At 45.9% G+C, this 144179-nt stretch overlaps 5 protein-coding genes, 1 non-coding gene and 2 pseudogenes across 10 annotated transcripts; 4 read left to right on the top strand and 4 right to left on the bottom strand.

The window, feature by feature from the left end:
• Positions 1-48734: 48734 nt before the first annotated feature.
• Positions 48735-50698, bottom strand: LOC125540943 (ABC transporter G family member 3-like). The gene is made up of 4 exons (XM_048704461.2): positions 50350-50698; positions 50114-50193; positions 49460-49746; positions 48735-49063 (listed from the first exon to the last, which is right to left on the bottom strand). The coding sequence occupies exons 1-4, from the start codon at positions 50396-50398 to the stop codon at positions 48820-48822; spliced, it is 660 nt and encodes a 219-aa protein (XP_048560418.2). The 5' UTR covers positions 50399-50698; the 3' UTR covers positions 48735-48819.
• A 2821-nt stretch (positions 50699-53519) lies between these two features.
• On the top strand, positions 53520-54809 carry LOC147983733 (uncharacterized; annotated as a pseudogene).
• A 9496-nt stretch (positions 54810-64305) lies between these two features.
• LOC125529295 (RNI-like superfamily protein) lies at positions 64306-71316 on the top strand. Of its 5 annotated transcripts, none has more exons than XM_048693708.2 (16): positions 64307-64801; positions 64908-64982; positions 65093-65221; positions 65308-65381; positions 65646-65739; positions 66043-66085; positions 66386-66448; positions 66805-67034; positions 69002-69122; positions 69194-69294; positions 69415-69528; positions 69675-69845; positions 69924-70067; positions 70150-70295; positions 70398-70549; positions 70670-71316. In XM_048693708.2, the coding sequence occupies exons 1-15, from the start codon at positions 64521-64523 to the stop codon at positions 70544-70546; spliced, it is 1935 nt and encodes a 644-aa protein (XP_048549665.1). In that variant the 5' UTR covers positions 64307-64520; the 3' UTR covers positions 70547-70549; positions 70670-71316. The 5 variants fall into 5 exon arrangements, with proteins under 5 accessions (XP_048549666.1, XP_048549665.1, XP_048549663.1 ...); XM_048693706.2 differs by having other exon boundaries at positions 70667-71316; XM_048693707.2 differs by having other exon boundaries at positions 70643-71316.
• Position 71317: 1 nt separating this feature from the next.
• Positions 71318-71398, top strand: TRNAL-GAG (transfer RNA leucine (anticodon GAG)). Its single transcript has one exon. It is a non-coding gene; the product is annotated as a tRNA-Leu (tRNA).
• A 5579-nt stretch (positions 71399-76977) lies between these two features.
• On the bottom strand, positions 76978-78995 carry LOC147983731 (uncharacterized; annotated as a pseudogene).
• A 1361-nt stretch (positions 78996-80356) lies between these two features.
• LOC147983730 (uncharacterized) lies at positions 80357-80845 on the bottom strand. Its single transcript, XM_087540845.1, has one exon. It carries the CDS (start codon positions 80843-80845, stop codon positions 80357-80359), a length of 489 nt encoding a protein of 162 aa, XP_087396971.1.
• A 4589-nt stretch (positions 80846-85434) lies between these two features.
• LOC147983729 (uncharacterized) lies at positions 85435-86778 on the bottom strand. Its single transcript, XM_087540844.1, has 2 exons — positions 86239-86778; positions 85435-86154 (listed from the first exon to the last, which is right to left on the bottom strand). Exons 1-2 carry the CDS (start codon positions 86776-86778, stop codon positions 85435-85437), a joined length of 1260 nt encoding a protein of 419 aa, XP_087396970.1.
• Positions 86779-87309: 531 nt separating this feature from the next.
• On the top strand, positions 87310-90618 carry LOC147983728 (uncharacterized). The gene is made up of 6 exons (XM_087540843.1): positions 87310-87541; positions 87937-88161; positions 88204-88341; positions 88431-88974; positions 89064-89766; positions 89851-90618. The coding sequence occupies exons 1-6, from the start codon at positions 87310-87312 to the stop codon at positions 90616-90618; spliced, it is 2610 nt and encodes an 869-aa protein (XP_087396969.1).
• The last annotated feature ends 53561 nt before the right edge of the window (positions 90619-144179 follow it).

Below are 144179 nucleotides of genomic sequence, written 5' to 3'. Positions count from 1 at the left end.
AACAGAAATACTAGATAAAGCATGACTAATATAGTAGAGATAAAACAAGTCATGCGTTCTGACAGAGAGAAGGTAAACAGCAACTTCACATATGAACTGTAACTAAACACATCTATAGCAGACAGTATAGCAAGTTGCATATATGAAGTAGAACCTAACACATGTAGGGCAGAAACTAGAGCAAAGAACTGTGGCAAGACGTCTAACAGAAAGAGCATAAATACGTACGGGACAGCAGCAGCAGAAGCACTGGACTTGGGGTCGACGTCCTCTCCAGCCATGTCGTCGATGAGGTCGTCGACGTCGGGGAAGAAGTCGTCGTCGGGGAAGTAGGCGTCGGAGTCCGTGATGAGGAAGTCAGTAGTCGCGCGGAGCGCTCCCCAAAAACCTTATCACCCATCTCCCGTACATGACTCAAAAAGGTGCGGTTTCGAAGGCCTACTGTCCCGACTCGCGGTGCACGCCGCAAGCCGGGATGAGGAAGACAGCGGTAGTTCAGAGAATGGAACCGGTGGCGAGAGGAAGGAGAAGTTCTGGCGCGTCTCTTTGGGAGGAGCGACCTTCCTTTTATAGGCGCAAGAGAAGGAGGCGAGAGGGCAGCGACGGGAGGCGAAACGAAGAGACGGAGGCGAAGCAAACAGCCAGCAGCCGAAGGGCTGCACTGTTCGCATTCAAACTCCATTTTCGCAAAAATCTTTTCAGCTTCCGTGCGACCTTTCGTACACCCATAGTGCGTGGCAAAAATTTAGATATCGGCTCGGCTCATTCCCGCAACCCGCGACGCAGCGCGTCGTGACAAGGCGTGGCGTGGCGAGGCGGGCGGCGGAGGAGGAGCGCGCGTGGATATCCTTCTTGTTCTCATGCCCGTACAAGTAGGGAAAGAACCTCCCTTATAAAGAGGTCCAACTCCCTCTAAACTAGCAATGTGGGACTAAACTTTTGTTCCAGCTCTTGCCTTGCACAAATGGGCTGCGTGGGCCTCTAGGATTTATTAGGAATTTCTGAAACTGGTATTGGGCTAGGCCCAAAATAGACAAAATTCCAGTAATCCCCCACCAGATCCCAGAGGCACACAAAAATTTGCCTTTGGTTCCAAAACACTGTTTTATATACCGGTACTGCAGTGGAGACTGTTAAGTTGAACTTCCACCTAGAACTCTATGCTACACTAGTAAGCAACTTGTACAGTGGACTGGGCCTTGAACTGCAAGTTTTCTGCGAATCTAGCTTCACATAAAGCCTTGACCGATACGTGGCTACCGTGGGTCTTCCCCGCGAGTGGACCTTATGCGTCATGCTCCGTGTCCTTTCATGAGTTTATTAGTGAGAACCCTACTCTCATAGATTGCGACATTTGACAATCAGACTCATATAGGTGTGTTCTTCAAAAGATGTTCTGCAGGATAACATCTCTGCTTAAATAAGCCACTTAAAACACATTAAGATATACATCAACCTGCCATGCAGATAAGGAGAGTATTGCATCTTCATGGAGTAGTATTGTGAATAGTAAGGATACTCTCCTCTCAGTTGACCAACAGCTTGTCTTCCACATCTACTTCACGGGATCTCCGATCACAAAGAATAGGTTACCACTATGAACAACTCATATTGTGGGTCTCATACCCATCTCCCTCGATGCATTATCTATCACATTACGTGATAGACCCTTAGTAAAAGGATCTGCCAGATTTTTAGATGTTTGGATATGATCCAATGCAATAACTCCGGAGTTTTTCATTTTTTTGACAGACTTTAACCTTCTCTGAACGTGTCTTGATGACTTCATGTTATCCTTTGAGCTGCTCATTTTCGTGATCATAGTTTGATTGTCGCAGTTCATAAGGACACCCGGTACAGGTTTCTCAACAACCGGCAAGTCATTCAAGAGCCGGCGAAGCCAATCTGCTTCAACCGTAGCTGTATCTAGTGCTGTGAGTTTTGCTTCCATTGTTGACCTCGTTAAGATGGTCTGCTTGCAAGACTTCCAAGAAACAGCGCCACCTCCATGAGTGAATACATAACCGCTCGTGGCCTTTATCTCATCAGCATTTGAGATCCAGTTTGAGTCACTATACACTTCAAGCACCTTTGGATGCCCGGTGTAGTGAATTCCATAATTTGCAGTGCCTTTCAAATAACGCAAAACTCTTTCTAGAGCTTTCCAATGCACATCTCCTGGTTTTGAAACAAACCGACTCAGTTTGCTAACAGCAAAAGAGATGTCAGGTCTTGTAGCACTGGCTAAGTACATAAGCGAGCCAATAATCTGAGAATACTTCAATTGGTCTCTAGCAATTCTTCGATTCTTTCGAAACAACACACCAGCATCATATGGTGTTGGAGAGGGCTTGCAATCACTATAGCCAAAGCGACTCAAGATCTTTTCCACATAGTGAGATTGAAGCAATGTAATCCCACCATCATTGTCTCTCAACAACTTGATGTTTAGAATGACATCAGCCACTCCTAAATCCTTCATCTCAAAACAACGAGATAGGAAATCCTTGACCTCCTTGATAACATTCAGATTTGTTCCGAAAATCAGTATGTCATCAACATACAAGCACAGGATAACTCCCTCGCCCCCACCATGGCGATAGTACACACATTTGTCAGCTTCGTTCACAACAAAGCCTGCAGCTGTTAAAGTTCTTTCAAACTTCTCATGCCACTGTTTGGGTGCTTGCTTAAGTCCATACAAAGACTTCAGCAACTTGCACACTTTCCCTTCCTGACCATCTAGTACAAACCCATTTGGTTGTTCCATATAAATTTCCTCGTCCAACTCTCCATTTAGGAAAGCAGTCTTAACATCCATTTGATGAACGAGAAGACCATGCGAGGCAGCTAGTGAAAGTATAACTCGAATAGTGGTCAGTCGAGCCACAGGTGAGTAAGTATCAAAGAAGTCTTCACCTTCCTTTTGGGTATAACCCTTAGCCACGAGCTGAGCCTTGTACTTTTCAATAGTACCATCAGGCCTAAGCTTCTTCTTGAATACCCATTTGCATCCTATAGGTTTGCACCCATAAGGACGATCAATTATCTCCCAGGTTTCATTCGTCAAGATGGAATCCATCTCGCTATGAACCGCTTCCTTCCAGTAGTCAGCATCTTCAGATGCATAGGCCTCTGAAATAGAACTGGGAGTGTCATCTATGAGATACACAAGAAAATCATCACCAAAGGATTTTGCAGTCCTCTGTCTCTTGCTCCTAGTAGGAACTTCATTGTTCTCCTCCACGGACCTTTCAAAGTGTTCCATCGAAATGGCAGGTTCGGTTATTGTAACTGGTTTCTGATTCGATGAACTAGGCATCTCCTGATTGGATGAGGTAGCCATATCCTTTATGGGAAAGATATCTTCAAAGAAAGTCGCATCATTCGACTCCATGATCGTACCGACATGCATGTCAGGTACCTCGGATTTTACAACCAAGAACCTATAGCCAATGCTATGAAAAGCATATCCCAGGAAAACACAATCCACAGTCTTTGGTCCAAGCTTCTGCTTCTTTGGAATTGGAACATTGACTTTCGCCAAACAACCCCATGTTCACAGATAAGAGAGTTTTAACCTTTTCTTCTCCCATTCCTCGAATGGAGTTATCTCTTTGTTCTTTGTGGGGACTCGGTTCTGGACATGAAATGTTGTCAATATCTCCTCCCCCACCATGCCTTGGAAAGACCCGATGTGTCTAACATGGCGTTCACCAAATCAGTTAGAGTACGGTTCTTTCTTTCGGCCACCCCATTTGACTGAGGTGAATAGGGAGGCGTCCTCTCATGGATTATACCATGTTCCGCACAAAAAGCATCAAATTCATTGGAAAAATACTCTCCACCACGGTCGGACCTAAGCCTCTTGATTTTTCGATCAAGTTGGTTTTCCACCTCAGCTTTATAGATCTTGAAAAAGTTCAAAGCCTCATCCTTAGATTTCAGAAGATACACACGGCAGTATCTAGTGGAGTCATCAATTAATGTCACGAAATATTTCTTTCCACCTTTTGTCAAAACACCATTCATTTCACATAGATCTGAATGTATGAGCTCTAGTGGTGCAAGATTTCTCGTTTCCGCAGTCGTGTGAGACTTACGAGGTTGCTTAGCTTGCACACACACTTGACACTTAGATCCCTTGTGTTGGGGAACGTAGCATAAATTCAAAATTTTCCTACGTGTCACCAAGATCTATCTATGGAGTCATCTAGCAACGAGGGAGGAGTGGATCTACATACCCTTGTAGATTGCGTGCGGAAGCGTTCAAGAGAACGGGGTTGATGGAGTCGTACTCGTCGTGATCCAAATCACCGATGATCCTAGCGCCGAACGGACGGCACCTCCGCGTTCAACACATGTACGGAGCAGCGACGTCTCCTCCTTCTTGATCCAGCAAGGGGGAAGGAGAGGTTGATGGAGATCCAGCAGCACGACGGCATGGTGGTGGAAGTAGCGGGATTCCAACAGGGCTTCGCCAAGCGCTGCGGGAGGAGGGAGATGTGTCATGGGAGGGAGAGGGAGGCGCCAGGGCTCAGGTATGGTTGCCCTCCCTTTCCCCACTATATATAGGGCCAAGGGAGAGAGGGGGGGCGCAGCCTTGGCCCTTCCTCCAAGGAAGGGTGCGGCCAAGGGAGGAGTCCCTCCTCCCCAAGGCACCTCGGAGGTGCCTTCCCCTTTTAGGACTCTTCCTCTCCCTTGATTCTTGGCGCATGGGCCTCTTGGGGCTGGTGCCCTTGGCCCATATAGGCCAAGGCGCACCCCCTACAGCCCATGTGGCCCCCCGGGGTAGGTGGCCCCACCCGGTGGACCCCCGGGACCCTTCCGGTGGTCCCGGTACAATACCGGTGACCTCGAAACTTGTCCCGATGGCCGAAATAGCACTTCATATATATAAATCTTTACCTCCGGACCATTCCGGAACTCCTCGTGACGTCCAGGATCTCATCCGGGACTCCGAACAACTTTCGGGTTACCGCATACTAATATCTCTATAACCGTAGCGTCACCGAACCTTAAGTGTGTAGACCCTACGGGTTCGGGAGACATGCAGACATGACCGAGATGACTCTCTGGTCAATAACCAACAGCGGGATCTGGATACCCATGTTGGCTCCCACATGTTCCACGATGATCACATCGGATGAACCACGATGTCAAGGACTTAATCAATCCCGTATACAATTCCCTTTGTCTAGCGGTACGATACTTGCCCGAGATTCGATCGTCGGTATCCCGATACCTTGTTCAATCTCGTTACCGGCAAGTCTCTTTACTCGTTCCGTAACACATCATCCCGTGATAAACTCCTTGATCACATTGTGCACATTATGATGATGTCCTACCGAGTGGGCCCAGAGATACCTCTCTGTTTACACGGAGTGACAAATCCCAGTCTCGATTCGTGCCAACCCAACAGACACTTTCGGAGATACCCGTAGTGTACCTTTATAGCCACCCAGTTACGTTGTGACGTTTGGCACACCCAAAGCACTCCTACGGTATCCGGGAGTTGTACAATCTCATGGTCTAAGGAAATGATACTTGACATTATAAAAGCTTTAGCATGCGAACTACACGATCTTGTGCTATGCTTAGGATTGGGTCTTGTCCATCACATCATTCTCCTAATGATGTGATCCCATTATCAATGACATCCAATGTCCATGGTCAGGAAACCGTAACCATCTATTGATCAACGAGCTAGTCAACTAGAGGCTTACTAGGGACATGGTGTTGTCTATGTATCCACACATGTATCTGAGTTTCCTATCAATACAATTCTAACATGGATAATAAACGATTATCATGAACAAGGAAATATAATAATAACCAATTTATTATTGCCTCTAGGGCATATTTCCAACAGTCTCCCACTTGCACTAGAGTCAATAATCTAGTTCACATCGCCATGTGATCAACACTCACAGGTCACATCGCCATGTAACCAACATCCAAAGAGTTTACTAGAGTCAATAATCTAGTTCACATTACCATGTGATTGACACTCGATGAGTTCTGGGTTTGATCATGTTATGCTTGTGAGAGATGTTATAGTCAACGGGTCTGAATCTTTCAGATCCGTATGTACTTCGCAAATCTCTATGTCATCTTGTAGATGCAGCTACTACGCTACATTTGGAGCCATTTCAAATAACTTTTCTACATGGAGCTATTCTAAATTGTTGCTCCATTATACGTATCCGGTATCTCTACTCGGAGCTATCCGGATAGGTGTGAAGCTTGCATCGACGTAACTCTTTACGTCAAACTCTTTATCACCTCCATAACCGAGAAACATATCCTTATTCCTCTAAGGATAATTTAGACCGCTATCTGGTGATCTACTCCTAGATTACCTTTGTACCCTCTTGCCAGATATGTGGCAAGGCACACATCAGGTGCGGTACTCAGCATGGCATACCGTATAGAGCCTATGACAAAAGCATGGGGGACGACCTTCGTCCTTCCTCTTTCTTCTGCCGTGGTCGAGCTTTAAGTCTTAACTTCATACCTTACAACTCAGGCAAGAACTCCTTCTTTGACTGATCCATCTTGAACACCTTCAAGATCATGTCAAGGTATGTGCTCATTTGAAAGTACCATTAAGCGTTTTGATCTATCCTTATAGATCTTGATGCTCAATGTTCAAGTAGCTTAATCCAGGCTTTCCATTGAAAAACACTTTCCAAATAACCCTATATGCTTTCCAGAAATTCTACGTCATTTCTGATCAACAATATGTCAACAACATATATTTATCAGAAATTCTATAGTGCTCCCACTCACTTCTTTGGAAATACAAGTTTCTCATAAACTTTGTATACACCCAAAACTTTGATCATCTTATCAAAGCATACATTCCAACTCCGAGATGCTTACTCCAGTCCCTAGAAGGATTGCTGGAGCTTTGCATACTTATTAGCATCTTTCAGGATTGACAAAACCTTCCGGTTGTATCACATACAACCTTTCCTCAAGAAAATCATTGAGGAAACAATGTTTTGACATCCTATCTGCAAGATTTCATAAATAATGCAGTAATCACTAATATAATTCCAACAGACTCTTAGCATCGCTACGAGTGAGAAAGTCTCATCGTAGTCAACTCCTTGAACTTGTCGGAAAACATCTTAACGACAAGTCGAGCTTTCTTAATGGTGACATTTACCATCATTGTCCGTCTTCCTTTTAAAATCCATCTGTACTCAATAGCCTCACGACCATCGAGCTGTTCTGTCAAAGTCTACACTTTGTTTCCACACATGGATCCTCTCTCGGATTTTACGGCCTCGAGCCATTTATCGGAATCCAGGCCCACCATCGCTTCTCCATAGCTCGTAGGTTCATTGTTGTCTAGCAACATGACTTCCAAGACAGGATTACGTACCACTCTGAAGTAGTATGCATCCTTGTCATCCCACGAGGTTTGGTAGTGACTTGATCTGAAATTTCATGATCACTATCATAAGCTTCCACTTCAATTGGTGTAGGTGCCACAGGAACAACTCCCTGTGCTCTGCCACACACTAGTTGAAGAGACGGTTCAATAACCTCATCAAGTCTCCACCATCCTCCCACTCAATTCTTTCGAGAGAAACTTTTCCTCGAGAAAGGACCCGATTCTAGAAACAATCCCTTATTGCTTTCGGATCTGAGACAGGAGGTATACCCAACTGTTTTGGGTGTCCTATGAAGATGCATTTATCCGCTTTGGGTTCGAGCTTATCAGCCTAAACTTTTTCACAAAAGCGTCGCAGCCCCAAACTTTTAAGAAATGACAGCTTAGGTTTCTCTAAACCATAGTTCATACGGTGTCATCTCATCGGAATTACGTGGTGCCCTATTTAAAGTGAATGTGGTTGTCTCTAATGCCTAACCCATAAACTATTGTGGTAATTCGATAAGAGACATCATGGTATGCATCATATCCAATAGGGTGCAGTTATGATGTTCGGACACACCATCACACTATGGTGTTCCAGGCTGTATTAGTTGTGAAACAATTTCCATAATGTCTTAATTCTGTGCCAAACTCGTAATTCAGATATTCATCTCTATGATCATATCATAGATATTTTATCCTCTTGTCACGACGATCTTTCAACTTCACCCTGAAATTACTTGAACCTTTCAATAATTCAGACTCGTGATTCACCAAGTAAATATACTCAACATCTACTCAAATCATCTGTGAAGTAAGAACATAACGATATCCACTACATGCCTCAGCACTCATTGGATTGCACACATCAAAATGTATTACTTCCAACAAGTTGCTTTCTAGTTCCATTTTACTAAAAACGAGGCTTTCAGTCATCTTGCCCATGTGGTATGATTTGCATGTCTCAAGTGATTCAAAATCAAGTGAGTCCAAACGGTCCATTTGCATGGAGTTTCTTCATGCATATACACCAATAGACATGGTTCGCATGTCTCAAACTTTTCAAAATGAGTGAGTCCAAAGATCCATCAACATGGAGCCTCTTCATGCGTTTTATACCGATATGACTTAAGTGTCAGTGCCACAAGTAGGTGGTACTATCATTACTATCTTATATCTTTTGGCATGAACATGTGTATCACTACGATCGAGATTCATTTTAGGCATAAGAGCATTGAAGGTATTATTCAAATAAACAGAGTAACCGTTATTCTCCTTAAATGAATAACCGTATTGCGATAGACATAATCCAATCATGTCTATGCTCAACGCAAACACCAAATAACAATTATTTAGGTTTTAATACCAATCTCGATGGTAGAGGGAGCGTGCGATGCTTGATCATATCAACTTTGGAAACACTTCCAACACATATCGTCAGCTCACCTTTAGCCAGTCTCCGTTTATTCCGTAGCTTTTATTTTGAGTTACTAACACTTAGCAACCGAACCGGTATCTAATACCCTGGTGCTACTAGGAGTACTAGTAAAGTACACATTAACACAATGTATATCCAATATACTTCTATCGACTTTGCCAGCCTTCTCATCTACCAAGTATCTAGGGTAATTCTGCTCCAGTGGCTGTTCCCCTTATTACATAAGCACTTAGTCTCGGGTTTGGGTTCAACTTTGGGTTTCTTCACTAGAGCAGCAGCTAAATTGCCGTTTCATGAAGTATCCCTTCTTGCCCTTGCCCTTCTTGAAACTAGTGGTTTCACCAACCATCAACAATTGATGCTCCTTCTTGATTTCTACTTTTGTGGTGTCAAACATCGCGAATATCTCAAGGATCATCATATATGTCCCCGATACATTATAGTTCATCACGAAGCTCTAGCAGCTGGGTGGTAATGACTTCGGAGAAACATCACTATCTCATCTGGAAGATCAACTCCCACTCGATTCAAATGATTGTTGTACTCAGACAATCTGAGCACAAGCTCACCAATTGAGCTTTTCTCCTTAGTTTGTAGGCTAAGAAAATCGTCGGAGGTCTTATACCTCTTGACGTGGGCACGAGCCTGAAATCCCAATGTCAGCCCTCGAAACATCTCATATGTTTCGCGACGTTTCAAAACCGTCTTCGGTGCCTCAATTCTAAACCGTTTAACTGAACTATCACGTAGTTATCAAAATGTGTATGTCAGATGTTCACAACATCCATAGACAACGTTCGAGGTTCAGCACACTGAGCGGTGCATTAAGGACATAAGCCTTCTATGAAGCAATGAGGACAATCCTCAGTTTACGGACCTAGTCCGCATAATTGCTACTATCAACTTTCAACTAAATTTTCTCTAGGAACATATCTAAACAGTAGAATAGAAACGTGAGCCACGACATAATTTGCGAAGACCTTTTGACTATGTTCAGGATAATTAAGTTCATCTTATGAACTCCCACTTAGATAGACATCCCTCTAGTCATCTAAGTGATTACATGATCCGAGTCAACTAGGCCGTGTCCGATCATCACGTGAGACGGACTAGTCAACATCGGTGAACATCTTCATGTTGATCGTATCTACCATACGACTCATGCTCGACCTTTCGGTCTTCTGTGTTCCGAGGCCATGTCTGTACACATGCTAGGCTCGTCAAGTCAACCTAAGTGTTTTGCGTGTGTAAATCTGTCTTACACCCGTTGTATGTGAACGTAAGAATCTATCACACCCGATCATCACGTGGTGCTTCGAAACGACGAACTTTCGCAACGGTGCACAGTTAGGGGGAACACCTTCTTGAAATTTTAATGAGGGATCATCTTATTTACTACCGTCGTTCTAAGTAAACAAGATGCAAAAACATGATAAACATCACATGCAATCAAATAGTGACATGATATGGCCATCATCACTTTGCTCCTCTTGATCTCCATCTTCGGGGCTCCATGATCATCATCGTCACCGGCATGACACCATGATCTCCATCATCATGATCTCTATCATCGTGTCTTCATGAAGTTGTCTCGTCAACTATTACTTCTACTACTACAGCTAACGGTTAGCAATGAAGTAAAGTAATTACATGACGTTTATGTTGACACACAGGTCATAAATAAATTAAGACAACTCCTATGGCTCCTGCCGGTTGTCATACTCATCGACATGCAAGTCGTGATTCCTATTACAAGAACATGATCAATCTCATACATCACATATATCATTCATCACATCCTTTGGCCATATCACATCACATAGCATACCCTGCAAAAACAAGTTAGACGTCCTCTAATTGTTGTTTACATGTTTTACGTGGCTGCTATGGGTTTCTAGCAAGAACGTTTCTTACCTACGCAAAAACCACAACGTGATATTCCAATTGCTATTTACCCTTCATAAGGACCCTTTTCATCGAATCCGATCCGACTAAAGCAGGAGAGACAGACACCCGCTAGCCACCTTATGCAACTAGTGCATGTCAGTCGTTGGAACCAGTCTCACGTAAGAGTACGTGTAAGGTCGGTTCGGGCCGCTTCATCCCACGATGCCGCTGAATCAGGATAAGACTAGTAACGGCAAGCATATTGAACAAAATCAATGCCGAAAACTACTTTGTGTTTTACTCGTGCATAGAAACTACGCATAGACCTAGCTCATGATGCCACTGTTGGGGAACGTAGCATAGATTCAAAATTTTCCTACGTGTCACCAAGATCTATCTATGGAGTCATCTAGCAACGAGGGAGGAGTGGATCTACATACCCTTGTAGATCGCGCGCGGAAGCGTTCAAGAGAACGGGGTTGATGGAGTCGTACTCGTCGTGATCCAAATCACCGATGATCCTAGCGCCGAACGGACGGCACCTCCGTGTTCAACACACGTACGGAGCAGCGACGTCTCCTCCTTCTTGATCCAGCAAGGGGGAAGGAGAGGTTGATGGAGATCCAGCAGCACGACGGCGTGGTGGTGAAAGTAGCGGGATTCCAACAGGGCTTCGCCAAGCGCTGCGGGAGGAGGGAGATGTGTCATGGGAGGGAGAGGGAGGCGCCAGGGCTCAGGTATGGTTGCCCTCCCTTTCCCCACTATATATAGGGCCAAGGGAGAGAGGGGGGGCGCAGCCTTGGCCCTTCCTCCAAGGAAGGGTGCGGCCAAGGGAGGAGTCCCTCCTCCCAAGGCACCTCGGAGGTGCCTTCCCCTTTTAGGACTCTTCCTCTCCCTTGATTAGTGGCGCATGGGCCTCTTGGGGCTGGTGCCCTTGGCCCATATAGGCCAAGGCGCACCCCCTACAGCCCATGTGCCCCCCGGGGTAGGTGGCCCCACCCGGTGGACCCCCGGGACCCTTCCGGTGGTCCCGGTACAATACCGGTGACCTCGAAACTTGTCCCGATGGCCGAAATAGCACTTCATATATATAAATCTTTACCTCCGTACCATTCAGGAACTCCTCGTGACGTCCAGGATCTCATCCGGGACTCCGAACAACTTTCGGGTTACCGCATACTAATATCTCTATAACCCTAGCGTCACCGAACCTTAAGTGTGTAGACCCTACGGGTTCGGGAGACATGCAGACATGACCGAGATGACTCTCCGGTCAATAACCAACAGCGGGATCTGGATACCCATGTTGGCTCCCACATGTTCCACGATGATCTCATCGGATGAACCACGATGTCAAGGACTTAATCAATCCCGTATACAATTCCCTTCGTCTAGCGGTGCGATACTTGCCCGAGATTCGATCGTCGGTATCCCGATACCTTGTTCAATCTCGTTACCGGCAAGTCTCTTTACTCGTTCTGTAACACATCATCCCGTGATAAACTCCTTGATCACATTGTGCACATTATGATGATGTCCTACCGAGTGGGCCAAGAGATACCTCTCCATCACACGGAGTGACAAATCCCAGTCTCGATTCGTGCCAACCCAACAGACACTTTCGGAGATACCTGTAGTGCACCTTTATAGTCACCCAGTTATGTTGTGACGTTTGGTACACCCAAAGCACTCCTACGGTATCCGGGAGTTGCACAATCTCATGGTCTAAGGAAATGATACTTAACATTAGAAAAGCTTTAGCATGCGAACTACACGATCTTGTGCTATGCTTAGGATTGGGTCTTGTCCATCACATCATTCTCCTAATGATGTGATCCCGTTATCAATGACATCCAATGTCCATGGTCAGGAAACCGTAACCATCTATTGATCAACGAGCTAGTCAACTAGAGGCTTACTAGGGACATGGTGTTGTCTATGTATCCACACATGTATCTGAGTTTCCTATCAATACAATTCTAACATGGATAATAAACGATTATCATGAACAAGGAAATATAATAATAACCAATTTATTATTGCCTCTAGGGCATATTTCTAACACCTTGACGGTGGTGAAACTAGGGATTAAGTTCAACTTCGCTAGTCGCGACATGCAACCAAAGTTAACATGACAAAGACGTGAATGCCACACATTGGATTCACTATTGTTGCAAATATGATTAACAACTTTATTGCGAATGTCTGATAAGGATAAACGAAACAGGCTCCTGACTCATAGCCTTTACCAACAAAGGTTCCATACTTGGATATTACAAATTTATTCGACTCAAAGACAAGCTTGTAGCCATCTCTACATAGAAGAGATCCGCTACCAAGATTTTTATTGACGGAGGGGACATAATGCACGTTCTTCAGCCGCACGATCTTCCCCGAAGTAAACTTCAGATCGACCGTGCCAACACCACGAACAGAAGCACTTGAACCGTTGCCCATCAGTATGGTTGAAGTCCCTGCGGTCTGATAAGACGAAAACATGGAAATATCACCGCATACATGCACATTAGCACCCGTGTCAATCAACCAGTCAGGAGAATGACATACTGAAAGAATAGTGGGAAATATACCATACCCAGCCTCCTTCATGTCAGTGTCTCCAATGACAACATTAGCGGTCTTGCCGCCTTTCCCGGGATTATGCTTGTCATAGCGATTAGGGCAACTAGGAGCCCAATGATCAGGATCCCCACACACATGACAAGCACCTTTATTCTTGCCATTCTTTTTCTTGAAGTGCGTGTGTTGCACAGCCTTGTTCTTCCCATCAAACTTTGCTTTACCATCAAACTTGCCCTTGTTCTTGAACTTGTGGGGCTGGAAGTTCTGCTTCTGTACCACATTGGCACTAGATCCTCCCTCAATACCTCGAGCACGTGTGTCCTTTGCTCTCGCCTTTTCTTCCATACCAAGAGTGCCAATGAGATCCGGAACGGAAAACTCCTGCCTCTTATGCTTCAGTAAGGTAGAAAAGTTCCTCCACGAAGGAGGAAGCTTAGTGATGATACCTCCGGCAACAAACTTGTCCGGTAGCATACAACTGAAGTGCTCAAGTTCTCTAGCAAATGACTGTATCTCATGAGCTTGCTCAACCACGGAGCGCTCTTCAGTCATCATGTAATCATAGAATTGCTCCATGATGTACAGCTCAGTGCCAGCATCCGAGACCCCAAACTTGGCCTCGAGTGTATCCCACATATCTTTTCCATTATCAATTGACGCATAAGCATCAACTATGTTCTCACCAAGAACACTCAAGAGAGCAGCCTTAAACAGAGTATTCATTTTCTGAAAGGCTTGTGCCTGTTGAGCATCAAGCTCCCCTTCAGGTTTGCCAAGAGTGGCGTCATAGCAACTCATGGTTTGAAACCATAAGACTGCTCTCACGCGCCACCTCTTATAGTGGATACCCTCAAACATAGGAGGTCTCATGGAAGCAGCAAAACCACTTGGGGTAAATTGCCTACAATAAGGGTTTTGGATTGTTGGAAATATGAGCAATTTACCAAATGATTTTATTAACAGAAATACTAGATAAAGCATGACTAATATAGTAGAGATAAAACAAGTCATGTGTTCTGACAGAGAGAAGGTAAACAGCAACTTCACATATGAACTGTAACTAAACACATCTATAGCAGACAGTATAGCAAGTTGCATATATGAAGTAGAACCTAACACATGTAGGGCAGAAACTAGAGCAAAGAACTGTGGCAAGACGTCTAACAGAAAGAGCATAAATACGTACGGGACAGCAGCAGCAGAAGCACTGGACTTGGGGTCGACGTCCTCTCCAGCCATGTCGTCGATGAGGTCGTCGACGTCGGGGAAGAAGTCGTCGTCGGGGAAGTAGGCGTCAGAGTCCGTGATGAGGAAGTCAGTAGTCGCGCGGAGCGCTCCCCAAAAACCTTATCACCCTTCTCCCGTACAGGATTCAAAGAGGTGCGGTTTCGAAGGCCTACTGTCCCGACTCGCGGTGCACGCCGCAAGCCGGGATGAGGAAGACAGCGGTAGCTCAGAGAATGGAACCGGTGGCGAGACGAAGGAGAACTTCTGGTGCGTCTCTCTGGGAGGAGCGACCTCCCTTTTATAGGCGCAAGAGAAGGAGGCGAGAGGGCAGCGACGGGAAGCGAAACGAAGAGACGTAGGCGAAGCGAACAGCCAGCAGCCGAAGGGCTGCACCGTTCGCATTCAAACTCCATTTTCGCAAAAATCTTTTCAGCTTCCGTGTGACCTTTCGTATACCCGTAGTGCGTGGCAAAAATTTAGATATCGGCTCGGCTCATTCCCGCAACCCGCGGCGCGGCGCGTCGTGACAAGGCGTGGCGTGGCGAGGCGAGGCGGCGGAGGAGGAGCGCGCGTGGATATCCTTCTTGTTCTCATGCCCGTACAAGTAGGGAAAGAACCTCCCTTATAAAGAGGTCCAACTCCCTCTAAACTAGCAATGTGGGACTAAACTTTTGTTCCACCTCTTGCCTTGCACAAATGGGCTGCGTGGGCCTCTAGGATTTATTAGGAATTTCTGAAACTGGTATTGGGCTAGGCCCAAAATAGACAAAATTCCAGTAATCCCCCACCAGATCCCAGAGGCACACAAAAATTTGCCTTTGGTTCCAAAACACTGTTTTATATACCGGTACTGCAGTGGAGACTGTTAAGTTGAACTTCCACCTAGAACTCTATGCTACACTAGTAAGCAACTTGTACAGTGGACTGGGCCTTGAACTGCAAGTTTTCTGCGAATCTAACTTCACATAAAGCCTTGACCGATACGTGGCTACCGTGGGTCTTCCCCGCGGGTGGAGCTTATGCGTCATGCTCCGTGTCCTTTCATGAGTTTACTAGAGAGAACCCTACTCTCATAGATTGCAAAGTTTGACAATCAGACTCATATAGGTGTGTTCTTCAAAAGATGTTTTGCAGGATAACATCTTTGCTTAAATAAGCCACTTAGAACACATTAAGATATACATCAACCTGCCATGCAGATAAGGAGAGTATTGCATCTTCATGGAGTAGTATTGTGAATAGTAAGGATACTCTCCTCTCAGTTGACCAACAGCTTGTCTGCCACATCTAATTCACGGGATCTCCGATCACAAAGAATAGGTTACCACTGTGAACAACTCATATTGTGGGTCTCATACCCATCTCCCTCGATGCATTATCTATCACATTACGTGATAGACCCTTAGTAAAAGGATCTGCCAGATTTTTAGACGTTTGGATATGATCCAATGCAATAACTCCGGAGTTTTTCATTTTTCTGACAGACTTTAACCTTCTCTGAACGTGTCTTGATGACTTCATGTTATCCTTTGAGCTGCTCATTTTCGTGATCACAGTTTGATTGTCGCAGTTCATAAGGACACCCGGTACAGGTTTCTCAACAACCGGCAAGTCATTCAAGAGCCGGCGAAGCCAATCTGCTTCAACCGTAGCTGTATCTAGTGCTGTGAGTTCTGCTTCCATTGTTGACCTCGTTAAGATGGTCTGCTTGCAAGACTTCCAAGAAACAGCGCCACCTCCATGAGTGAATACATAACCGCTCGTGGCCTTTATCTCATCAGCATCTGAGATCCAGTTTGAGTCACTATACCCTTCAAGCACCTTTGGATGCCCGGTGTAGTGAATTCCATAATTTGCATTGCCTTTCAAATAACGCAAATATCTTTTTAGAGCTTTCCAATGCACATCTCCTGGTTTTGAAACAAACCGACTCAGTTTGCTAACAGCAAAAGAGATGTCAGGTCTTGTAGCACTGGCTAAGTACATAAGCGAGCCAATAATCTGAGAATACTTCAATTGGTCTCTAGCAATTCTTCGATTCTTTCGAAACAACACACCAGCATCATATGGTGTTGGAGAGGGCTTGCAATCACTATAGCCAAAGCGACTCAAGATCTTTTCCACATAGTGAGATTGAAGCAATGTAATCCCACCATCATTGTCTCTCAACAACTTGATGTTTAGAATGACATCAGCCACTCCTAAATCCTTCATCTCAAAACAACGAGATAGGAAATCCTTGACCTCCTTGATAACATTCAGATTTGTTCCGAAAATCAGTATGTCATCAACATACAAGCACAGGATAACTCCCTCGCCCCCACCATGGCGATAGTACACACATTTGTCAGCTTCGTTCACAACAAAGCCTGCAGCTGTTAAAGTTCTTTCAAACTTCTCATGCCACTGTTTGGGTGCTTGCTTAAGTCCATACAAAGACTTCAGCAACTTGCACACTTTCCCTTCCTGACCATCTAGTACAAACCCATCTGGTTGTTCCATATAAATTTCCTCGTCCAACTCTCCATTTAGGAAAGCAGTCTTAACATCCATTTGATGAACGAGAAGACCATGCGAGGCAGCTAGTGAAAGTAGAACTCGAATAGTGGTCAGTCGAGCCACAGGTGAGTAAGTATCAAAGAAGTCTTCACCTTCCTTTCGGGTATAACCCTTAGCCACGAGCTGAGCCTTGTACTTTTCAATAGTACCATCAGGCCTAAGCTTCTTCTTGAATACCCATTTGCATCCTATAGGTTTGCACCCATAAGGACGATCAGTTATCTCCCAGGTTTCATTCGTCAAGATGGAATCCATCTCGCTATGAACCGCTTCCTTCCAGTAGTCAGCATCTTCAGATGCATAGGCCGCTGAAATAGAACTGGGAGTGTCATCTATGAGATACACAAGAAAATCATCACCAAAGGATTTTGCAGTCCTCTGTCTCTTGCTCCTAGTAGGAACTTCATTGTTCTCCTCCATAGACCTTTCAAAGTGTTCCATCGAAATGGCAGGTTCGGTTATTGTAACTGGTTTCTGATTCGATGAACTAGGCATCTCCTGATTAGATGAGGTAGCCATATCCTTTATGGGAAAGATATCTTCAAAGAAAGTCGCATCATTCGACTCCATGATCGTACCGACATGCATGTCAGGTACCTCAGATTTTACAACCAAGAATCTATAGCCAATGCTATGAAAAGCATATCCCAGAAAAACACAATCCACAGTCTTTGGTCCAAGCTTCCGCTTCTTTGGAATTGGAACATTGACTTTCGCCAAACCACCCCATGTTCGCAGATAAGAGAGTTTTAACCTTTTCTTCTCCCATTCCTCGAATGGAGTTATCTCTTTGTTCTTTGTGGGGACTCGGTTCTGGACATGACATGTTGTCAATATCGCCTCCCCCACCATGCCTTGGAAAGACCCGATGTGTCTAACATGGCGTTCACCAAATCAGTTAGAGTACGGTTCTTTCTTTCGGCCACCCCATTTGACTGAGGTGAATAGGGAGGCGTCCTCTCATGGATTATACCATGTTCCGCACAAAAAGCATCAAATTCATTGGAAAAAATACTCTCCACCACGGTCGGACCTAAGCCTCTTGATTTTTCGATCAAGTTGGTTTTCCACCTCAGCTTTATAGATCTTGAAAAAGTTCAAAGCCTCATCCTTAGATTTCAGAAGATACACACGGCAGTATCTAGTGGAGTCATCAATTAATGTCACGAAATATTTCTTTCCACCTTTTGTCAAAACACCATTCATTTCACATAGATCTGAATGTATGAGCTCTAGTGGTGCAAGATTTCTCGTTTCCGCAGTCGTGTGAGACTTACGAGGTTGCTTAGCTCGCACACACACTTGACTCTTAGATCCCTTGACGGTGGTGAAACTAGGGATTAAGTTCAACTTCGCTAGTCGCGACATGCAACCAAAGTTAACATGACAAAGACGTGAATGCCACACATTGGATTCACTATTGTTGCAAATATGATTAACAACTTTATTGCAAATGTCTGATAAGGATAAACGAAACAGGCCTCCTGACTCATAGCCTTTACCAACAAAGGTTCCATACTTGGATATTACAAATTTATTCGACTCAAAGACAAGCTTGTAGCCATCTCTACACAGAAGAGATCCGCTAACAAGATTTTTATTGACGGAGGGGACATAATGCACGTTCTTCAGCCGCACGATCTTCTCCGAAGTAAACTTCAGATCGACCATGCCAACACCACGAACAGAAGCACTTGAACCGTTGCCCATCAGTATGGTTGAAGTCCCTGCGGTCTGATAAGACGAAAACATGGAAATATCACCGCATACATGCACACTAGCACCCGTGTCAATCAACCAGTCAGGAGAATGACATACTGAAAGAATAGTGGGAAATATACCATACCCAGCCTCCTTCATGCCAGTGTCTCCAATGACAACATTAGCGGTCTTGCCGCCTTTCCCAGGATTACGCTTGTCATAGCGATTAGGGCAACTAGGAGCCCAATGATCAGGATCCCCACACACATGACAAGCACCTTTCTTCTTGCCATTCTTTTTCTTGAAGTGCGTGTGTTGCACAGCCTTGTTCTTCCCATCAAACTTTGCTTTACCATCAAACTTGCCCTTGTTCTTGAACTTGTGGGGCTGGAAGTTCTGCTTCTATACCACATTGGCACTAGATCCTCCCTCAATACCTCGAGCACGTGTGTCCTTTGCTCTCGCCTTTTCTTCCATATCAAGAGTGCCAATGAGATTCAGAACGGAAAACTCCTGCCTCTTATACTTCAGTAAGGTAGCAAAGTTCCTCCACGAAGGAGGAAGCTTAGTGATGATACCTCCGGCAACAAACTTGTCCGGTAGCATACAACTGAAGTGCTCAAGTTCTCTAGCAAATGACTGTATCTCATGAGCTTGCTCAACCACGGAGCGCTCTTCAGTCATCCTGTAATCATAGAATTGCTCCATGATGTACAGCTCAGTGCCAGCATCCGAGACCCCAAACTTGGCCTCGAGTGCATCCCACATATCTTTTCCATTATCAATTGACGCATAAGCATGAACTATGTTCTCACCAAGAACACTCAAGAGAGCAGCCTTAAACAGAGTATTCATTTTCTGAAAGGCTTGTGCCTGTTGAGCATCAAGCTCCCCTTCAGGTTTGCCAAGAGTGGCGTCATAGCAACTCATGGTTTGAAACCATAAGACTGCTCTCACGCGCCACCTCTTATAGTGGATACCCTCAAACATAGGAGGTCTCATGGAAGCAGCAAAACCACTTGGGGTAAATTGCCTATAATAAGGGTTTTGGATTGTTGGAAATATGAGCAATTTACCAAATGATTTTATTAACAGAAATACTAGATAAAGCATGACTAATATAGTAGAGATAAAACAAGTCATGTGTTCTGACAGAGAGAAGGTAAACAGCAACTTCACATATGAACTGTAACTAAACACATCTATAGCAGACAGTATAGCAAGTTGCATATATGAAGTAGAACCTAACACATGTAGGGCAGAAACTAGAGCAAAGAACTGTGGCAAGACGTCTAACAGAAAGAGCATAAATACGTACGGGACAGCAGCAGCAGAAGCACTGGACTTGGGGTCGACGTCCTCTCCAGCCATGTCGTCGATGAGGTCGTCGACGTCGGGGAAGAAGTCGTCGTCGGGGAAGTAGGCGTCAGAGTCCGTGATGAGGAAGTCAGTAGTCGCGCGAAGCGCTCCCCAAAAACCTTATCACCCTTCTCCCGTACAGGATTCAAAGAGGTGCGGTTTCGAAGGCCTACTGTCCCGACTCGCGGTGCACGCCGCAAGCCGGGATGAGGAAGACAGCGGTAGCTCAGAGAATGGAACCGGTGGCGAGAGGAAGGAGAAGTTCTGGTGCGTCTCTCTGGGAGGAGCGACCTCCCTTTTATAGGCGCAAGAGAAGGAGGCGAGAGGGCAGCGACGGGAGGCGAAACGAAGAGACGGAGGCGAAGCGAACAGCCAGCAGCCGAAGGGCTGCACCGTTCGCATTCAAACTCCATTTTCGCAAAAATCTTTTCAGCTTCCGTGTGACCTTTCGTATACCCGTAGCGCGTGGCAAAAATTTAGATATCGGCTCGGCTCATTCCCGCAACACGCAACCCGCGGCGGGCGGCGGAGGAGGAGCGCGCGTGGATATCCCTCTTGTTCTCATGCTCGTACAAGTGGGGAAAGACCTCCCTTATAAAGAGGTCCAACTCCCTCTAAACTAGCAATGTGGGACTAAACTTTTGTTCCACCTCTTGCCTTACACAAATGGGCTGCGTGGGCATTTTGGATTTATTAGGAATTTCTGAAACTGGTATTGGGCTAGGCCCAAAATAGACAAAATTCCAGCATCTGTCTCCGGCGAGCGGCGCCAGGCTCCGGCCTCGTCCTTCATGCTGCAGCACCATGCCTCCTCTCCTGCGTTTGACATCAAGGTGGATGGAAAGGAGTGGGAACGAACGTGTGGACGCGAAGAAGATAAGGCTGGGGCAGTTGCAAGCGACACCTGAGACTGGACACGTGTTGTGCGTTTCAGACGGTTTACACGGCGTGGAAAATCAGTCGGCTTAATTTAAACATTTTCCATATAAGTTGGGCGTGACATTTGGCGCGGCAAATGTCAAGAGCAGAGCAGATAGGCGCGCGTCGTTCGTTCGTTCGTACGTACACATGCAGGCCACTACACTACATCTGCGATGCTGCTGGGATTATACTAGTGGCTGAATCAATCAGGCAGTCAGTGGGTCTGTCAGGTATCTTACTATGATTTGGACCAGGCGTTTTAGTTGCATGCATGTCAACTGTGATGTGTATGTATGGTGGATCCATATCCAATGCATCGCCCAACAACCAATGGACCAGCACAGCAATATGGTGCTCCCTTCATTCCACATTGTAGTACTTTCTTTATACCCGTGATTTAACTTTGACCGTAAATTTAACTAGCAAGACCGATTACGGCAAGAGCAAAAATTATATCAATGAATTCGTATTCGAAAAAAGTTTTTAATTATGTAATTTTTTTTCCGCCGCTGTCGGTCTCGTACGTTAAATTTATGGTCAAAGTTCGACCTCAGAAAACGCGGACGCACTATAATTTGGAATTGAGAGAGTACTGTGTTCGGCGGAAGCTGGATCGATGATACGCCAATGTGGTGCCGGTGTTTCATGCGAGTTTCATCTCCTGCTAGTGCTAGGAACGCAAGGATTAACTGCTTCATGGAGCGAATCATCGTGTCAGCCGTCGGTCTGAAACTGAAGAAGCTCATGGACGACGAGGGATGCATTCGCACGTCGTAGTCTGTACTGATGTTCAAAAAAAAATCTTCAATTTTTCTGATCAAATTGGGGGTTTTTGTCTGTCATCCATTTTCATACCTTTTTGCGTTGTATTCGCATTCCGTTTTGCCTAAAAAATAAATTGTGTTATATATGGGACTCCACACCGAACATACCACTCCGCCTAGATAACTTGCCGTTGAATAAGAAAAGAAAGATCAAAATCACTAGTTGAGGATTACTCATTACAAAGATCACTTCCTCCTTCTCATGTAGGTTGCGTTGTATACGTGAAAAGATCGCATTCCGTTTCGCCTAAAAAATAAATTGTGTTATATATGGGACTCCACACCGAACATACCACTCCGCCTAGATAACTTGCCGTTGAATAAGGAAAGAAAGATCGAAATCACTAGTTGAGTATTACTCATATAAAGATCACTTCCACCCACTTGTCGCAACATGTGAGTTTTCTCTTTTTTTTAGATCCGTTTATTTAAAATGTTTTATCTCTTAAATCATGCGTCAAAATCTCGAACCGTTTTTACTGTTGGATTCCTCGCGTCGAGATCTTCCAAACTAGATCCCATGTTGATAGGTTTAACGAAATTTTTTTCATGAAAAAAACCTGATGAAAAAATCGAACTGGGAGCACGGATTTTCTCCCTTTCCGAAAGAGACGCACCCATGCATATTGAGAAATCACAACCGTGCTTTGCAGAAGCAAAACCGTGCCTCTTGCGGAAGGAAAAAAAACAAAAAAAGGCGTTTTTTTCATTTCCGAGAGGCACGTCGCAAAAGCACAACTGTGCCTCTCGCTTAAGAAAAAATATAGAAAACATATTTTTTTCGTTTTCGAGAGGCATGGCCGTGACTCTCTCGAAAGCACAACCGTGCCTCTTGCGGAAGCAAAACCATACCTCACGCTTAAGGAAAAAAAACTAAAAACACATTTTTTTCGTTCCGAGAGATACGGCCGTGACTATCGCGAAAGCACAACCGTGCCTCTCGTGGATGAAAAAAAACAAAAAACACGTTTTTTTTCGTTTCCGAGAGGCACAGCCGTGCCTCTTGCGGGAGGAAAATAAATAGAAAACACGTTTTTTTGTTTCCCAGTGGCACGATCGTGACTCAGCTGAAAGCACAACCATGCCTCTCATGGTAAAAAAAAACAGAAAACATGTTTTTTTTATTTCCGAGAGGCCCAGCCGTGCCTCTCGCGAAAGCACGCCCATGCCTCTCAAAGAAGGAAAAAACCAGAAAACACGTTTTTTTCGTTTTCGAGAGGCACGACCATGGCTCTCGCGAAAGCACAACTATGCCTCTAGCGGAAGAAAAAAAAACAGAAAACGTGGTTTTTTCCATTTTCGAGAGGCACAGCCGTGCCTCTCGCGGAAGAAAACACCAAAAAATGTGTTTTCTTTTTCCGTTTCCGAGAGGCACGGCCGTGACTCTGGCAAAATCAAAATCTTGCCTCTTGCGGAAGCAGAAATGTGACTCTCGTGAAAGAAAGAAAAAAGAAAACGCGTTTTTCGCGTAAAAAAATTCGATTTTTTTAACCAAAAGCTAAGGTAGACCTGTGGAAACCGAAACGTCGAAAACAACCGGAAAAATTGTTTTAAAAGCCCAAAACGCGTGCAAAAAAATAGAAAAAAAACAAAATTCAGAGATTGCGTCTAGAGCACGACACGTGGCGGCCGACTAAGAGCGCATCAAGTGGCGCTGATCATTGTGAGGCTCCCGAAGGAGCTCTCCTCAACTAGTTGCTCCCAAGAAAGATACCTTTTTATATTTCTTTCCCGAAGGTTGGGCCAGGCGGACATGTTAGCTAGATCATCTGTTCATTGGGCCGAGTTGGGCCTGATCTACACCTTTTCTCCTTTAATATTAGGTAGACATGCGGGTCCCTAGGAAAACAAATGAATGGAAATCCTGCAAATGAAAGAAATAAAGAACAAAATAGAAAGGAAGGGCGACGCTAATTTGGCCCCTGAAAAGGAGGCTAATTGCATGAGAAATTATAAGAAGAAAAGAGAAAGAAAATAGAGGCCAATTATGTACAAGGAAAGAGATGCTAATTGCAACGGAAATAAAAAGAAGAAATGAGAAAGAAAGGAAAGAGAAGCTAACTGCACGAGAAATAAGGAAAGGAAATAGAGGCTAATTAAATGAAGGGAAGAGTGGCTGATACGTCTCCAATGTATCTATAATTTTTGATTGTTTCATGATATTATATTATCCATCTTGAATGTTTTATATGCATTTATATACTATTTTATATGATTTTTGAGACTAACCTATTAACCTAGAGCCTAGTGTCAGTTTGTGTTTTTTCCTTATTTTTGAGTTTTACGGAAAAGGAATATCAAATGGAGTCCAAATGAGCTGAAAATTTACGATGATTTTTTATGGACTACAAGAATGTGATGCCCGGATAATTAAGCTACAGTGATCCCACGCTAATGATGCCACATCACCTCGGTTACTGTTGATAAACTTGCGTCAGTTCAAAACCCAGTTCAAATTTCAAATTTAAAATAAAGGCAAACAATAAAAGTTTTCTAATATAAAAACTAAATGTTCGAGTGGAGCCAAATAATTCATAGGTAATTATAGTGGAGAAACCATACTTTTATAAAATTGTTTAAAGGCTCTAAGGTAATTAAAACGCAGCTATGACAATTAATTAAATGCCCTTTAAAACTAATAATAATGTAAACTATTTTAATTAGGTGTCAAACTTATTGGGGTAGTAGAATAGATTATAGCATTAATTTAGGAGTTGTATTTATATTTTCTAAAACAACAATTAAGAGAATAAAGTAGAAAAGAAAAATAAAGAAAAGAAAGAAATAATAAGACAAAACAGTAAACAAAAAAAAGATTGAAAGAGCCCCCCCGGGGCCAAACGGCCCAGCTGGCCTCCGCCGCCCGAACGGGCCGGCCCAACCGGCCACCCCCCACTCCCCATAACCTCCCACTCCACCCGTCAAACCCTAGCCCACTCCCCACTTCCTCCACGATGCTCCCCCCCTCGCTCTGGATCTGGATCGGGAGGAGCCTGATCCCCTTCGCCCTCGCTCGATGGCCGACGCCGCCTAGACCTCGCCGGAGGCCACGTCGCCAGACTCCCCCTCCGGCCAGCATCCTCTACGCCGCCTCGTCCTCGTCATCCATCCCAAGCCCCGTTGCCTAGACCCCACCATCCCGCGGTGAGCTCCTGTGCCGGGCGCAGCATCCCTCTGTCCCGTGTCCGCCACGCCCGACCCCCTGGTCACCGCACCTCGCGGCCGGCCTCGCCGCGGCCGCGCCCCCCCCCCCCCTCGCTGGTCATGGCCCGGGTCCGTCCCGCTCGGCCTCCGCCTCCCTTGCACGCGCCCGGCTACCACTTCGACCGCGCCCAAGAACATCGTCGCCGTGCCCGCTGTCCCGCACCTACGCGACCCACGCTCGCCTGCGGCCCCGACGGCCCCTACTGCAGCTCTCTGCATCCCATGCCTCTGCTCTGCACACCGCTCGCCCGCGCGTGCGCGGCCTCGCCTCACCGGCGATGCAGCCTCGCCGGCCCGCACCCTCTGACCACCAGTCGCATCGGCCCCCTTCCTCTCCCACTGGCCGCGTCGGGCGCCGGAGCCCACGCGCCCGCTCCGGCCCCATTCCGGCCTTGCCTCGTTACCGGGCAGGGCTGCGGCTTCGCCCGCACCCGCCTGCCCGTTAAGGCCCCTGTGCCTATGACCAGTGGGCCCGGCCCCAGAATGTTTAAAGAAAAAAAGAAGGAATTTTAAAAATTAATTAATTAATTAATTAATTAAGGATTTAATTATGTTAATTAATCATATTTAGATTAATCTAATCAGTAATTAACCTAATAAATTAAATAAACTAATTAAAACCTGATTAGTTAGTCTCACACTATGACAAGTGGGTCCCACTGGACCCACCGGTCAGGTTTGACTCTGGTCAGCGGACCGTTGACCGCTGACGTCACCCTTACGTCATGCTGACGTCACCAAACACTGTTTTGGATAATGTTGAACTAAATTAATTAAATAAATTCTAAAATTGATTTAAACCTTTTAAAAATCATATAAAATAAACCGTAACTCAGATGAAAATACTTTCTACATGAAAGTTGCTTAGAACGACATGACGAATCCAGATAGGTAGCCCGTTCGTCCGCTACACATCCCTAGCATAGCAAACACGCAACTTTCCCCCTCCAGTTCATCTGTCCGAAAACGCGAAACACTGGGAATACTTTCCCGGATGTTTCCCTTCTTCGCCGGTATCACCTATCCCTGCGTTAGATCACCTCTAGCACCACGTTTGTCATATTATGATTTGATTGCTCTGTTATTTATTGTGTTCCCCCTCCGTTACTTCTTTCCGGTAGACTACGAGGCCGACGCCGCTGATGCCCCAGTCGACTACGGTGTTGACGACCCCTCATTCTTGTCTGAGCAACCAGGCAAGCCCCCCCCCTTGATCACCAGATATCGCCTACTCTCTTCTATACTGCTTGCATTAGAGTAGTGTAGCATGATACTGCTTTCCGTTATTCCTATCCTGATGCATAGCCTGTCCTTGTTACTACTGTTGTTACCTTTACCTGCAATCCTACATGCCTAGTATAGGATGCTAGTGTTCCATCAGTGGCCCTACACTCTTGTCCGTCTGCCATGCTATACTACTGGGCCGTGATCACTTCGGGAGGTGATCACGGGCATATGCTATATACTTTACACTGTTACATTACCTGTGGTACTGTTCGGAGATGGGGGTTGAAGGGGCAAGTGGTTCCACCCAGGTAGTGGTGGGCCTGGGTTCCCGACGGCCCCCGACTGTTACCTTGTGGCGGAGCGACAGGGTAGGTTGAGACCACCTAGGAGAGAGGTGACCTGGCCCTGGTCGGCGTTCGCGGACACTTACACGCTTAACGAGATCTGGGTATTTGATCTGAGTCTGGCCATTTGGTCTATACGCACTAACCATCTACGCGGGAGTAGTTGTGGGTATCCCGGCGTCGTGGTATCAGCCGAAGCCTTCGTGATGTCAGCGACTGAGTGGCGCGCGCCGGATTGGACCGTAAGCCTGCTCTTGTATTAAGGGGGCTAGTTCTGCTTCCGGCCGCGTTCGCAACGTGCAGGTGTGCTATGGGCGATGGGCCCAGACCCCTGTGCGCTTAGGTTTAGACCGGCGTGCTGACCTCTCTGTTGTGCCTAGGTGGGGCTGCGACGTGTTGATCTTCCACGGCCGGGCATGACCCAGGAAAGTGTGTCCGACCAAATGGGATCAAGCGTGTTGGGGTATGTGGTGCACCCCTGCAGGGAAGTTTATCTATTCGAATAGCCGTGATCTTCGATAACAGGACGACTTGGAGTTGTACCTTGACCTTATGACAACTAGAACCGGATACTTAATAAAACACACCCTTCCAAGTGCCAGATACAACCGGTGATCGCTCTCTCACAGGGCGACGAGGGGAGGATCATCGGTTAGGATTATGCTATGCGATGCTACTTGGAGGACTTCAGTCTAATCTCTTCTACATGCTGCAAGACGGAGGCTGCCAGAAGCGTAGTCTTCGAAAGGACTAGCTATCCCCCCCTTATTCCGGCTTTCTACAGTTCAGTCCACATTTGATACCCTTATTCCATTTGATACCAATGCATACATATGTAGTATAGCTCCTTGCTTGCGAGTACTTTGGATGAGTACTCACGGTTGCTTTCTCCCTGTTTTCCCCCTATCCCTTCTACTTGGTTGTCGCAACCAGATGTTGGAGCCCAGGAGCCAGACGCCACCGTCGACGACGACTCCTACTACACCGGAGGTGCCTACTACTACGTGCTGCCCGCTGACGACGACCGGGAGTAGTTTAGGAGGATCCCAGGCAGGAGGCCTGCGCCTCTTTTGATCTGTATCCCAGTTTGTGCTAGCCTTCTTAAGGCAAACTTGTTTAACTTATGTCTGTACTCAGATATTGTTGCTTCCGCTGACTCGTCTATGATCGAGCTCTTGTATTCGAACCCTCGAGGCCCCTGGCTTGTAATATGATGCTTGTATGAATTTTTTTATTTGTAGAGTTGTGTTGTGATATCTTCCCGTGAGTCCCTGATCTTGATCGTACACGTTTGCGTGTATGATTAGTATACGATTAAATCGGGGTGTCACAAAGAAGCCCCCGAAGCAAAAGAGTTTGGCTAGGAGAGTCTCGAGCAAACCAGAAGGGTGGAGGGCTCGCCCTATCCCCCCCGGGTGGGTCCTCCACCCTTGTCGTTGACTCGTGGACCCCCCTGACGTGAAACCGATGTAAAAAATTCCTATAAATACAGAAACCCTCGAAAAGAAACCTAGATCGGGAGTTTCGCCGCCGCAAGCCTCTGTAGCCATGAAAAACCAATCGGGAGCCCGTTCTGGCACCCTGCCGGAGGGGGAAACCATCATCGGTGGCCATCTTCATCATTCCGGCGCTCTCCATGACGAGGAGGGAGTAGTTCATCCTCGGAGTTGAGGGTATGTACCAGTAGCTATGTGTTTGATCTCTCTCTCTCTCTCTCTCGTGTTCTTGATTTGACACGATTTTGATGTACCACGAGCTTTGATTATAGTTGAATCATATGGTGTTTCTCCCCCACTACCTTCTTGTAATGGATGAATTTTTCCTTTAAAGTTATCATGTCGGATTGAGTCTTTAAAGATTTGAGAATACTTTATGTATGTCTTGCATGTGTTTATCTGTGGCGACAATTGGATATTCACGTGATCTACTTGATGTATGTTTTGGTGATCAACTTACGGGTTCTGTGACCTTGTGAACTTATGCATAGGGGTTGGTACACATTTTTGTCTTGACTCTTCGGTAGAAACTTTGGGGCACTATTTATAGTTCTTTGTGTTGGTTTGAATAGATGAATCTAAAATTGTGTGATGCATATCGTATAATCAAACCCGCGGATACTTGTGGTGGCATTGGAGTATTGATGTCTGTTAGATCTATGTCGGTATTTCTTCAAAGAGGAAGGAATGATGTATCACAGCAACGGTAGGTATTTTCCTCAGTGATGAGACCAAGATTATTGAACCAGTAGGAGAATCAAGCAACACTACATAAACAGCACCTGCACACAAATAACAAGATGGGGAGGGGAGGACATTTTTCTTCTTTGAAAAACCCGACATTGTCAATGCAAAGGCCCGAGACAGAAGGGTTTTGCGTTTTCACACAAAAAAGGTTTTTACTCTCAGGCAACATCATCGGTGAAAAGTTTGAACAGCTAGCTAACAAAGTAACAAGATGGAAGAACGCTCATGTACAGGAGGCTGCCGCCGACCAGTAGTTCCGCTCACAAAACGAAACTGTTCTCACCTCCAAGATTTCGTTCCTCCACGCAAACTGCTCCTGCAAAGGCAGTTGTACATACATGCTCCACATGCTCGGACGCTCTAGTGCGTGGTGTAGCTTTGCAAGGTTTCTACCGTCGACGTGCCTAGCTTTCAGAGAGTCAAACCAAGCAACATCCAACGCAACATGAGTGAAAGATGGCCCATGTTGCCTTTGCCGCTTCCAAAAAATTTAGAAATTCGCCCAAGGTGGTACGTACCCCATGCATGTGGAATGCCCACATGCATGGGTCCAGGGCAGGGCAGGGCATGTCGTGTCGCTCCTCTCTTTCCGTTACCTTCCTGCCCAGGTCCGTCGGGGTGGCATTGGCTCTGTTTGGATCCATGTCTTAGAGTTAGTTTGGGTTTGTTTAGACTCAACTAACCCAAAAGTATCTAAACGGGAGGATTAGTTTGCGTTAGATGCATCTAACCCATTCAAAAAAACTAACCCACCCAAGAGGTGTTTATTTAGGTTAGTTCTTCTCGGGACCACTAAAAAACACATTTTTCTCTTGCTCTTCCCGTAGCAGATCCCTCTTCACTTCCTTGAAGCTTCTCGTCCTCTCCCTCCCTTCCTCTCACACCTTCCATGAAGGCGTCTCGCCGTATCCGTGCTCCATCTAACCCTGCCATCCAAACACCACTTTGATTAAAGTTAGTTCAGGGTTAGATCAGAATTAGAATCTAACTCTAACCTCTAACTGAGTTACTCTAACTGAGTTAGAGTATCCAAACAGGCCCATTGTCTCTTGCCTTTATTTCTTGCCGCTCTTTCTGTCACTGCCATGTGATTGGCGGGCGCATACGACGACATGGCTGGCCTGGCCTGGCTAGCTTCCCGCCGAGAGCGGGCCGCGTGCATGCCATGCGCGACAGGCCGTGTGCGCGCCACAATGCGGCCGCGTACGTCTGGCATGCTCACCGCGTACTTGCGTGACAAGAGAGACGCACAGATGTAGATCGCCCATCGCGTGTTTGTCAACTAGTCGTACGTACGGAGTACTACACATGGGTGATGGGTGGATGCATGTTTTTGAAACCTACTCGTCCTAAGGATCCGCACCTAGAGCACGATTTGTTCAGGCAAGGTTATCACTGGCTAGTTTTATTTACCAGTTACTATTACCGCTAACTTTTACTAGTTCTGGCGTCGGTGTGGTGCGGCTACGCGTGAGAGATGATGGATATGTGTCGCGACTCGTTCAACACGTACGTACGATTCATGCAGCTGCCTGGCTCCCTCCCGAGTTATTTCGACGGAGATTCCGGTCTTCGGTCGCCGGAGTGAGCAGTCGTCACGTCGTATTTCTTGAAGCTCGATGCCTCGATCGGCACACGTACGCGCTATTCGAAAGCGTGTGTGACGAACGACAGCGACCAGCAACTACCGTCCAGACCGTTTTTGCTGCCTAGCTATAGTAGCTAGCTTTCCATCTTAATCTTCCTTCCACAATCCACAGTGCCAACATGGCAAAAATAACAATTCCGGCAAACTACCTATTCATCCTCTCATGCCGAAGCAAATAGTGCAGCTATTACTCCCCCCGTTTTTATTTAATTCGCATATTAGATTTGGTCAAAGTAAAGCTTTATAAACTTTAACCAAGTTTATATACAAAAATATTACGAGAAATCTAACGTCGACGGGTCATTTGTAACAGGCACGAATGACTGGATCGCTCCCGATTCTTCGTTTTTCTTCCGCAAAACTGCCATCGTGGGCGAGAAAAAAAATTGCTGCAGCCTGAAATCGAACTAACACTAGTAAAAAACAGGGCTTTGGTCCAGGCCGGGTCAGCCCATTAGTCCCGGTTCAGTCTAGAACCGGGACCAATGTGGGCATTGGTCCCGGTTCGTGAGCCCAGGGGGCCGGCCGGGCCACGTGGGCCATTGGTCCCGGTTCATCTGGACCTTTTGGTCCCGGTTGGTGGGATGAACCGGGACCAATGGGCCTCGCTCCTGGCCCACCATCATTGGTCCCGGTTGGTGGCTTGAACCGGGACCAAAGGCTCCCCTTTAGTCCCGGCTCATGTCACGAACCGGGACCAATGAGGTGCCTATATATACCCCCTCGCGCAAGAGCAGCGCACAGTGCTCTGTTTTTTCTGGCCGAGGGGGAGAGGGCTTTGTGGTGCTCTAGCTCACCTCCTATGCACATGAGGTGTTCGATGGAATGCCCGAGCCACACTACTTAAGCTTTCTCCTCTCGAAGCTCGACCTCCAAGCTCCATTTTCCTCGAGATTTGTCTAGATTTAGCGGTCCGTCACGCCCCGTCCCCGTCTTCACCGCCGTCGATCACCCGCGCCGATCTCATCACCGACACCACCGTGGTGAGCCTCTTGTTCTTATCTTCTTTCTGAAAGGAAAAATATTCTTACTTGTATGTTTAGATAGATACTTGTATCATTTTTTTACATTTATTATTGCATCTTATATAGTGCGATGGTTTTGGTATCCGCCCCCGTCAGCCCTCGTCCTGTCTATGATTCGGATGTGGTATGTATATTATCTTTATAACTATTGGTTCATTTTTTGTTTATGAAAATTATGCCGACCAACGTGACATAGATTTTATTTATCTAGGATGTATGTGAATCGGAAATGCCAACCGACCCTATTGTTGAGAGGTTAAATTTAGTTGAAGAAGAAAACAATTTGTTGAAGGAAAAAATAAAAAAAATTGAGGAGGAGAAGATGATATTGGAGTTGCATGTTGCGGATGTCGTCGATGATCATAAGATCAAGATGGATGCAATGCGCTTGAAGATTAGAAAGATTAGAAAATATGCCATTCATACCGAGGCTTGGTATCATTATGCCGTTGGATCAATTGTTACCTTGGTTGCGATTATGATCGCATTTGTTTTCGCATTGAAATGTTTTACATAGTTTCAATGTATGGTTTAATTAATTAGATGCTCTGGAGAGCTATATGTTGTTAGATGAGAACTATGTATGCACTTTGGTTTTAATGTGATGATGAACTTCTATTAATTTGGACACTTAATTATATATAATGCACGCAGATGAACCGGCAATGGATGTACGGTGACAGACACACCCGCGAGTACATTAAGGGCGTGCATGAGTTTCTCGAAGCGGCTGAGGCAAACAAGCAGAATGGTTTTATGTGTTGTCCATGCACTGAATGTGGGAATACGAAGTCTTACTCTAACCGGAAAATCCTTCACTCCCACCTGCTTTACAAGGGTTTCATGCCACACTATAATGTTTGGACGAGGCACGGAGAAATAGGGGTTATGATGGAAGACGGCGAAGAAGAAGACTACGATGACAACTATGTGCCCCCTGAATACGGTGATGCTGCAACGGGGGGAGCTGCTGAAGATCAAGAGGAACCAGACGATGTGCCGAATGATGCTGCAACGGGTGAAGCTGCTGAAGATCAAGAGGAACCATACGATGTGCCCGATGATGATGATCTCCGCCGGGTCATTGTCGATGCAAGGACGCAATGCATTAGTCAAAAGGAGAAGCTGAAGTTCGATCGCATGTTAGAGGATCACAAAAAGGGTTATACCCCAATTGCGAAGATGGCAACACAAAGCTCGGTACCGTACTGGAATTGCTGCAGTGGAAGGCAGAGAATGCTGTGGCTGACAAAGGATTTGAGAAGCTACTGAAAATATTGAAGAAGAAGCTTCCAAACGATAACGAATTGCCCGACAGTACATACGCAGCAAAGAAGGTCGTATGCCCTCTAGGATTGGAGGTGGAGAAGATACATGCATGCCCTAATGACTGCATCCTCTACCGCGGTGCATACAAGGATCTGAACGCATGCCCGGTATGCGGTGCGTTGTGGTATAAGATCAGACGAGATGACCCTGGTGATGTTGACGGCGAGCCCCCTAGGAAGAGGGTTCCTGCAAAGGTGATGTGGTATGCTCCTATAATACCACGGTTGAAACGTCTATTCAAAAACGAAGAGCATGCCAAGTTGATGCGATGGCACAGTGAGAACCGAAAGAAAGACGGGAAGTTGAGAGCACCCGCTGACGGATCGCAGTGGAGAAAAATCGAGAGAAAGTACTGGGATGAGTTTGCAAAGGACCCAAGGAATGTATGGTTTGCTTTAAGCGCGGATGGCATTAATCCTTTCGGGGAGCAGAGCAGCAATCACAACACCTGGCCCGTGACTCTATGTATGTATAACCTTCCTCCTTGGATGTGCATGAAGCGGAAGTTCATTATGATGCCAGTTCTCATCCAAGGCCCTAAGCAACCCGGCAACGAAATTGATGTGTACCTAAGGCCATTAGTTGAAGAACTTTTACAGCTGTGGAATGAAAACGGTGTACGTACGTGGGATGAGCACAGACAGGAGGAATTTAACCTTAAGGCGTTGTTGTTCGTGACCATCAACGATTGGCCCGCTCTCAGTAACCTTTCAGGACAGACAAACAAAGAATACCACACATGCACGCACTGTTTAGATGACACTAAAAGTATATACCTGGACAAATGCAGGAAGAATGTGTACCTGGGCCATCGTCGATTTCTTCCGACCAACCATCAATGTCGAAAGAAAGGCAAGCATTTCAAAGGCGAGGCAGATCACCGGAAGAAGCCCGCCATGCCCACCGGTGATCACGTGCTTGCTATGGTCAATGATTTACACTACGTAATCTTTGGAAAGGGTCCCGGTGGACTAGCTGTTCCGAATGACGCTGAGGGACACGCACCCATGTGGAAGAAGAAATCTATATTTTGGGACCTACCCTACTGGAAAGACCTAGAGGTCCCCTTCTCAATCGACGTGATGCACGTGACGAAGAACCTTTGCGTGAACCTGCTAGGCTTCTTGGGCGTGTATGGGAAGACAAAAGATACACCTGAGGCACGGGAGGACCTGCAACGTTTGCACGAAAAAGACGGCATGCCTACGAAGCAGTATAAAGGTCCTGCCAGCTACGCTCTTATGAAAGAAGAGAAAGAAATCTTCTTTGAATGCCTGCTCAGTATGAAGGTCACGACTGGCTTCTCGTGGAATATAAAGGGAATAATAAATATGCCAGAGAAAAAGTTTCAGAACCTAAAGTCTCATGACTGCCACGTGATTATGACGCAACTGCTTCTGGTTGCATTGAGGGGGCTTCTACCGGAAAACGTCCGATTAGCCATTGTGAAGCTATGTGCATTCCTCAATGCAATCTCTCAGAAGGTGATCGATCCAGAAATCGTACCAAGGCTAAGGAGTGATGTGGCGGAATGTCTTGTCAGTTTCGAGCTGGTGTTCCCACCATCCTTCTTCAATATCATGACGCACGTCCTAGTTCATCTAGTCGACGAGATTGTCATCCCGGGGCCCGTATTTCTACACAATATGTTCCCCTTTAAGAGGTTCATGGGAGTCCTAAAGAAATATGTCCGTAATCGCGCTAGGCCAGAAGGAAGCATCTCCATGGGCCATCAAACAGAGGATGTTATCGGGTTTTGTGTTGACTTCATTCCTGGCCTTAACAAGATAGGTCTCCCTAAATCGCGGTATGAGGGGAGACTGACTGGAAAAGGCACTCTTGGAAGAGACTCAATAATATGCAGGGACGGATATTCTTGGTCTCAAGCACACTACACAGTTCTATAGAACTCTACCTTGGTGACCCCGTATGTCGATGAACACAAGAACAGTCTGCGCTCCAAACACCCGGAGCAGTGCGATGACTGGATTACATGTGAACACATCAGGACTTTCAGCAGTTGGTTGGAAACACGTCTCAGAGGTGACAACACTGTTTGTAATGAGTTGTACTTGTTATCCAGGGGACCATCTTTGACTGTATTGACTTACAAAGGATACGAGATAAATGGGAATACATTTTACACGATCACCCAAGATCAAAAGAGCACCAACCAAAACAGCGGTGTCCGCTTTGATTCAGCAACCGAGAGCGGAAAGGACACATATTATGGTTATATAGTGGACATATGGGAACTTGACTACGGACCTAATTTTAAGGTCCCTTTGTTTAAGTGTAAATGGGTCAATCTGTTAGGCGGCGGGGTACAGGTAGCCCACAGTACGGAATGACAACAGTGGATCTGAAAAATCTTGGGTACAGTGACGAACCGTTCGTCCTAGCCAATGATGTGGCACGGGTTATCTATGTGAAGGACATGTCTACCAAACCGAGAAAAAGAAAAGATAAGGAAGCGAATACATCATACGATGAGCCAAAGCGCCACATAGTTCTTTCAGAAAAAAGGGACATCCTGGGAGTGGACGGCAAGACAGACATGTCTGAAGATTATGAAAAGTTTCATGAAATTCCTCCCTTCAATGTCAAGGCTGACCCAAGTATCCTGATAAACAATGAAGATTATCCATGGTTACGGCGCAATAAGCAAATGACACAAGCGAAGAAAAAGTGAAGACTTTCTCCCGCAACTTTGTAACACACGAACATGCTACCATTGTCCGTTTTGTACATGCACATGCTATGTGGGTGAAATTATGATACCATCCCAACTTTCAACTTATTTGAAATGCTTTCATGTCTTATGGTTCGGCCCTCGTAATACCATGACCATTAGTCCCTGGCCCATGCCAACTTTCAACTTTCTAAAACTAATGGCACTAACAGAAAGTTTATAATTTTGCTCCTCGCCCCTGGCCCATGACCATTAGTCCCGGTTTGTGCCACAAACCAAGACTAAAGGGTTGGTCCTCGTTGCGGGCAGAGTTTAGTCCCACCTCGCCAACCGAAGGGGGCTCACACCGGTTTATAAGCCCTTTCCTCTCTGCCTTGTTGAGCTCCTCTCAAAGTGAAAATAGATGCCCTAATAGAGAAAAGCTTAACCTAAATTCATAGTGAATTTCTCTGAAATTCATACAAATTTACTAGGAATTTAGGTTGAATTTTCTCTATAAGTGCATCTATTCTCATTTTTTTAGTAAGTTAATTAAAAAAGTTTATAAATTTACTAGGAATTTAGGTTGAATTTCTCTGAACTAATGGCACTAACAGAAAGTTTATAATTTTGCTAACCTAAAAGCAAACAGAATTAAAAATTAAAGCAAAAAACAAAAGAAAATAAATAATGCAAAAAACAAATCAAAAAAACAGGAAAAAACTATTTTTATAGTAAAGTTAATCAAAAAATAAAATAAATAAAGCAACAAAGAAAACAAAATAACTAAAAAAGTGTTTTCAAATTTGAAAACTAATGGCACTAACAGAAAGTTTATAATTTTTCTAAAACTAATGGCACTAACAGAAAGTTTATAATTTTGCTAACCTAAAAGCAAACAGAATTAAAAATTAAAGCAAAAAACAAAAGAAAATAAATAATGCAAAAAACAAATCAAAAAACAGGAAAAAACTATTTTTATAGTAAAGTTAATCAGAAAATAAAATAAATAAAGCAACAAAGAAAACAAAATAACTAAAAAAGTGTTTTCAAATTTGAAAACTAATGGCACTAACAGAAAGTTTATAATTTTTCTAAAACTAAAAGCGAAAAGAATTAAAAAATAAAGCAAAAAACAAAAGAAAATAAATAATGCAGAAAACAAAACAAAAAAATGGAAAAAAATAGGGCTCACCCCTATAATATTTGTTATGACTAACTAAAATTACCAAATTGAGTATAATGATAAAACACAGTAATATTAAATAGCAGGAAAAAGATTGACTCAAAAATCAATTTTTATAGTAAAGTTATTTATAAACTAGTGATTCACACAAATTTAAAAAAAAATCAAATTTAAACTATTCAAATTTTAAAACTAATGGCACTAATAGAAAGTTTATAATTTTTGTGACCTAAAATAAAAAAGAACTCACTACAAAACTATAAGTATTTAGTTCTAAGTAGAAACAAAAAAAAGTGCCACCTACTGGGCCCCCACTGTCTGAATACGACTAGAAACCCTACCATGGGCTAGGATTCAGGCCCGCGGGAGGCCCAGTAGGCCCACAGGCACAGACTGCAGTGTTAGGCCCGAAAGCCTGCTTTAGAGAGGAGCTCGAGAGGGAAGGCGCACCGCACCTTATAAACAGGTGCGCCTCCCTCTCAACTAGTGAGGTGGGACTAAATATTTGGGTTCGGGGCAGCACAGGCCTTTAGTCCCGGTTGGTGGCACCAACCCGGACTAAAGAGGGGCATTGGTCACGTTTCGTGCCAATGCCCCTCTTTAGTCCCGGTTGGTGCCACCAACCGGGACCAAAGGCCGCCGCTTCCCGCCCTTTGGGCTGCTGAAAATTGGCCTTTGGTCCCGGTTGGTGGCACCAACCGGGACTAAAGGGGGGCATTAGTCCCGGTTTGTGTCACGAACCGGGACCAATGCTCTTGCTATATATACAGCACTTGTCAAAAATTTCATTCAGTTCCTCATTCTCCCCGCCGCCGACGCCGCCCTCTGCCCCGACGCCCTGCTCCTCGTCCTCGTCGCCCGCGCATGTCGTCGCAGCCCCCGTCGTCGCCCGCGCCCCGCGCCGCCCCGTCGTCGCCCGCGCCGCCCCGACGTCGTCGCTGCCCCCGCCGTCGCCCGAGCCCCGCGCTGCCACGAGCCCGCCGTCCTCGTCGCCCCTGCCCCGTCGCAGCCAGGCGCTGCCCCGACGCCGCCCGCCGCCCGCCCCCGCCAACGCCGTGGTCGTCGCCGACGCCATCGCCGCCGCCGCTGTCGCCCTCGCCGGCCGCCCCCGTTGTGAGTCGCCGCCGTCGAGGCTCTGTTTATATATGCAAAAGTTTATATATGCAAAAATTTATACATATATGCAAGTATATATGTATTTTATATATGCAAAAATTTATATATCTAGCTAGGAAGAAGGAAGAAAGGAAGAAGAAGAAAAACTTATATATGAGAAATGTATGTATTTATATATGAGAAATGTATGTATGTATAGATGTATGTATGTGGATACATGAGGGGGGGTCGATATACCCCCTCTTCGATAGCATTTTTGTGCATTTTAGGTTAGTGTATATATATGTTGATGTATATATGCAAAAGATAGATTTTTAGAAAAAATACTATTTTTTCTGTTGATGATATGATGATGTTTTTTTCATATATGCATTTTTTCATATATGTATTAATTTTTTTAAGTTGTTAGTAGATATTGATTTAAGGTTAGTGCATTTTATCACTGATTTTAGGTTAATTGATCGATTTAGTGCATTTTATGTTTGTTGCATTTTAGGTTAGTGCATTTTATGTTAGTGGAGAGGAAAAAGTAAAATAAGGAAAAGGAAAATAAGTAGAGAAAGAAGGAGAAGACGAGGAGAGGAAGAAGAGGAAGAAGAAAAAAAGAGGAGAAGAAGAAGGAATAGAGGAGCTTCTGAATTTTTTTGTCCATATAGAAGGTGTTTGATGAAATGCTAGATGTTTTTTTCATATGATGTTTTTTTTTCATATATGTATTCATTTTTTAATTTAGGTTGTTAATTAGTAGATATCGATTTTAGGTTAGTGTAGAGGAAAAAGTAAAATAAGGAAAAGGAAGAAAAGAGGAAGAAGGAAGAAGGAAGAAGAAGAAGAAGAAAAGGAAGGAGTGGAAAAAGGAAAATAAGCAGAGGAAGACTTTTGTTTTCTTCATGGATATATGCTAAAGAAAACAAGGGGGGTGATAGATGATGATGAGGAGTCGAGAGTGGGACGAGAGGTCGAGAGGTGTCGAGGGGAGAAAAAGAATGTTATCAGGGACGAGGGTCGTCGAGGGGTCGAGAGAGGGACGAGGGGTCGAGAGAACTAAATAAGAAGAAGAAGAGGAGAAATAAATAAGAAGAAGAAAAAAGAAAAAAAAAGAATAGGAGAAGAAGAAAGGAATAGTGGAGAAAAAGAGAAAATAGAATATATTCTATTTTTTCTTCTTCTCCACTATTCCTTTCTTCTTCTCCTCTTTTTTTTCTTCTTTTTTTTCTTCGATCTTCTCCTCTAGGATTTCAGGGTCGAGGGTTCGAGGGGTCAAGGGTCGAGGGTTTCAGGGTCGAGGGTTCAAGGGTTCTATAGGGTCGAGGGTCGAGGGTTCCAGGGTCATATAGGGGTCGAGGGTTCCAGGGTCGTCGAGGGTTCAAGGGGTCGAGGATCGCCGAGGGGTCGAGAGAGGTTTCCTAGTGTCAAAGTATTGAAGAAATCCATGCCTTCATCATTAGCCGGAAGTAACCAGGGCATGTTGGTACGAAGTTCTGCAAAGTTGTTCTGGAATGGAGTCCCGGATAGGATAATCCGCCTTTTGGTACGAATTCAGCAAAGGCCTTCCAAATAGCGATATCCGGAAGGCTCTTGCTGAACTTTGTACCAAAAAGCGAATTATCCTATCTGGGACCCCATTCCAGAACAACTTTGAAGAGCTTCGTACCATCATGCACATGTTACTTTCGCCTAATGATGAAGACATCGTTTTGTTGAATCCTTTGACACTACGCAACCTCCCGACCCCTCGGCGATGCTCTCGAACATGAGAGGAAGAAGAGGATAAAAAAAGAAGAGGAAGAAGCAAAAAAAGAGGAGAAGAAAGAATAGAGGAGTTCTTCTCCTCTATTCTTTCTTCTTCTCTTTTTTTCTTCTTCTTCCTCTTTTTTTATCGGGAACGAGGGTCGTCGAGGGACATAGATGTAGTGTCGTCGTTGTCGATATATACCCCCTCTCGATAGCTTACTATGATTAGGTAGCTAGTTCTACGTTTGGCACTAATATATCCATCTGTCATGTTTGAATAATAATTGCCATGTTGTAAATATTTGTAGAAACTATGGACACCGCTCGAGACGAAGCAAAAGAAGCGTTGTTGAGGGACATAATCGCAGAAGGAAGTGATGCCGTCTCGTTGTTTCTCAACGACACCGATGGTCTGGAAGGAGAGGGTGAATAAGCTGGCTACGGTGACCTAATGCCGGTGCAAGAAGAAGAACATGAGGACGGCTCCGGTGACCCAATGCCGGTGCAAGAAGGAGACCGTGATGACGGCTCCGGTGACCGAACCGAGTCCGGCTAGGTATATATATTAGTTAAGCCTGTGCTGACTAGCTGATTGATGCATTCATTGTTTTGGTATGTACACATATTAATTAAGTCTTTGTTCTTTTTTCTAGCCCTCCGGATCGAGCACAACTTCGGTAAAGAGACGAGGCCCGAAGAAAAAGTTGTGCTCGGATGAAAAGTAAGAGATCATAGCAATCGCGCCCGACGGCCAACCGATTGAACCCCTCCGGACAAAGAGCGCATTTGTTGCTCAGTGCGGGATTCCGGTTAGGGACAAGATCCCGATAAGCATCCAGCAATGGTTTAAGCCGGCTACAAAAGACCCTGAGGTGTCTTATGTCAATGATATGCAGAAAAATGATCTTTGAACTGAGCTGAAGTCAAATTTCACCCTACCCCCAGAGGATGATCCGGAGAAGCCAGTTAAAGAGCAATTAATCAAGTCTTTTGCTCTTAAGAAGATGGCAGATCTATTCAGGAGGTGGAAGAAAGAGCTGAATAGGTTTGCCGATAAAAAAGAGACACCAGAATTCAAGGGCAGATATGAGAAGATCAGAGATCACTGGCCCGCATTTGTGGCCCACAAGACATCGGAAAAGAGTAAGAAGATGTCGGCGACAAACAAGCAAAATGCTGCGAAGAAGATGCTTCACCATCGCACGGGGTCAGGTGGCTACCTCGTAGCCCGGCCTAAGTGGGCCAAGACTGAGAATGATCTGGTTGCTAAAGGGATCAAACCAGAGACAATTAGCTGGCCAGACCGTTGCCGGACTTGGTTCTTCGGAGCTGGCGGAACCTTGGACCCTGTAACAGGGAAGTGCATTTGGACAAACGATCAAATGGACATACTAGTCAGGAAGCTTAAGCAGTATATCGAAGCAGCGCAGCAAGGGAAGTTCTTTCCAGACAGAGAGAACGACGAGCTCACAATGGTCCTCGGGAATCCTGAGCACCCTGGACGGACATGAGGCACGCTAGGCTCCATTCCGTGGAAGGTTGGGTTTCCGGACGCAGGCGGTTACAAATCCCATGAGAGGAGGAAAAAAGTGCAGCAGACCCAAATGCAGGCGCTGCAAGCAAGGGTAGACGCGATAGAGGAACGAGAAGCAAATCGCAGCAAACGTACTGCCGAAGCTTCCCCCGAAGCTACCCCGCCATCTCAGCGCAGAAGCAGCGTGGCTTCCACCGAGCTGCTTCAGCCGGAGCATGCCTTGACGGATCCTGCCAGCTATCCCATGGATGCTATAACGGAGTCTCAAAATTGCCACCTTATGACGCAATGGATGAATTTGAAGGTCAAGGCGGCTGTTAGCTCTGTTTATCCTACTGAACCCGGCGCAACTTTTCACCGTCGGCCGATTCCAGAAGGATATGCTAGGGTGATGGTGGATGAAATAACGGAGGGATTTGAGGACCTCTAGCTTGACCACCCTACCGGAGAAGGGGAGACTCGGCTGGGGTCTGCTCTGAAGACTCCATGCCTATGGCGGAAGGAGCTCATCAACCTTCCGAACCGGACGCCTCCGCCTCCTCCTCCTCCTCCGGCAAGTCAGATCACTCCGCCTCCTCCTCCGGCGAGTGACGATCAGGGCCCTCGGCTGGCTCCTTCTCCGGCGCGTGGCGGCACTCCGCCTCCTTCTCCGCCTGTGCCGACGCGCCCGAGCAGCCAGCCTCCTCCTTCTCCGCCTCGTCAGCAAGGGCGGAAGAGACCGACCGCCGCTCCAGCTGCTCCGGCGCGTCGTAGTCCTTCTCCTCCGCCTATTAAGCAAGTAAAGAAGACAACCGCTCCGTCTGCTCGGTCGGCGTCTAGCAGTACAACCAGAGGCGGGAGGACATACAGATTCGGTCCTTCTCTGAAGACTCCAGAGAAGTTACCATATGAGAGGACCCCGGAGGAGAACGCCGAGATCGCGCGAACCGAAGTGGATGACTGGTTTCAAGGGTTGAGAGCAAAGAGACATCCACCTCCGGAGGAGAAGGTAGATCCGGTGAAAGTGAAGCGCACTCTGGCTGCCCTGACAAAACCACCAAAGTCTCCGCCGAAAGGAAACTATGAGCGCATTATTGGAAAGGAATTTGCCGAAGCGGAGAGGTCGGGAAGTACTGTCAGTGATCAAAGGCTGAAAGAACGACGAGCTGGGAAACAAATTGCCCAGCTCAGCGAACAAGCGAAGCAATCGTGCCCCCCGCTCAAGGTGCCTAGCCACAACGTCGCTAATGATCCGAGGATGGTGCCCGGTTATAGCAATCTTGCAGATTACCTGCCCGACGATGTACATTATGAACCCATGGACGTGCAGATACAAAGATACGAGTACGGGAAGCCTCTAGTCAAAGATGAAAGATCTCTATCAACGATGATGCGAAGATTGCATGATTGGTACTTGAAAATCTGCAGAGACTCTGGGGGAAGGAGTACTTTGTATGTGAAAGTTAAAAAGGAGTATGACCTCGTTGAAATTGAACTGTTGCCTGTTCCATTTGAGGAGTTCTATCAGTTTTTCAATCAATTGGCCCTCGATAAAACAACGGTCGCCTGCTACTGTCTGTAAGTAGTACTACTTCTGTCATTAAGTTTCTCTATATAGTTTAGCTCTTTCATTGCATGTATTTATAATCATCCTCACTATATTATGCAGATTGAAGATCGCCGAATTGAAGAAAAGACAAGTCGGTGATATTGGGTTCATTAACACATATCTCATAGATGCAACTCAGGTTAAATTTCATGCCGCAGCTACCGAGGCCAACTTGCTACGATCGTTGGTAATAAATGAAAACAAAGATATAATAGTCTTTCCTTACAACTTCAAGTGAGTGTTACTGTCTTGTGCGTATTCGGTTTCCCTTATATATTAGTCAAGGTTATAGTAATGTAATTGATGAGTTATGCATGCGTGTGCAGTTTCCACTATATTCTCCTAGAGATTAAGCTTGAGCAGGGACTAGTAACCGTCTTAGACTCAAAACGAAAAGATCCCCAGGACTATGCAGACATGACTCAAATACCCGAGAAGTTAAATCGATCATTATCCACCGTATCAGCAACTTTGTTCATTTCCTGATATATCAAGTAATTGTTTTCTTTGTCCGACAGGGTTTGGAGAAAATTCACCAGAAAAGCTCTGGGACTGCCGAAGGAGCTGCAATTTAGACACCCGAAAGTAAGTACTATAGTAGCATTTTAAGCGCATCTACTAGTCATTCAAGCGCTAGTTTCATCAATACCATTTGGCATTCTTGCTTATCAGTTTGATTAACCTCTATTTCTTGTAAAGTGGTTGTGGCAGGAACAAGGGAATGATTTCTGTGGATACTACGTTTGCGAGTCCATCCGCCACACGACCTGTGAGCGGGGCTACACTGACGAACAATATGAAGTACGTAAATAATAACATTGACAATTTTATTTTATTACCATCATTTGTGTTGAGTTTCATTCATTCATATATATGTATTGACCCCCTTCTTTAAATTAGATGTTTCGGAAGCGGGATGAACTCCTAGCACCAGCTCGCATGTGAGCAATTCAAGAGGAATTGGCGGCATTCTTTCATGACCACGTGATCCCTGAAGACGGAGAATTCTATGTGGATCCTGAATCTGTATGATTATATTTGTAAGAGATGATTATTGTATATATGTAGCCGGTAGTGTCAGATAGATATACGAGAACTTGTTGTTCGACCAATCTCTCGGAGAAGGAGAGGTGGTCGATATCACTTCTCTCTGTATGCATATATGTTCATGACGATCTTCTGTTTTCTTCGTTTGCTTACTAGCTAGCTAGCGTGTCTAGTCCTCTCTATACGTATGTATAGTACGCAGCGTCGACCAAGCACGGACATAAGAGAGGACACTTCTGTCTATTAATTATAGCTAGCTAACACAATATATGAAACACCTAAATTAACCCCCCAAAACCCCCAACCCCCCCCCCCTTTAAAAAAACAAAACCCCAGCCACAGAAATACTGACGCGTGGATGCCTATTGGTCCCGGTTGGTGCCACCAACCGGGACCAAAGGGTCTCCTGTCTGGGCTCTGCGCACTGCCCACGTGGAGGCGCATCAGTCCCGGTTCTGGATTGAACCGGGACTAAAGGGTCGAGGCATTAGTACCGACACTTTAGTCCCGGTTCGGGAACCGGGACTAAAGGCCCTTACGAACCGGGACTATAAGCCCTTTTTCTACCAGTGTAAGGTCTCCAATAGATGACCTACAACAGCCTACCACCACGCCACTACATATCTTTTTGTTTGGTGAACGATAGTCATCATACTTGACCCCACAGAGCCACGTCAACATAATTAAGACACTATTATTTTGCTCGTTCCTATGCGTTGATTCACGAAATTAATTTCAAGCCATGCGCTTCTTCCATTTGATTGTCCATGCAGCCATCCCATTTAATGCCAACAATTTTTTTTCAACCTCATCAAGTGCCAATGTTAGTACTTTTTTTCTCTGTGCATTTTTAGTGCCACAGTTTCCTTTTTTCTCTGTTGCATGCACGCACGATCCGCTCCAGATTCGATTTTCTTGCTCTCCTCCTGATCCATTTTTTCCCTCTTCAGATCTTTTTTCGTTCGAGATTTTTTTCATGCAAAAATTGGTGTGAACAAAAGAGGATTCGATCCTTGCACCACTAGTGAGCCAACTCAATTAGCCTACGACTTGACCTACGATCCCTTTTTTGAACAAAAGAAAGTAAATGGGCTATTTAACATGTCTCCTCTACTACGTATGCATAAAAATGAGTTAATTTAGTGTTCGACTTTTTCCGTGCTTAGGTACCCCGTTCCTGCTAACTTTACCGACCGGGGGCGAGGGGGGGGGTGAAATATCCTCTGTTAACTTTCGTGTGAATAACATGGTAACTCAAATTTCATAGACCTGATAACTTATGTACCCCGGTCCTAAAAACTTTGTCGGCGAGGGTGGGGGTGGGGGAGTTGTTGAAACATACCACGGTAACTTCTGTGCAAATAACATGATAAGTCAAACATGGCGGACCTGATAACTTATGTACCCGGTCCTGATAGCTTGGTCGGCGAGGGTGGGGGTGGGGCAAGTCGCTAAAACATGCCATGGTCACTTCTGTGCAAATAACATGATAACTCAAACATGGCGGACCTGATAACTTATGTACCCCGGTCTTGATAGCTTGGTCGGCGAGGGTGGGGGTGGGGCAAGTTGCTGAAACATGCCATGGTCACTTCTGTGCAAATAACATGATAACTCAAACATGGCGGACCTGATAACTTATGTACCCTGGTCCTGATAGCTTGGTCGGCGAGGGTGGGGGTGGGGCAAGTCGCTGAAACATGCCATGGTCACTTCTGTGCAAATAACATGATAACTCATACATGGTAAACCTGATAACTTTGTAGGAGGGGTCGGGGTGGGGGTGTCGTTGAAACGTACGATGGTAATTTCTATGCAAATAACATGATAACTCACACATCGTAAACATGATAAATTATGTACCAGTCCTGGTAACTTTGTCGGAGGGGCCGGAGTGGGGGAGTCGTTGAAACATACCATGATAACTTCTATGCAAATAATATGATAACTCACACATCATAGACATTAAATTATGTACCCAGTCCTGGTAACTTTGTCGGCGGGGTTGGGGTTGGGGGGAGTCATTGAAACATACCACGGTAACTTCTATGCAAATAACATGATAAGTCACACATCGTAGAAATGATAAATTATGTACCCATTCCTGATAACTTTATCGGCGGGGGTAGGGTGGGAGGAGTTGTTGATTCATACCACGATAACTCACACATCGCAGACTTGATAATTTATGTACCCGACCCTGGTAAATGTGGCGACTGTGGCGGGGGGGGGGGCAACCACGGTAATTTATATGTAAATAGCTTATTAATAGACACATACTAAGCTGATAACTCACATATAAACGCCATTATAATTCTTTTTGTTGAAAAATATACAACCGGTAATTTCTATGTAAAAAGCATGATAATGTATACATCACAGATTTGATAACTAATATCTTACGTTTTAAACACCACGGTATCTTTCATCCAAGGGAAAAAAGTTTTTTAAACATTTTCATCGGTAATTTATGTGTTAAATTACCATACTTCCTCATGCCTTAACCTTCTCGTACTGTAGTTATTAGCCTTATCATGGTATAGTTATCATGTTGCTCATACCATAGTTATCACGCTGGTCATGCCAAAGTTACCAAGACAAACTTTACTTTTTTCTGATATGGCAGAAATAAGAAAGGTTCAAATAACATTGTTTATCTACAATAGACAACAACAAAAGGTGGCTTAGTTGGTTATTAGGCTCAATATGTATTGCATAGACCTAGGTTTGAATCCTCTTTCAAGCACTTTTATTTTATTTTCATATTATGCGATGAAAAACCAGAAAAAACCACTAGCGATTTACCACGGTTTTTGAGAGAAGGAAAAAAATCAGTGGAAAGCGAGCGTGGAAAGATAGCGATCACGTAGGAACTAGTCGTGCAGATCTGTCGCTAACTACCAGTCGACTGGTCGTTAGCACAGTCCAAGATATACAATAACAAATCAACAACATTAGATTTATTATTAAATGTACTTTCACATCGTATAGATATATTATGATAATTGTCTATATTGTTTTCTATAAACTTGGTCAAATTTTACGAAGTTTGACTTCAGTCAACTCTAATATGCAGAGTAAATAAAAACGGAGGGAATATGAACAGATGTCATGATGAGGTACATGACATGTTCGCAGAGCCGCTTGTACATCGTCTTGTATTCTCTTCCCCTATTAATATATAAGGCACACAATTCTCTTGGGTGTTCTTGAAAAAAATATGAGGAGGTACATGATCCACACGCCGATCATGGCAGGTTGCCCTTTATCACGTATTTAATGGTATGAGGTGCTCACGTGGAACCGGTCCGCCGCACAACCTTTGGTAGTCGAAGAAGAGTTCGTCGAGTGGCGGCACCATGCCATCCTCTTTCAGTGATGAGAAGGGCACCACAACAGTGTTCGTGTCCACAGCATGGTGGATCAAAAGCACCATAACACGACCATCTTCGACATTGAGGAGTGAAGCAAGTTGGTCCCTGAACTATTTTAGTGGTGTCAAGGTGCTTGAAGTGTAACAAGTGTGTCATACTAGGCAAAATATAGACCCTCGAATTATTCTAGTGTTGAGCTGGTCAGGCCTGGTTTGGTTGAAGGGGTCATTCAGGATGGGCTATGACGATTCCTGAAAAAAAATTGTTGTTTGGTTATAAAGCACTCAAATGGTTTCAACCAAAAATAGGAATATGCGCTGAAGATATTGAACCATCCCACCATAGAAACGGTCGATCCGTGCGGCCCGGTCCTGTTTGGCTCCTCGCATGATTATTTTATTTATATCATGATGTCTCTGCGTCTTGTGATTATTTATGTGAGGACCACATCCAAACCACCTTTATCCCATCAACAAAACAGGAAATGGGTTGATCCCACTCATCTTAACCAAACACCAAAACTGAACCATCCCATTCATAAAATTTGGGTGGTGACCCACTCATATCTATCCCTTCAACCAAACACACCATCGAGAACCTGGATAACAATTGCCATAGTTTGGGAACCTATGTGACACCCCCTTAAATAGTTCAGGAACCTACTATGCACTTCAGTCGACATCGGGGGACCCGGCATTTTTCTTCTTTGAAAACCCAACATTGCCAATGCAAGGCCGCGCCCGACAATGGCAATGGGCAATTTTTCATCCATATTTCATCGAGACGTAAGTTCTCTGCGTTTTCACTAAGAAAAAAAAAATTTACCCATAGAAGAAGGCATGGTTTTATCTCAGACAACATCATACAAGTGGTGGAAAGTTTGAACAGCAAGCAAGATGGAAGAACGCTCACATATAGTAGGCTGCCGCCCAGCAGTAGCTCCCCTCACAAAGGAAACTGTTCTCTCCTCCAAGATTTCGTTCGTCCACGCAAACTGCTCCTGCAAGGGCAGTTGTACGTACATATGCTCCACACATGCTGGGACGCTACAGTGCGTGATGTAGCTTTGCAAGATTTCTACTGTCGACGTGCCTGGCTTCAGAGCCTCAAACCATGAAACATGCAACGCAACATGAGTGAAAGATGGCCCATAGGCCATGCCGCCTTTGCTGCATGCCTCCAAAAAAGAGTTTAAAGCACTGGAAGTCCTGCAACTTGCTCTCAATGTGATGCTTTAGTCCTAGAACTTGCATTTTGATCCTATCCAGTCCCAAAACTTACATTAAATGTGTAAAGTTGGTCCTGATGAATCACAGAGCGACAAGCGGACGCCTGGGTCCTGACCCGGTCAGCGCACGACATTTTGCAAAGAGGCCCCTGCCTTTGGTTTGAATCAACCCACAAGACACGAAAACACCTGAATTAATTTTTTAGGATACCATGGTCTGCCCCCCCCCCCCCCCCCCCCCCCCGACCGATGTATGTGATCTATATCGCGCGGGTTTGTTTCTTTCCTAACAATGCAACTTGGGCATAGCCATCGGTGATTAAGTGGATCAAGCAAATAGCATCCCACTCGATTAACAGCCCTGTATCTAGTCTAAAAAATATATAAAAAGTTAGTTCTGTCCCATTACTGGATACCACCGTTTCACTCGTGGTAAATTTAAATTGATAATGCATGTAAAATGTCCTTGACAGAGTCAATAAACAATACTACAGAGAAACACTTATTCACCTGCAGGCAAGCCAATGTTTCCCCAAAGAAGAGGGTATTCCCATTTGAAAGCAAGCAAATCCGATCGAAAAGTCCAAAAACCTCCGTGCTACTTTGATACATTGTGAAGATGACTGTGCACCCAATGCTGGCAAGTTTCTTCAGTGTTACCATCAAGAGGAGTGCAGAAACACTGCATCAAAAGAAGAGAAGTTACACGGTGTAATTTAATCTGCAGTTATACTACAACGTTCAAAGATACAAGCTATGAAGCAAGAGTGCACCAATCGTGTTAACACCCATCCTTCATAAAACACAACACTCTCGTTCTTAGCAGACTGAAAAAGCTTAGACTGACGTTTTCCTCAGAATGCAGGACACAACCACACGCATACATAACAGGTGCTATTTTTACTAAAGGAAAACAAACAAGCAAAATGTAATTATGGTCTTTCTTTCCTTTCTTGCTCTCTATTTTGCTTACACACTTGTAACTGCTACTGCTACTCTTGGCTCTTCCTCTTACTAAATGAAATCAGCACTGGCTGCTTTTCGTCAGAAAAAGGTAATTATGGAGAAGAGAAACAACCTGTCAAGGTGATACAGAGGCTCATCGATGAACAGAACATGTGGCCTCATCACAAGCTCTCTTGCAATGCTGACCCGCCTCCTCTCGCCAGTCAGAAGCCTCTCTGTGAAGCAGTGTCCACCAATGAGTTTGTCAGCATAGTCACCCAACGACATGGCCGCGATAGCATCTTCCACAAATGACTTCTTCGAAGAGAAGACGCCCGGGAGCTGCAAGAGCGCCGAGTAGTACAGCATCTCCCGTACTGTGAGAGATTCGATTAGCACATCGTCCCGGTCAGCATACCCCTACAAGCGCTCCAAGGAACAGGACATAAACAATCCATGGCATGCAGTGCTAGCATCAGCAGCAAATCAACATTTTAGCAACGTAAGCATATGCACTGACGGAAGATCGGCTAGATAGAACATAGAAGCAATTGGTCATATCATAGATAATTCAGTTGTTCGGTGTGACATGATCAGATTGATAAGTGACACCCGGCTAAGTGGAGTAGTAATGAATGTGATAAGTGGAAGCTGTAAATGGCCATCAAAGCAATGAAATCTGACAAATACGAGGCAGAAGTTGACAGCAGTCTGAAGATGCTTGATTTAACAGAGCATACATTTCTCAACAGGATTGTGCATTTTGTGTGCGGAAGAAAGAGCTTACATATGATCCATATGGTAATGGTGACTTGACGCCATTGACAAAGACCTCGCCATACATCCGCTCGGCGCCGCGCAGCCTCCCTGAGAGCAGCTAGTGGCATCAGTTAGTGAGCTCAAATTCAGTTACTAGTGGAGTGGAGTGGAGTGGAGTGTGACATGAGTCAGTAACAGAAGCTCAAATTCAGTCAAAGCAGCAGAGTGGAGCAGTGGAGTGAGGGCGAGGCAAGAATCTGTAACCTGCGATGGCTCGGAGGAGGGTGGATTTGCCGGAGCGGGCGGGGCCCATGACGACGGTGAGGGTGCCGGGCAGGGCGTAGCCGTTGGAGCCCCTGACGACGCGGCGCCGTCCGTCCCGGACGGAGACGCTGAGCTCCTTCCAGACGAGCGCGACGTCGGCCACCTTGCGCTCCCGGAATCCGGAGCCGGACGCGGAGGGCGCCGGCAGGGAGGGGGACGGGGACGGGTAGGCGCTGCTGGCGGCGGAGGCGGAGGCGAGGTGGATGGAGGAGGAGGAGTCGTGGGCGGCGGCGTCGACGGTGATGGCGTCGACGATGGCTATGCCCAAGTTGCATTCTTTAATTCAGGTGTTTTCGTATCCTATGAGTTGATTCGAACCAAAGGCAGGGGCCTCGTTGCAAAATGCCGCGCACTGACCGGGTCGGGACCCAAGCGTCCACTTGCCGCTCTGTGATTCGTCAGGATTAAATTTGCACATTTGATGCAAGTTCTAGGACTGCATAGACTCAAAATGCAAGTTTTAGGATTAAAGCATCACGTTGAGAACAAGTCGTAAGACTCCCAATGCTTTTAACTCTCCAAATTTTTTACAAATTTCGTCCAAGGTGGTGGTACGTACCCCATGCATGTGGAATGCCCACATGCATGGGCTCCAGGCCAGGCCAGGGGCAGGGCATGTCGTGTCGCTCCTCTCTTTCCGTTACTACCTTCTCTGCCCAGGTCCGTCGGCGTGGCATTGTCCCTTGCCTTTACTCCTTGCCGCTCCCGCTCTCGCTGACGTGCGGGGCCGGGGCCCGTGCCGTCGCCTGAGGATGTTCGTTCGTCTCCATGACAAAACGGAAGGCGGAAGAGGACGGGCGGGAAGGAAAGTCAAGAGGCATGCATGCATGCATGCAGCGGCAGCAGAGCCCACAACGTGCGCCGATAACGACCCCGGCTGGAAACGCACGCTGCTTTGCCGCCGGCCGACGTACGTGGCCTCCCGTCGCACCACCCGAAACACGGACAAACCGGCCGGTGCGGTGCACGCACGCTCCCTCCCTCGCCGGTGCCATGATCCGTGCTCGTTCGTGTAGCTAGCAGGAAAGTGCAAGTCTTAGTAGTGGTTAAGCTACATGAGGTGAGCCGGTAGGAATCTGGCCATGTATATCCACATCTTAGTTAGTTTCTCCTTGATTAGGTGGCTCATTACGTCGGTCAATTATTTACACCCTTTCGTAACAAAAGAAAAACGTCGTGTGAGGATGAATGGCTTCACCTCCTCACTCGTTTTTCTTTTTAAGAATCTTTCAATCTATTCACCTTCAATCATGACAGTACAAAGAACAACAGATGTAAAAATATGACAACCATGTCCGTGGATCACCTAGCGACGACTACAAACATTGGAGCGAGCCGAAGGCGCGCCGCCATCATTGTCCCTCCATCACCGAAGCCGGGCAAACCTTGTTGTAGTACGCACCAGAGTAAAAAATCATCATCGATGAAGAAGGTCGTAGATCAAAAGGGTCAAACCTGTAAAAATCCAAACAAAGACCGGATCCAAAGGATCCACCGAAGACCGGCACCGACCGAATCCCGTGAGATCCGACGGAGACAAACCACCACACGCCCTCCGGCGATGCTAGACGCACCATCGGGACGGGGATAGAACGTGGGAAATATTATTCCTACTAAGGGACAGCGCCGCCGCTACACAGCTCTAACCCAGACGCTGAATCTAACAAGAATGAGATCGGGATCCCTCCCGCCGCTGGGGGGGGGGGGGGGGGGGGGAGGGAGATCCTACGCACCTCCATGGCCTAGAGGCCATCGAAGATGGGGTGGATTAGCGGCGGCGCCGACGGGAGAAGAAGAGCTTTTCTTATAGACAGGTGGTACGCGCATGTTATCTTATACTCTCTTTGATCCATAAACTAATAAATCAACGACACCTAACCTAATATACATAGAAGGAAGTACTCGTGCCGTTTGTAAATATAAATTTTTTAAAAAATTTCAATAGGCATTACATACGAATGTATAGAAACGTATTTTAAAGTATAGATTCATTTATTTTGCTTCGTATGTACTAATTCTTATTGAAATCTATAATAACACTTACATTTAAGAACGATGGAGTAGTATTTATTACGTGCGCGAGGGCGACGTGACAAGGTTGAACGGAGATTTGGACAAGCGTGGTAGTACGAGTTATCGTACCGTACCAATTTGCTACACTGTATATGGGTACTGACGGGGTTACTGCTGATGGATGCTGCCGGGAAGCGACACCACTCCATCGGTTGTGGTTGGAGTACCAGTACGTGTACAGTGTACTGCACCCCAAATTATGATGCTGTTTATTTCGTACTCCAGTCTCCAGGAAGCGAAATCATCACATTTTATTTTGTCGTGGAGCCTGAAATACACTGCTGGCGTGGACCAGCGGCTCGTGTTTCTCTGTGCAATCTTGAGGCCGTACGTACATGCGCGGGGAACGGATGAGCGTGACACTTGATCATGGGGCGATGATCACGACCCTAATCATGCTGTTTTCATGCGGCTAAGAGCAACTTCAATGGGGCGATCCACTTCATCCGCGGCCGTTCGTTTGGGTTGGCGCGGATAGAAAAGGAGGCCCAATGCGCCGACCCAAACGGACGCGCGTCCGTTTTTCGTCGCGGGCGACCCATTTTCGGCCAATTTTTAGCCTGATTTGCGTCGCCACGGACACACGAAGGACGCGTGTTTGCTCGCCTACTCCTGTCCCCGGGCCCGCTTGTCTGTGGCACATTGGCCTTCCCTCTCCCCAGCCAACTAGCAACCCTCGCCCCCGCCTCCTCCGTCACCGACGCCGCCGCTCATTTTGCCGGTGACTCTTGTAGCTGCCGCCGCCTTCACATCCGCCCAGCAACGCCGCCCCTGCCCCCAGTCGCCCACCGCCGCCGTTTTGCCGCCAGGGAGCAAGCTGGTTCCCCGCCGCTGTTTCCCCCACGCCCAGCCGCCCCGCGACCAAAAAGATGCCTCGCCGCCCCAGTCACAGACGACCGACACGCTCGTCGGACGCCGTCACCCTCGTCGGACGCCGGCCGGGCAGCTAGCTAGTCTGTGGGCGTCGCGTCTCCCCTCGCCGGCTGTCTCCTTCTTCGACGCCCGCAAGTTGTTCGACAGTTTGCCAAGGTATGAAAATGGACTCCGCCGACGAGTTCTTTTTCCACAATTTCCTTTGCAACTCCGACGATTCGTCCGACGACGAGGAGGAGATATTGGCTGCTGTGTTGGTCCATCACCACCTCAACAACCAGCAGCCGTTGTTCCGTGGCTCCATTCCGGGCCACCTTCCGGCGTTGAATCGTAATCGGGAGAGCGGGCATTTCCTTCTCTGGAAGGACTACTTTGATACAACAAACCCGTTGTTCAAACATCACAAATGCCGCCGCCGGTTCCGTATGAGTAGGCATGTTTTCAACCGTATTAGAGAGGGAGTGGTCGGCTATGATGACTACTTCGAGTGCAAAGAGGATGCCGTCGGCAAGATTGGTTTCTCCTCTTATTAGAAATGCACTGCCGCCATCCGAATGCTTGCATACGGAGTGCCCGGTGATCTAATTGACGAGTACGTCCGTATGAGCGAGTCTACATGCCTAGAGTCCCTGTATAAGTTTTGCAAGGCTGTGATTGTTGTGTTTGGCCCTGAGTACTTGAGAGAGCCGACAGCTGAAGATACAACCCATTTGTTGGCGATGAATGCTAGCAGGGGCTTCCCGGGGATGCTTGGCAGCATAGACTGCATGCACTGGGAGTGGAAGAACTGCCCTTCTGCTTGGCAAGGGCAGTATAAGGGACATGTCAGGGCTTGCACTGTCATACTAGAGGCTGTGGCGTCTCAAGATCTCTGGATCTGGCACTCTTTCTTTGGCATGGCTGGATCACACAATGATATCAACGTGCTTCAGCGCTCGCTGGTGTTTGCTAGGCTTGCCGAAGGCAACAGCCCACCAGTGAACTTTACTGTCAACGGCCACACCTACGACAAAGGGTATTATCTGGGTGACGGTATCTATGCTCAGTGGACCACTATTGTCAAGACAATACCCAACCCTGTCGGAGAGAAAAAGAAAAGATTTGCCCAAGAGCAAGAGAGTGCTAGAAAGGATGTCGAGCGTGCCTTTGGTGTTTTGCAATCTCGATGGGGCATCGTTCAGTATCCTTCTAATATTTGGAGTACGCAGAAACTATGGGAGGTGATGACTGCTTGTGTGATCATGCACAACATGATCGTAGAAGACGAGCGCCCGGAACGTCTGTACGATCAAGGGTTTCAGTTTCAGGGTGAGAATGTTGTGCCTGAGCATGGAGTAGCGGCAACATTTGAGCAGTTCACTCAGTTTCATGAAGACATGCGTGATTGGAAAACTCACGTGCAACTGCAAAATAATTTGGTTGAGTATATGTGGACTCATGTTGGCAACCAATAGATGTATCTTTTTTATTCATTTTGCAAAACTATGTGAAACATTTTTATTTTTATTTGGCCTGTAAACTATACTATTTATTTGGGCGGACTCTTTTGTTTGTTAAATTTTCATTTCACCATATGTGAGAATGCAATGCAAAATTAGGCGGCCAGCCGGCCACGCCTGCACATATAGGTCGGCGCATTGGGCACGCTGCCGACCCATATGAAAAACACGATGGACGCCGGGCGGGCGGCCGACCCAAACGAACAAAAAGAGGACGAAATCGTTGTCCGTTTGGGTCGGCCCGTTGGAGTTGCTCTAACTCTGCAAATTTACATTACGTGAACCCAGGTGCTACATATATACAGCCCTAGTGATCAGCGATGCAGAGGCAGAGCAAGGCTTTGGTTGTCCGTTCTCCCCCGATGTGCTCGACAAGTCTCTTCTACGGCTCGCCATGCCGTCGCGGAGTTAAAGCTGCCCTGGATGCTAGGTGGTGACGATGACAAGTGGCTGGTGGTCTTCGAGGAGGTGTTGGTTGACGCCAACTCCGTTCATTTTTTTTTTTGCCTTTTGTTGGTCTTCTCGGTCGCAACTGTCTAGGAGCCGCACCGGCAGTCGACTGTTTGGCATTGGCCGGCATGGGTTTCGGCGTCTGTGGCGACGAGGATTTCGTTGGCGAAAGTCGACGGTGAAGTCGGATCGGGTCGCTGGCTCGTGGAGGAGTGATGACGATGACGCTTGGTGACGATCTCGACTTTGCGGTTCTTCTTTTCAAAAGCTTTACTGTTTTTTTTTTCACCATCGAGTTTGGATTGCTTCCCATGAGTTCCATGTGGTAGCTTTATAGTTTGACTTGAGACATACTGCATGCGAAGCACGTACCAGAAACAATTAGGGCCTCCGGTGCCTTTTGTTGTTGTTGTTGTTGTTGTTGAGAATTGGCGCGTTTTACTCCGGGACACCGTCTCCCGTCGACAACTCACTCCGTATCACACGCACACCCCACGATTCGTTGTAGATGGGTGAAGTGTGACTGGCTAACTGCGTGCACGGCACATATACTTGGACCGATCCGCTGGACGTGCGTGCACGGCCAAGTTGTAGCGGCAGCCAGCGGTACGCGACTAGGATGGTGTCAACCTCGAGGACCGGCCTAGCCAAGCCTAAGCTACGGCCTCGTGTTCCATCATTCTTCTTGCATGTGCCCGGGTTCATCGCGATCGCATTCTCTACGGAGGCGTACGTACGTGCCCGGCGTGTCGCTTGATCGTCGACCAGGACCGATGATCATGATGCCTTTGTGCGACTGCGGTACACACATCTTTCTTGCACATCACATCGCCGGATCGCCCGGTCAGACGCCCGGCCGGCGTAGGCGCTCGCGGTCCCGACCGTGGCAGACGAAGAGCACCATCGTTTCCGTGCATTTGTTTTGCGAGAACCAGCTTTCATTTTTTTTCCTGCAGGTCACCTCACAAGCAATTTTCACCGGCCTTCTTGCATAGCAATTGCAGTTGCACCGCCCTCTTCATCCGCACCGGAAGAAAGAACCTGTTCTATCCGCACTACATATATTTCGCAGCATGCAGGTCACGGCAATTTTCACCGCCCTTCTTGCATTGCAATTGCATCAGCATCGCCCTCTTCATTTGCACTGAGAGAAACAACCTGTTCTATCCATGCTCCATGTAAGCATGCAGGTCATCGGCAATTTTCACTAGCCGTACCCATCAGTCGTATGGAGCAAAACAAAACGTTAGTACTAAGAAGAAGAGTACGATCATTCCTGTTACCACGCACGCACGCAGGCACGCACGTACTGGCCAAGTTGTAGCAGCAGCCAGCAGTACGTGACTATGATGGTGTTAACGTTGAGGACCGGCCTAGCATAGCTATGGCCTCGTGTTTCGTCTTTCGTGCATGTGCCCGGATTCATCGCGATCGCAATCTCGACGGAGACGTGAGACTTGATCGTGGGGCTGATCGATCAGGACCAATAATCGTGATGGTTTTGTGCGACTACGGTGCACGCATCTTTTCTTGCATATCACATCGCCCGGCCGGCGTAGACGCGCGGCCGGGGCAGACGCTCCCGGAGCGCGCGGTCCCGATCATGACAGACGAAGAACAGCATCCAAAACCGGAAAGGATCTTTTCCGCGCGTTTATTTTGCGGGAAGCAGTTTACTTTTTCTGCAGGTCACCGGCAATTTTCACCAGCCTTCTGGCATTGCCATTGTAGTTGTACCGCCCTCTTCATCTGCACTGGGAGAAACAACCCGTTCTATCCACACTCTATGTATTTAGCACCTTGTCAATGGAAGAAGGGGTGACGGTATGCTTTCGGGTTCATGATAGGAATTCAGTATACATCTTTATGAGTTAAATACACCGAAGGTGCCTCAACTTGTCTTGCACGGTCAGTTTAGTGTCTAAAGTTGCAAAATGTGTGTGGCTACATCTCAGATGACTGAGACTTAACCAAGTCTTAAGTCAAATGGCATAGCATGTATGAAAGAAAATAAAATGCACAAATCTCCACGTAAGACCATGCGGATATAACATCGACTGAGACTTGGTTAAGTCTTAATCGACTGAGATTTAGCAATCCCGTTGCAAAATATGTGAAATTGATGCTCGAACTTGTCCGACCGTGCAAATAATGTGCCCCCATTTTATCCGGGCGTACGACCAGCCCGCGTGGTACAAATGTGACAGTGGCCCACCTGTCGATGGCTAAGAAGCACTGGGTGGCCTGCAAGTGAGAATTTTTATACAACCCCTCCGCCCCCCCCCCTCTCCGTTTTGGGCGTATGGAGCAAACCTCTACCTGGTATCATTGACCCTTTCATTGCCGAAGTGCTTGCGCTACGCGAGGGAGTTATTTTTGCCCAATTGAGGGGCTTCTCGCATGTGGTGATGGAGGTCGACTGTTTAGAGGTGGTTAACATATGGCTTTCGTGTCATAATACAAGATCTATTGTGACGCCTATCTTCGAGGAAATCAGGGAAAGAGCTGCAAATTTTGCTTCTTTTTCGGTGCAACATGTTAGTAGGGATGTCAACGGCACGGCCGACCTTTGTGCCAAACATGCTACTTCCTTAGCGGTATTTGAGTGTTGGATGGATAACTGTCCATCCTTCATTGTAAGCAGCCTTAGGGCTGAGTGTAACCGAATTTCTTTCATGCAATAAAACTCCCGTGTTTCACGTCAAAAAAGAAAACACCGTATGATAGCGAGAAATAATATGAAAAAGAACTCCATGGAGGGGCATTGAACTTGGCACATCATGTTCAACAACGGCACGATCCGCCCAGCCACCCGAACTATGCTTCGAATTCAACTCTTAGCTAGAAAGCCATGTAAATACAATCCACGTATCACTCTGCAATTTTCTTTTACTTTTTTCAAGTTCATGTTTAGCTTCATAACACGTAAAATTTCACATATGAAAAATACAATTATCAATGTGCAAATATTTTTTATTTAAATCTTTTTCCATTCTCATTATTGTGTACTTCGAAGAGTAGACAAGAACACAAATTTACAGCAAGTTCTGGATACGAGTGAAGGCACCACATTTGCATGTTCGGACAAGGTAGGGCATCTATTTCATGTATTTTACAACTTTAGGCACTAAATTGACCGCGGAGGACAAGTTCAGGCGCCTCCAACGTATTTAACTCCATTTTTATATCTATCTATGTACGTACAGGCAGCGAGTTATGCACCGCACGAGTTGGTTTGGGGCCGTCCATGCATGGAGCTGAGCTGAGCTAGCTAGTTATAGTAGCGGCTAGCGGACGAGGGCAGGTGGATCGGCGTCGAGACAAAGTGCACATAAATCTGTACTTGGACTACCGGAACATGCAGATGCCGCGCAGCTAATGAGGGAGGCTAAAGCTAGCTAGGGCACATAAATCTGTACGTGCAGGCAGCCGCGGCAGCGTACCACCAACGGTACTCTCGCTCCGTGCACGCACTCACGCGTCCGTCCGTGATCATGGATCCACCACGGTCGACTTGCCACGCGCGTCAAGCTAATGCGCCGTCGCCCGTCGCCCGACCGGGACCTTCGCCGGCCAGATCAGTACGCGAGCACGTAAATCGCCAATGGAGTACGTACGAGCGTGCATTTACGCTGCTGCACGTACGCGGTCGGCCGGCGCGGCACGCGCCCGTGTGCCTGTCGGGCCGTCGCGTCGAGCGGCCGGGCGGCCGCGCCAGGTACGGGCAGGGCACGGCCGGGCGGCGGACGTACGCGCGCGAGTCGTGTCCTGCTTGTCCGTGCGAGCGAGAGGCCTGCCGGCCGCGTGCGTGTTCGCGCGCCGGTTGCCATCACGTATGCTTCGGCTGCACGCGCCGCGAGTGCCGCTCCGCGCCACCGGCGGGCACTGCCGGCTGGTGCGCGCAAGGGACGCATGTGCAGCAGTACCGGGTTTCTCCGCTCCACTCCGTGCATGCTCCCTCGGACGCATATGCACCGGCCCGCCCGCGTCGTCGTCGAGCTCTGTCCTGTTGCTCGGTGCGTGCAAGTGCGAGCGAGACCTGCCGGGTGCCGGCCGCGTGCGCGCTCTCGCCCGGGTTGCCATCACGTATGCTTTGGCTGCATGCACGCGCCCACGTACGCGTCACTCACGCATCCCGAGCACAGCATGCGTGGGCATGGCCTCGGCGCGCGCTGGCCGGTACGTGCGGTGTGTAACCGGGCGCGCCCTGCCAGGCTGATTGAGGGAGCGTGCGCGCCGCGGTTCGTCGACCGGCTTCCCCTGTGCAGTGATGTGCTGCCCTAGCTGCGTTCGTGAGCTCGTGTGGCGCGGGCGAGGGGGCGCGTCGGGATCAGCCGGACGTGGTGGGCTGCTCAGCGCATGTGCGCAGCTGAGTGAGATGGCTCCGGGCCAGGCCACCGATGGATGGAATGGCTAGTGGCTGGCCGTGCATGTTACTCGCCACGCCAAAAGCTGCCGATGATTCTGTTCCGCCGTAGGTGACCGCGACGCCGCTCGCCGTGGCCTGGAGGCGCGGCTGCGTGGCCCTGTGCCATCACCACCATGCGACAACGACCATGTACGCACACAACGTGAGTGAATTCCCGCTTTCACCTCTGCCGTATCGCTCTCGCCGTTCCCCTTTCCATGGCAAACATATCTACACGCTTTTTCCCCCTTCGATTTAACGGCATATCCACAGACTTGGCAGTAACTGAATTTAAGAACATATGCACAAACTTGGCAGCTGATTCAGTAAAGTCAGAGAACGTGCAGCCGAATTTTCTGGAGTTTGCAGGGTGGGTCTCTTGTCTATGATGCGCAAACTTCGGATCTCAAAAATAGAATGATCCCAAGAGCTACGCTGGGTCATCAGGCGTGACGCAAATACTATGACGGCACACATACACCTACGAGCCAAGGCCATGATGGCCTGGACCAAATGCATCTCCTCTCACCTGAACGCCGGCCCTGGACCATGTACGCAGCAACAAAATACCATCATGCTAAACAGTATCACCATCACCATCATCATCAATACCAAATACGTACAAAACATCATCCACCTCTGCACCAGAAACAAGACCACATACAGGTTTCAACTGGTTTTTCACTTTACAGTTTATTATTATTCAGTAACACCCCATCAGATCAGGCACTTCGGAGTCGGGTAGTTATCAGTTACACAAAAAGAATTGTTCAGTGGCAAGGGCTGTTCTGCTTGCAAAATGTAACAGCACATACTACTGACAAGATCAACTATACATTGCAGGCACCTTGGGTGATTTGCACCCAGCAGGCATCAAAATTCACAGCAGAAACCCGCACTTGGACAGCGTTCATGCAGACATTTTACCTTCTTTTTTTGGTTTGCCTCCCCATCTTCAATAGGTTTCCAGTAACCCTTCCACCGGGGCTTCCGCTTGGCAGGTGTGAGCCATGTAACCTACATATTTTTTTTTGGAATAATAGCCTACATTTTACATTCTACTGCTATAAGCCACTATGCCATTTTTTTTCTTTCTTTTTGTCAGACGCTATGCCAAATATACTGACCAGTACTACACATGCGCTTGAATAACCATCAGAGCAGAACCAAGTCAGTTTCATCATCTTAGTACACCTGGGAGCTAATAAAAGAATACCCTGATCTTCAGATTCCCTTTGCTAGGGGCAGTAAGGAGATGAGAAGAAACCCACAGACATGATGAGTATCCGCCCGATGATCAGAATAAAAGATGCAAAAGAGTATGTGCCAGATGATCCAGCAATATCCTAGCCAATTGTACTCCAACAGTCATCTGCTGCCTGGTAGCCCACCCCATACTGGTGCAGGTGCCGAGAGTAAAATGAGTCATTGTACATGCTTTTTGGCAGCTCTGATGCGCCAACGATGGACAACGTCAGCTCTGAGTTTCTACATTTCACCTTTCCATAGACATCACTGATGACATATTTCATGAAATCTTCCTTCACAGAGCAAGGATCAAGCTGAGTATCTGATCGAGGGATGAGGCCCCAGTGATAATACAGTCTTGGGTTTGATGACTGTATGATCAACTTCCTGTGATGAATTGGGGTCACACTCAATGCCGTTCATTTTTCCTTCCTCTTTTCTATACCTATCATCTTTTACTTTTTATAAGTTTTTCTTTCATGTTTTTATGTAAAAAAAGGAGTGTATATATTTTATATTTCATTAATATTTTTATAGAATTGCGCTAATGAAGTTATATTTAATGACAAAACGTAGACATGTTAACTTTTTTTAGACATGTTAACTTATTAAGTGATATGAGCAAAATTTTAAATGGTAGCATTTTCTTAATATATCATCAATATTTCTTGGTAAATTTGTACAAGTCTTTTTTAATTTTGTTTTAATTGAATGGTACAAACACTTCTATAAATGTATGAACTTTATGTGCGAACACTTTTTAAAGCCGCATGAACGAAATTCTAGATACACATCGGACATTTTGAATAGGTTTTTTTATTAATTATATGTTTTTACCGCATTTCTAAAAGTAATGGGAAAATGAAAAAAGTATGTGAGGACGAAAACAAAAAAAACATGTGTATGTGTGCCAGGCTAGGGGTACGCTCATGTCTTCCTTCGCATGGGCTAAGAGCATCTCTTGCAAATCCCGTCAAGCACTACCATTAAAAAACAGTACACGAGCTCACTAAAATGAATATACAGTACCGCGAGACATCGGACGGAACAGATCCCTCTTTGCTTTTTTCTTCATTTTCTCCTCGCGTTTCTTCTTCCCCGGTACACACGCATGGACGAACTTGAACTCCGACCAGAATGCTCCGGTAGCGCTCTAGCCCGCTGCTTGCTCCGGCGATGCTCCGGTCCGCCGTGTGCTCCGGCGATGCTCCGGTTGGCAACCGGCAAGCTCCTCCGCCTGCTCGCCACTCATGCGTGGCGTCGCGAGCCCCCCCCCCCCCCCCCCCCCCCCCCCGCTCCAACTTTAACCGACGTTACAGGATCCTAAAAAAGGGCTGAAATCCTCCATATATAACGAATGGGAGCTCTAATATTCGGGAGACTGTAATTTTTTTAGGGGATATGCTATTTTACATAATCTATTCGGGCGTTTTTTTCCAGCCTGTACCTTAAATACGAACATTTGACTGCTTTTATAGGATCTGCTAGAGATGCTCTAACCTAGTAAACATCGTTGTAGGTGAGGGGAGCTTGCCTCACTAAACCGAGACCGCGAGAGCTATATCTTGCGCTCGTCTTGCCCGAAGCTTTGTCCCTGCACTGTAGCTATTGGGCCGGCCTATTTATATCTTTTTTTTCATTGGCTCGATTTCGTTCGACAGGAAAAAAAAACTAGACTACCAGGTAGAGAAGTCCGTACATTTTTTTTAAAATAAAAAGGACAATGTGAGACAACAACGTCCGAGCAAAGGCTCAAAACCGCGTCGGCGACGAGACACAACCGCTTGCTGGCCACTGGCTAGGAGCACACTCAAGTTTTCGTTCGACAGTTCGTTGGGTTTTCGTTAGCTAGTTTCGTTTCTGTTTTCTTCTGTCTTTTTTGTGTAGATTTCTTCTTCGGTTTTCACTTTTGGGGTCCGGTCTTTTTTTGGGATTTGTTTTGTATTTTCCTTTGTTTTTTATTCACCGATTTTCTTGTTGTCTTTTGCTTTTTTGGTTTTATTTTGTTCTCTTGGTTTTTCTTTTTCTTTTCACTTTTTTTTCTTCGGGTATCTTGTTTCTTATTTTCATCAGTTTTATATGTTTGTCTTGGTTTGTATTTTTTTCTTGGTTTCTCTTAGTTTCCTCATGAATTTTCACGGTTTTCTTCGGGTTATCTATTTTTCTTCTTTTCTGAGGTGTTTCTTTTGTTTCTTTCTTTCGCTTCTTCGGTTTTCAATGCTTCTGTTCATATTTTTCTCTTCAAACAATCTACTATCTTCATACACATTTGTGCATTTTAAGTAAATAATAAAAATATTTGTATACAAGTTTAACATTTTGCAAATACATGATTAATATTTAAAAAGTTATGTTTGATGAATATTTTTTCGCACACATTTTACATTTTCTCTATATATCATCAACAATTTTATTATATTATTAATATTTTATAAATATATTATTAAGTTTATTTTATGTACTATGAGAATTTATTCTGAATTTATGTTCTTATGTTCAATTTTTTAAGAGAATTTCTACATTTTTTGGTATACATCTGAAACATTTTTTTACATGTTTAACATTTGTGAAGTAGATGATTATCATTTTTCATATTTTGCTTTCATGACTACCTTTTCCATACCATTTTCATATATTTTTGTTTCATGACTAATTTTTTGGTATATACCAGGAACATTTTATATGAGCAGTTAGTATTTTTGAAATATATGATTAGCATTTTTTTGATACATTGTTTAAAATTTATGATTTTATGGTCAAATTTTTTAATATATGTTCTACATTTTTTGTATATACATCAGGAAATTTTTTATACATATTTAATATTTTTAAAATAAATGATTTACCATTTTTTGGATGGTTGATTAACATTTTTAAGTACATGATCAAGTTTTTATACACATTGCATTTTTCTATACATGAGGAATATTTTTCCTATACACATCTATCATTTTACTAGTGCTGATTAGGAAATTGCAAATATTTTATGTGGAGTGTTTTTGTAATATATATTTTTAAATATCCAGAAGTATAAAAAATGCAAAAAATAATATTTTTTAGGATCAAGAGAATATTTTAATTTGTGAAGATTTTTAAAATTCCCATTTATTTCCAAGTTTATAATATTTCTCTAAATGTTGAATATTTTTCATGTTCCTGAGTATTGTTTAAAGCTTTTTCAAAATTTGTAAAAAAAGGTAAAATAGAAAGAAAAAAACTCGGCAACCTTTCGCCAGCTGGCGGATGTAGTGGACAGGGTGGGTCTTGGACTACGCTGGGATTTTGGCTCAGCTCGTAATAAGAGATGGGCTGAAACGAAAAGGAAAGCCCAGCAATCCAGTGCCTCCCCTCAAAAAAAAAAAAAACCCGGCGAGTCGAGTGCCTCACTTCTGCGATTCCCCTTTGCGGCTCTGACCTCTGCCACCAGCCGCCGGCCTCGCCTCGCCGGCGACTCGCCGTCGCCGGATTCCCTGAAGGCCAGGAGCCCAGGATGGAAGCTCAGATTAGATATTAAGCTCCACAATTTCCGAACTATAAGCAGCGCGGGATAGGGGATAGAGATGGCTGCTGTCGGCGCGAAGGCGGTGCCGCCCACTCTGCTGTCGCTGTGCCTGCAAGCGGTCGCCGCGCATCTCACCGCCGACGCAGCCGGCGCGGGTCGATCTGGTGGGTGCGGCGCTCAGTTCGACGGGTTCGTCCAGGAGCACGAGGAGGAGGGGGGTGGCGGCCACCTCGCGCCGGAGCAGGTCGCGGAGGCGCTGCCCTGGGAGCTTCTCCACCAGCTGGCGTCTTCTCTGCCGCCGTTCGCTCTCGAACTGCTCCATCACGGCGCCCATGCCCGGTACCCTACCCCTCTCCCTGTCCTTCCCTCCTTTTAGTACAGTATCTTCTTACATTTTCAAAGAGAAATTGGCTAATCACTTTGCATTTCGAATTGCCCATCCTAGATGCTGCTCTTCTACTTCCCTTACTGATCGATTCGGAGAGGCCGACGGCAATAGACGTGGGACAAAACGTTCAAGGTGACACTCATCTAGTACACACCAATAAGTCAGGTGTTGTAGGAATATTTGTTAGAAGACCTCGGCCAAGAGAATACTCTTCAAGTATTTGATAATGTTGATGCTCGCAGGTGTGAAGACTTCAGCACTGCATGGCAGGCATTGTTCGAATCTCGCTGGCCCCTCCATGATAACACTGGACATGATAACTTGGTTACTGTAGATTGGCAGCAGCTGTACTGGGAAAAGCATTTGCAAGAGTATGTTATCAAACAATTACAGATGGTTTAATCGTTAATCTGTTCATTCTGGACTGACTTTGTCACTTATTTTTACCCTTTCACAGGTGCCTGGACGAAGCTGCAGAGGCTGCGTTGCTTCCTTTATTTTGTGGGCGTATTGGTGAGCTAAGTATGTCAGGTGAATATATAAAACCTCTTCCTCCTTAAGTACTCCCTCCGATCCAAAATAAGTGCCAGGGTCAACCATGATACTTATTTTTGATCGGAGGGAATATTTGTTATGCTTGACATCGTTTGGTTATTTACTCATCACAGTAAACAACTATCTTAACAACATGAGCAATGGGCTGATTTGTTTTCTAGCCAAGAATAGTTTTATGTTATGCTTGTTGTTAGTTGTAGCGATTGAAATTATCTTCAAGTCTAACTATAATCTATGCAGATAAAATCATGAGTTCCGTTTACCTCAGTGAGAACATAGCCCAACAGTATTCCAGACTGTCATATCATTGGACCATACTTGGATCTTATGCAAGGTGCGATCATATGTCATTTGTTTGTCATATACCCAGTTCCTCTTTAACTCATATTTAACCTTTTCATGGAGAACTGCCTGGTGCTAGTGATTTATATTCAATTAAAGAAACCCTCACTCGTCAGTAGTTAGAAATCGATAATAATCTCATGGGGATCTCTAATCTGGTTATGCAATGTTAGTTTTCCCAGTTTAGTTACAACATGAACCTAGGTTAGATCAGGTTGCTTCTAGCATCCCTCAAGAGCTATGCAGAAATTGGATTTTCTTAATTCTTACTATAGTAAATTTTCCTCATTTTCAGGTGCTTGAGATTTCAAAATGTGCTTTGCACGGCCGAAGTTTGTGTAAGTGCTCAAGCAGTACCTTGTTCCTTCATTTTTCCACTGTCTATGATTAATTATCTACGGTCTGTAGCATGTGTTGTTTCAATTGTGCATCTGTATTGCTGTTATTTTGTTGGTATTTTGTTATTTGTGTATCTCTCCATCATCCATACAACAATAAATGTGCACTCAGATAGTCAGATTCCAGAATAAGTTGTTGTTTGTGCTATATATATGTTTGCATATGTATTGTGAATTCATCGTTTAAAGTTCAGACTTAAGACAGTTATGATTGACTGCTAGAAATCTGTTGTTTTTCAGGACATGTTGCAACATAGCAGGCTAGAAACTTTGGTGTTCGTAAGAGTCATATCAGAGCTTGAGGTAATATTATGCCTGCGAGGTTATGTTTGTTGGTGCATGCAATAGCTTTAGGAAAACAAAAATGCAGAGCCATGGGCTGCAACTCAGTTAAAAGTAACATCATGTTCAATAGTTCAAGTTTCTATGTCTCGTAAACTGTACCATAAGAGACATAGGGAAAGTTAAGGCTGAGGCAGCATTATTAAGAAGCATGACAAAGAACTGACCAGAAAAGAGAGTTTTGCAGCGTATAAGCTACACACTTGTTGTATCCTTTTCTGCATGATGTCCCATATTGTTGCTTTGCTCTGTTTTGTCAACTGATAGCAAACGAGGAATATTCCAATTTTAAGCCCCTTCTCAATTTCTACTGACAGGTTAATGGTGTATGCCTGCTTCTGAGCTGCCATGCAAAGACACTATTATCTCTTGAATTTATCCACTGCCAGCTTTATCCTGCAGCCATGGATAAAGTTTGCAGTAGTCTTTGCCAGCCAGGATCCCAAAACTACAAGATCCAGTCCTTTCGTATTAAATCATCTCGCATTGATGAAAGCAAGTCTCTAACCATCTCTGCCGGTCTACTAAATTTTCTGTCATATGCAAAGTAAGTTGCATGCCCTCTTATTCTGCCTTGGTTTTATTTTCAAACAGATGTTGGGGAATAGCTTGAGGAATCCAACCTTTTCTTCCTTTATTATTCTTTTTTTCAGCAATTCTTGTTGCATTATTCTGTACAATGTCACTCTAACTAGATGCTCGGTTAATTTTTTCCAGCCATTTTATGGCATGATTTCATAATCTAATTTAGGGTGGAAAGATGTATCCAGCCATTTTATGCATTTGTCACAAGAATATACAGGAGCAGGCCCAGAACATAAAGAATGGGTGTTCAAATTTGTAAAAACGTTGTTCAATATAAAACATAGAAGTTCACAATAGCAAAAAAATCTGCAGATTGTTCCTACTCGGGACAACATTTCAAATAATTTACAGGAATTGCAAAACATTCTGAAAACTTTCAGTTTACAACTAAGAGATTATATATCATTATCTTTAACTTTCAAAAGGATTTTTTTTGCTCGAACGCGTAAGAGAGCTGTCATTTCATTAAGGAGTGCAAAAGGGAGGGTTAGGGAATAAATCCAATCTCCACCCCAAACACACCCACACACGACCAGGGTGCCCCGCAAACGCTTGCGACACTTTAGATACAGCGGCCGACTACTCACACAAAACGGACTACATATCCAGTGTAAGCGACCTTAGGAGCAAAACCTGGAGTGCAGCAGCCCCATCCAAGCACCAAACGGCACTCTCAGTGGCAACTTCAAGTAGAACTACAGGAATCCTTGGTTGTGCACCTAAAGACACAGTCATTCCTGTGTTTACAGATGCACAAAGCAACCATTATTAGAATTAAGCCCTTCTCTGCGCTCCTTAGCAAACACCCTCTGGAGCTCTGTACCACCAGTTGGAGAAGCAGCTCATAGAAAGGTTTGCCACAATGGCGCGCGATCGAATCTTGCGGCCGGATAGAGCAAGTCCAATCATTTGGAGGATGAGTGCCCAGATTTGCCGAGCAAAGACACATGAGACAAACAGGTGTTGAATCGTCTCTTCGGCTTGATCACACAAGGGGCAGGCACCGGGGTGTGGATGCCCATGCTTAGAGAGCCGATCCGCAGTCCAGCAGTGATTGTTAATGGCAGGCCACAAAAAAAATGCAGTCTAGGGGAGCCCAGGGTTTCCAAATTCTTTTGCATCTTAATAGAGCCAAGGAAAAAAATAGCTCGTATCCTGATTTGCTTGTATAATGACCTGACCGAGTAAACCTCCAAATGTGTTGATCAGGACTGTACTGCTGCAGAGTAAAACCATCTACCAGGTCCCATAAATGGAGACACATTCAATTAAGACTTGCACAGTAAGAGCACCCTCGATGTCGGAAACCCATCTACGCCCCTCCAAAGCTTGAGCGACTGTGTGTTGCAACAGAGCAATGATTTACTATTGTTGAAATGTTGTATTGGTTAGTTTATGCTTCACATACATTATTGAAGTAAATACTCTCTCCTAACACTGGGAAGATTTAACACCATTTTGAGGGTTGTGTGGAATAGGAGGCACTGCTAGTTTGGCCGTTCAAGGTCCTGTTCAAAAACCTGATATGACTGGGTTTAACCGGAAAATGAAAAGCAGTGCCAGATTCAGTCATGTTGAACTTTACCTATTTTACATGAAAAATCAGTTTGCATTATTTTATTCAGAGTATCATGTCACACCTGTGGACAATACATGGCAGTTCATTCATCTTAAAGCAGAGAGCAGTAGAACGGACTAGAATGTAAAAAAAGAAAGGCAAGGATAAGCGAGTAACGACATGTAGAAGTGAAAAAAAAAATCACCTATATTCATCCTGTCATTCAGAGGAAGTTTTGTCCTCGCAATCTCATGCCTGCATCTCCAACCTATTCGGTGGTTTGGGATTTAAGATTGGTATATGCAGCAAACTGGTTGCCAAAAAGATTGGGTGCGCATTAACACTGTTTTATTCTTATAACTATTGTTCAGGTCGCTGCAGTTGCTGTCATTTAACGATGCTAAGATGCAGCCATCATTTGCTAAGATGATTATTCATACTCTCCTTGAATCTTCCTCTGGTTTACAAACGCTTGACTTGTCAGAAAACAATGTGGGTTCACACAAGAACCTTTTTCTTCTTTGATATATGTCTTTTGGACCCAAATAATCTCTCTTTTATAGCTTGCAGGCTGGCGTTCTACTGTAGACAGAAGTTCTACAAGTTTCTCATCAGCACTGAAGTCAAATACATCCTTGAACTCCTTGACTGTTCTTAACCTAAGGTATTACCTGTTCCCTTTCAGCACCCGGCAAGTTGTCATAATTAGAAACCTTTCTCACCACTCCTTTTGAAGTTGGCATGGCTTGTGTATTAAAACATATCATAATACTTGTCATGTCAGGGGAAACAATTTGCAGGAGGGGGACATGGAGGTTGTATGCAATATTCTAGTAAAGATGTCTAATTTGAGAAGTTTAGATATAAGTGACAATCCAATCACTGATGAGGGTATCAGGTAGTCTTCAGTTTTCTCTAGATTTGCATCAATCATGAGTGCATAATAGTTCTTTATGCCTGCGGTCAACTTCAAGACAATTTTTCCTTGTGGACTCTGTTATGTTCTAACAATAAGCACTAAGGAGTTACATATAAACATTGCAGATACCTTATTCCTTTTTTTGAATTGGCTCTTCAAAGGGGGAATCCAATTCGGAAATTAAGAGCAGAGAACTGCGATCTGTCCAGTGTTGGTGTGACTAAACTTCTTGAGTGCCTCACATCGATTAATAAACTACTTGATATGCTTTCTATAGCAGATAATCATCTTGGGAGGTAAGTCCTTTTTCCCAGTGCAGAGTTTCTGTTGTTTCTTTAGCTTGGGTCACATTCTGAACCGAGATGAATTTGCAGCTCTGTGGCAGCTACATTAGTGAAATTCCTGGGTTCACATGTAAGGGAGCTAAATGTTGAAGACATCGGCCTAGGACCAATAGGCTTCCAAATACTTGAGGAAGCATTGCCAAGGAAAGTAAATCTCTCCCACATCAACATCAGGTAGAAATAAACTCTGCCCGAGTCACAATGATGCATGCTTGATGTTTAAGTTTCCTTACCCACTTCAAATTTCATGTTGCAGTAAGAACCGCGGTGGGATGGGTACCGCGCACTTCATTTCCAGGCTGATAGTGCAAGCGCCAAACCTTGTATCAGTCGATGCAGGATCTAACCTTCTACCTCCTGAATCATTGGAAGTGATTTGTAATGCATTGAAGCAAACAACATGTAAGAAGCACGCTTCTTCGTATTTTCCTCAACTATGTTCAAGGCCTACCCTAACGGGCATGCACCAAGGAGAGCAGCCAATAACCAGTGGGTATTTTGTAGGTAACTTGACGCGACTAGACCTGATGGGCAACCTGCAATTGTCGAGTGACATCTTTCCTGCAGTGTTTGAGTTCAAGAAGCGCGGAAAGCCAATCCTGCTTGTTCCATTGCAGCAAGGTAGCTGTGCTCCCTACGATGCCGACCCGTAACCCGTAAGTAGCACCTACTATACTGAGAATTATGAAAGGCAGCTGTTACTGTTCCTTCGCAAGTTTGAGCGAAACTTCCTATTTGCACGATCAAAGGATGCACGATGCTTTTTGCTGTAGAAGTTGGAGAAGGTGAACAGAGAGTTTCAGAAAGCTACTTGGGCAACCAGGAAAAAGAGGCTTAGACGTTGATTGGGGCAGATATTTATGATCATTCCTTCAGCAGATCACGAGTGGAATGAAGTCAAGCTTAATTCGAGAACCCGACCACAAGTTGGTTTATGATCGGTTCCATACCAGCACAAATTTAACCTGATCCGTGCTGTTAAAAGGGAGGACCCTGTTGGTTTTTGCATGAAGTTTGATCCGGGAGGAGGCGCCCAGGTGGTCGAGACTGCTGAAAACAGAAACCTCCTGATGAAAGAAATTCTGCTTTGTTTGCATTTCTACAGCCATCTATCTCGAGTTAGGCAGAATATCTTTGGTTCCTTTTTTTTGCAGTAAAATACAAAAATAGATGTAAAGCCAAACATACTCAACTGCTAGTTTCTTTTAGAGAGGAGCTGGTGCTTAGTGGGGCGTTCGCCAACTGTGAGGGTGAGGTAGACATTGTCTCTGGATAAAAATCTGGCCGATAACTAGCTTTCAGGCTTTGCGGCCATCCCAGTTTATATTTACAGTTTTCCAGTGTGTAGGCAGGATGTGCTTTGTTTAGTCCTAATAGTCGTTATTAAATTATTTATTTAATGCAATATAGTACTGTTAACAATTGTTGGGATGGCCGAGTTGGTCTAAGGCTGCACATCGAGGGTGTGTTCCGAAAGGGCGTGGGTTCGAATCCCACTCTCAACAAAATTGTTCTTTTTTGTCTTTCTAAAACGATTTCCCCTTTATAATTTTCATCATAATGGATTTTTCATTATAGCTGGGCCAGAGTGATTAAGTTTGTGGCCCATCTTCTCAGGGCCTGCATTAGTGCAACAGGATCATAGGCCGACCCATTTACCCCTGTGTCTGCTTATAAACAAAAGATTTTCACCTAAAAAAATATAAATAAAAGATTCAAAGCAATATAAATAAATAAATAGTAAAAATATAAAAGAATGTTTTTCTGTCATCCACCAGTTTATTTTCGTTCGCCGTTTCCAACTCCTCCTATTTCTCTGTCCGTTACACACAATGCTTTTTTTCTCTTTGCCCCCTTGACCCCGTACGCGGCACAAAAAACTAATCGTATGGAACCCACGATCCCCAACACCAACCCTCTCCTCCCTCCGCATGTTCCTTCGACGTACTCCCTTCGTTCCGAATTACTTGTTGCAAGTATAGATGTATCTAGATGTATTTTAGAGCAACTCAAAGGGCCGGCCTATTTCGTCCGCCTGCGTCTGTTTGGGACGGCACGGACAAAAGTGGCGGCCCAACGCGCCGACCAAAACCTAAATCACATCCGTATCGCGTCCGCGCCGACGCATTTGTGGCCTCAATTTGCGTCCCAAATGCGACGGTGCGGACGCCGAATGGACGCTTCGCGCGCCTTCTCGCTATCCGCCGCGTCCCCACATGGCAGCCGTCCAACTACCCGCTGCCCACGTGGTCAGCTTAATTTATGATGACGAGTCCACGCGTCAGCGACGGTGCTCGTCTTTTTTAAGCCGACTGTGCGGCGGGGCTGTCCTCATCCATACTCGCCGTCCACATCTGCCCACCTTTGCTCCCTCGTTGCCGGCAAACCCTAGCCACCACAACCACAGCGAGATGGGCCTCTTCTCCGGCGGCAGCGGCAGCAAGGCCAAGGGCAAGTCCCCCGCCACCCCTTTCCCCTCCGAGTTCCTCCCACCTCCGCCGGCGCCTCGCCGGCAGAGGCAGCGCGTCAGCGTGCCAGTGCACCAGGCGGAGTGGCACTGGCAGAACCCCCAGCCTCTGCCGTATCCGGACGTGACGCTGCCGCACGACTGGCATCCGGATCCAGATAGGATCCCAGTGCCGGCGGCGCCGCGGACGGCTCGCGCTCACGCGGAGGAGGTGCGGCGCTGGCGGACGCTGCTGACGCCGGAGCAGCGCCTCGACAAGGCCTACGCAACCGACTCGCCCAACTGGGCGAGGTGGTTCGCCTTCGAGCACGAGGAGGCGAGGCGGCGGGGCGTGCGCGAGGTCGACCGGAGGCCAACGCCGCTCGTTGTCCGCGAGGAGGACCAGGCGGCGGAGGACGCCTACCAGGCGGCCCTTGCGGCCGTCTACCGGGAGAGCGAGGAGGACGAGCGGCGCAGCCCATCGTGCGCTACTCCTGGAATGGAGTGGTGCGCGAGTGGGTGTCCGCGCCACCGGTTTGGCTGGGGGCGACACCGACGCAGGAGCAGGCGTACCTCGAGATGTGGCGCCAGCGTCGGCTAGCAGAGGAGCGCCGTCGCGGCGAGTACGAGGAGATGCTCGAGCGCGACCTCGAGGAGGAGCAGCGCGAGGCCGAGGAGGAGGCGCGCCAGGCCTCAGCTGCACAGGCGGCCGCACACCCCCCGTCCCGGCATTGCCTGCGCCGGCACAACCCGACATGACGGCGCTCTGGAACACGGCGTTCGCCTGGGCCGGACCGGCGCCGACGCTCATCGACCTCACGGACCCCGAGGACGACGACGACGATGCCAAGGGCAGCACGCCGCCTCGTAGTTTAGGCTGTTTTTTCAAATGCAAATATGTGGACGCGTGGACTTTCGTCGGCCTTCGTGGCCGGCTTTAATGTTTAATTAATGTTGTTTCTCTTTTTTTAATATGCATTCGTTCATTTTTCTTTTAGCGCCGTCAAAATGGATATCGACCAGCGTTGGGCACAAGCGCCGACCCAAATGCCGAAGCGGGCATCTGTGTCCGTCTGGCCGACCCAAACGGACAAAAAGCGGACGAAATCGTCGTCTGTTTGGGTTGGCCCGTTGAAGTTGCTCTTAGTTTTAAATACATCCATGTATGCGATGAGTAATTTGAGACGGAGGAAGTAGCTGCCATTGACTTGCTAGCCGCGGCGTCTCCTCCCCTTAAAAAAAAAGAGCCGCGGCGTCTGCCAGCCAACACTCCACACGCCCTCCTGATGCCATCGCCCAGCGATCCCCACCGACGCACGCAGGGCAGGGAAGGACTTAACCAACTTCCATTGCTTTGCAAGTACTGTACGTAGGAGTACTTGGAATGGTTCAATTGTGTGCCCGAATAAGAGTATCGGAAGCCCGGCATACAACAGCCAAACCCGCAATGTGCAACTTTATGGGTGTGTTTGGTTCAGGGACGAAGTGTAACTGAATGTCACGGTTTCATTCCACTAGAATAGGTCGGTTCCGTCGCTGTGTTTGGTAATGGCAATTTGAAGAAATGGAATGACTACATTTTGATGTTTAGTTTAAGAGATGGGATGGGATGAGTTTATTTATCTCATCATGGATTGGAGTGGATTCCGGTCATTAAAAAGGCAGATAAATATTGAATTGTGCAGCAGTGTTAGCATCAAGATTCAAGAACACTCTGTTAAAAACAAATCACAGCTGATCTGATTGGATTTCAGTCAAACAAAGGCCACCCAAATACCAAAGTCTACATCTGATCTGTGTGCTACAAGCAAAAAATGCAGCTTGCTCGTCTAGCCTTGCTCCTCCAGTCCAGAAGATCGATATCAGCGACCCAGGCACATACTTCCTCTGCACCTTAATATAAGTCGGGTTGGTAGCCTACCAAACCGACTTATATTAAGGTACAGAGGGAGTACTATTTAGTGTTCCCACTTGAAAGTTATGTTATTGTTTGAGTTAATAGGAATCTTTGCACTACTAAGAGGGGACGTGTCAAGGTGAAATACCAAGCTCATTCCATGTCTCTATGTGTACACAAGGTCGCCAAAAGGACATCCACCAACAAGCCAAAGGATCATCACATCAACAATAGCAACAACACTAAAGCGAGAACCGGCCAGACTAAAACTTGCAACTAAAACAGAGTGAATGCAATATGCCTATCTTGAGTATATATTCAGATAACAACCCTTGAACCACTGACCCAGATTACGTGAAACTTGGTGGTAGACCTGTATACATCGATAAGTTCCCAACTTGCTGTCCGAAACAGACAGGGTCCAAAGGCCTCAAACTTGGTGCAAACATGAGTCAATGTCCTTATAAAACTGACAAAGTTTCAGTTGACCCCTCCGACAAGCAACTTGCCAATTCTTTTTTACTCACTCTGATCCATTAAACTAAAACCATGACAATTATTATGGATCAAAGAAAGTATTTTTTTTTACAAACGGGTGAATCTGCTGCTAACCAAATCCTCGATCCAACCACAACAGAAGTGTAGGACGAAGTGGCCAAATTTGTGAGTGAACCCAACACCGTTTACCCCCTGCCCACAGACTTGTTGCAGGAACTGCTTGCGTAGCCTTGGAACATTTCAGATCAACGAAGCTAGTGTGATTTTTCCCTAAAAAGAAAAAGAGGAATAATGCTAGCTCGAAAAGAGGAGGCAGGCGAGGAGCGGCACAAACGACACGTGGATCCGCGACCTCGCCCGCGGCAACAACCGCCATCTTCTGCCGGACGTCCTCGCCCTTCATCGCCTGCTTCAGGACACGGACGCGCAGCTGCAGCCAGGAGTGCCGGATGACCTGACGTGGAGCAGAGCGAGCTCAGGAAAGTACACAGCGAAGTCGGCCTACCTGGTGCAGTTCCAGGGAAGAACGACGACCCACTTCGACCGCCTGGTTTGGAAGGCCTGGGCGCCGGGCAAAATCAAAATCTTTGCCTGGTTGCTACTCCAGGATCGGCTCTGGTGCAATGACAGACTCCAGCGGCGGGGCTGGACAAACGCTTACTTCTGCTAGCTCTGCGTCAGAAACCTCGAGTCCTCGGGCCACCTCTTTTGGGGCTGCCAGGAAGCCGGACGGATTTGGGCCGAGCTGGGCTGTGGCACGGCTGCTCGTCTCTCACCCCGGCCGAGAGCTGGCGCCAGGACAGCTCCATCGTGATCATACTAGGCATCCTGGAGCAGACCCAACACCAATGGCGAAAGGGCGTACGGACGCTGTGCTGGCTTGCTTGCTAGGAGATATGGCAGGAGAGAAACCACTGTACCTTCAGACAGCACCTGCCGTGCGCGGCAAGAATCATCAAGCGCATAAGAGACAACATCGAGCTATGGAGAACCACAGGAGCTGCATGCTTAGAGAGCCCCTTCGGGGACCCCCCCTTGAGAGATAAACCCCCCTTGCTCTTAGGGTTTTGGCCGTCTGTGGCATTCCCTAAAACTTTGATCCTAGGATCCTCACCACCATTGTTGTTTTTCCACTGCTTTCTGCTATGATCAATGAAAACGCCAGCAATTGCTGGATCTTTCAAAAAAAACTGGAAGCATTTTTTGGCCCCGATAACGGGATCCCAGCTGATCACTTTGCATTGTCGATCTCTGTCTCTCTCTGACTTGTACTCTACATAGATGCTTTCACTGCCCACACAACACAAGGCTCCTGCTGCATGCTGACTGTCGTGCACCGATCGACACATGCATAGGGGCAGAGCTTGACAGAGATTGTTGAGGGGGTAAAGCAGAGTTATGGGGGGCCAAAAGGACATATTTTGTTTAAACTATGATAATTTATAAAACTTTAGTTCACCATTTAATGGTATTTCATATGCTTTCTCTAGGGTTGGGGGGGGGGGGGGCATAGCCCCCCTTGGCCCTAGTGAAGCTCCGCCATTGCACATGCATGCTACACTACTAGGGCAAAACGTGTAATGCTTTTTTAAAGAGATAAGTCCATATTACAACCTTGAACTACCGTCGAAGTCTAAAACATAATCCTGAACTACAGAACCGTCTAATTTACAACGCTGAACTTTCAAAACCGGACAAAAATAACCCTAGAGTTGTTTTTGACCAGTCAACCGCCTAGTCAGCATGAGGTCATTTTTTTGTCAAATTTTGACAAAAATAGTTCCCAGAAGAAAATTGAAAAAAAATCTCAAAAATCCATACAACCATTATATCCAATCTGGGAAAGTCTTAACAAGTGTTGCCAAGTATAAGAAAATCTAGAGCGAAAATTCAAATTCACAAGACTTTTTGTTCAAATTTTGGCAAAAGAAAGTCTTCAAAAAAAATTCTCGAAAATCCACACAACTCTTAGATTCAATCTGTGAAAGTTTCAAAAAGGTAGGCCCACTGGATAAAAAATAGGATCAAATTTTAGATGCGGGAGATGGTGACATGGCATATGACTTGACGCTGTCTAGACCGTTGATTGGTCAAAACCGGTCAAAATCAGTCTGGTTTTGAAAGTCGAGGGTTGTGTTTTCGACTTCAGTGGTAGTCGAGGTTGTAGTATGGATTTATCTTTTTTTTAAACAAAGCTTGCACTGTTGTACACATGGTAGTAGGCATCACTCTCACTCTCTGCGTAATATAATCTTAATCTGTTTATATATCTTTGGTACAAGTGGAAACGTACATTGGCTTCCAAAATAATACATGCGTCACAGTAATGCTATCATGGATACACAAGGAAAAGGAATGTCATGTAGAGTACTCATCATCGCTCACCACCCAACAAATTATTCGCGTATACGTACGTACGTAGAGTCGTAGACTACCAAGATTGATTGCTTGCTTGCTCCTCATGGCGCGCGCGTCTTGCTGCATGGACGGAGGCGAACGCGACGTACGTGCGCCCGCCCGCCCCTGCGTGAGCATCACTGCCCGTCCCCGATGTCGCCGCCGCCGCCTGCGCCTCCGCCTCCGCCGAATCCCCCGCCTCCGCCGGCGCCAGCTCCGCCACCCGCTCCACCGCCGAAACCTGCGCCTCCACCATGGCCGAAGCCTCCTCCTGCTCCGCCTCCCGCGCCTCCTCCAAAGCCTCCGCCGCCGCCGACTCCGCCACCGAAGCCTCCGCCCTTGCCGCCTCCTCCTCCTAGGCCACCGCCGAAGCCGCCGCCCTTGCCTCCTCCGAAACCGCCGCCGGCTCCGGCACCTCCGCCTCCACCGGCTCCACCGCCGAGCCCACCACCTCCTCCCGCACCTCCACCCGCGCCGCCTCCAAAGCCACCGCCTGAGCCTCCACCGAGACCACCGCCTGAACCGGCACCTCCACCCGCACCGCCTCCCAGACCACCACCGGAGCCTCCTCCCGCGCCACCACCGAGGCCACCGCCTGAACCGGCACCTCCTCCAAGGCCACCACCTGAACCTCCTCCCGCGCCACCACCGAGTCCACCACCTGATCCGGCACCTCCTCCAAGGCCACCGCCTGAACCTCCTCCCGCACCACCACCCAGACCGCCCCCTGAACCGGCACCTCCTCCAAGGCCACCGCCTGAACCTCCTCCTGCGCCACCACCGAGCCCACCACCTGAACCGGCACCTCCTGCGGCGCCACCTCCAAGTCCACCACCGGAACCAGCACCTCCTCCAAGGCCACCACCTGAACCTCCTCCGGCACCACCACCGAGTCCTCCTCCGCCTGAACCACCTCCAAGGCCACCACCGGCACCGCTTCCTGCGCCTCCACCAAGACCACCACCTGCACCGGCACCGCTGCCTGCACCACCTCCGGCGCCTCCTCCTCCACCAAGGCCACCACCTTTTCCAATGCCACCTCCGAGGCCACCGCCATGCCCAATTCCTCCACCGAGACCACCACCCTTGCCAAAGCCACCTCCCAAACCACCACCCTTGCCAATGCCACCTCCAAGCCCGCCGCCACCACCAGCTCCGCCTCCTCCTCCAAGGCCACCTCCCCCGCCTAAACCTCCACCTTTCCCGCCACCAAACCCAATTCCAACGCCCCCACCATGGCCGAGCCCTCCGCCAAGCCCACCCCCAGCACCACCGCCTCCTCCAAGACCACCCCCTCCGCCAAGGCCGCCACCTTTACCACCTCCGAACCCGATCCCGACGCCACCACCATGACCGATCCCGCCGCCAAAGCCGCCTCCTCCGCCAAAACCGCCACCACCGCCCAACAAGCCGTCCTTCTCCAAGCGACGCGCCTCGGCGGCCACTCCGAGGGCCAACACCACGGCCAGCGCCGCGAGCGTCACACCCCACACGCGCCTCCCCATTGTAGCTCAGCTGGCTATGCTCCACTCAAAGCTCGCTGGGGAGTGATGCTCTGCTGTGTTCTGAAGCTGGAGCGAGGCCGTGCAGAGCCTTATATAGCGAGGCTCAAGGTAGGCCGAGGCCGGTGCAGCTCGTCTAGCACTCTAGCTTCGGAGTGGAGTAAATGTGGTTAGTTGGCGCGCTGGCTGGCTCGCTCTCGACTCGATCCCCAATCTGCGAGCTGAGGTCGATCGGTGGGCACGCAGGAGCGAGCACGATGGCGCGACGCGGCGACGATCGATCGGCGAGGAACACGGTGGCATGAGGGAGCAGTGCGTATGGCAGGGCAGTGGGTGGGTGACAGGGTGTAGGGGCGCCGCGGATTGCCTCGCCGGTGTGAGTTGACGGTGGAGTGCTTGGGTGGGAGCGATGGCGACGTATCTGCCCGGAGAAGGAGCGTCTCGTTTGGTTCTGGTTGGCCGTGCCGGTGGGCGCATTTACGCTCCCGTCTGCCCAACCAACCAGCAGACCGCGCGCGTGCATGCATGCATGCATGCGCGGACGCGGCTAGTTGCACTTGCATGTTACCAGTAGTACATCGTGCATGTGGACGTGGTGGCCCCCGTCATTCGTCTGTTGGAGAGTACTGTACGTACTTACGTGCGTTAAGCAACTGGAGTAGATGTAAAACTTGAAAATGATGGCAAAGACATGGACGTGCTGCTGGTCTGGTTGTGGATGTACGTAGTACGCCGGTGCGTCGGTGCGTGTGCCCAGCGTCTCTCTCGTCGATCTCACGGCGCACATAAAATGATACAGCGTACACGTAGTACGCGCAAGTGCAACGCGTTGTTTTTGGTTATGCGTACGCGCAAAAGCACCTGCTGGGTCGGGTCGGCCATACGACGTAGGTACGCATGCATGCAAACGCATTGATGTGCGATCTCCGTACGCGACGCACCGTCCCCTCCCGAGCCTACGAGGAACCAGCACTAGTATAAAAATCCTGTGAATACAGTGCAGGGCAGGCACTGAGCGAGCTGTGGACTGTGGCGCAGTGCGCCATCACACGAGCATTTATTGGAGCGGCATTTCGCAATGAATTTCGCAATGAATTTCTGCGCGTACCAAGTCGCCGAACCGACAGCTACTAGCTAGCTGACCACGGAATTCCACTCCACTCTTCATCGTCGAGACCAGTCTGCAGGACAGGACGCAGCTGGTTTCGATTCAGCTTTAGCCCATCCCTGAGAGGATCTCTAACAGTCGCGCGCTAAAAGTCATGATACAGTATCGGGTTAGTCAGCTTTTGCGCGCAGCGGTGCGTTGGCTTCAGTGGCCGCCGCAAATTAAAAAGGGCCCACGCCGCTCCAGCAGGCCCGCTATATTTCAGGTTTTTCTATTACATACTTCCTTCATTCCATAATGTAGTGCTTCCTCTATCCCCGTGCTTTAACTTTGACCGTAAATTTAACTACCAAGACCGATTACGGCGGGAACAAAAATTATATCAGTGAATTCGTATTCGAAAGAAGTTTTCAATTATATATTTTTTTCTCCCGCCGCAGTTGGTCTCATTGGTTAAATTTATGATTAAAGTTGAACCTCGGAAAATATGGACGCACTATATTTTGGAATGGAGGGGGTATTTGGTTTTGTAGATAGTTCTCCTACTATATATTTGGTTTCGTACATAGTTCTCCTACTACATATTTGGTTTCGTAGATAGTTCTTCTGCTACTACTACTCGTCCGACTCGGACTCTGTCTCAGTAATGTCCTCCGACGTCGGAGCGTAGGCGTCAAGGAACCGCTCGTCGCCGGAGTTCCATGAGGACGCATCTCCTAGCGCTTGGTTGTATTTAGCGACCGCCTTCCGCGTTTGCTTGTCCTCGCGATAGTCGGCTCGCTCCTCCCTCCTCTTCGCCCTCTTCGCCCTCCTCTGGGTGAAGAACTGTTCTTCGTTGGTGTCTTCCGGGAAGCGATGGCTCCACAACGCCATGGCTTGCTCGTCCATCTCGGCCATCCTGAGACGATGCTCCCGCCTCCGGTGCTTGCGATGATCCTCGTCAGTGAGAAGCCGCGGGAAAGGCGCCAACTCCTGTGCGCGCTCCCGCGTCGCCACGTCGGCGAAGTTCATGTCCTGACGGGACCGCAGGAGGCGCCACGCCACAGCGTCGTACACGCGGGCGTCCTCCTGGGCGGTGTCAAAGGTTCCGAGACGGAGCCGCATTGCCGCCGCCCGACCGAATGTCGGCGGAGTAGGTGCCGGACGGACGCACACGAACGCCGCGGTAGCCCGTACCTCCCCGGCGGCGAGGCGGCATCGTGGCGCGGTGGTGGCGTGTCGGCGGCAGAGCGCGGCATGGGGTGATGGAGAGATGAAGAGAGCTGCAAAGGGCGATGGAGAGATGGAGAGAACGGCGGAGGCGCTGCAATTTATAGGCGTCCCGAACGCGGCGTGCCAAATGTAGCGCGCGAGCGGCCGCCTTTTCCCATGCGCGCAATCGTTTCCCGCGCTCTAGTTTCGCGCCATCGTTGGAGCGCGTGAAAACACCCCGCGCATGTTAAAAAGTCAATTTATCGCGTGCGTGTCTTTTAGCACGGCTGTTGGAGATGCGCGGCTGTTGGAGATGCTCTGAGAGCAGAGCTAGGTAGGGGTGCGGCGGAACGGTGCACTGCACTGCACACGGGATCGTCCGGGCTGGCCGTCGGCCAACTCCCGGCGGGTTCGGGCCTGCATAGTCCGCGCGCATGTGCGTAGCTTGCCGATTGATGGAACGATGAGGCGTACGCACAGCTATTCTCAGTGAAAAGGAAGGGTCGGGGAGCGCGCATAATGCAGGAGATAAGAAGGCTGCACGCCACTTGATTGCCGGGGAGGAGACGCAGGGCATTTAATCCCCGGCACATGGTGATGGCGCGTCTCAGCAAATCCGCCTTGTAGCACCCCATGGCAGATTGTTGGCAGGGCTGGACGGCTGGTACGACGGAGTAACTATCATCCACTGAAACCAGATGGTAGTAGGTGTTCGAAGTCTCGGTGTTCAGACATAACCAGCCGTGAAAATGAACAAAACTGATCTTATCTAAAACTTCAACACAAAATGACCCTAGTCTAAAAATATTTTACGAAATGATCCTCTTTTACATGACGCCCGCGGTTAGGAGCGTCATGCTAGAGAGCATGATGCCCCGAGCTAGGGCGCCATGATAGCGACATGTAGCATGACACTCCGGCCTAGGGCGGCATGCTAAATAGCATGACGCCCTAGCCCGGTGCGTCATGATATCTAGCATGGCGCCCTAACTCCGGGCGTCATGCAAAAGGGGCTATTTCGTGAAATATTTTTAGATTGGGATCGTTTTGTTTTGAAGTTTCAGATAATGGCCATTTTTGTCCATTTTCACCAAACAGACACCGCACGTATAGATCACAGTGTATACGTGAAGAATATTACGGTGGCCGAGCTCCATGTTTATTTTTTTAGTGAAAATGCTATTTTATACAAACCTTTAGAAAATCTGGCAAAGTATACATATAAGCACGTATTTGTAGCATACACGTACAGAATTTCTTGAACACTAGCAAGATGCCCATGAGTTGCACGGAAATATCAAGATGCATTTATATGAGTAGTTTATTTTGTGAGAGAAAAAGATGAACAAGAGAAGACCTTATTTGCAAATGTGGAGAGAGGTGTGGGTATCTCTTTGCAAAATTGCCATAGTTTCCTTTCTATCCGTCAGATATAAATCGAACGGTCTATATTACAGAATGACAGGCACACCATCAACATCAACTATGTTTTTTATAAAAAATAGAGATACATGTCCATACATGATGTACACAGGGGCTTTTATTTGTTGCATTTGGCCTAGATATTTGTCTTCCTTGTGTAGCCTATAAATAATCGCATTAGTTAATGAAACTTTACATCGTACTTGAAGACCATGCATATGTATTTGTAGAAAACAATGATATTTTTTGAAACTTTTAAATGTATTTTGATCATTTTTTGAAAGACAAGCTCCCTGAAACCCGTCCTTTTTTGAACATGTGCACTATTCATTAATTACATTTTTTGCACGAACAAGAGAAAATGCGATATAAATTGAGCACTTTTTACATGAATTTTATTAGCTTGGCAACCATGTGCCAAGTTACAATGTCCTGATAAATTTTCACTTTCTTAAATTGCCAAAATATGTCAAGATTTTTCTGTTAGTACGTAATTTACAAACTTACAGTCAATATTCACATAGTGGCAGTTCATGCCACGGGATCATATTTTGTTGAGAAAATGATTGTCTCCATGCATTCTACATCACTTGGATGTTTTCTTTTTTGAGCGATACATCACTTGGATGTAGATGGAATGCAACCAGGGGCGGGCTAGAATTATTAAAGGGTCGCATATCCGGAAAGAATTGCCAAAATATGGTATATATCTCCATATATACATGTATATATGCATTGTAGCCTTTTACATGTAAAATTCGTGAAGTAGTGTGGCAAACAACTGTCCCGCTCCTGCCTTCTCTCCCGGGCTGAAGTACGTTTTTCTGCTGACTGACAGTTGGTCATATGGGCCTGAAGCAGCTTGCGACTGGCCCAGCTGTAGTCACTCCATCTAGTTCGGAAATGCTATTACCGTGCTCTAGAAGAAACTCTTTGTTTTTCTTTCTAGAAAAAGCTCTCCGGAGGTGAGCGACAAACGAAGTTTTCCCCCCTAGGCGATCTAGGGTTGCAACCTTTCCTCTGGCGATCGCATCAGAGTCCACGTAAACTCTCACCGGCGGCCGGTGTTCCTCCGGCGGTTGGTGATATTACCGGATCCGCCGTCATTGGTGGACAGGTAGTTGGAGGCTAGGGTTGCGGAGATGAATAGCAGGGAGCAGGAGAAGGGGGGCTTGGAGGTACCAGAGGGGAGCAAGGCGGTGGAAGAAAGGGCCGTACGCCCGTCTAGGGAGGGGAAGGAGAAGGATGGAAGGGCGAATGATGGTGGAAGTAAATCAAAGATGCATGAGGGCAGGGACAGAGCCAGGATTTCAACATAGGGGGGATGGGGTTTCACACTAAGTCTCATACGCAAACGGCTATGTTGCAAAAAAAAATTATGGTCTTGTCTATTGGAGATGCCATGGTGTAAACGTACCCTATTTTTTTGTCTATTCATTGCATTCCCATGATCAAAACTTGATAGAAAATTGACAAATAACAAAAAAAATCACAACGTTAGAAACACAAGATAATCTTATGAACTAATAATTTGTAGTAATACGAGATGCCATGTAGGTAAATAATACATTACGTAATCTCATTATTTATTGGAATTGGGGAGATGGACCTCACTGATTCAACACAGTCCCAAAACCAGAATTGGCGAGATGGACCTCACAGATTAACACAGTCCCAAAACCATAATCGGCTAAAGCATGCGATTTTATTGAAGCAATTAAAGAATAGTGGTACATAGGGAAAGATGATTAGTTTGAGAAAGATAAATCAGGACTAATATAGTGCTCAAAATAAACTACATTTTGTCCTTGTGTTGTCGCTCATCATTTGTGCATCTGCTCTGCATGCTGGGAACCAGCAACATGAGCGTGGATCGACACCTGCGTATCCCGGCGTCCCCTTCCCTTTTTCGCTTCTCTCGATGACGACCCGACGGAAGATCCGATCTCAGCAGCCAACAGGGGTTAGTTTGGGTCACAGCGGTGGCTTGGAGAGATTAACGATATGTGCTTGTGTAATTAGGTCGTGGCTGCGTGCTACAATTAACAGGCCTCTTTGCCTCCCATGATGGCCTGCTAGGCATTTTCTTTTATGATGATTTTTTTAATTTTCGCATGCAATGGGCTGTACATGGGCTGAAGCTTTCTCGTTAATGAGAAAGGCGTGAGAGGATAGGGGGGGGGGGGGGCGAAGCCATCACGGGACAAGCGAGCAAGCCAAAAAATTAGCGATTAACTGATCTCTGTCGAGGGACGAGACGATCGTTAGGGGGGGGGGGGGGTGGTGGTCTCGCCCCCCCTCGTCCCCCCTTACATCCGTCCCTGCATGAGGAAGAATTCTCGGACTACTAAGGCCCCAAAGCGGAACTAGAAGATCAATTCGCAGGTATGAAACTACATGGCCAGGAGGAAGATGACCTCAATTTCTTTGCCGAGGTGGAGAAGCTGATTAAGGATGTTATATGGTTGGGGTTGTTTTAGGAACATACTACTCGACCTTTTAGTCAAACAGCTCTGCTGAATCAAATGCGCAATGCATGGTCCGTGGTGCAGGGAGTGACTTTTAGTGTAAAAGGACCAAATTTATTCCCGGTTCAATGCTATTGTTTGGAAAAGTCTCGAACATGGTGCTACTTTGAAGCACAAGTGTGGTAAAGGATAGTAGCGTGCCCCCTCTATTTTTCTATTATTTTTTGATGGGCTCTTTTTTTGCCTATTTTTATTATTCCTCACAGGTAGGGGCACACCCAAAAATGCATCACACTTTATTTACTTATAACTTTGAAATGAAAAATAATGACTATAAATGAATGTCTCTAGCAGTGTATCAGGATGTGCCCTAATTCTAGCGTAACATGTATATCCAGAGGTGGAGGACGGAAAGAAATTAAGGTGTGGCGAAGTCTTAAGGAAAGAATTCTTTTGATGCAAATCGAAAGAGTCAATACACATTACAACCAAAAATGAAATACACTGAAAATGTAGGCATGTTTCAATAGGAAAACAACCTAAAACATACCGATAATGAAGCTTTCAATGGCGTCTAGAAGACCCAGGCAATGGCAATGCCCTACCCTCATTCTAAAAATCTTGCTTAATTTTACCAAGATCGATACTTTTGAAGATCTCCCGCTCAATATAACAAACCATCAAGTCATTAAGCCAACCATCGGTCATCTTGCTGCGCAACTCAGTCTTGATGATTTTCATTGATGAGAAGGCCCTTTCAACAGTTGCCGTCGCTACCGGTAGTAGCAATGCCAATTCAATGAGGCGATAAACAGTAGGAAACATAACATGACTTTCAAGTTCAACCATCATTTTAGCTAGGCTTGCAATATCATGACAAGCTCTAAAGTCTTCAATTCTTCTCATATGGATAATGAATAGATCAAGGTTATCTTCTATATGTTCACGTTCATAGTCAGAGAAGTCATCATGATAAATCTCTGTGAGCCTAGCAAGCTTATTCAGGTTGAACCTAGAAAATGAATTTCTTGTGTCAAGACAAGAGAAGTTCTGGAGCAGCTCTGAAGATACCTCATTAAAACGATGATCAAACTCCGTGGTGATGGAGTCTATAGCATCATAGAAGGTGTCCACACGAAAAAAATGATCAGTCGTGACATTGTTCCGTCCACCTTTTCTTGATTTACCCCACTTTGTAAAGATGTCATCCATACTTGGTATTGGAATATCATTTTTGGTGCAAAAGGCTTTGACATCTTCCAAGAGTGGCTCCCAACCATCATTTCTCCAGTTGACCAAACGTGTTCTCACATCCGTAACCAATGACATTGCCTGAAATGAGAATTACAATTTTAGATGCATGTATGCTTACATGAACAAAATACATCTAACATGATCCATCACATATTCACATACCTGAACAACATTTTGATCCTTCTTTTGCAATAGAAGAGATAAATCATTTGTGATATGAAGGATTTTTAGCATCATCTTCAGGATGAACACAAAGCTAAAAGTCTCCATTTGATGAACCAAACCTCCTGCCCTACATGGAACACGCACATCATCCTCAACAATGCCCAAAACTTCTATGACTGCATCCCACATTGATTCAGTGCGAGATAAGGTTGTGTAATGAGATCCCCATCTTGTGTCTCCAGGTCTGACCAACGATGTTTCTTGATTTTTCCCTCTTCCTGTGGGCATCTCACCTCTCTCAATCTTATCCAAAAGAACTTCTTTTTGCTTGTCAAGCAATTTATCCTTCCTCTTGCAAGATGAAGTACTGAGATTGGCAATCTTGGTCACATATTCAAAAAAATCCTCAACAACCTTGCAGCATCTCGAGACAGCAACAACTACCAACTGCAGTTGGTGGGCAAAGCAGTGGATATAGAAAGCATATGGGTTCTCATCTCGAATTAACTTCTGAAGTCCATTGAATTCTCCTCTCATATTAGATGCCCCATCATATCCTTGCCCTCGTAGTCTTGCAACAACTAGACCGTGTTTAGCAAAAACCTCCAACAAAGCCTTCTTCAAAGAGGCAGATGTTGTGTCTAGGACATGCTTAATAGCTAAAAATCTTTCAACGGTCTCTCCTTTTTTGCTCAAATACCTGTAGAAGTAGACAGATAATTAGTTAACGCACTCTACATATAACAAAAAGAAAAAACACATAGACACCTAACATGCTTCAATACGTACCTGACAACCACGACCACTGGCGGAAGGCTCCGGTGGGCAGGGTATGGCGCCCGCCATACCTTGATTTTTGGCAAAAAAAAATTACACCTACGTATCTATCACTTTTGTACTGCTAGACATCGGCTGGAGCCTCGACCGCGGCCAGATGGGGCTCTGCATCGAGCGCCCACTAGTGTATACCTAGAAAAGCAGAAAGAAACGAACGCCCGCACACACCGACGCCGCGGCGCGAACGCGACCAACTCCACCCACCCAGACGCGACCAAACCTAGTGCGGCGATGGCGGCTGGCCAGGTCGCGAGGTCTAGGCGGGCGCGACAACGGGGCAGTCGACGGCGTCAGCGGGCTGGGGGCTTGGAGGGCTGCTGCACAGCGGCGGCTTCGGCGGCGCAGCAAGCGGCGGCCCCGGCGGCACAGCAAGCGGCGGCTCCGACGACGGCTTCAGCGGCGCGGGGGCTTCACTGGCGGCTCCAGCGGGCGACGGCCATAGTCGGGGGCGGGGATTTTTCTGGTAATCCCTAGGGGCTAGGTCTGAACTCTGAACTTTGTTGGGGCATTGGCGTTTTTTCTTCTGTCAGTTCTCCATGATCTGAAGTTTCTGAACTAGAACTCCAGAACTCCAGATTTGTTTATATTCACTCATGCTAGTGTATTGTCCAGAACTCCAGATTTAGAATTTAGAAATTAGATTATTATATACATGATGCAAGGAAATAAGATGCCCAACCAGCATTGTTCTGTCCAGATTGCCAGAAGATGGAAGGAAGGGGGAAGGGACTAGCAAATTCAAAGAAAAGGGGAAGAGGTAATTTCTCATTTTTCTGAAATTTTGTAGCAATTTTGAACAGCATCTTGAAGCCTTACATTCAAGCAGATTTTAGTGATATATGAATCTTGTCATTGCAGATTTGAAAAGGTATTTTGAAGTGATTGGTAGTGGCAGCAGCTCAAAAACGAATCCAAGCACCCGCGAAAGTGTCAATATTTCGGCAAATGTCAATCATGAAGATCAAGTGACTTCCATGGAAGTATATCATGAAAATTTGATGCCAACTGAACAAGTGGAAGAACAAACTACAGATTCCGTCGAAGCTATAGTGGAAGAGAATGTTGAAGTTCACGGGGTTGAAGGTATAACTATTTTTAGTGAAGATTACATAAATGGTGATCCAGGACTACGCATTCCACTTGATAGTTTTGCCCCAAACATTAGAGATGATGTTAGATTTGCTTATACACGAATGGGTGCAACTCAACCAACTAGTTCCACTTTCCCCCAAATAGAGATGGAAGATGCTTCCGGCCACAATGGTATAAGGACTTTGATTGGTTGGAATATAGTGTAACAACGCATAAGGCTTATTGCTTCTGTTGCTATCTTTTTAAGCATGACTGAATAGATGATAAATTTGGGCATGATGTCTTCTCCAAATTGGGTTTTGACTGTTGGAAAAATGCGGTTGCGGCATTTCGTAAACATGTTGGTGGGCCATGTAGCATCCACAATATATCAAAAACAACATGCGATGATTTTAAAAATCAAAGGGCAAGTGTGAAAAGTAAAGTTACAACTTACAGCCAAGGTTCACTTGTCAAGTATGAAACTCGTGTCGATACATCATTGGGCATTGTAAGTTATCTAGCATTGCAAGGTGAACCATTTCGTGGACATGATGAATCCAGTTCTTCTTTGAACAAGGGGAATTTTTTAGAGTTGCTTGATTGGGTCAAAGAAAGAATTCCAGAAGTGAAGGTTGCATTTGATGAGCTATGTCCTAAAAATGCCAAAATGACTTCCGGGACAATTCAAAAAGAACTTGTCAAACATTGTGCAACTGCAGTCACCAATGTAATCAAAGAAGAGATGGGTGACTGTCTTTTCACTGTTCTTATTGATGAGTGTCGTGATATATCGGTGAAAGAACAAATGGTCGTGGTTGTCAGGTACGTATTGAAGCATGTTTGGTATCTATGTGTTTTTTCCTTTTGTTATATGTAGAGTGCGTTAACTAATTATCTGTCTACTTCTACAGGTATTTGAGCAAAAAAGGAGAGACCGTTGAAAGATTTTTAGCTATTAAGCATGTCCGAGACACAACATCTGCTTCTTTGAAGAAGGCTTTGTTGGAGGTTTTTGCTAAACACGGTCTAGTTGTTGCAAGACTACGAGGGCAAGGATATGATGGGGCATCTAATATGAGAGGAGAATTCAATGGACTTCAGAAGTTAATTCGAGATGAGAACCCATATGCTTTCTATATCCACTGCTTTGCCCACCAACTGCAGTTGGTAGTTGTTGCTGTCTCGAGATGCTGCAAGGTTGTTGAGGATTTTTTTGAATATGTGACCAAGATTGCCAATCTCAGTACTTCATCTTGCAAGAGGAAGGATAAATTGCTTGACAAGCAAAAAGAAGTTCTTTTGGATAAGATTGAGAGAGGTGAGATGCCCACAGGAAGAGGGAAAAATCAAGAAACATCGTTGGTCAGACCTGGAGACACAAGATGGGGATCTCATTACACAACCTTATCTCGCATTGAATCAATGTGGGATGCAGTCATAGAAGTTTTGGGCATTGTTGAGGATGATGTGCGTGTTCCATGTAGGGCAGGAGGTTTGGTTCATCAAATGGAGACTTTTAGCTTTGTGTTCATCCTGAAGATGATGCTAAAAATCCTTCATATCACAAATGATTTATCTCTTCTATTGCAAAAGAAGGATCAAAATGTTGTTCAGGTATGTGAATATGTGATGGATCATGTTAGATGTATTTTGTTCATGTAAGCATACATGCATCTAAAATTGTAATTCTCATTTCAGGCAATGTCATTGGTTACGGATGTGAGAACACGTTTGGTCAACTGGAGAAATGATGGTTGGGAGCCACTCTTGGAAGATGTCAAAGCCTTTTGCACCAAAAATGATATTCCAATACCAAGTATGGATGACATCTTTACAAAGTGGGGTAAATCAAGAAAAGGTGGACGGAACAATGTCACGACTGATCATTTTTTTCGTGTGGACACCTTCTATGCTGCTATAGACTCCATCACCACGGAGTTTGATCATCGTTTTAATGAGGTATCTTCAGAGCTGCTCCAGAACTTCTCTTGTCTTGACACAAGAAATTCATTTTCTAGGTTCAACCTGAATAAGCTTGCTAGGCTCACAGAGATTTATCATGATGACTTCTCTGACTATGAACGTGAACATATAGAAGATAACCTTGATCTATTCATTATCCATATGAGAAGAATTAAAGACTTTAGAGCTTGTCATGATATCGCAAGCCTAGCTAAAATGATGGTTGAACTTGAAAGGCATGTTATGTTTCCTACTGTTTATCGCCTCATTGAATTGGCATTGCTACTACCGGTAGCGACGACAACTGTTGAAAGGGCCTTCTCATCAATGAAAATCATCAAGACTGAGTTGCGCAGCAAGATGACCGATGGTTGGCTTAATGACTTGATGGTTTGTTATATTGAGCGAGAGATCTTCAAAAGTATCGATCTTGGTAAAATTAAGCAAGATTTTCAGAATGAGGGTAGGGCATTGCCATTGCCTGGGTCTTCTAGACGCCATTGAAAGCTTCATTATCGGTATGTTTTGGGTTGTTTTCCTATTGAAACATGCCTACATTTTCAGTGTATTTAATTTTTGGTTGTAATGTGTATTGACTCTTTCGATTTGCATCAAAAGAATTCTTTCCTTAAGACTTCGCCACACCTTAATTTCTTTCCGTCCTCTGCCTCTGACCACGGCCATTTGTTCTTTCACCGATATATCACGACACTCATCAATAAGAACAGTGAAAAGACAGTCACCCATCTCTTCTTTGATTACATTGGTGATTGCAGTTGCACAATGTGTGACAAGTTCTTTTTGAATTGTCCCGGAAGTCATTTTGGCATTTTTATGACATAGCTCATCAAATGCAACCTTCACTTCTGGAATTCTTTCTTTGACCCAATCAAGCAACTCTAAAAAATTCCCCTTGTTCAAAGAAGAACTGGATTCATCATGTCCACGAAATGGTTCACCTTGCAATGCTAGATAACTTACAATGCCCAATGATGTATCGACACGATTTTCATACTTGACAAGTGAACCTTGGCTGTAAGTTGTAACTTTACTTTTCACACTTGCCCTTTGATTTTTAAAATCATCGCATGTTGTTTTTGATATATTGTGGATGCTACATGACCCACCAACATGTTTACGAAATGCCGCAACCGCATTTTTCCAACAGTCAAAACCCAATTTGGAGAAGACATCATGCCCAAATTTATCATCTATTCGGTCATGCTTAAAAAGATAGCAACAGAAGCAATAAGCCTTATGCGTTGTTACACTATATTCCAACCAATCAAAGTCCTTATACCATTGTGGCCGGAAGCATCTTCCATCTCTATTTGGGGGGAAAGTGGAACTAGTTGGTTGAGTTGCACCCATTCGTATATAAGCAAATCTAACATCATCTCTAATGTTGGGGGCAAAACTATCAAGTGGAATGCGTAGTCCTGGATCACCATTTATGTAATCTTCACTAAAAATAGTTATACCTTCAACCCCGTGAACTTCAACATTCTCTTCCACTATAGCTTCGACGGAATCTGTAGTTTGTTCTTCCACTTGTTCGGTTGGCATCAAATTTTCATGATCTACTTCCATGGAAGTCACTTGATCTTCATGATTGACATTTGCCGAAATATTGACACTTTCGCGGGTGCTTGGATTCGTTTTTGAGCTGCTGCCACTACCAATCACTTCAAAATACCTTTTCAAATCTGCAATGACAAGATTCATATATCACTAAAATCTGCTTGAATGTAAGGCTTCAAGATGCTGTTCAAAATTGCTACAAAATTTCAGAAAAAATGAGAAATTACCTCTTCCCCTTTTCTTTGAATTTGCTAGTCCCTTCCCCCTTCCTTCCATCTTCTGGCAATCTGGACAGAACAACGCCGGTTGGGCATCTTATTTCCTTGCATCATGTATATAATAATCTAATTTCTAAATTCTAAATCTGGAGTTCTGGACAATACACTAGCATGAATGAATATAAACAAATCTGGAGTTCTGGAGTTCTAGTTCAGAAACTTCAGATCATGGAGAACTGACAGAAGAAAAAACGCCAATGCCCCAACAAAGTTCAGAGTTCAGACCTAGCCCCTAGGGATTACCAGAAAAATCCCCGACCCCGACTGTGGCCGTCGCCCGCTGGAGCCGCCAGTGAAGCCCCCGCGCCGCTGAAGCCGTCGCCGAAGCCGCCGCTTGCTGCGCCGCCGCTGCAGGCGCCGCTGTGCAGCAGCCCTCCAAGCCCCCAGCCCGCTGACGCCGTTGACTGCCCCGTCGTCGCGCCCGCCTGGACCTCGCGACCTGGCCAGCCGCCGCCGCCGCACTAGGTTTGGTCGCGTCTGGGTGGGTGGAGTTGGTCGCATTCGCGCCGCGGCGTCGGTGGGTGCGGGCGTTCATTTCTTTCTGCTTTTCTAGGTATACACTAGTGGGTGCTCGATGCAGAGCCCCATCTGGCCGCGGTCGAGGCTCCAGCCGATGTCTAGCAGTACAAAAGTGATAGATACGTAGGTATAATTTTTTTTGCCAAAAATCAAGGTATGACGGGCGCCATACCCTGCCCACCGGAGCCCTCCGCCAGTGTGTATATCACTTATAAATGGTGGCCCCACAAATATTATGTCAGCTCCATGGTCATGCATAGCAAAATGACAATGAATGCTCAAGTTATATCTCTACTCCTAAAAGGGGAGTTGGTAGTCTCGCCTCACTCCCATCAACTCCTAGACAAAGACTATATTACGCTCGTGAGCGTCTCTTACAGACGATTTTTCGCTCAAGTGCAGCCAATTTGGACCTGCCCATTTGACTTGTGCATTAATTCAATCAAATCGAGAATTTGAAAAAAAATAACATTATGCATTAACTTATTCAAATCAAATTTTTAGAAAATCTCACCTAAATTCGAATTTTCCTTACTTCCATGACTCATACCTAAATCAAATCAAATCTCACCAAAACATCAACTATAATCAAAGTTTCCCGGCCCATTCAAAGCATGCGTGCATTTTTATTCTTATTTTTTCTATGTCTTGTTTTTTTTTTGTGACCAACCTATTATTTTGTGCTCGGCATCTTCACTTGTAAAAGGAGTCTGTGATAGTGATGGTACGTCGCTATGTTGTTTGTTGGTACTTCCGTCCATCCCTGTCCGTTGCCGTGAGAAAATCATCATTCAATCTATCGTGTTCCCGTGAGGACTCCATCATTTCCGGCACCATGGTTGTGTTCCACACTGATGGCGAGTGCGGTCCCGAGCACAATGAGGCCGAAAAGTCCTAGTATGGCCTCCTCAGCCACCACCTTCCTCTCGCACGTGGCCGCCACACCATCTCGCTAGCACATCGCCCCGCCACCCTCCCTCGAACGCCACTCTATCCTCGCCGCCGGCTCTGGGCAACATCCCTACTCCCCACACCACACAGCCTAACCTCGCTGACTCACCTGGACCTGGTAACCGCTGACGCCCGGATCCTGTCGATATAGTAAGCGTTGTCGGCCTCCTTCCTCAACTTGCGCACCACCTTGTCGATCCCGTTGCCCGGCCACATCCATCTTCTCAAATAAGCCAACGACGCCGGTCTTTGGCTTCCTTGCGCCTCCCTGTGTCTGGCCGGCCGTAGCGTGCTTCATTGGTTGCCGCACAACCTAGCCAACGGCGAAAACCTCGAATAGCTCTCTCTGCTTGAAGATATCATTCCCGGCATGGAGGCCAGCAACGAAGGGACACAATCACTGCTTTTCCCCGCACCTCCTTGCCAATAATCCAAGTAAGCACTCCTTTCAATTATTGTATGTAGCCTGGGATGTACTTTCTTGATTGCTTTCATTATTGGTATTGGGTTTTTTTGCGAATAATTCGATTCTACTATGTTCTGACACTTTCTTTCGATTTTAGGTGTATGTATGGATGCCAGTGTTTGCTTGATATACGACTGAAAGATGTGTGTAAATTTTTAACCTGTTGGACAATTGGATGTTTCATACTGACATAATTGAGTGAGGCTTAGTATTCAGGAGAACGTTATTAACGAAGGTTGACTTAGCTAGGATGTAAAATTCAATAATATAGTATACTTTAGTCATAGTATGCGAGATGACTGGATTATCTTTTGCTATTAATTTCATTACAGCAATGTTATTGCCATTAAAGTTTGAGCAAAATTATTTATAGTTCACGATTTTAAGAAAAATCACAAGTCTGAAATGTGCAAGCAAAATCATATGACCTGGTTAGCTCATAAATCTGAAGTGTTAGACGAGGAGAGAAGATGATGCATAGTAAGGAGGAAGTGGGACATCGAAAGGAAATTCCTGAAGCTGGCCAAGCAAAAATGAGAATGTCTCTTCTTTGTGTTTAAGGAATAGAACAGTCGGTGTACAAATATTTGACCCAAGACAGGGGCAAAGAATGCTAGCTTCTTGTGTATGGGGGAAGATATGTAAGAATATATCAGCTTATTTCTTGAGAGGAGGAAAATATATCTTTCCCTAATAATAAAGAACGGATTGACTCCGTGGATTCATCATCACAATATGCTTCTTTCCGTGATTTTACGTTTTCAGTTTAAATTTTAAACATATTCGAGGTGGTACTAAATTTTGTATCTATCTTATTCGCTATCGTCGCCGGCGCCCGCTTGGGCCTGACCACTTCCACGCTAGCACTGCTTTGGCCCATATCAACTAAGCTTTCTATCTCTCCCGTCACGGCTGCAATCCTACGCGGACTAGAAGTCCTAATGCCATACGACCTCAAGTCCTGCTGCCATATAACATGTTTTCTCTTCTCTGCTAAATATGTCCCTCTACGGCCAAGATTCAATGAAAAGAGGAAGGACGAGATGCTTGGTACCGTGGTCCCCGGCGGACCAGTAGCGGCCAGGGCCAGCACAACAACAACACCAGTAGCTGAACTATGCTTGAAAATCATAAAGGTCAACATCGAAGCACGGGACTCGGCTTCTGCATCCATGGTTGCACGCAGCTTCATCGCTGTCATGGACGACGCCTTCGGCCCGAACTCCCCGGCGGCCAGCGTGGGACCGCTCCTCCAGCCACACTGCATCATCCCCTTCGTGTGTGTTGTTGACATTGAATCTCCATCACCACGCAACATACATATCGTCTAGCACAAAACCATGTCCAAATCATGTATCATTGCGTGTGTGCGCTACTGGCTCAACAAAATCTCATAGCACAGCTATCGCGAAGTCAAATTGAAGCTTGGTTGAAGTTGAGGCCGGCTGGCGGCGTGCGTGAGAAGACGACCTTCGACTTGTGACATCTTACCGCACGTGGCATTCCAGTCCGCTCAGTAGGACTGTCCCAAAGGCAGGGGCAACGCACAGAGCGGAGCACACGGGCAGACAGCGGCCGTCGATCCTGTCGACGCTCCTCTCGACGCGGCCTTTCATGGTGTATGGACGGTTCCGACCAACGAAACTTTCAGGCACCTCCCCCAGCATCTCCGCCGTCGCCTCACGCTACTCTGCTCTAGGATCCCGCCGCCTCTCCGCACCTTCGTGCGCGGCATGCCGTCTTCTCTCCCCCGAGGCGCTCGCCACTTGCCAGCTCCAGACCTCTGTCTTCTTCCATCGACTGTGGCTCACGATCTGATACGGAAACGACCGAAACGACGCTTGCCGGCTCCGTGCAGGCCATACTCGCGGGCAGCCTCTAGCGAACACAAGCTCCTCTGTTTTGTTTCCTCTCGTGCAGCTGTAGACACACTCTGGCGCAGTGTAAGCTCTACCGCCTCCCGTGGCTGAGGAGAGCAAGGACAGAACAAGCAACATGAGATCGAGGGAGGAGATACTCAGTTGATTTTGCCTCTGGAGAATGATTGGAAGAAGAAAAGGTAGGGAATTTTGTTGGTAGAACTCCGATGAAGAAACAAGAAGCATGAAGATTTTTCTAGCACCTTTCATGAGAGCGGTTTGGGAAAATAGAGAAGGAGAGAGAAGATGCAGTTTTCATGTGCACGGAAAGCCTGGGGAATTTTAAGTACTATAAACTGACCATGATGTCATGCATTCTCTAATAAACTGAACACGAAAACCGAAAACAAGTATAGCGGAATGTATTTTTTTAATAGTATAAAGCAGAATGCAATTAACTCTGTATATATATGCACTGGGCACTGCACCATGTTAAGAATTTTTCTGACGTGACTGTTATTGTAGTTTCCAGCAACCTCTTTGAGAAAGATATGTACTAATGTTGGCGAGAACTCACCAGCCGTAATTGAACTTAACTTAATTTCATGGACACTATGAACTGTATTTACTTATATCCCATGATTGATTTGAAAGTATTTTCTAAAAAATTAATCAATTTGAAAAGGCTATTTCATCCGTCTCATAATATAAGATGTTATTACGATCAATTTGAATATCTTTTGCAAAAAAATTAATTTAAGTACCAACCAACATTTTTTTCCTTTTTTTTACACGGAGCTACCAACCAACATTGTTAAATTTGGCATGCCAATATTAGATGATCTTTGGCTGAATATATGACATGAGTTAGCATGCCACTATTTTTTTACGGAATTCAAGGAATGTTACACTCCGAGGCCACCACTAAGCTCACAAACTCTCGGGTGGAACTCGGAACGAAGTCTTACAAATTTTATTCAAGTAGCCATCCGTAGCAAACGCATGCGCGACTCTATGTGCAGACCATTCCCAATTAACACCAACCTCCTCAAAACCACAAAGGAGGTCTTTACATGCTCCACAACATGGCCATTTGTAAGTCCTTGACGAAGCCATTGATCTTCTGGACCATTTTCAAAGTTTGTAAATTGTAGTGGTGTTTTTTGGAATGGCAAGAATACACGTGGTATTTATCCAATTAACCCTTCTTTCTTCCATACGTATGTGCGGAACGATATACACAAGTCAAAGATTTACTGAAGCTTTTAGGTCGTCTTCAGCTGATAATGGCCCACATTTTCATCACTATGAGGACTAACATAAGTCAATAGTTAGTCTTAGTACGACATTTAATGCTATAATCATCAAGTGTTCCACTTTTCTCAGGTTAACAACATGAAAAAGATGATTTACTTGATTTTGTGTACTATTGGACTGAGGCATATGATATATTTTGTTCTCCTGTTGCAACGCACGGGCATGTTTGCTAGTAAAGTTCATGCACAAAATACATTCGCGTGCCAGGACGCTCTTGGAACATTGGTTAGCTTATGGCTTGAGCTTGATACTTCATACGCCCCAAGTCGCTCCTACATGCGACATGCGGGATCTCCTCGTCGCCGCCCAACCCACTCCCTCCCACCACCGCCGACATGCACCGTCAAACGAAGCCCGGCCGGCGTCGATGTCGGCGGGTCCTCCTCCCCCCTCACTTGTACCTCCCAGCTAGCGCGGGACGACATGTGCAAGCGGCGACACCATGCTTGCATGTGGCGCCAACGCGGCGTCAGGCATTTGGGCCGGCGGTGGTGACCTATGTTTGCGGCACGATGGCGGCCTGGACATCAACTGGTGGCGTGGCGGCTTCATGGGATTTGGATGTGGTGGTGCGTGCTAGCCGAGATCCGATCTGGGTCTTCTGGCTCCGGCTCCTGGACGACGACGGGCGGCGCGAGGTGACCTTTCGATGAGCCTCGTGACTGCTGGCTATGGTTGATTTGGTCTTACCCACCAATGGGCAGACGACTGATGCGGCTTGAAACTGCGTTGGTATTTCCCCAAAGAGGAAGGGATGATGCAGTACAACTATGGTAGGTATTTTTCTCAGTTATGGTACCAAGGTTATCAAACCAGCAGGAGAACCAAGCAATACTGTGTAAACGGTACTTGCGAACAAAGAACAAATACTTGCAACCCGACGTGTAAGAGGGTTGTCAATCCCTCCACAATAAAAAGATAGATTAAATTGTATGAGATTGGACAAATAGATCTATAAAGAACACAAAATAAAATAAGTAAAGAAAAAGTGCAGAAAGCTATTTTTTTGGTTTTTGGAAATATAGATCTGAAATCAATATGATAAAAGATAGACCCGGGACCATAGATTTCACTAGTGGCTTCTCTCGAGAAAATAACATATGGTGGGTAAACAAATTACTGTTGGCAATTGATAGAAGATCAAATAATTATGATGATATCCAAGGCAATGATCATGAATATAGGCATCACATCCAAGATTGGTAGACCGAAACAATTCTGCATCTACTACTATTACTCCACACATCAACCGCTATCCAGCATGCATCTAGTGTATTAAGTTCATGGAGAAACGGAGTAATGCAATAAGAACAATGCCATGATGTAGATAAGATCTATTCATGTAGGAATCGACCCCATCTTTTTATCTTAATAGCAATGATACATACGTGCCTCGCTACCCCATCTGTCACTGAGTGAGGACACCGCAAGATCGAACCCATCACAAAGCACCTCTTCCCATTGCAAGAAAAATCGATCTTGTCGGCCTAACTAAATCAAAGATTCACAAAAGAAATACGAGGCTATAAATAATCATGCATATAAGAGATCAAAGAAAACTCAAATAATATTCATGGATATAGATCAGAGCATAAACCCGAACTTCATCGGATCCCAACAAACACACCACAAAAATTCATTACATCAAATACATCTCCAAGAACACTGAGGAGAATATTGTATTGAGAATCAAAAAGAGAGAAGATAACATCATCAAATTCTCTCAAAACCCTTTCTTCCCATTTCTAGGGTGGGAAATATTTACATTGCAGAGTTTCTTCAAATGAGCTACAAATTTGTACACTAGCTCAAATTGATACCAAGCTCATTCCTATTAAATTCCAAAGCCATTAGATTCCTCGAAGTACCTCTATTCATAATCAAACACCTTCTATCAAAAGCATGTGGTCGTTGATTGGGGTACCAAATGGATTCTCCTTTTAGCTCAAATTTTTACCAGAGCTCACCCTAGTCATATTAATTCTACCTCTAGTAACTCTCTCTCTCTTACATAGATCAAAACCCTCAATTACCTTTTCTAGATATTTCAAGCTTTTGAAATATTTACAAAGGAAATATTTTACCATAAATTCTAAGGACAGGAATAATTTATATACTAAAAGGACAATAATAATTGAATATTCATAACTTAATACAAAATTATTCAAAATCATGTTTCAAATGCCAAAATGCCAAAACACACACACACATATTATGTGATGGGTACTTGGTATGTTGACTTTTGCGTAGACTCCCCGGCAACGGCGCCAAAAATCCTTCTTGCTACCTCTTGAGCACTGCGTTGGTTTTCCCTTGAAGAGGAAAGGGTGATGCAGCAAAGTAGCGTAAGTATTTCCCTCAGTTTTTGAGAACCAAGGTATCAATCCAGTAGGAGGCCACGCACGAGTCCCTCGCACCTACACAAACAAATAAAATCCTTGCAACCAATGTAATAAAGGGGTTGTCAATCCCTTCACGGTCACTTACGAAAGTGAGATCTGATAGATATGATAAGATAATATTTTTGGTATTTTTATGATAAGGATGCAAAGTAAATAAAGCAAAATAAAAACGGCACTAGAAATAGCTTGTTAACGGGAGATTAATATGATGGAAAATAGACCCGGGGGCCATAGGTTTCACTAGTGGCTTCTCTCGAGAGCATAAGTATTACGGTGGGTAAACAAATTATTATTGAGAAATTGACAGAATTGAGCATAGTCATGAGAATATCTAGGTATGATCATGTATATAGGCATCACGTCCGAGACAAGTAGACCGACTCCAGCCTGCATCTACTACTATTACTCCACACATCGACCGCTATCCAACATGCATCTAGAGTATTAAATTCAAAAGAACAGAGTAACGCTTTAAGTAAGATGACATGATGTAGAGGGATAAACTCTTGCAATATGATATAAACCCCATCTTGTTATCATCGATGGCAACAATACAATACATGCCTTGCTGCCGGGGAGATGCTTCCTTCTGGCCTAGCACGGTTATCCTCGTATGATGTATCATGGCCCTTGGAGATGCTTCCTTCTGTAACCTTGGTAGGATTTCTGGATTGATTACCTTATGAGAAATTGCATTGAGGAATGCACATAGCTTCACAAATGGCTAGTCGAACATTTTTCGGTAGAAGCCCCCTCAATGAAACCGGAAGCAATTCCGTCATAATCACGTGGCAGTCATGAGACTTAAGGTTTTGGAATTTTTCTCTGCCATATTTATTATTCCCTTTATATTCGACGAGAAGCCAGACGGGACCTTCATACTGAGCAGGCATTCAAAGAAGATTTCCTTCTCTTCTTTGGTAAGAGCGTAGCTGGCAGGACCTTGATACTGCTTTGGATGCATGTCGTCTTTTTTGTGCATACGTTGTTGGTCTACCCATGCCTCCGATGTATCTTTTGTCTTCCCATACACGCCCAAGAAGCCTAGCAGGTTCACGCAAATATTCTTCATCACGTGCATCATGTCGATTGCAGAGTGGACCTCTAGGACTTTCCAATAGGGTAGGTCCCAAAATATAGATTTCTTCTTCCACATGGGTGCGTGTCCGTTAGCGTCATTTGAAACAGATTGTCCGCCAGGACCCTTTCCAAAGTTTAATTTTAAATCCTTGACCATATCAAGTATATGATCACCAGTACGGTGGTCAAGCTTCTTCCGGTGATCTGTCTCACCTTTGAAATGCTTGCCTTTCTTTCTTAAGAGATGCTTGATCGGAAGAAATCGACGATGTCCCAGGTACACATTCTTCTTAACTTTATCCAAATATATACTTTCGGTCTCATCTAAACAGTGCGTGCATGCGTGGTATCCCTTGTTTGTCTGTCCTAAAAGGTTACTAAGATCAGGCCAATCATTGATGGTTACAAACAACAATGCTCGTAGGTCAAATTCCTATTGTTTGTACTCATCCCACACACATACACCTTTTATGTCCCACTACTGTAAAAGTTCTTCAACTAATGGCCTTAGGTACACATCAATGTCGTTGCCGGGTTGCTTAGGGCCTTGGATGAGCACTTGCATCATAATGAACTTCCGCTTCATGCACAACCAAGGAGGAAGGTTATAGATACGTAGAGTCACATGCCAGGTGCTATGGTTGCTGCTCTGTTCCCCAAAGGGATTAATGCCATCTGCACTTATACCAAACCATAAGTTCCTTGCGTCATCTGCAAACTCCGGCCACTTTCTCTCAATTTTTCTCCACTGCGACCCATCAACGGTGTTGGGGAACGCAGTAATTTCAAAAAAAATCGTACGCACACGCAAGATCCATCTAGGTGATGCATAGCAACAAGAGGGGATAGAGTTGTCTACGTACCCTCGTAGACCATAAGCGGAAGCGTTATGACAACACGGTTGATGTAGTCGTACGTCTTCACGATTCGACCGATCCTAGCACCGAAAGTATGGCACCTCCGAGATCTGCACACGTTCAGCTCGGTGACGTCCCACGAACTCTAGATCCAGCTGAGTGTCGAGGGAGAGCTTCGTCAGCACGACGGCGTGATGACGGTGATGATGAAGTTACCGATGCAGGGCTTCGCCTAAGCACTATAACGATATGACCGAGGTGAAAATCTATGGAGGGGGGCACCGCACACGGCTAAACAATCAACTTGTGTGTCTATGGGGTGCCCCCCTCCCCCGTATATAAAGGTGTGGAGGAGGGGGAGGGCTGGCCCTCTATGGCACGCCTCAAGGGGGGAGTCCTACTCCCGGTGGGAGTAGGATTCCCCCTTCCCTTGTTATAGTAGGAGAGAAAGGAAGGGGGAGAGAGAGGGAAGGAAGGGGGCCCTGCTACCTCTTGAGCACTGCGTTGGTTTTCCCTTGAAGAGGAAAGGGTGATGCATCAAAGTAGAGTAAGTATTTCCCTCAGTTTTTGAGAACCAAGGTATCAATCCAGTAGGAGGCCACGCACGAGTCCCTCGCACCTACACAAACAAATAAAATCCTCGCAACCAACGCAATAAAGGGGTTGTCAATCCCTTCACGGTGACTTACGAAAGTGAGATCTGATAGATATGATAAGATAATATTTTTGGTATTTTTATGATAAAGATGCAAAGTAAATAAAGCGAAATAAAAACGGCACCAGAAATAGCTTGTTAACGGGAGATTAATATGATGGAAAATAGACCTGGGGGCCATAGGTTTCACTAGTGGCTTCTCTCGAGAGCATAAGTATTACGGTGGGTAAACAAATTACTGTTGAGCAATTGACATAATTGAGCATAGTTATGAAAACATCTAGGTATGATCATGTATATAGGCATCACGTCCGAGACAAGAAGACCGACTCCTTCCTGCATCTACTACTATTACTCCACACATCGACCGCTATCCAGCATGCATCTAGAGTATTAAGTTCAAAAGAACAGAGTAACACTTTAAGTAAGATGACATGATGTAGAGGGATAAACTCATGCAATATGATATAAACCCCATCTTGTTATCCTCGATGGCAACAATATAATACGTGCCTTGCTGCCCCTACTGTCACTGGGAAAGGACACCACAAGATTGAACCCAAAGCTAAGCACTTCTCCCATTGCAAGAAAGATCAATCTAGTAGGCCAAACCAAACTGATAATTCGAAGAGACTTGCAAAGATAACCAATCATACATAAAAGAATTCAGAGAAGATTCAAATATTGTTCATAGATAAACTTGATCATAAACCCACAATTCATCGGTCTCAACAAACACACCGCAAAAGAAGATTACATCGAATAGATCTCCACGAGAATCGTGGAGAACTTTGTATTGAGATCCAAAGAGAGAGAAGAAGACATCTAGCTAATAACTATGGACCCGAAGGTCTGAGGTAAACTACTCACACATCATCGGAGAGGCTATGGTGTTGATGTAGAAGCCCTCCGTGATCGATGCCCCCTCCGGGGGAGCTCCGGAACAGGCCCCAAGATGGGATCTCACGGGTACAAAAGGTTGCGGCGGTGGAATTAGGTTTTTGGCTCCGTATCTGGTAGTTTGGGGGCACGTAGGTATATATAGGAGGAAGAAGTACGTTGGTGGAGCAACCTGGGCCCCACGAGGGTGGAGGGCGCACCGGGGGGGGGGGGGGGGGGTAGGCGCCCCCTACCTCGTGCCTTCCTGGTAGCTTTCTTGACGTTGGGTCCAAGTCCTCTGGATCACGTTCGTTCCAAAAATCACATTCCCGAAGGTTTCATTCCGTTTGGACTCCGTTTGATATTCTTTTTCTGCGGAACTCTGAAATAGGCAAAAAACCTCAATTCTGGGCTGGGCCTCTGGTTAATAGGTTAGTCCCAAAAATAATATAGAAGTGTATAATAAAGCCCAATAATGTCCAAAACAGAATATAATATAGCATGGAACAATCAAAAATTATAGACACGTTGGAGAGGTATCAGCCCCCCACCCAATTCGGATTGGGCTAGGAGGGGCACGCCCTCCAACTTGGCCGCCTCCTCCTCTCTCCCACTAAGGCCCATTGAGGCCCATACACTCGCCGGGGGGTTCCGGTAACCCCCCGGTACTCCGGTAATTGCCCGAACTCACCCGGAACCATTCTGATGTCCAAACATAGCCTTCCAATATATCGATCTTTATGTCTCGACCATTTCGAGACTCCTCGTCATGTCCGTGATCACATCCGGGACTCCGAACTACCTTCGGTACATCAAAACACATAAACTCATAATACCAATCATCACCGAACGTTAAGCGTGTGGACCCTACGGGTTCGAGAACTATGTAGACATGACATAGACTCATATCTGGTCAATAACCAATAGCGGAACCTGGATGCTCATATTGGGTCCTACATATTCTACGAAGATCTTTATCGGTCAAACCGCATAACAACATACGTTGTTCCCTTTGTCATCGGTATGTTACTTGCCCGAGATTCGATCGTTGGTATCTCAAAACCTAGTTCAATCACGTTACCGGCAAGTCTCTTTACTCGTTCCATAATGCAACATCCCATAACTAACTCATTAGTCACATTGCTTGCAAGGCTTATAGTGATGTGCATTACCAAGAGGGCCCAGAGATACCTCTCCGATACACGGAGTGACAAATCCTAATCTCGATCTATGCCAACTCAACAAACACCATCGGAGACACCTGTAGAGCATCTTTATAGTCACCCAGTTACTTGTGATGTTTGATAGCACACTAAGTGTTCCTCCGGTATTCGGGAGTTGCATAATCTCATAGTCATAGGAACATGTATAAGTTATGGAGAAAGCAATAGCAGTAAACTAAACGATCATCGTGCTAAGCTAACAGATAGGTCAAGTCAATCACATCATTCTCTAATGATGTGATCCCGTTCATCAAATGACAACTCTTGTCCATGGCTAGGAAACTTAACCATCTTTGATTAACGAGCTAGTCAAGTAGAGGCATACTAGTGACACTCAGTTTGTCTATGTATTCACACATGCACTAAGTTTCCGGTTAATACAATTCTAGCATGAATAATAAACATTTACCATGATATAAGGAAATATAAATAACAACTTTATTATTGCCTCTAGGGCATATTTCTTTCAGTCTCCCACTTGCACTAGAGTCAATAATCTAGATTACATTGTAATGATTCTAACACCCATGGAGTCTTGGTGCTGATCATGTTTTGCTCGTGAGAGAGGCTTAGTCAACGGGTCTGCAACATTCAGATCCGTATGTATCTTGCAAATGTCTATGTCTCCCTCCTTGACTTGACCACGGATGGAATTGAAGCGTCTCTTGATGTGGTTGGTTCTCTTGTGAAATCTGGATTCCTTTGCCAAGGCAATTGCACCAGTATTGTCACAAAAGATTTTCATTGGACCCGATGCACTAGGTATGACACCTAGATCTGATATGAACTCCTTCATCCAGACTCCTTCATTTGCTACTTACGAAGTAGTTATGTACTCCGCTTCACACGTAGATCCCGCCACGACGCTCTGCTTGGAAGTGCACCAACTGGCAGCTCCACCATTCAATAAAAATATGTATCCGGTTTGCGACCTAGAGTCATCTAGATCAGTGTCAAAGCTTGTATCGACGTAACTGTTTACGATGAGCTCTTTGTCACCTCCATAAACGAGAAACATATCCTTAGTCCTTTTTAGGTATTTTGGGATCTTCTTGACCGTTGTCTAGTGATCCACTCCTGGATTACATTGGTACCTCCATGCTAAACTAATAGCAAGGCACACATTAGGTATGGTACATAGCATTGCATACATGATAGAACCTATGGCTGAAGCATAGTGAATGACTTTCATTTTCTCTCTATCTTCTGCAATGGTCGGGTATTGAGTCTGACTCAACTTCACACCTTGTAACACAGGCAAGAACCCTTTCTTTGCTTGATCCATTTTGAACTTCTTCAAAAGTTTATCAAGGTATGTGCTTTGTGGAAGTCCAATTAAGCGTCTTGATCTATCTCTATAGATCTTGATGCCCAATATATAAGCAGCTTCACCGAGGTCTTTCATTGAAAAATTCTTATTCAAGTATCCTTTTATGCTATTCAAAAATTCAGTATCATTTCCGATCAACAATATGTCATATACATATAATATCATAAATGCTACAGAGCTCCCACTCACTCTCTTGTAAATACAGGCTTCTCCAAAAGTCTATATAAATCCATATGCTTTGATCACACTATGAAAGCGTATATTCCAATTCCGAGAGGCTTGCACCAGTCCATAAATGGACTGCTTGAGCTTGCACACTTTGTTAGCACCTTTTGGATCAACAAAACCTTCTGGTTGCATCATATACAACTCTTCTTTATGATATCCATTAAGGAATGCAGTTTTGACATCCATTTGCCAAATTTCATAATCATAAAATGCGGCAATTGCTAACATGATTTGGACGGACTTAAGCATCGCTACGGGTGAGAAGGTCTCATCATAGTCAACTCCTTGAACTTGTCGAAAATCTTTTGCAACAAGCCGAGCTTTGTAGAAAGTAACATTATCGTCAGCGTCAGTCTTCTTCTTGAAGATCCATTTATTCTCTATGTCTTGCCGATCATCGGGCAAGTCAACCAAAGTCCATACTTTGTTCTCATACATGGATCCCATCTAAGATTTCATGGCCTCAAGCCATTTTGCGGAATCTGGGCTCATCATCACTTCCTCATAGTTCGTAGGTTCATCATGGTCAAGTAACATGACCTCCAGAACAGGATTACCGTACCACTCAGGCGCGGATCTTACTCTGGTTGACCTATGAGGTTCAGTAGTAACTTGATCAGAAGTTTCATGATCATCATCATTAGCTTCCTCACTTACTGGTGTAGGAATTACTAGAACTGATTTCAGTGATGAACTACTTTCCAATAAGGGAGCAGGTACAGTTACTTCATCAAGTTCTACTTTCCTCCCACTCACTTCTTTCGAGAGAAACTCCTTCTCTAGAAAGGATCCATTCTTAGCAACGATTAGCTTGCCTTTGGATCTGTGATAGAAGGTGTACCCAACAGTCTCCTTTGGGTATCCTATGAAGACACATTTCTCCGATTTGGGTTCGAGCTTATCAGGTTGAAGCTTTTTCACATAAGCATCGCATCCCCAAACTTTAAGAAACAACAACTTGGGTTTCTTGCCAAACCACAGTTCATAAGGTGTCATCTCGACGGATTTCGATGGTGCCCTATTTAACGTGAATGTAGCCGTCTCTAAAGGATAACCCCAAAACGATAGAGGTAGATCAGTAAGAGACATCATAGATCGCACCATATCTAATAAAGTGCGGTTACGACGTTCGGACACACCATTACGCTGTGGTGTTCCTGGTGGCGTGAGTTGCGAAACTATTCTGCATTGTTTCAAATGAAGACCAAACTCGTAACTCAAATATTCACCTTCACGATCAGATCGTAGAAACTTAATTTTCTTGTTACGATGATTTTCCACTTCACTCTGAAATTCTTTGAAATTTTCAAATGTTTCAGACTTATGTTCCATAAAATAGATATACCCATATCTGCTCAAATCATCAGTGAAGGTAAGAAAATAACGATACCCGCCGCGAGCATCAACACTCATCGGACCGCATACATCAGTATGTATTATTTCCAACAAGCCTGTTGCTCGCTCCATTGTTCCGGAGAACGGAGTCTTAGTCATCTTGCCCATGAGGCATGGTTCGCAAGCATCAAGTGATTCATAATCAAGTAATTCCAAAAGTCCATCAGCATGGAGTTTCTTCATGTGCTTTACACCAATATGACCTAAACGGCAGTGACACAAATAAGTTGCACTATCATCATTAAACTTATATATTTTGGCTTCAATACTATGAACATGTGTATCACTACTATCAAGATTTAGTAAAAATAGACCACTCATCAAGGGTGCATGACCATAAAAGATATTAGTCATATAAATAGAACAATCATTATTCTCTGATTTAAATGAATACCGTCTCGCATCAAACAAGATCCAGATATAATGTTCATGCTCAACGCTGGCACCAAATAAAAATTATTTAGGTCTAAAACTAATCCCGAAGGTAGATGTAGAGGTAGCGTGCCGACGACGATCACATCGACTTTGGAACCATTTCCCACGTGCGTCATCACCTCATCCTTAGCCAATCTTCGCTTAGTTCGTAGCCCCTGTTTCAAGTTGCAAATATTAGCAACAGATCCAGTATCAAATACCAAGGCGCTACTGTGAGCATTAGTAAGGTACACATCAATAACATGTATATCAAATATACCTTTCACTTCGCCATCCTTCTTCTCCGCCAAATACTTGGGGCAGTTCCGCTTCCAGTGACCAGCCCCTTTGCAGTGGAAGCACTCAGTCTCATGCTTAGGTCCAGACTTGGGCTTCTTCACTTGAGAAGCAATTTTCTTGCCGTTATTCTTGAAGTTCCCCTTCTTCCCTTTACCCTTTTTCTTGAAATTGGTGGTCTTCACCATCAACACTTGATGCTCCTTCTTGATTTCTACCTCCGCAGCCTTTAGTATTGCGAAGAGCTCGGGAATTGTCTTATCCATCCCTTGCATATTATAGTTCATCACGAAGCTCTTGTAGCTCGGTGGCAGTGATTGAAGAACTCTGTCAATGACACTATCATCAGGAAGATTAACTCCCAGTTGAGTCAAGTGGTTATGATATCCAGACATTCTAAGTATATGTTCACTGACGAAACTATTCTCCTCCATCTTGCAGCTGTAGAACTTACTGGAGACTTCATATCTCTCAATCTGGGCATTTGCTTGAAATATTTAACTTCAACTCCTGGAACATCTCATATGCTCCATGATGTTCAAAGCGTCGTTGAAGTCTCGGTTCTAAGCCGTAAAGTATGGCACACTGAACTATCAAGTAGTCATCAGCTTTGCTCTGCCAGACGTTCATAACATCTGATGTTGCTCCTGCAGCGGGTTTGTCACCTAACGGTGCTTCCAGGACGTAATTCTTCTGTGCAGCAATGAGGATAATCCTCAAGTTACGGACCCAGTCCGTGTAGTTGCTACCATCATCTCTCAACTTAGCTTTCTCTAGGAACACATTAAAATTCAACGGAACAACACCACAGGCCATCTGTCTACAACAACATAGACATGCAAAATACTATCAGGTACTAAGTTCATGATAAATTAAAGTTCAATTAATCATATTACTTAAGAACTCCCACTTAGATAGACATCCCTCTAATCATCTAAGTGATCACGTGATCCATATCAACTAAACCATGTCCGATCATCACGTGAGATGGAGTAGTTTTCAATGGTGAACATCACTATGTTGATCATATCTACTATACGATTCACGGTCGACCTTTCGGTCTCAGTGTTCCGATGCCATATCTGCATATGCTAGGCTCGTCAAGTTTAACCCGAGTATTCCGCGTGTGCAAAACTGGCTTGCACCCGTTGTATGTGAACGTAGAGCTTATCACACCCGATCATCACATGGTGTCTCGGCACGACGAACTGTAGCAACGGTGCATACTCAGGGAGAACACTTATACCTTGAAATTTAGTAAGAGATCATCTTATAATGCTACCACTGAACTAAGCAAAATAAGATGCATAAGGGATAAACATCACATGCAATCAATATAAGTGATATGATATGGCCATCATCATCTTGTGCCTTTGATCTCCATCTCCAAAGCACTGTCATGATCACCATCGTCACTGGCTTGACACCTTGATCTCCATGGAAGCATCGTTGTCGTCTCGCCAACTATTGCTTCTATGACTATCGCTACCGCTTAGTGATAATGTAAAGCAATTACATGGCGATTGCATTTCATATAATAAAGTGACAACCATATGGCTCCTGCCAGTTGCCGATAGCTCTGTTACAAAACATGATCATCTCATACAATAAAATTTAGCATCATGTCTTGACCATATCATATCACATCACAACATGCCCTGCAAAAACAAGTTAGTCGTCCACTACTCTCTTGTTGCAAGTTTTACGTGGCTGCTACGGGCTGAGCAAGAACTGTTCTTACCTACGCATCAAAAACCACAATGCGGTATAGTGATTGGTTTTTGATCTTCAGAAAGAACCATGTTCATTGAATCCAATGCAAATAAAGTTGGAGAAACTGACACCCACTAGCCACCTGTGTGCGAAGCACGTCTGTAGATCCAGTCTCGCGTAAGCGTACGTGTAATGTCGATATGAGCCGCTGAAGGAAATATACCCTAGAGGCAATAATGAAGTTGTTATTTATATTTCCTTATATCATGATAAATGTTTATTATTCATGCTAGAATTGTATTAACCGGAAACTTATTACATGTGTGAATACATAAACAAACAGAGTGTCACTAGTTTGCCTCTACTTGACTAGCTCGTTAAATCAATGATGGTTATGGTTATGTTTCCTAACCATAGACACGAGTTGTCATTTGATTAACGGGATCACATCATTAGAGAATGATGTGATTGACTTGACCCATCCGTTAGCTTAGCACGATGATCGTTTAGTTTGTTGCTATTGCTTTCTCCATAACTATACATGTTGCTATGACTATGAGATCAAGCAACTCCCAAATACCGGAGGAACACTTTGTGTGCTACAAAACGTCACAATGTAACTGGGCGATTATAAAGGTGCTCTATAGGTGTCTCCGATGGTGTTTGTTGAGTTGGCATGGATCAAGATTAGGATTTGTCACTCCGATTGTCGGAGAGGTATCTCTGGGCCCTCTCGGTAATGTACATCACTATAAGACTTGCAAGCAATGTAGCTAATGAGTTAGTTACGGGATGTATCATTACGGAACGAGTAAAGAGACTTGCCGGTAACGAGATTGAACTAGGTATTGAGATACCGGCGATCGAATCTTGGGCAAGTAATATACCGATGACAAAGGGAACAACGTATATCGTTATGCGGTTTGACCGATAAAGATCTTCGTAGAATATGTAGGAACCAATATGAGCATCCAGGTTCCTCTATTAGTTATTGACCGGAGACATGTCTCGGTCATGTCTACATAGTTCTCGAACCCGTAGGGTCCGCACGCTTAACGTTCGGTGACGATCGGTATTACGAGTTTATGTGTTTTGATGTACCGAAGGTAGTTTGGAGTCCCGGATTTGATCACGGACATGACGAGGAGTCTCAAAATGGTCGAGACATAAAGATCAATATATTGTAAGCCTATGTTTGGACATCGGAATGGTTCCGGGTGAAATTGGGACTATACCGGAGCATCGGGAGGTTACCGGAACCCCCCGGGAGGTATATGGGCCTTATTGGGACTTAGTGGGAGAGTGGGGAAAGGAGAAAAGGAGGGGGTGCCCCCCCAAGCCCAATCCTAATTGGGAGGGCCCCCTTTCCTTCCTCCTCCCTCCTCCTTCCTTCTTTCCTAAATCCAACAAGGCAAGGGGGGGGGGGATCCTACTCCCGGTGGGAGTAGGACTCCCCTTGGGGCACACCTAGGAGGCCGGCCCCCTCCCCCCTCCTCCACTCCTTTATATACGGGGGAGGGGGCACCCCATAGACACACAAGTTGATCATTGATCTTTTAGCCGTGTGTGGTGCCCCCTCCACCATAATCCACATCGGTAATATCATAGTGGTGCTTAGGCGAAGCCCTGTTCCGGTAGCAACATCATCACCGTCATCACGCCGTCGTGCTGACGAAGCTCTCCCTGGAAACTCTACTGGATCGTGAGTTCGTGGGACGTCACCGAGCTGAATGTGTGCAGATCGCGGAGGTGCCGTACTTTCGGTGCTAGATTGGTCGATCGTAAAGACGTATGACTACATCAACCGCGTTGTCATAACACTTCCGCTTATGGTCTACAAGGGTACATAGACGATACTCTCCCCTCTCGTTGCAATGCATCACCATGATCTTGCGTGTGCGTAGGATTTTTTTTGAAATTACTGTGACCCCTTTGAGTGGCATCTGAGCCAGGTCTATGCGTAGATGTTATATGCATGATTAGAACAGAAAGGAGTTGTGGGCGTAGGTATATACATATTGCTTGCCGTCACTAGTTGATTCTTGATTCATCGGCATTGTTGGATGAAGCGGCCCAGACCGACATATGCGTACGCTTATGCAAGACTGGTTCTACCGACGTGCTTCGCACACAGGTGGCTAGTGGGTGTCTGTTTCTTCAGCTTTAGTTGAATCGGATTCAATGAACAGGGTTCTTTCTGGAGATCAAAAAGCAATCGCTATACCACGTTGTGGTTTTTGATGTGTAGGTAAGAATGGTTCTTGCTCAGCCCGTAGCAGCCACGTAAAACTTGCAACAACAAAGTAGAGGATGTCTAACTTGTTTTTGCAGGGCATGTTGTGATGTGATATGGTCAAGACATGATGCTAAATTTTATTGTATGAGATGATCATGTTTTGTAACATAGTTATCGGCAACTGGCAGGAGCCATATGGTTGTCGCTTTATTGTATGAAATGCAATCGCCATGTAATTGCTTTACTTTATCACTAAGCGGTAGCGATTGTCGTAGAAGCACTAGTTGGCGAGACGACAACGATGCTTCGATGGAGATCAAGGTGTGTCAAGCCGGTGACAATGGTGATCATGATGGTGCTTTAGAGATGGAGATCAAAGGCACAAGATGATGATGGCCATATCATATCACTTATATTGATTGCATGTGATGTTTATCCTTTATGCATCTTATTTTGCTTAGTTCGGCGGTAGCATTATAAGATGATCTCTCACTAAATTTCAAGGTATAAGTGTTCACCCTGAGTATGCACCGTTGCTACAGTTCATCATGACGAGACACCACGTGATGATCGGGTGTGATAAGCTCTACGTTCACATACAACGGGTGCAAGCTAGTTTTGCACACGCGGAACACTCAGGTTAAACTTGATGAGCCTAGCATATGCAGATATGGCCTCGGAACACTTGAGACCGAAAGGTCGAGCGTGAATCATATAGTAGATATGATCAACATAGTGATGTTCACCATTGAAAACTACTCCATCTCACGTGATGATCGGACATGGTTTAGTTGATATGGATCACGTGATCACTTAGATGATTAGAGAGATTTCTATCTAAGTGGGTGTTCTTAAGTAATTTGATTAATTGAACTTTAATTTATCATGAACTTAGTACCTGATAGTATTTTGCATGGCTATGTTGTTGTAGATAGATGGCCCATGCTGTTGTTCCGTTGAATTTTAATGCGTTCCTAGAGAAAGCTAAGTTAAAAGATGATGGTAGCAACTACACGGACTGGGTCAGTAACTTGAGGATTATCCTCATTGCTGCACAAAAGAATTACGTCCTAGAAGCACCGCTAGGTGACAAACCCGCTGCAGGAGCAACGCCAAATGTTATGAACACCTGGCAGAGCAAAGCTGATGACTACTCGATAGTTCAGTGTGCCATGCTTTACGACTTCGAACTGGGACTTCAACGATGGTTTGAACGTCATGGAGCATATGTGATGTTCCAGGAGTTGAAGTTAATATTTCAAGCAAATGCCCAGATTGAGAGATATGAAGTCTCCAATAAGTTCTACAGCTGCAAGATGGAGGAGAATAGTTTCGTCAGTGAACATATACTTAGAATGTCTGGATATCATAACCACTTGACTCAACTGGGAGTTAATCTTCCTGATGATAGTGTCATTGACAGAGTTCTTCAATCACTGCCACCAAGCTACAAGAGCTTCGTGATGAACTATAATATGCAAGGGATGGATAAGACGATTCCTGAGCTCTTCGCAATGCTAAAGGTTGCGGAGGTAGAAATCAAGAAGGAGCATCAAGTGTTGATGGTCAACAAGACCACTAGTTTCAAGAAAAAGTGTAAAGGGAAGAAGGGGAACTTCAAGAAGAACAGCAAGCCAGTTGCTGCTCAAATGAAGAAACCCAAGTCTGGACCTAAGCCTGAGACTGAGTGCTTCTACTTCAAAGGAACTGGTCACTGGAAGCGGAACTGCCCCAAGTATTTGGCGGAGAAGAAGGATGGCAAAGTGAAAGGTATATTTGATATACATGTTATTGATGTGTACCTTACTAATGCTCGCAGTAGTGCATGGGTATTTGATACTGGTTCAGTTGCTAACATTTGCAACTCAAAACAGGGGCAACGGATTAAGCGAAGATTGGCGAAGGTCGAGGTGACGATGCGCGTGGGAAATGGTTCCAAAGTCGATGTGATCACCGTCGGCACGCTACCTCTACATCTACCTTCGGGATTAGTTTTAGACCTAAATAATTGTTATTTGGTGCCAGCGTTGAGCATGAACATTATATCTGGATCTTGTTTGATGCGAGATGGTTATTCATTTAAATCAGAGAATAATGGTTGTTCTATTTATATGAGTAATATCTTTTATGGTCATGCACCCTTGATGAGTGGTCTATTTTTACTAAATCTTGATAGTAGTGATACACATGTTCGTAGTATTGAAGCCAAAGGATGTAGAGTTGATAATGATAGTGCAACTTATTTGTGGCACTACCGTTTAGGTCATATTAGTATAAAGCGCATGAAGAAACTCCATTCTGATGGACTTCTGGAATCACTTGATTATGAATCACTTGGTACTTGCGAACCATGCCTCATGGGCAAGATGACTAAAACTCCATTCTCCGGAACAATGGAGCGAGCAACAGAGTTATTGGAAATCATACATACTGATGTATGTGGTCCAATGAACATTGAAGCTCGCGGCGGATATCGTTATTTTCTCACCTTCACAGATGATTTGAGCTGATATGGGTATATCCACTTGATGAAACATAAGTCTGAAACATTTGAAAAGTTCAAAGAATTTCAGAGTGAAGTGGAAAATCATCGTAACAAGAAAATCAAGTTTCTACGATCTGATCGTGGAGGTGAATATTTGAGTTATGAGTTTGGACTTCATTTGAAACAATGCGGAATAGTTTCGCAACTCACGCCACCTGGAACACCACAGCGTAATGGTGTGTCCAAATGTCGTAACCGTACTTTACTAGATATGGTGTGATCTATGATGTCTCTCACTGATTTACCGCTATCGTTTTGGGGTTATGCTTTAGAGACAGCTGCATTCATGTTAAATAGGGCACCATCTAAATCCGTCGAGATGACACCTTATGAACTGTGGTTTGGCAAGAAACCCAAGTTGTCGTTTCTTAAAGTTTGGGGCTGCGATGCTTATGTGAAAAAGCTTCAACCTGATAAGCTCGAACCCAAATCGGAGAAATGTGTCTTCATAGGATACCCAAAGGAAACTGTTGGGCACACCTTCTATCACATATCCGAAGGCAAGACATTCGTTGCTAAGAATGGATCCTTTCTAGAGAAGGAGTTTCTCTCGAAAGAAGTGAGTGGGAGGAAAGTAGAACTTGATGAGGTAACTACACCTGCTCCTCTATTGGAAAGTAGTTCATCACAGAAACCAGTTCCTGTGACGCCTACACCAATTAGTTAGGAAGTTAATGATGATGATCATGGAACTTCAGATCAAGTTACTACTGAACCTCGTAGATCCACCAGAGTAAGATCCGCACTAGAGTGGTACGGTAATCCTGTTCTGGAAATCATGTTACTTGACCATGACGAACCTACAAACTATGAGGAAGCGATGATGAGCCCAGATTCCGCAAAATGGCTTGAGGCCATGGAATCTGAGATGGGATCCATGTATGAGAACAAAGTTTGGACTTTGGTTGACTTGCCCGATGATCGGCAGACCATAGAGAATAAATGGATCTTCCAGAAGAAGACTGACGCTGACGGTAATGTTACTACCTACAAAGCTCAACTTGTTGCGAAAGGTTTTTGACAAGTTCAAGGAGTTGACTACAATGAGACCTTCTCACCCGTAGAGATGCTTAAGTCCGTCCGAATCATGTTAGAAATTGCCACATTTTATGATTATGAAATTTGGCAAATGGATGTCAAAACTGCATTCCTTAATGGATATCTTAAAGAAGAGTTGTATATGATGCAACTAGAAGGTTTTGTCGAGCCAAAAGGTGCTAAGAAAGTGTGCAAGCTCCAATGATCCATTTATGGACTGGTGCAAGCCTCTCGGAGTTGGAATATACGCTTTGATAGTGTGATCAAAGCATATGGTTTTATACACACTGTTGGAGAAGCCTGTATTTACAAGAAAGTGAGTGGGAGCTCTGTAGCATTTCTGATATTATATGTAGATGACATATTGTTGATCGGAAATGATACTAAATTTCTGAATAGCATAAAAGGATACTTGAATAAGAATTTTTCAATGAAAGACCTTGGTGAAGCTGCTTATATATTGGGCATCAAGATCTATAGAGATAGATCAAGACGCTTAATTGGACTTTCACAAAGCACATACCTTGATAAAATTTTGAAGAAGTTCAAAATGGATCAAGCAAAGAAAGGGTTCTTGCCTGTATTACAAGGTGTGAAGTTGAGTCAGGCTCAATGCCCGACCACTTCAGAAGATAGAGAGAAAATGAAAGGTGTTCCCTATGCTTTAGCCATAGGCTCTATCATGTATGCAATGTTGTGTACCAGACCTAATGTGTGCCTTGCTATAAGTTTAGCGGGGAGGTACCAAAGTAATCCAGGAGTGGATCACTGGATAGCAGTCAAGAACATCCTGAAATACCTGAAAAGGACTAAGGATATGTTTCTCGTATATGGAGGTGACAAAGAGCTCGTCGTTAACAGTTACGTCGATGCAAGCTTTGACACTGATCCGGATGACTCTAAGTCACAAACCGGATACGTGTTTTTATTAAATGGTGGAGCTGCCAGTTGGTGTAGTTCCAAGAAGAGCGTCGTGGCGGGATCTATGTGTGAAGCGGAATACATAGCTTCTTCAGAAGCAGCAAATAAAGGAGTCTGGATGAAGGAGTTCATATCCAATCTAGGTGTCATACCTAGTGCATCGGGTCCAATGAAAATCTTTTGTGACAATACTGGTGCAATTGCCTTGGAAAAGGAATCCAGATTTCACAAGAGAACCAAGCACATCAAGAGACACTTCAATTCCATCCGCGATCAAGTCAAGGAGGGAGACATAGAGATTTGCAAGATACATACGGATCTGAATGTTGCAGACCCGTTGACTAAGCCTCTCTCACGAGCAAAACATGATCAACACCAAGACTCCATGGGTGTTAGAATCATTACAATGTAATATAGATTATTGACTCTAGTGCAAGTGGGAGACTGAAGGAAATATGCCCTAGAGGCAATAATAAAGTTGTTATTTATATTTCCTTATATCATGATAAATTTTCGCTATTCATGCTAGCATTGTATTAACCGGAAACTTAGTACATGTGTGAATACATAGACAAACAGAGTGTCACTAGTTTGCCTCTACTTGACTAGCTCGTTAAATCAATGATGGTTATGTTTCCTAGCCATAGATATGAGTTGTCATTTGATTAACGAGATCACATCATTAGAGAATGATGTGATTGACTTGACCCATCTGTTAGCTTAGCACGATGATCGTTTAGTTTGTTGCTATTGCTTTCTCCATAACTATACATGTTCCTATGACTATGAGATCATGCAACTCCCGAATACCGGAGGAACACTTTGTGTGTTACCAAACATTACAACGTAACAGGGTGATTATAAAGGTGCTTTACAGGTGTTTTCGATGGTGTTTGTTGAGTTAGCATGGATCAAGATTAGGATTTGTCACTCCGATTGTCGGAGAGGTATCTCTAGACCCTCTCGGTAATGTACATCACTATAAGCCTTGCAAGCAATGTATCTAATGAGTTAGTTACGGGATGTAGCATGACGGAACGAGTAAAGAGACTTGCCGGTAACGAGATTGAACTAGGTATTGAGATACTGACGATCGAATCTCGGGCAAGTAACATACCGATGACAAAGGGAACAACGTATATCGTTATGCGGTTTGACCGATAAAGATCTTCATAGAATATGTAGGAACCAATATGAGCATCCAGGTTCCGCTATTGGTTATTTACCGGAGACATGTCTCGGTCATGTCTACATAGTTCTCGAACCCGTAGGGTCCGCACGCTTAACGTTCGGTGACGATCGGTATTACAAGTTTATGTCTTTTGATGTACCGAAGGTAGTTCGGAGTCCTGGATTTGATCACGGACATGACGAGGAGTCTCGAAATGGTCGAGACGTAAAGATCGATATATTGGAAGCCTATATTTGGACATCGGAATATACCAGAACCCCCCGAGAGGTATATGGGCCTTATTGGGCCTCAGTGGGAGAGAGGGGAAAGGAGCAAAGGAGGGGGCGCCCCCCCAAGCCCAATCCGAATTGGGAGGGGGGCCGGCCCCCCTTTCCTTCCTCCTCCCTCCTCCTTCCTTCTCTCCTAAATCCAACAAGGCAAGGCGGGAATCCTACTCCCGGTGGGAGTAGGACTCCCCTTGGGGCGTGATACGTCTCGAACGTATCTATAATTTTTAATTGCTCCATGCTATTATATTATCTGTTTTGGATGTTAATGGGATTTATCTTACACTTTTATATCATTTTTGGGACTAACCTATTAACCGGAGGCCCAACCCAAATTGCTGTTTTTTTCTTCCTATTTTAGTGTTTCACAGAAAAGGAATATCAAACAAAGTCCAAACGGAATGAAACCTTCGGGAACGTGATTTTCTCAACAAACGTGATCCAGGAGACTTGGAGTGGGCATCAAGAAACAATCGAGGAGGCCACGAGGCAAGGGGCATGCCTACCCCCCTGGGCGCGCCCTCCACCCTCGTGGGCCCCTTGTTGCTCCACCGACCTACTTCTTCCTCCTATATAAGTCCACGTACCCCACAAACATCCAGGAGCACCACGAAAACATAATTCCACCACCGCGACCTTCTGTACCCGAGAGATCCCATCTTGGGGACTTTTCCGGAGCTCCGCCGGAGGGGGCATTGATCACGGAGGGCCTCTACATCAACTCCATGGCCTCTCCGGTGATGCGTGAGTAGTTTACTTCAGACCTTCGGGTCCATAGCTAGTAGCTAGATGGCTTCTTCTCTCTCTTTGGATCTCAGTACAAAGTTCTCCTCGATTCTCTTGGAGATCTATTTGATGTAATCTTCTTTTGCGGTGTGTTTGTCGAGATCCGATGAATTGTGGGTTTATGATCCAGATTATCTATGAACAATATTTGATTCTACTCTGAATTCTTTTATGTATGATTGGTTTATCTTTGCTATTCTCTTCGAATTATCAATTTGGTTTGGCCTACTAGATTGATCTTTCTTGCAATGGGAGAAGTGCTTAGCTGGGTTCAATCTTGCCGTGCCCGATCCCAGTGACAGTAGGGGAAACGACACGTATTGTATTGTTGCCATCGAGGATAAAAAGATGGGGTTTATATCATATTGCACGAGTTTATCCCTCTACATCATGTCATCTTGCTTAAGGCGTTACTCTATTCTTATGAACTTAATACTCCAGATGCATGCTGGATAGCGGTCGATGTGTGGAGTAATAGTAGTAGATGCAGAATCGTTTCGGTTTACTTATCACGGACGTGATGCCTATACACATGATCATGCCTAGATAGTCTCATAATTATTCGCTTTTCTATCAATTGCTCGATAGTAATTCGTTTACCCACCGTAATACTTATGCTATCTTGAGAGAAGCCACTAGTGAAACCTATGGCCCCCGGGTCTATTTTCTATCATACAAGTTTCCAATCTATTTTATTTTTCTCTATCAGATCTCACTCTTGCAAGTGGCCGTGAAGGGATTGACAACCCCTTTATCACGTTGGTTGCGAGGTCCTTATTTCTTTGTGTAGGTACGAGGTGACTCGCGCGTGGGCTCCTACTGGATTGATACCTTGGTTCTCAAAAACTGAGGGAAATACTTACACTGCTTTACTACATCACCCTTTCCTCTTCAAGGGAAAACCAACGCAGTGATCAAGCGGTAGCAAGAAGGATTTCTGGCACCGTTGTTGGGGAGATCTACGCCAAGTCAAGACATACCAAGTACCCATCACAACTCTTATCCTTAGCATTACATTATTTGTCATTTTCCTCTCGTTTTCCTCTCCCCCACTTCACCCTTTCCCTTTTATTCGCCCTCTTTTCCTCTCGCCCTCCTTTTCCGTTTCCCTTCTCTTTTTTTATTTGCCCTTTTTGCTTGTTTCGTGTTTGCTTGTGTGTTGGATTGCTTGCTTGTCACGATGGCTCAAGATAATACTAAATTGTGTGACTTTGCCAATACCAACAATAATGATTTTATTAGCACTCCGATTGCTCCTCTTACCGATGCTGAATCTTGTGAAATTAATACTGCTTTGTTGAATCTTGTCATGAAAAATCCGTTTTCTGGCCTTCCTAGTGAAGATGCCGCTACCCATCTAAACAACTTTGTTGATTTGTGTGATATGCAAAAGAAGAAAGATGTGGATAATGATATTGTTAAACTTAAGCTATTTCCATTTTCGCTTAGAGATCGTGCTAAAGCTTGGTTTTCGTCTTTGCCTAAAAATAGTATTGATTCATGGAATAAGTGCAAAGATGCTTTTATCTCTCAGTATTTTCCTCCCGCTAAGATCATCTCTCTTAGAAACGATATTATGAATTTTAAGCAACTTGATCATGAACATGTTGCACAATCTTGGGAGAGGATGAAATTAATGATACGTAATTGCCCTACACATGGTTTGAATTTATGGATGATTATACCGAATTTTTATGCCAGATTGAATTTTGCTTGTAGAAATCTTTTAGATTCGGCCGCGGGAGGCACTTTTATGGAAATCACTTTAGGAGAAGCTCCCAAACTCCTAGATAATATTATGGTTAATTATTCTCAGTGGCACACTGAAAGATCTACTAGTAAAAAAGTGCATGCAATTGAAGAGATTAATGTTTTGAGTGGAAAGATGGATGAACTTATGAAATTGTTTGCTAATAAGAGTGCTACTACTGATCCTAATGACATGGCTTTGTCTACTTTGATTGAGAAAAATAATGAATCTACGGATGTGAATTTTGTTGGTAGGAACAATTTTGGTAATAACACGTATAGAGGTAATTTTAATCCTAGGCCGTTTCCTAGTAATTCCTCTAATAATTATGGTAATTCCTACAACAATTCTTATGGAAATTATAATAAGATGCCCTCTGATTTTGAATCTAGTATTAAAGAATTTATTACTTCACAAAAGAGTTTCAATGCTTTGATTGAAGAAAAATTGCTTAAGATTGATGAGTTGGCTAGGAACGTGGATAGAATTTCTCTTGATGTTGATTCTTTAAAACTTAGATCTATTCCACCTAAGCATGATATCAATGAGTCTCTCAAAGCCATGAGAATTTCCATTGAGGAGTGCAAGGAAAGAACCCCTAGGATGCGTGCTAAGAAAGATTGCTTTGTGAAAGCGTGTTCTTCTAGTTTTCATGATAATAAGGATGAAGATCTAAAAGTGATTGATGTGTCCCCTATTAAATCTTTGTTTTGAAATATGAATCTTGATAATGATGGGACTAGAGATGAGTCAACTTTAGTGAAAAGGCGTTACAATGATTCAGAGTTTTTAGATCTTGATGCAAAAATTGTTAAAAGTGGGATTGAAGAGGTTAAAACTTTAAATAGCAATGAACCCACTATCTTGGATTTCAAGGAATTTAAGTATGATAATTGCTCTTTGATAGATTGTATGTCCTTGTTGCAATCTGTGCTAAATTCTCCTCATGCTTATAGTCAAAATAATGCTTTTACTAAACATATCGTTGATGCTTTGATGCAATCTTATGAAGAAAAACTTGAGTTGGGAGTTTCTATCCCTAGAAAACTTTATGATGAGTTGTAACCTACAATAAAAATAAAAATTAAAGATCATGAGTGTTATGCTTTGTGTGATTTGGGTGCTAGTGTCTCCACGATTCCAAAACTTTGTGTGATTTGCTAGGTTTCCGTGATTTTGATGATTGTTCTTTAAACTTGCATCTTGCGGATTCCACCATTAAGAAACCTATGGGAATAATTAATGAAGTTCTTATTGTTGCAAATAGGAACTATGTGCCCATAGATTTCATTGTTCTTGATATAGATTGCAATCCTTCATGTCCTATTATACTTGGTAGACCTTTCCTTAGAACGATTGGTGCAATTATTTGTCGGTGTACAAAACTAGGGGCACATTTTCGTACCCCTTTACCTGTGCACGGGCAGTCAGAGCCGCGCCCGTGACCACATCGAGAAGAGCAATGGAGGTAAGCCAAGGTAAAATCGAAGCCCAAGACGAAGCAAAGCAATGACAAGGACCAAGGCCACAAAGATCAGATGGGCAAAGCAGGTTTCCCCGGCAAGGACCCTTGCCGGGGCAGCCTCAGCAGCCCCGGCAAGACCCTTGCCGGGGCAGGTCACCCATGCCAGCCGAGCGAGCCACCCTTGAGCCCACGAACACTCGACAAATGCATTGGACAGGGCTCGGGAGGCACCTCTGTGGTGGCATGCAGATCTTCGTGAAGACAAAGAATAGTCAAGGTCAAATGAGGATAGGAAGGCAGCCATCCTCACCGAAGAAACCCACAAGACCCTCGGCAAGATCCTTGCCAGGGACGCCTGCACGCCACGGCAAGACCCTTGCCAGGCCACCCGGCAAGGCCCTCACCAAGCGTATTAGCAGGGCCACCGTCAGGCCCGCACCAACCAAGTCTCCACCGCCGTTCCCATGTAGCTGCCGACCCAACTAGCTGGGCAGGCACCTGCGTGGCGACATGCAGCCCTTCGTGGAGGCTCCACCACCGCGCCACCTCAGCTGCCTGCCTACCTACATGGCACCGCATGCATTGCTGGCCAGGGCGCGTGTCGAAGCTTGGAGGAGCGGCGGCGGACGGGACGGGCCTCGCCCCCGTCCCCGATAAAGTGGAGGGACACCTAAGCCTCGCATTTAATGCGCTTTGTCCTGTAATACCAGGATAACCTCGCAACACTGTTGCCTTTCCACCTCCTGTGTGCCACTGTGGCAACCCCTTTTCTATAAAAGGAGGCCCAAGGCAACGAGGAGAGGGATTCGGCTTTTTGGAGCTCGTTACACCCCGTAGCTAGTTCAAGAACTCAAAATACATCCACCAAAGCAGGACTAGGGTTTTACGCATCCTCGCGGCCCGAACCTGGATAAACGAACCGCGTGCTCTCTGTTAGACCCGCTCTTCTCTGAACCCCGTGCCCCGCAACCACAGTAGGGACTCTTGTGATCCCATAGGTGTCGTTTCCCACCGACATCTTTGGCGCACCAGGTAGGGGGCGCAATTGTGAGAATCGGTTTTAGCAGTTAAGTGAGCGTTTCTTCATGGCGATGGCTCTAAGAGAAGCAGGAGAAGGGGTCGAAAGATCGACGTCGGCGCGACTACAAGCAGAAGCTAAGTCACACCAAACCCTGACTACTTTCTTTCCTCTTTATACAAGGTTATTTCCCTCGGAGTTGTTGTGCCTTTGTATGGAAAACCTGGACGCCAGGGGGCTCTCCCGCTATCGGCAACGCCCTTGCCCTGTTTCGAGTCTGCTCAACTGCTCAAGAGGCTGCGTCAAGTGCGACAGGGTTAGCCTTCCGTGATTGGCAACGCTCTCGATTCTGACTCGAGTCAAGCTCGACAGTTCGAGCGGCCGCGCTAAGAACGGTAAGGTGGCTCGTCCGGCAGCACGCATACCCGGCAGGCCAATGGGGATCTGTCCCCAAGACGCTGCCTTGGGCTTCCGTGCCGGCGAGCCTCCCCAATTGGCGTAGGGTGCGTATTCAAAGGGAAATCGAACATGGAAATAACATGCATAGTACGGAAAGTGCTGCAGAGTTATGTTACATCAAATTGTTGCCACGGTTCTAACTAAAGATAGCAATTGTCTTGGTTGTGAACCTGCAGTGGCAATGAAGAACGGGATGCCTAATCACGGCGCTGGCCCTCCACCCTCAGAATACCACTGACAGGGCTGATGATGGGCTTGATGCGCTCCCTGAGCGGCGCGAGGTCAACACCCTCCGGCAAGCTCTCCAGCCCGGTGTTGAAGTCGAGGTCGGGGTACCAGTGCGCCAACTTGGTGAGGACCTTGGTCATGGCGCCCTGGCAAAGCATCCGGGACTCCTCCGCCAGTGAGGCCGCCCGGTTGGTGTGGAGCTGCTCCAGAGCATGGACGACCTTCTCAAAGAACAAGGTCAGGGTGCAATGGGCGCTCACGTTCCGCTCCGGGGCATACCTCATGTCCGGCATCCCCATGGTGGAAAGCTGCACAGCAGCCTGGTTAGCGACGGCAGCAAGGCGTTTGAGCCAACGGTTCTCCCCCGCCACATGATCGGTGAAGTTGAGGCCTTCGTTCTGCCGCAACTTCTTCTCACCCTCCAGCGCCGTGGCCAGGTTTCCCTCTCGAGTCTTGGCCTCCTCCAGCGCCTCCTCGAGACCCCTCAGCTTCAGCTGGAGATCCCCAGTGGAGTTGTTGGCCTCGGAAAGCTCCCCAGCCTTGCCGATGACCGCGCCCTGTGCCTCCGTCAGAGCACCGTTAAGTGGGTCCTTCTCCCGGGATAGCTTTAATGCCTGCTCCGTCAGCCTGTGGTGCTCCTCCTCCAGATCCTTCACCTTGCCGACGTGAACCTGGGCCTGGGCATTGAGTGCCTCCTTGTGCCTCTGCTCCAGCTCACTGGTCCGCTGCAGGACAAGCTTCCCCACCTCGGCATCTTTGCCACAAAGTGTGGCGGCGAGCTTCTCCTCGCGTGTAGCAAGATCCTCCTCCTGGGAGTTCAGCGCGGCCTCGCGCTGGGTCGAAACGGCCTCGGCCGAGTTCTTCGCCGCCTTCTGGGCTTTCTCGACGTCGGCGAGCTTCATGGTAAGCTCCACGTCGCGCCTGGCCTGCTCGTCCTGGGCCGCCTTGAACTTCTCGGTGGCCTCGCGGAACCAATCCCGCGCTTCGGCGATGCGCTCCTGGAGGTCCGCCTCTGCCTTCTCCACCACCGCCGTCCTGGACTCAAACTTGTCCAGGAAGGCGCGGTGGAGCGCCTGGAGCTTCCGGAAGCTGGCGCCCATGGCGTGGAGGAGCCGCCCTTCCTGCGAACCGCTGCCGTTGACGATTGGCTCATCAACGATTTCGAGCCCGGCGGCGGCAAGCACCTCATCGTCGAACACCTCTCCTTCAACAGGCGTCCTGGTGCTCGACGCGCCAGGAAGGTGGACGAACAAGTCGTCGCTCACCCTCAGGTACTTGCCGGAGACGGAGGCAACAGCGGAGGAAGGCCGGTCACCAGCCTCCTCCTCCATCTCCCCGGCAAGCCCCTTGCCAGCCTCTTCAGCGGCAGCCTTGTCGGCCTCCCTGGAAGGCCCCCCAACGGCCTCCTCGGCAGCGTCCTTGGCAGCCTCCTTGGCGGCGACCTTCTCGGTGTCCGCCTCGGCGGCCTTGGCGACACCCTCGACGACGACGTCCACATCCTCTGGGTCCACCAAGGAGGAATCTGGGCACCGAATACAGGGGTGAGGCAAAGCCAAGACCAAGAGCCGGAAAGAAGAAGAAGCAGGGACAAAACGGCGAATGACTTAACGGTGCCGACACCCGGCTGGGAAACGGAAGTCCCCTCTCCGCCAACATTCGGCGTCGAGGCAAAGCCACCGGCGCCCAAGTTCTCTTCCTCCTCCTCCATGTGTGTGGGCTCTGTGCTTGGCGCCCTTGTCGGGGACGTCCCTCAGGGCAGCGTGGTCGATGGGGGCGGCGTGTTGAGAGTAGCCCCATGTGGCTCCTCCTGCTGCCGCTCTCCTCCTGCTCACCTGGCAAGGTCAGCACCAAAGTGTCGCACCCCTGACACAAGTCGAAGAGTGAAGAATGATGAACTGACGCTGGGGGCTTTGCTGGGGGCTGCTGTCTGGGCTGCTCAATACCACCAAGGGCGGCCTTGAAGTACCAGCCGGGGGTTGGCCACCCGCCGAGACCTTGGCCCTTTTTGCTCTCTGGGCCAGTGTCTTCGCATCCCTGCAAAGATGAAGACAAGTCAAGATCAGTAACCCAGGTTGGGGAGGCAGAGATAACGGGGAGGAACTGGATGCTTACTCATCGTCCTCCTCCTCCTCTGTTGTCTTCCTCTTCCTCCTCGGACTAAGGGATCCATAATCAAAGGTGATCCCCGCGCCGATGTTCGCCGGAGGAGGGGAGGGAGGCGGCGTCTGGGCACGCTTGGATGAAGAAGGAGCGCCGCCTTCTTCTTCACCGCGACCTTCGCCGGCTCCTTCGCTGTCGCGGCCCTCGTGTGAGGCCGGGACCCCTCCGAGGTCAGCTGTGGCTGCGCAGCCCTGTGGGGCCGGACCGACTCGCCGGAACTGGCCCGCCGCAAGACTCGCCCCCTCCCCGTAGGTGGCATCGGGTCTACGGTCTCGGCCTCCTCCTCCAACGACTCGCCGGTCACGTCCTCGACCAGAGGAGCCTCGGTTCCGGCACTGCTAGCTCCCCCGGCGGCCATCGCCCACCGGGCGAGCTCCTCCTCCTCCGCAGCCGTCGCGGCCTCGTCCTCCACACCGCCGGCACTGCCGGCCTTCCTGGCAAGCTGTGCCTCCCTCGCCCTAGTGGCGATGTAGTCCAGCTCCGCCTGGGTGGTGTCCATGACAAGCAGTTGCTCGGCGTCGGCATCGGCGTACCCCTCGTGCAGGGTGTCAAAGAACTGCTGCACTTCGACATCCTCCGGCTCCTTCCAACTCGGGTCGGGGCCATGCGCATTGCAGTCCGGCATCATGGCAATGATCTCGGACCGACGCGAATTGTTGCACAACGGGACCACCCCCGTTGGAAGCTTGAACAATGGCCCCTTGAGGACCTTGCCGGCCTTTGCAGCGGCCCTCGCAACCTTGCCGGTCCGCTCAACCTCGCCGTCGCGGCCCACGTCAAGCTGGAAGAGCTGCTGGCAGAAATGGGCGTGCTCCAGCACCGTAAAGTTGTGGTCGAGGCCGGGGCGGAGTCGCATGATGTCAACGAGGTTCGTGAAGAGCCAGGCTGGCCTCACCTTGTTATGCAACGGAGCAATCCGGCGGCGGATGAAATCCGCCCCGATCATTTCAAGGGTGAGCCCGGCCTGGGTAAGCCGGAGAATCCTGGTTGTGGCAAACGTGAGCCTCCCGCCGGTAGCATCAATGTCGCTCCAATCACTGCCGCGAACCGTTGGCACCCGGCGAACTTTGCAGAAGGCCGGCAGATCCTTCTCTTCAATCCAGCACCACCGGCCCCGCCATTCCTCCCACCTCTCCATCATGGCGCCGTCCGGGTACGCCCCTTTGGATCTTGGGATCCAAGTGACGCAACCAGAGACGACACCCCCCGGCTGGATCCGAGGGAAGAAATAGTGGAGGAAGAGCGCCGTGCTGGGGTGTACTCCGGCAAAGCCTTCGCAAAGGTGCGTAAAAAGGGCCATGCACGCCACCGCATTCGCAGTAAAATCCATGAGATGGAAGCCGAAGGTGTGCATGATGTCACTGAAGAAATCAGAGAAGGAAGGGCAGAGCCCGCAAGAAAGGTAATCAGCGAAGAAGGGGTACCGATTTGGGGCAGGGTCGGCGCAGGCGGCGGGGATGACGCGCGTGGCCGGGTGCCTCGAATCCCTCCCGTCTTCACTCCCCATAGGGGCTTGAAGAGGTCGTGAAGCTCCAACGAGTCGACCGTCGAGGGGAAGAAGAAGGCGGACTGCGTCCGTTGCCCCGACAGCGCGCACTCCAGCGGCTCCACAGCCCTAGCATCCTTGGCCACCCCCTTGCCCCTGGTGGATTTTGGCGCCATGGTGGCTGAAGGAGGAGGGAGGAGCGGAGGGCGGCAGAAGCACAATGGCGGTGAGCGGAGGCGAAGCTTGGAGAAGAAGAGGGAGGCAGGCAGAGGTTTCCGAGATTGGGGTCGCGCGAAGGGTAAAAGGAACAGTGCGCCCGCGGTTATCCCTTTTTATGGGGAAGCTGCGGGTCGCGCCGCTCATTTACCATGATGTGACGCCTGCGTGTGGAAACCGCCCCACGCATGCCGCCTATGTCACGCACGCCCCTCCACCCCGCGCCACGCGCGCGGGTCATGGGAAGCACAGCGCGTGAAAAATCTTACCGCGGTAAAAACCGCCCCGCCTGCCCGCGCACCATTTTGGGCCTGACCCAACAACGTGTTGCACTTATGTGTGGCCTAGGCCTGGGGGCTCCTGTCTGTGTACAAAACTAGGGGCACATTTTTGTACCCCTTTACCTGTGCACAGGCAGTCAGAGCCGCGCCCATGACCACACCAAGCAGAGCAATGGAGGTAAGCCAAGGTAAGATCGAAGCCAAAGACGAAGCAAAGCAACGACAAGGACCAAGGCCACAAAGATCAAATGGGCAAAGCAGGTTTCCCCGGCAAGGACCCTTGCCAGGGCAGCCTCAGCGGCCCCGGCAAGACCCTTGCCGGGGCAGCTCGCCCACGCCAGCCGAGCGAGCCACCCTCGAGCCCACGAACACTCGACAAATGCATTGGACAGGGCTCGGGAGGCACCTCTGTGGTGGCATGCAGATCTTCGTGAAGACAAAGAATAGTCAAGGTCAAATGAGGATAGGAAGACAACCATCCTCACCGAAGAAACCCACAAGACCCCCGGCAAGATCCTTGTCGGGGACGCCTGCACGCCACGGCAAGACCCTTGCCGGGCCACCCGGCAAGGCCCTCGCCAAGCGTATCAGTAGGGCCACCGTCAGGCCCGCACTAGCCAAGTCTCCATCGCCGTTCCCATGCAGCTCCCGACCCAACCACCTGGGCAGGCACCTGCGTGGCGACATGCAGCCCTTCATGGAGGCTCCACCACCACGCCACCTCAGCTGCCTGCCTACCTACATGGCACCACATGCATCGCTGGCCAGGGCGCGTGTCGAAGCTTGGAGGAGCGGCGGCGGACGGGACGGGACGGGCCTCGCCCCCGTCCCCGATAAAGTGGAGGGACACCTAAGCCTCGCATTTAATGCGCTTTGTCCTATAATACCAGGATAACCTCGCAACACTGTTGCCTTTCCACCTCCTGTGTGCCACTGTGGCAACCCCTTTTTCTATAAAAGGAGGCCCAAGGCGACGAGGAGAGGGATTCGGCTTTTTGGAGCTCCTTACACCCTGTAGCTAGTTGAAGAACTCAGAATACATCCACCAAAGCAGGACTAGGGTTTTCCGCATCCTCGCGGCCCGAACCTGGATAAACGAACCGTGTGCTCTCTGTTAGACCCGCTCTTCTCTCAACCCCGCGCCCCGCAACCGCAGTAGGGATTCTTGTGATCCCATAGGTGTTGTTTCCCACCGACATTATTGATATGAAGGAAGGGTGTAGCGACCCGACCTCAGATGGTCAAGTCTCTGTGCTTCAGTGTCATCCCTGGATTGGTATGCTGACACACACAGTACTCGAAGGATTTATAACAGAGTAGAAATCACACACTTATTACATCAAATGTCTCAAGAGAGAACTTATTACAATAATATGGCTTAAGGCCATCTAATGCGGTAACAGCGAAAGGCTTGGAAGATAAAGTGAGTCCATCAACTCCAACGGCATTGCTGAGCTGCACGGCAACGACCTAACAAACCTTACTCCTCGTCTGAAAAGTCTGCAACATAATACGTTGCAGCCCGAAAACGGGTCATCACATGGAATGCTGGCAATGTAACACAATAGAGCAAGAATAGAATAATGCTATCACTACATGCATATTTGGCTGGTGGAAATCTCTATGGTTATAGTTTTTGCGAAAAGCCAATTTTTTCCTACAACAAAGGAATATATTTTAATTTAACTATCATGGTGGTTGAAACATCATTGAGAAGGTTCCTCCAACTCAATCCCAATTAAAGTGATTAACAACCCAATAATATTAATTAAAAGTGATGAGATACATGTGATAACCCAAGAACTAGATACTCAAGATTGTCCATAACCGGGGACACGGCTAACCATGATTAGATTGTACACTCTACAGAGGTTTGCGTACTTTTCCCCACAAGACTCGATCACCTCCATTGGATTTCTCGCACTACATGGTGTTTGAGAAACGGATGACCGAGACACAGCCTTTCAGAAACATTAACTCTCTACTCCGGAGAGACCATACCAAACCTACATCCCACTACCTGCTGATCTGCCTCTTCAAGAGCTTCACGTAACTTACTCAACTATGCTAGAGCCCATAATAGCTTGTGGCTGCACACGGAAGTTTCTAGCATGAATCATCTCAGTTCCCTTTGAGCGTGGTACTCCGGGATTTCCAAAAAAATACAGACAACACTGGGTTCCCGAGGTGCCTCAATCCACCCAGATGTTTGATTACGTTGCCACCTTAAGTTGAACCATTAATTAACAAACTCACATATGTCATGGATTTCACTCAAACCCGAACCACGTCTACGAGCATAGCATAGCATAGTAATATAAGCAAGCGTAGAAGTAACTCCCAAGGGTTTGAATATAACAGGGCAATAGGTTCTACCTCAAAAACTACTTCCCAACCCACATGTTAATGACATCCTAATCATGCAATGTTTGAGGGTTGGAACTAATGCATAAAAACTGGGTACGAAAAGAGAATGATCAATGTGTTACTTGCCTTGCTGGCGATCTGCGAAACCTAGGGACTCGTAGTAGCACGTTTCGCACTTCGGGAATTCTATCGCAAGCATACATAAGCAACAAGCAAAGATGCACAAGAAAACTCAAATAAGAGAGATTGACTAGAAATTTCAACTTAACAACTCCGGTTTGCAAAAAGAATCAAATCAAACGGAGCAACGAAACTCAAACGGCGAAAGAAACAAGATCCGATTACTAATCTGGACTAAGGTCAAATTTTATAGTACCAAAATCTTATTCAAGTTGGTTAAACAGAAAGAGAATCTCGAGACGAAGATCTAGGCGCTTGAATTGCCTGATTCCGTCTAACGAGCGAAAAGATAAACAGAAACTAAGATCGGATCAGAAATCGCGATCGAGAAAAATCGCAGATAAATCCGATAAAAGAAAACTAACGAATAGACTAACGAACGAGCGTTCGTTGGCTGCAACTAACGGGCGAAGAACCGTTCGTTAAAATGAACGTACGGATGAACGTCCGCTAACTAGAAAAACCAAGAAAAACCGGCGATCCGAAAAAAACGAATCTAGGGTTTTCTTAAAAAACCGAATGGTTCACAAAAAAACCGGCGGCTCGGATTCCAGTGCGATACCTCCGGCGGGGGACTCCGGCGAGGCGGGGGCTGCAGGGCGGCGGGTTGCGGGGCGGCGGCAGCTGCGGGCGGCGGGGTGGTGTGGTGTTGGGGCTCGGGGGGCGTGTATAAAGGGGCATGGGCAGCGACTTGGAGGAGGGGGCAAGGCGCGGCGGAGGCGGAGTCCGGCTCGGACTCCGGTCAGAGCGGTGGCGGCGGCGCGCGCGCACGAGGCGGAGGCGGCTTGGGCCGGCCTGGCTCGGCTGGGCCTTAGGCCCAGTCGGACGCGGAAACTTTTTTTTAAAAAAAATTCACCAACAAAAATAAAATCCTAGAAAATAAAATAAAAACCTAAAAGTACCAAAATAAATTTTCACCGTCTAAATAAAATATTTAGAACGAGATGAACATTTTCTTGGCCCTAAAATGCAATTTTGAAAACATGCAACTTTTCTAATGCAAATAAAATCCGAAATATCAAATAAAATCCAACAAATGATTTTAATATTTTTCCTCCAATATTTCAATTATTTTGGAGAAGTCATATTATCCCCTCTCATTTGATTTAATATGAAATATTTTTCGGAGAGAAAAATAATTAAAATCAAAATCCTCGTTTCATTATTTGATAAAAATCAAATATGAAACTGGGAAAATCCCCAACTCTCTCCATGGGTCCTTGAGTTGCTTAGGACTTCGAGGATTTCAAAACGGAAAAGAAATAAAATATGATATGCATGGATGACCTATGTATAACATTCCAAATTGAAAATTTAGGATGTTACAAAGGGAATATTAAATTCCAATTTCCATTAAGGAAAGTCATGAAACACTTCCCTAGAAAGAAAGTTAAATTTCCATATGAATCTATTATGAGAGCCTCTTATGGATTGCCTACCAAAGATGGGAATACCTAGATCTATCCTTGCTTTTATGCCTAGCTAGGGGTGTTAAACGATAGCACTTGTTGGGAGGCAACCCAATTTTAATTTTATTCCTTGCTTTTTTCTCCTGTTTAGTAATAAATAATTTATCTAGCCTCTGTTTTGGTTGTGTTTTTTTGTGTTTAATTAGTGTTTGTGCCAAGTAGAACCGTTGGGAAGACTTGGGGAAAGTCTTTTTGATCTTGCTGTAAAAAACAGAAACTTTAGCGCTCACGAGAATTGCTGCCATTATTATTTGGAAAGCGATATTTAGTTAATTCTTTTTGAAGATGATTAATGGATAAATTACTCACGTCCAGAAATTTATTTTAGAATTTTTGGGGTTCCATAAGTTTGAGTTAGCTACAGATTACTAAAGACTGTTCTGTTTTTGACTGATTCTGTTTTTCGTGTGTTGTTTGCTTATTTTGATGAATCTATGGCTAGTAAAAGAGTTTATAAACCATAGAGGAGTTGGAATACAGTAGGTTTAACACCAATATAAATCAATAATGAGTTCATTACAGTACCTTGAAGTGGTATTTTGTTTTCTTTCGCTAACGGAGCTCACAAGATTTTCTATTTTGAGTTTTGTGTTGTGAAGTTTTCAAGTTTTGGGTAAAGATTTGATGGATTATGGAACAAGGAGTGGCAAGAGCCTAAGCTTGGGGATGCCCATGGAAACCCAAGGTAAAATTCAAGGACACCAAAAAGCCTAAGCTTGGGGATGCCCCGAAAGGCATCCCCTCTTTTGTCTTCGTCTATCGGTAACTTTACTTGGAGCTATATTTTTATTCACCACATGATATGTGTTTTGCTTGGAGCATCTTGTATGATTTGAGTCTTTGCTTTTTATTTTAGCAAAATCATCCTTGCTGTACACACCATTTGATAGAGACTCACATGATTTGAAATTTATTAGAATACTCTGTGATTCACGTATATCTTTTGAGCCATATAGTTTTTGCTCTAGTGCTTCACTTATATCTTTTAGAGCACGGCGGTGGTTTTATTTTATAGAAATAATTGATCTCTCATGCTTCACCTATATTAATTTGAGAGTCCTTTAGAACAACATGGAAATTTTCTTTTAGGAATAATATAAAAACTTTCATAGAAGTGCATTGAATACTATGAGAAGTTTGATACTTGATAATTGTTTTGAGATATGGAGATGGTGATATTAGAGTCATGCTAGTTGAGTAGTTGTGAATTTGAGAAATACTTGTGTTGAAGTTTGTGATTCCCGTAGCATGCACGTATGGTGAACCGTTATGTGATGAAGTCGGAGCATGATTTATTTATTGATTGTCTTCCTTATGAGTGGCGGTCGGGGACGAGCGATGGTCTTTTCCTACCAATCTATCCCCCTAGGAGCATGCGTGTAATACTTTGTTTCGATAACTAATAGATTTTTGCAATAAGTATGTGAGTTCTATATGACTAATGTTGAGTCCATGGATTATACGCACTCTCACCCTTCAACCATTGCTAGCCTCTCTAGTATCACACAACTTTCGCCAGTACCATAAACCGACCACTTACCTTCCTCAAAACAGCCACCATACCTACCTATTATGGCATTTCCATAGCCATTCCGAGATATATTGCCATGCAACTTTCCCCCATTCCGTTATTATGACACGCTTCATCATTGTCATATTGCTTGCATGATCATGTAGTTGACATCGTATTTGTGGCAAAGCCACCGTTCATAATTCTTCATACATGTCACTCATGCATCATTGCACATCCCGGTACACCGTTGGAGGCATTCACATAGAGTCATATTTTTTTTCTAAGAATTGAGTTGTAATTCTTGAGTTGTAAGTAAATTAAAGTGTGATGATCATCATTATTAGAGCATTGTCCCAGTGAGGAAAGGATGATGGAGACTATGATTCCCCCACAAGTCGGGATGAGACTCTGGACGAAAAATAAAAAAAGAGAAAAAAAGAAAAGAGGCCAAAAAAGGAAAGAAGGCCCAAATAAAAAAATAATGAGAGAAAAAGAGAGAAGGGACAATGTTACTATCCTTTTTCCACACTTGTGCTTCAAAGTAGCACCATGATCTTCATGATAGAGAGTCTCCTATGTTCTCATTTTTATATACTAGTGGGAATTTTACATTATAGAACTTGGCTTGTATATTCCAATGATGGGCTGCCTCAAAATTTCCCTAGGTCTTCATGAGCAAGAAAGTTGGATGCAAACCCACTTAGTTCTTTTGTTGAGCTTTCATACACTTATAGCTCTAGTACATCTGTTTCATGGCAATCCCTACTCACTCACGTTGATATCTATTGATGGGCATCTCCATAGCCCGTTGATACGCCTAGTTGATGTGAGACTATCTTCTCCTTTTTGTCTTCTCCACAACCACCATTCTATTCCACATATAGTGCTATATCCATGGCTCATGCTCATATATTGCGTGAAGATTGAAAATTTTTGAGAACATCAAAAGTATGAAACAAATGCTTGGCTTGTCATCGGGGTTGTGCATGATTTAAATATTTTGTGTGGTGAAAATAGAGCATAGCCAGACTATATGATTTTGTAGGGATAACTTTCTTTGGCCATGTTATTTTGAGAAGACATGATTGCTTAGTTAGTATACTTGAAGTATTATTATTTTTATGTCAATATTAAAATTTTATCTTGAATCTTTCAGATCTGAACATTCATGCCACAATAAAGACAAATTACATTGAGAAATATGTTAGAAAGCATTCCACATCAAAAATTTATTTTTATCATTTACCTACTCGAGGACGAGCAGGAATTAAGCTTGGGGATGCTTGATACGTCTCCAATGTATCTATAATTTTTGATTTCTCCATGCTATTATATTATCTGTTTTGGATGTTAATGGGCTTTATCTTACACTTTTATATCAATTTTGGGACTAACCTATTAACCGGAGGCCTAGCCCAAATTGCTGTTTTTTTGCCTATTTCAGTGTTTCGCGGAAAAGGAATATCAAACGAAGTCCAAATGGAATGAAACCTTCGGGGACGTGATTTTCTCAACAAACGTGATCCAGGAGACTTAGAGTGGGCGTCACGAAACAATCGAGGAGGCCATGAGGCAGGGGGCGCCTACCCCCCTGGGCGCGCCCTCCACCCTCGTGGGCCCCTCGTTGCTCCACCGACCTACTTCTTCCTCCTATATAAGTCCACGTACCCCGCAAACATCCAGGAGCACCACGAAAACCTAATTCCACCGCCGCAACCTTCTGTACCCGAGAGATCCCATCTTGGGGCCTTTTCCGGAGCTCCGCCGGAGGGAGCATTGATCACGGAGGGCTTCTACATCAACTCCATGGCCTCTCCGGTGATGTGTGAGTAGTTTACTTCACACCTTCGGGTCCATAGCTAGTAGCTAGATGGCTTCTTCTCTCTCTTTGGATCTCAGTACAAAGTTCTCCTCGATTCTCTTGGAGATCTATTCGATGTAATCTTCTTTTGCGGTGTGTTTGCCGAGATCCGATGAATTGTGGGTTTATGATCCAGATTAGCTATGAACAATATTTGATTCTTCTATGAATTCTTTTATGTATGATTGGTTTATATTTGCAAGTCTCTTCAAATTATCAGTTTGGTTTGGCCTACTAGATTGATCTTTCTTGCAATGGGAGAAGTGCTTAGCTTTGGGTTCAATCTTGCGGTGCTCGATCCCAGTGACAGTAGGGGAAACGACACGTATTGTATTGTTGCCATCGAGGATAAAAAGATGGGGTTTATATCATATTGCATGAGTTTATCCCTCTACATCATGCCATCTTGCTTAAGGCGTTACTCTGTTCTTATGAACTTAATACTCTAGATGCATGCTGGATAGCGGTCGATGTGTGGAGTAATAGTAGTAGATGCAGAATCGTTTCGGTCTACTTGTCACGGACGTGATGCCTATATACATGATCATGTTGGGGAACGTAGTAATTTCAAAAAAAATTCCTACGCACATATAGGATCATGGTGATGCATAGCAACGAGAGGGGAGAGGTTTTCCAAGTACCCTCGTAGACCAAATGCGGAAGCGTTAGCACAACGCGGTTGATGTAGTCGTATGTCTTCGCGATCTGACCGATCCAAGTACCAAAAACATGGCACCTCCAAGTTCTGCACACGTTCAACTCGATGACGTCTCGCGAGCTCCGATCCAGCAAAGCTTCACAGCAGAGTTTCGTCAGCATGACGGCGTGGTGACGGTGATGATGATGCTACCGACGCAGGGCTTCACCTAAGCAACGCTACGATATGATCGAGGTGGATTATGGTGGAGGGGGCACCGCACACGGCTAAGAGATCAATGATCAATTGTTGTGTCTATGGGGTGCCCCCTGTCGGTGTCAAAACCGGCGGATCTCGAGTAGGGGGTCCTGAACTGTGCGTCTAAGGCGGATGGTAACAGAAGGCAGGGGACACAATGTTTACCTAGGTTCGGGCCCTCGCGATGGAGGTAATACCCTACTTCCTGCTTGATTGATCTTGATGATATGAGTATTACAAGAGTTGATCTACCACGACATCGTAGAGGCTAAACCCTAGAAGCTAGCCTATGATTATGATTGTTGTTGTCCTACAGAGTAAACCCCCTGGTTTATATAGACACCGGAGGGGCTAGGGTTACACAGAGTCGGTTACAAGGGAGGAGATCTACGTATCCGAATTGCCAAGCTTGCCTTCCACGCAAAGGAGAGTCCCACCCGGACACCGGACGAAGTCTTCAATCTTGTATCTTCATAATCCAACAGTCTGGCCGAAGGATATAACCCGGCTGTCCGAGGACCCCCTAATCCAGGACTCCCTCAGTAGCCCCTGAACCAGGCTTCAATGACGATGAGTCCGGCGCGCAAATTGTCTTCGTCATTGCAAGGCAGGTTCCTTCTCCGAATACTCCATAGAAGATTTTGAACACAAGGATCGTGTCCGGCTCTGCAAAACAAATTCCACATTCCACCGTAGAGAGTATAATATTTCCACGAATCTAGTCTGCTGACAACTTTTCATAACGTGACATCACGCCATGGCCCAGTCATTATTCGAACCGGTTTTCTCAACCAGCTACTACACATATTACGAGGCGGTTTTCTTGGCATGTCTTGTCGAAGCAGAGATCGTGTCCCCTTATCACGGGATTCTCATCAATACGGGTGTGGGTAACCCAACCGTGCCATCAATTATGGCGCTTGGGGAATAAGCGAGTTTACCAGGCAAGTAGGGAGGCGCAGAATCCCTCCTGCCTTTATAAGGGGATAAGGACTCCCTTTCGCACCCACGCTTTCTTCTTCCCAATCCATTCCCCTTAGCCCGAGCTCCAGTGCCCGAGCGTTCGTCTTCTCCGCCCACAAAGGCCTTCCGAAAATGTCCGGATCAGGAGCAGGAGGCAAGTGGATGGCCTCTACCATCCAGGGGAAGCATATCAAAAAGCTTCAGGAGGCCGGGTATCTGGCCAAAAAAATCGGCCACCGTCTCCCGACGGCGGGACAGATCATTCCTACTCCGGAACCCCAAGAGAGGGTTGTATTCCTCCCTCATTTTATCCGCAGGCTAGGGTTTCCCCTCCACCCGTTCATTCGCGACATCATGTATTATTACGGGATCAATTTTCACAATCTATCCCCCAATTCCTTCCTCAACATCTCGACATTCATCATCGTGTGCGAGGCTTTTCTCCGCATCTCGCCACACTTCGTCTTATGATTGAAGATCTTTAATGTGAAGCCCAAGGTGGTGAGCGGCGAGCACGCCGAATGCGGGGGCGCCATGGTGAGCAAGATGCCCAACGTCACATGGCCATCAGGTACTTTTAATGATTCCGTCAAAGAGTGGCAACAACAGTGGTTTTACATTACTGAGCTGCGCGTCACGGAATAGGCCGCTGCTCCAGAGTTCCGATCCGGAGCCCCTCTGCGGCTTACGTCCTGGCCCAAAAAGGGCCTGAACTGGTCTTTGTCTGACGAACTATCTATGCTCCAGACGCGCATTAAAGATATGGAAGACAAGAACATCGAACTCGTCAATGTAGACCAGGTGATGTTAGTTCGCCGGATCCTGCCTTGTCAGCACCGGACTTGCAATCTATGGGAATTCGATCCGGCCAAGCACCAGACCCTGCGAAAGCTCTTTGGCTCCTCGCACGAAGACATCTGGAAGGTGCTTTTCAAGTCCAGAAAATCATGGCCGGACTTGGCCGAGGACCGCGGGTATCAATTGTCCCGCCATGCAAGCTCGGTAAGTTTTTATGCGTTTTACCCGCATAACCCAAGGGAAATGCTTAATGTGTTTTCCTCAACTCCCCTAGGGCTGGACGAAGAAGGCGGGGCGGATCCACTGTCCGGCCCCGTTTCCCGAAGAACCGGCCGGCCCACTTCTGACGAAGATGCTGGCCCCGGCGATGTACAAGGCGCCGAAGAAGAAGACCGAGAAGGTGGCTAAAAAGACCCGGGGCGGTCTTCGTCGCCGCGACACTTCGGGCACAATACCCGAAGGCTCCAATGTCCGTTCTGCCTCCGAAGAGGACGGCGAGGAGGAGGAAGACGAATCCCCAGCGGGGGGGGGGGGGAGAAAGAAGAGGGCGGCCTCCATACACTTGGAGGCCGAGTCTCCTAAAAGGGGAAAAACTCCTCTTCCAGAAGAATCCACTGCCACCGCCGATAGCAGCCCGGCGTGGGATCCCAGGGCCCAGCCCCTGGTGAACTCGTGAGTATAAAATCCAAACACGTTTATGCGTCCAGACTCATCGTGGCATAATATTTTAACCTGCGCTATATTTTTTGTAGTCCGGCGAGGTCCCTCATCGAACGATCCTCATCAGAGGATTTGCTGAGCTTGGATGCTATAGAGAGCGGGACGCCCCGAAGGCCCCTTCCCCCAAATATGTGCATAACACCGAGGCTTCGTCCTAGAAGGACCCCGGCCAAGGAGGGGGGAAGAGATCATGAAAGCGACGCCTGGAGGTCAAACTTCGGGGGCCGGAGACATGGGGAGAAGATTCCCAAGGGAGTCGACGGCGGGAGCCATGTTGAATTCAGCTCCCAGCCGGACACAATTCAGGAGACCAATACGGCTCCAGAATCAAGCAGGCGGCCTCCCTCGGTTGGAGGGGGCGTGCTTGTTCCACCGGCGATCTCTGTCCAGCCAGAGGTGCCGGATGTTTTGTTGGTGGCGCTGAAGAGTGCCTCCATCGTCGATGAACACCGTGCCCTGATGGGTGCGGTGATTAAGGAGATTCAGTCTGCTGAGAATGGACTGAATGAAGCCTGTATCAGCCTTATAAGAGGCTTTGAGGTATGTTTTATGAGGTTTCAAAGAGTGTCATAGTATGGATAGTAGCCCCTGATACACTGTTCGGTGCAGGAAGGACCGGACAGAGGATCAATTTTATGTTTGCAGGAAGACTCACTTGATGACATATATCTCTCTTCTTTTATAAGCAGGCGTCTGTAGCGGCTGCTGCCTCTAATGCTGCGGAAGTCTCCGGGCTGAATCAAAGTCTGGAGCGGGCCGAAGAAGAACTTGGGTAGTTGGAAGATAAACGAGGTATGCGCAAGCCTTGTTCGCGTTCAGTGCGAACAAATTCTCAGTACGATAAAATATGTTTCATTATTTGCGCCAGGGGCGATGACCGAAGTCGAGGTTCTGAGGAAGGCTGTTGCCGAGGCCGAGGAAAAGGCAGCCGCAGAGCAGGCTCTTCGTGAGAAGCATGAGGCCAGGGTTATTGAAGCTGAGCAGTAGCTTCAAGAGTCCCTGAAGAAATGCGAGACCTTGGAGCAGAGTTTAATGGAGAAAAAAATCCAAAGTCGCCAGGGCTCATCAGGCTGCGCGCGATGCCCAGGGGGAAACCCAAGGCGCCCTGCAGGAGATCCAAGAAACGACAACTTTGGTTTCTTGCTAAACCATAGTTCATATGGCGTCGTCTCAACGGATTTAGATGGTGCCCTATTTAACGTGAATGCACCTGTCTCTAATGCATAACCCCAAAACGATTGTGGTAAATCGGTAAGAGACATCATAGATTGCACCATATCTAATAAAGTACGGTTACGATGTTCGGACACACCATTACGCTGTGGTGTTCCAGGTGGCGTGAGTTGCGAAACTATTCCGCATTTTTTCAAATGAAGACCAAACTCGTAACTCAAATATTCTCCTCCACGATCAGATCGTAGAAACTTTATTTTCTTTTTACGATGATTTTCCACTTCACTCTGAAATTATTTGAACTTTTCAAATGTTTCGGATTTATGTTTCATCAATAAGATATACCCATATCTTACTCAAATCATCTGTGAAGGTCAGAAAATAATGATACCTGCCGCGAGCCTCAACACTCATCGGACTGCATACATCAGTATGTATTATTTCCAATAAGTCTGTTGCTTGCTCCATTGTTCCGAAGAACGGAGTCTTAGTCATCTTTCCCATGAGGCATGGTTCGCAAGCATCAACCGATTCATAATCAAGTGATTCCAAAAGCACATCGGCATGGATTTTCTTCATGCGCTTTACACCAATATGACCTAAACGGTAGTGCCACAAATAAGTTGCACTATCATTATTAACTTTGCATCTTTTGGCTTCAATGTTATGAATATGTGTATCACTACGATTGATATTCAATAAACCATTCACCTTGGGTGTATGACCATTGAAGGTTTTATTCATGCAGACAGAACAACAATTATTCTCTGACTTTAAATGAATAACCATATTGCAATAAACATGATCAAATCATCTTCATGCTTAACGCAAACACCAAATAACATTTATTTAGGTTCAACACTAATCTCGAAAGTATAGGGAGTGTGCGATGATGATCATATCAATCTTGGAACCACTTCCAACACACATCGTCACTTCACCCTTAACTAGTCTCTGTTCATTCTGCAACTCCCGTTTTGAGTTACTAATCTCAGCAACTGAACTAGTATCAAATACTGAGGGGTTGCTATAAACACTAGTGAAGTACACATCAATAACATGTATATCAAATATACCTTTGTTCACTTTGCCATCCTTCTTATCCGCCAAATACTTGGGGCAGTTCTGCTTCTAGTGACCAGTCCCTTTGCAGTAGAAGCACTTAGTCTGAGGCTTAGGTTTAGACTTGGGCTTCTTCACCTAAGCAGCAACTTGCTTATCGTTCTTCTTGAAGTTCCCCTTCTTCCCTTTGCCCTTTTCTTGAAACTAGTGGTCTTGTCAACCATCAAAACTTGATGCTTTTCTTGATTTCTACCTTCGTCGATTTCTACATCACGAAGAGCTTGGGAATCGTTTCTGTTATCCCTTGCATATTATAGTTCATTGATACATCCATTTTGCATCATGCTTTTATATCGATATTTATTGCATTATGGGCTGTTATTACACATTATGTCACAATACTTATGCCTATTCTCTCTTATTTTACAAGGTTTACATAAAGAGGGAGAATGCCGGCAGCTGGGGTTCTGGGCTAGAAAAGGAGCAAATATTAGAGACCTATTCTGCACAGCTCCAAAAGTCCTAAAACTTCACAGAAGTCATTTTCAGAATATATAAAAAATACTGAGCGCAAGAAGTTCCGGAGGGGGCCACACCCTGCCCACGAGGGTGGGGGGAGCGCCCCCCTACCTCGTGGCCCCTGGTGGCCCTTCGATGCCCATCTTCTGCTATATGGAGTCTTCCGTTGAGGAAAAAAATCATAAGCCAGCTTTCGGGACGAGACTCCGCCGCCACGAGGCGAAACCTTGGCGGAACCAATCTAGGGCTCTGGCGGAGCTGTTCTGCCGGGGAAACTTCCCGGAATCATCGCCATCGTCATCACCAACGATCCTCTCATTGGGAGGGGGTCAATCTCCATCTACATCTTCACCAGCACCATCTCCTCTCAAACCCTAGTTCATCTCTTGGTACCTGTGGGTTGCTAGTAGTTTTGATTACTCCTTGTAGTTGATGCTAGTTGCTTTATTTGGTGGAAGATCATATGTTCAGATCCTATATGCATATTAATACCCCTCTGATTATGAACATGAATATGCTTTGTTATTAGTTACGTTTGTTCCTGAGGACATGGGAGAAGTCTTGCTATTAGTAGTCATGTGAATTTGGTATTCGTTCGATATTTTGATGAGATGTATGTTGTCTCTCCTCTAGTGGTGTTATGTGAACGTCGACTACATGACACTTCACCATTATTTGGGCCTAGAGGAAGGCATTGGGAAGTAATAAGTAGATGATGGGTTGCCAGAGTGACAGAAGCTTAAACCCTAGTTTATGCGTTGCTTCGTAAGGGGCTGATTTGGATCCATATGTTTCATGCTATGGTTAGGTTTACCTTAATACTTTTGTTGTAGTTGCGGATGCTTGCAATAGAGGTTAATAATAAGTGGGATGCTTGTCCAAGTAAGGGCAGTACCCAAGCACCGGTCCACCCACATACCAAATTATCAAAGTACCGAACATGAATCATACGATCGTGATGAAACCTAGCTTGACGATAATTCCCATGTGTCCTCAGGAGCGCTTTTCTTTATATAAGAATTTGTCCAGCCTTGTCCTTTGCTACGAAAAGGATTGGGCCACCTTGTTGCACTTTATTTACTTTTGTTACTTGTTGCTCGTTACCATTTATCTTATCACAAAACTATCTATTACCTATAATTTCAGTGCTTGCAGAGAATACCTTGCTGAAAACTGCTTATCATTTCCTTCTGCTCCTCGTTTGGTTCGACACTCTTACTTATTGAAAGGACTATGATAGATCCCCTATACTTGTGGGTCATCAAGACTCTTTTCTGGCGCCGTTGCCGGGGAGTGAAGCGCCTTTGGTAGGTGGAATTTGGTAAGGAAAAATTTATATAGTGTGCTGAAATTTACTGTCACTTGTTAGTATGGAAAGTAATCCTCTGAGGGGCTTGTTCGGGGTATCTTCACCCCGACCAAAAGAGCAAAGAGTTTCTCCTCAACCTATTGAACCTACTGAAAATGAAAATGTCTACTTTGAGATTCCTTCGGGTATGATAGAAAAACTGCTAGCTAATCCTTTTGCAGGAGACGGAACAATGCATCCTAGAGCACCTAATATATGTGGATGAAGTTTGTGGATTATTTAAGCTTGCAGGTGTGCCTGATGATGTTATTAAGAAGAAGGTCTTAACTTTATCTTTGAAGGGAGATGCATTGACATGGTATAGGCTATGTGATGATATGGGATCATGGAACTACAAACGATTGAAATTGGAATCTCATCAGAAGTTTTATCCTATGCATCTTGTTCATCGTGATCGTAATTATATATATAATTTTTGGCCTCGCGAAGGAGAAAGCATCGCTCAAGCTTGGGGGAGGCTTAAATCAATGTTGTATTCATGCCCCAATCATGAGCTCTCAAGAGAAATGGTTATTCAAAATTTATATGCTCGGCTTTCTGATAACAATCGCACCATGCTCGATACTTCTTATGCTGGATCTTTTATGATGAAGACTATTGAATTCAAAAGGGATTTATTGGAAAGAATTAAACGCAACTCTGAAGATTGGGACCTCGACAAAGGTAAGAAGTCAGGTATGACACCTAAGTTTGATTGTGTTAAATCTTTTATGGATACCGATGTTTTTCCGTAAATTTAGCACTAAATATGGACTTGACTTTGAAATAGTAGCTTCTTTCTGTGAATCTTTTGCTACTCATGGTGATCTCCCTAGGGAGAAGTGGTTTAAATATCATCCTCCCATAGAAGTAAAAGTAGCTGCACCTATTAAAGTTGAAGAAAAGACTGTCACTTATAATGATCCTATTGTTCCTACTGCTAATGTTGAGAAACCACCTTTTCCTGTTAGGATAAAAGATCATGCTAAAGCTTCAATTGTAGTTCGTAAAAGCAATATTAGAACCTATATACCTCCTGAGAAAGTTAAAGTTGAACATAATATTGCTATTGTTAAAGATCTCTTGTCTGATAATATTGATGGGCATGTTATTCATTTCTGTAATGAGACTACTAGAATTGCTAAACCCTGTGCTAAAGATAAACATAGACCCGTGGTAGGCATGCCTGTTATTTCTGTTAAAATAGGAGATCATTGTTATCATGACTTATGTGATATGGGTGCTAGTGCTAGTGCAATACCTGTTGACTTATACAGAGAAATTATGCATGATATTGCACCTGCTGAGTAAGAAGATATTGATGTCACAATTAAACTTGCCAATAGAGATACTATTTCACCAATGGGGATTGTTAGAGATGATGAAGTCTTGTGTGGGAAAACTAAATATCCAGCTGATTTTCTTGTTCTTGGTTCCCCACAAGATAGCTTTTGTCCTATTATATTTGGTAGACCCTTCTTGAACACAGTTAATGCTAAGATAGATTGCGAAAAGGATGCTGTTACTATTGGTTTAGGTGACATGTCTCATGAATTTAATTTCTCTAAATTTCGTAGACAACACCGTGAAGAGGAATTGCCTAGTAAAGATGAAATTATTGGTCTTGCTTCTATTGCCGTGCCTCCTAGTGATCCTTTAGAACAATATTTGCTAGACCATGAAAATGATATGTTTATGAATGAAAG

Source organism: Triticum urartu, chromosome 2A (assembly GCF_056163025.1).
Source record: "Triticum urartu cultivar PI428250 chromosome 2A, HENAU_Tu73, whole genome shotgun sequence".
Lineage (NCBI taxonomy): Eukaryota > Viridiplantae > Streptophyta > Magnoliopsida > Poales > Poaceae > Triticum > Triticum urartu.
This window is presented reverse-complemented; position numbering and strand designations above follow the sequence as displayed.

Bases quoted from the DNA above. Each gene is read 5' to 3' on its own strand.
- LOC147983730 (XM_087540845.1), bottom strand. From the start codon at position 80,845: ATGCGGCTCCGTCTCGGAACCTTTGACACCGCCCAGGAGGACGCCCGC.
- LOC147983728 (XM_087540843.1), top strand. From the start codon at position 87,310: ATGGCGGCTGGCCAGGTCGCGAGGTCTAGGCGGGCGCGACAACGGGGC. The intron at 88,342-88,430 runs GTATAAGGACTT...ATGACTGAATAG, and splicing joins AGATGCTTCCGGCCACAATG to ATGATAAATTTGGGCATGAT. The intron at 88,975-89,063 runs GTACGTATTGAA...CTACTTCTACAG, and splicing joins CAAATGGTCGTGGTTGTCAG to GTATTTGAGCAAAAAAGGAG.
- LOC125540943 (XM_048704461.2), bottom strand. From the start codon at position 50,398: ATGGGCCCCGCCCGCTCCGGCAAATCCACCCTCCTCCGAGCCATCGCA. The intron at 49,747-50,113 runs GTAAGCTCTTTC...GAGCGCTTGTAG, and splicing joins CATTACCATATGGATCATAT to GGGTATGCTGACCGGGACGA. The intron at 49,064-49,459 runs GTTGTTTCTCTT...CTTTTGATGCAG, and splicing joins CCTCTGTATCACCTTGACAG to TGTTTCTGCACTCCTCTTGA.
- LOC147983729 (XM_087540844.1), bottom strand. From the start codon at position 86,778: ATGAGAGGAGAATTCAATGGACTTCAGAAGTTAATTCGAGATGAGAAC. The intron at 86,155-86,238 runs GTATGTGAATAT...TTCTCATTTCAG, and splicing joins AGGATCAAAATGTTGTTCAG to GCAATGTCATTGGTTACGGA.
- LOC125529295 (XM_048693708.2), top strand. From the start codon at position 64,521: ATGGCTGCTGTCGGCGCGAAGGCGGTGCCGCCCACTCTGCTGTCGCTG. The intron at 64,802-64,907 runs GTACCCTACCCC...TGCCCATCCTAG, and splicing joins CATCACGGCGCCCATGCCCG to ATGCTGCTCTTCTACTTCCC. The intron at 66,086-66,385 runs GTAAGTGCTCAA...GTTGTTTTTCAG, and splicing joins TTTGCACGGCCGAAGTTTGT to GACATGTTGCAACATAGCAG.